The 144,179-nt window shown below is 39.3% G+C and overlaps 1 protein-coding gene across 4 annotated transcripts; it reads right to left on the bottom strand.

Moving 5' to 3' along the window:
- Positions 1-35,828: 35,828 nt before the first annotated feature.
- On the bottom strand, positions 35,829-120,660 carry B4GALT1 (beta-1,4-galactosyltransferase 1). 4 transcript variants are annotated; one of them, XM_072597039.1, is made up of 9 exons: positions 120,595-120,660; positions 120,190-120,324; positions 119,601-119,771; positions 117,324-119,156; positions 68,655-68,890; positions 47,816-48,003; positions 45,565-45,687; positions 44,617-44,721; positions 35,829-44,247 (listed from the first exon to the last, which is right to left on the bottom strand). In XM_072597039.1, exons 4-9 carry the CDS (start codon positions 118,111-118,113, stop codon positions 44,115-44,117), a joined length of 1,575 nt encoding a protein of 524 aa, XP_072453140.1. In that variant the 5' UTR covers positions 118,114-119,156; positions 119,601-119,771; positions 120,190-120,324; positions 120,595-120,660; the 3' UTR covers positions 35,829-44,114. The 4 variants fall into 4 exon arrangements, with proteins under 4 accessions (XP_072453140.1, XP_072453141.1, XP_072453139.1 ...); XM_072597040.1 differs by having other exon boundaries at positions 119,601-119,682; XM_072597038.1 differs by having other exon boundaries at positions 119,601-120,324.
- Positions 120,661-144,179: the final 23,519 nt, after the last annotated feature.

The following is a 144,179-nucleotide window of genomic DNA, read 5'->3' as shown; positions in this document are numbered from 1 at the left end:
TATGACTCGATCTCATCTGAGTTGAAATCCACCAACACTAATTGTAACCAGGGCAGCAGGCAAGCCACCCTGGCTGCCCCCGAGGGAGAGGCAAGAGGTGGTATGATTTAACTGGATCAAATTGCCACCATCACCTTGACCACAACCTTCCCTTTGAGGCTGGTGGAGAGAGCCTGGGATCCTGCCCTATCTAGCTGTGGGGTAAGTCACTGGGTCTCATTGTAAAATGATGAGGTTGGAGCAGATGGATCTCCAAGGTTTTGGATTCTATTATTTTGTCCTGGGCTTTTCCCATGTCCTGCCATCTGAGGCTGTGTAACTACGGGCAGTGTCTGGGTGCCCATGCAGGCTAGGGTTAGTAAGGTGTTAACTGGAACATGCCATCCCTAGTGCAGGGAAGGAGAGCCAGGCTGGATTGGATATGCAGCATGGGGAAATGGGGATCCAGGATCAGGAAACCATTGCCCCAGTCCTCCCCATTGTTTATAGTTTATTGATTAACTTTGAAAGAATCCTATTCCTTCTGTGACCTTAATTTTCCTCCTCTGTAAAATGGGATAGATAGAGAGACTCTCCCATTCTATGATTCTGTGTAACATCAATCAGGAGATGATAGGTCTCTGTAATACAAAGGACTCGATGACTTTGAAATGATACATGGCCCTGGAAATCTGGCCTGTTCCTAAAATGAAAGAGTTGGGCTCTAGGGCCCTTTCCATCTTGAGATTCTGTGGTTGCATTTTTCACAAAGGGATCTTATTGTTTGCAGATGGACTTGGAATGAACAGCTCTGTTAAATGCTTTCAGACTGAGAGGAAGCAAAGCGTCCAGTCACAGTGCGAACCCACCTCCGACAGCTGTTTTACAGAGCCTCAAGCTGCTCCTTGGGAAGACAGCTGGGCCAGGGTTGTTGCTGTGATGACTCAGGCCCACCTCTCCTGACAAGAAAGGACAAAGAACATTTGGAGAAAAGATCTACAGGACTCCAGCCTGCGCTTGATGTAAGGGAAAGAGCTTTGGATTAGGGGGTAGGAGGAGGGGTATGACCTGTCTGGGAACCTGGCTTTGAGACCTGGCTCTTCCTTTTAATAGTGATGTGACATCAGGAGTTAGCTATCCCTTCCACGCTGTGACTTTCCCAATTGGAGGGTTTTGATATATCACCACTTGGTATAAGAAATGAAATTGGAATTCGGGGGGAGCTTTGCATAAGTTGCAGACAACACACCAAGAACAGCAGACAACGCAGAAAAGTTTAGAAATGCATAAAATATATGTATAGTATTGTATAACATTAACATATTTATCTTTTAATACCACAATAATTCAGACTTCTTTCCTGGTACAAAGGGAGGGGTAAAACATTTTACTCAGATTTTCCAGATGTGAAGGAAGGGTAGCACACCCCTAACCCCTCTGATGTGGAAGGAATAATTGTATTTTCCTTTCCTGAGTGGTAGTTTCCTCATCTGTGAAGCAGAGATTTTCACCTCTGCACTCCCTACCTCACAGAGTTGTTGCAAAGGGGATAATTTATATGAATATTTCAAATACTCTGAAAACTGTATGATTTCACCACCTGTGAATGTTCCCTCCACCGATGCAGATCAAAACCTTTGCATGCCGTAGGAGACAGTCTTTTAAGTCATTGGAAGGTTGGTTCTAATGCCAGTGTCTTCTAGTTCGGATCCAATGTTAGCGTGAAATGAGGCACTCTCAAGTCCTAAACATGTAACATGAAGATGTTTACTTTGTCCTAACCCAGCATGGATGTGCAACATGGATAAGGTCTCCTTTTGTTAAATGGGTCTGGTTGGCAGAGCAGGGTAAGGCTCCTAGGGTGGGCCAGTCTGAGGAGCCTAAATTCTACATGGTCTTTAGATGGCCAGGAAGCTATGTCAGGGCAACCAGGGGCAGCTTTGTCCTAGGCCATCTCGTACTGGCTATAGCCAAAAATAAAGAATAAAAATCACCTGGTGGCCAGTCCTCTGTTGATGGTTGTTCAGTCCTATTGTTGTTGTCCTTCATGACTCCATTTGGGGTTTCCTTAGCAGAGAATCTGGAGTTTTGCCAGTTCCTACTCCAGCTCACTTTATAATGAAGAAACTGAGGCAAGCAGGGTTAAGTGACTTGCCCAGGATCACTCAGCTAATAAGTGACTGAGGCCACATTTGAACTCAGGAAAAGGAGTCTCCCTGACTCCAGGCCCATCACCTCTATGCACTACACATGCTAGCAGCCTCTGTTGATTGGCTTCTTTGAACTAAGCTAGACTGGTCTCTGGATAACTGGTAGGCAGTTTCTATTGCAAGGAACATAATTAAAGGCTTTCCAACTTGTCCCACCCAACCTTGCACTCTAAGGGCATGCAGAGTTTTTGTGGTCACTTCCACACCAGAAAAAGAGACTTCTCAGGAGATGAAATGGTAAAACACTTAGAAACAGGAAGGATTATTATGTAAATGGTTACAGCATTGGGAGCAGCATTCATTTTTCCAACCAAGCACTTATTTTTTAAAATATAATATTTATATTTTTAAATATAATTTTTTAAAAGATTATTTTATTTGTTTTCAGTTTTCTACAATCACTTCCATATAGCTTAGATTTTCCCTCTCCCTCCCCATTCCCTCCCCAAGACAGCATGCAGTCTTATATAGGTTCTACACACACATTCTTATTAAATACATTTTCACCTTAGTCTCATTGCATAGAAGAATTAAAATGAATGGGAGAAACCACAAAACAAAACAAAATACAACACAAGAGAAAATGGTCTGCTTCATTCTGTGATACAATTCCCTAGTTCTTTCTATGGATGTGGAAGGCGTTTTGCCTCAAGAGTCCACTGGGAATTTTTTAGGTCCTTACATTGCTGTGAAGGGTTAAGTCTACCAGAAAAATTCCTTGCACACTGTCAACTGAGCACTTATTAAGCACACACTGTATGCAAAGCATGAAATGGAAGATAATAAGCAGGAAAAAGGACACTGGCTAAGCCTCCAAGGAGCTTCTAATCTAATGATACACACACAGATAAGGATGATACAAGATGATAGGAACACCAAACATTTATATGATTTTGTTGCCCCTGAGTCTTTTTTTAGTCTTATCTTACCCTTTCTGTATCCAGTGAGGTAGGTTTGCCATTTTCTTCTCCAGGGTTCCCATTTTACAGTTGAGGAAACTGAGGCAGAGACTTTTTTTTTTAAGTAACTTGCCCAGGGTCACACAACTTAGTAAGTGTCTGAGGCTGGATTTGAACTCAGGTCCTCTTGACTCCAAGCCCAGCACCCTATCCACTGCTCCACCTAGCTGCCTTTATATTTCTATAGCTCTTATATAACAAGTCTGAGAGGTAGATACCATGGTTATTCTTAACCCCACTTGAGGCTCACAGAAGTTGGAGCAGCTCTGATTATAAAGGTAAAGAGTATTAGATACAGGATTCCAAATCAAGGCTTCCAGACTCACAGTCCTGCATCGTCTCCACTATGCCACAAAGGTAGATTACAATAATCTCAGCATGTCACTATTGGGCTCTTGCAATACCCTGCTGGTTGGTCTCCCTGCCTCCCCTTATTCCAGGGGTGAGGAACAAACTTTGGATTCAGTCGAAGGGCTGCACTTGAGGACCTCGAGGGCCACATGCAGCCTCTAGGCTGCAGGTTCCCCACCCCTGACTTATACCTTACTCCCCTCCACAGACTCTGCAATCCCATGTCATTGACTACCTTACCGTTCCTCCCACAAGGTACTCCATCTTATGACTGTCATGGTCATAGAGGTGACTAAGAGCCACTGGAGTCTACTGAATAGGAAGGAGTGTGATAGGGTTAGACCTGGGAGGACTTTGTTGTCATTTAGTGGTTTTTCATTCATGTCTAACTCTTCATGACCCCATATGTGGTTTTCTTGGCTAAGACAATGGAATGGTTTGCCATTTCCTTCTCTGGCTCATTTTATAGATGAGGAAATGGAGGCAAACAGACTTCCCCAGGATCACACTGCTAGTAAGTGTCTGGTCTTCCTGGCTCCAAGCACAGTGCTCTACCCACTGAACCACCTAGTTGTTGGGAGGACTTTAGGTAGATCAATTTGACAGCTTAGAAGAGAATGGATGGGAATGAGGAGAGACTAACAGGTAGACTGACCATTAGGCTGGTGCAATGGTCCAGGTGTGAGCTGATGAGGGTTTGTACCAGAGGGGTTGCAGCATCTGTGAGGAGAAAGGTTGTATATTGTTATGAAGGTAAACAGGGCTTGAGCACTTATTGGATGTGGGGGTAGTGGTGAGAGAGAGTGCTGATGTCACCAAGTTTCAAACCTGAGTGATTGGAAACATGGTGGTACCCTTAACAATAATAGGGAAGTTAAGAAGAGGGAAAGGTTTGAGGGAGGAAGAAAATGAGTTTAGTTTTGGACATGTTGTAGTTAAGACGTCTATGGGACATCCGGTTTGAGATGTCTAATAGGTAGTTGGAGATGTGAGACTAGCGGTTAAGAAAGAAGGTAGGGCTGTGCAAAGAGTTTTGAGAATCGTCAGCATAAAGATGATTTCTGAAACCACGGGAACTGATGAGATCACCAAGTGAAACAGTATAGAGGGAGAAGATTAGAGGGCTCAGGACAGGTACTGGGAGAACTCTCAGCTGGAAGAAAATGCAGCATCAACACTTAAGGCTAAATTAGCAGCAGAAAGACCCAGAAACAGCAAAGACAAAATTTCCCAGCTCTCCTTTAAGGGAGGCTTTTTCTCTACAGTTCATGCCTACCTCATGGGATTCTTTAAGTGGTCTAGATGATTGTTTAGCTCTGCATTCTTCTTTAAAATTTATTTATTTATTTTTAGTTTTCAACATTTACTTCTATAAGATTTTGAGTTTTAAATTTTCTCTCTCTCTCTTCATTCCCCCTTTCTTAAGGTGACATGCAATCTGATATAGGCTATATATATATATATATATATATATATATATATATATATACACATATATATGTTTAATATGATATATATCATATTATACATATATACATATATATCATATATATACAATCATATTAAACATATTTCCACATTATTCATGTTGTAAAGAAGAATTAGAACCAAAAGGAAAAACCACGAAAAACAAGAAACAAAAAAAAAAGAAAGAAAAGAGAAAAGTCCTGCATTCAGACTCCATAGCTATTTCTCTGCATGGCATTTTCCATCATGAGTCTTTTGGAGTTGTCTTAGATCCTTGCATTGCTGAGAAGAGCTAAGTCTATCACAATTATTCATTGCACAACGTTGCTGTTACTGTGTACAATGTTCTCCTGGTTCTGCTCACTTCACTCAGCATCAGTTCATGCAAATCTTTCTAGGTTTTTCTGAAGTTCATCATTTCTTATGGAACAGTAGCATTCCATTATGTTCATACACCACAGTTTGCTCAGCCATTCCCCAATTGATGAACAACCCCTCAATTTCCAATTCTCGGCCACCACAAAAACAGCTTTAGCCATGCTTTTTTTGTTTGTTTTTTGTTTTGTTTTGTTTTGTTTTTACACAACTTAGAAGTTTTTTTAAAATTTATTTATTTAACTTTTCAACATTCATTTCCACAAAATTTTGGGTTCCAAATTTTCTCCCCATTTCTCCCCTCCCCCCACCCCAAAATGCTGAGCATTCTAATTGCCCCTATCACCAATCTGCCCTCTCTTCTAACATTCCTCCCTTCCCTTATCCCCATCTTCTCTTTTGTCCTGTAGGGCAAGATAACTTTCTATACCCCGTTACCTATATTTCTATGTGCTAGTTGCAAGAACAATACTCAACAGTTGTTCCTAAAACTTTGAGTTCCAACTTCTTCCCATCCCTCCCCTCCCCACCCATTCCCTTTGGGAAGGCAGGCAATTCAATATAGGCCATATCTGTGTAGTTTTGCAAATGACTTTCATAATAGTCGTGTTGTGTAAGACTAACTATAATTCCCTCCATCCTATCCTGCCCCCCATTGCTTCTATTCTCTCTTTTGATCCAGTCCCTCCCCAAGAGTGTTGACTTCAAATTGCTCCCTCCTCCCACTGTCCTCCCTTCCATCATCCCACCGACCCTGCTTATCTCCTTCTCCTCCACTTTCCTGTATTGTAAGATAGGTTTTCATACCAAAATGAGTGTGCATTTTATTCCTCTCTTTAGTCGAATGTGATGAGAGTAAGCTTCATGTTTTTTCTCTCACCTCCCCTCTTTTTCCCTCCACTGAAAAGTCTTTTACTTGCCTCTTTTATGAGAGATAGTTTGCCCCATTCCATTTCTCCCTTTCTCCTCCCAATATATTTCTCTCTCACTGCTTAATTTCATTTTTTAAAGATATGATCCCATCCTATTCAATTCACCCTGTGCTCTATCTCTGTCTCTGTCTCTGTCTCTCTCTCTCTGTGCATGTGTGTGTGTGTGCATAATCCCACCAACTACCCAGATACTGAAAAAAGTTTCAAGAGTTACAAATTCTGTCTTTCCATGTAGGAATGTAAATAGTTCAACTTTAGTAAGTCCCTTATGATTTCTCTTTGCTGTTTACCTTTTCATGCTTCTCTTCATTCTTGTGTTTGAAGGTCAAATTTTCTTTTCAACTCTGATCTTTTCATAAAGAATGCTTGAAAGTCCTCAATTTCGTTGAATGACTCTTTTTCCCCCTGAAGTGTTATACTCAGTTTTTCTGGGTAGGTGATTCTTGGTTTTAGTCCTAGTTCCTTTGACTTCTGGAATATCATATTCCACACCCTTTGATCCCTTAATGTAGAAGCTGCTAGATCTTGTGTTATCCTGATTGTATTTCCACAATACTTGAATACTTTCTAGCTGCTTGCAATATTTTCTTCTTGACCTGGGAACTCTGGAATTTGGCCACAATGTTCCTAGGAGTTTCTCTTTTTGGATCTCTTTCAGGAGGTGATCAGTGGATTCTTTCAATATTTATTTTGCCCCCTGGTTCTAGAATAGCAGGGCAGTTTTCCTTGATAATTTCATGAAAGATGATGTCTAGGCTCTTTTTCTGATTATGGTTTTTAGGTAGTCTCATAATTTTTAAATTGTCTCTCCTGGATCTATTTTCCAGGTCATTTGTTTTTCCAATGAGATATTTCACATTATCTTCCATTTTTTCATTCTTTTGGTTTTGTTTTGTGATTTCTTGGTTTCTCATAAAGTCATTAGCCTCCATCTGTTTCATTCTAATTTTGAAAGAACTATTTTCTTCAGTGAGCTTTTGAATCTCCTTTTCCATTTGGCTAATTCTGCTTTTTAAAGCATTCTTCTCCTCATTGACTTTTTGAACCTCTTTTGCCAATTGAGTTAGACTATTTTTCAAGGTATTATTTTCTTCAGCATTTTTTTGGGTCTCCTTTAGCAAGGTGTTGACCTGTTTTTCATGTTTTTCTTGCATCTCTCTCATTTCTCTTCCTAGTTTTTCCTCTACCTCTCTTACTTGATTTTCAAAATCTTTTTTGAGCTCTTCCATGGCTTGAGTCCATTGAATATTTATTTATTTTGGATGTTTGGGATTCAGAAGCCTTGACTTCTATGTCTTTCCCTGATGGTAAGCATTGTTCTTCCTCACCTGAAAGGATGGGAAGAGATATCTGTTCACCAAGAAAGTAACCTTCTATGGTCTTATGTTTTTCCCCTTTTTTGGGCATTTTCTCAACCAGTTACTTGACTTTTGGGTCCTTTGTCAAGAGTAGGGTATACTCTGGGGACCTGTAAGATATCAGTTCCTCCAAGGTGGCACAATCAAGTGTGTACTGGTCTGGGTGCAGGGAAGGATTTTTGTGCCCAGAATCTTGGCAGAATTTCCCCTCCACAGGCACCTGACCTCCAGTTTCGCCCAGCTAGCACTAAGGGAGCAGGATTCAGTCAAGCTGTGGGGACAGGGCCACCATTCAGTGAGAGACAAAGACCAGCTCCCTCAGTGCTCCCAGAGCTTTTTACAATCCAGCAATGGTCTTGGGCTGCTGTGAGAACTCCTGCTGCTTGTCTGATGTGTCCTCTGTGAGCTGCTGCCTGAGGCCAGAGCTATGGGAAGGCCCTTCTCCCTTCCAGGCCAGTGGAAAAAACCCCATCACTGACCTTTGGCACCTGTGGGTTGAGGGATCTGAGGACCTGCTGCTGCTGCTGCTGCTGCTGCTGCTGCGACTGGGGATTCTGAGACTGGAGATTCTGCCCTGAGGGCTGTTCATGAGCCGTGTACCGTGTGGCCAAGGCTGGGCCGGGCTCCACTCTGTGTTGGTGCAACAGATGTTTCCTGTGGGCCTTTCAGGTCACCCTGGGCTGGAAATCTCCTCCACTCTGTTGTCTGTACTTCTGCTGCTCCAAAATTTGTTGAGAGTCCCTCTCTACAGGTATTTTATGGGCTGTGTGGGGAGAGCCTGCATTTTTTTGTCTTTCTACCCTGCCATCTTGGCTCCTCCCCCCTAGCTATGCTTTCTATGGGGAATCTTATGGAGACCTTGTGAGGATCAAAAGCCTAGGGAGTTCATGGGGAAAAGGGAGAATGTCTCCCATCTATTTAAATGGGCAAGTCTTGCCTCAAACCACTCAGTAACCACACAAATCTTGATTTCACAGCCTCCATCTTTTCCTTTCTAAAAATATCATGCAGTTGGAACAGAATGTAACCAGGAGAGTTATCATTAACCATATTAAGGGCATTCACCAGTTGTTTTTGGTTGGCAGCATGGCAATGGAAAATAGGCTTCTCTCCCATAACTCTTCCTCCTTGGACTGGGCAAGAGATTTCTCAACAGTTTAATGGGGATAAAAGTTTTCAGAATCAATGCTTCCATCTACCATCTTCCATCTTCCCAGAACTCTCATCTCCCCCAGAATTCCCATCAATAGTTCTCAGCCGAGAAGGGGAGCTATTGCATCCTCAGCTTCCAATTTCCATATACCACGGCAACATCCTGACAGAGGCTTAGGGCATAAGAGTCACAGGGTGGAGGGTAAAGTTGTCCCATACTAGGGCATCCCCCTCCTATGCCCCTGACCTAACCCTCCACTTCCAACATGTTTTGCAAGAATTCCCCATGTCTCTCCCTCTCCTAATATCCTTTTCTAATGCCATGTTCAAACATTACGGACCATGTGAATTCTGGGTAAAAAAATGTCAATTCAATTGCCTTAAGGACTTGCACTATCTTTAGTCCTGGGGCTAACTATTTGGATGACCTGAAGGCAACGTATTACACCTATTTTGGCTGGAAAGTAGAGTTCAATTAAGTTCAATCCAATTTAATAAACATTTATGCAACCCTTGCTATGGCCCAGGCACTGTTCTAGGTTCTGGGTATACAAAAATAAAAGGAAAGAATCTCTACACTTAGAGTTTACAGTCTGTTGGGAGGAAACACAAGGACCATAATGTCTGAACTTGGCATTGGAAAAGGATATTGGGAAAGAGATGAATAATAAGTAAATACAAAATATATACAAAGTGATTTCTGGGATGAAGGCACAAAGATAGATGGGTAACAACAGAAAAGAGATTCCACAAGACACAGTGAAAGGGAAAAGGAAGAGTGGGATGGGGATACCATAGAGATAAAATTTCCATGGAAGCGTCAGGCACTTAAGGTCAGGGAAAGGAGTTTCAATTTAGGCAGGCCAAAATATAGAATTCTTTTTTTTCTTCAAATGTTTATATTTTTTCCCAATTGCATGTAATAACAAATTTTAACATTCATTTTTTAAAAGTTTGAGTTCCAAATTCTCTCCCTCCCTCCTTTCCTAACTTGTTTCTGAGAAGGCAAATAATTCAATATAGACAAGAATACATGTGCAGTCACGTAAAACATATTTCCATATTAGCCCCGTTATAAAAAAAAAAACAGACCAAAAACCACCCCAAATCCAAGAAAAATAAAGACAGTCTAAAACGTATGCTTCACTCTGCATTCAAATTCTCGGTTCTTTCTCTGGAGGTGGATAACACTTTTCATCATAAAGCCCTCAGAACTGATTTGGATCATTGTATTGCTAAGAATAACTAAGTCATTCATAGCTGATCATCCTACAATATGTTTGTTACTGTGTGCACAGGGTTCTCCTGGTTCTGCTCACTTCAGTTTGCATCAGTTCATATAAATCTTTCCAAGAAAAGAATTCTGAGATACAACACTAGAAATCGTCATGTTCTTCTCAGTTGTAAAGACAATGATAAATGGAATTAGATGGAGGAATAGGCGGGAGCCAGATCATGGGGAAGCAACACCTTCCCCTATGTTCTATAACTCCAAATACATCTTTTTTTCCCCAAAATAAATCTAAATTTAAGCACAGGCCAAGATTATTGTTTGGAATTTGGATGAAGTTTATATTAAGAGAAATCAGAAATGTCTTATTAGCCTCCAGGAATGCTGCTTAGGGCTTGGATTACCTCCACCTGAGCAGGGAGGACAAATGCCGACTGAGACATTCCAGGTGTTGGGTTGCACAATGTTCAGAGAAAATCTAGCAGATCCTCCTTAAGAACAATTGATTCAGTGTATACTGGACCCACTTATTTACCTTGACGCAAAATCAGTGATGCAATAGGAGGGGAATGGGGAGGAGTTCTCAGAACAGGAAAGGCCCTCTAGATTCTATCAGAGCAGAAGAGAATGAGGCTCATTTTCTAACAAGGGTATGGCCAGGTTCCCACTAGTTCTCAGCACCCCACTTGACAAAAACTTAATTCATTGGAGAACCGGCAAAGTTTTAGCAAACTTCAGTCAGCCAGCAAATTAGAGTAGTGCTTCCAATAACCTGTGAACACCTTCAATATCTTCCCTGTCTCCATCTGCAACAGAGATGGAAACATGTGCTGAAGATCCATGATGGCATCTCTCCACCTGGGAGAGACAGGGATATCTGCTTCAGGTCAAGTTATAAGGAGTTGTAATAGAAATACCTTGCTAAAACTTAAGCATGCATAGACATTCTGTAACTGGTTCCAGGATGTGGCTGATCTTCAGGAATTCTATAACAAGATGATCTTCTAACTTCATTGAGGAAAAAGCTTCTTCATACCCCATAAAGAGGTAACAGAATATGGACCCTACTTTGTTGAACCTATCAACACCTTGTTGGCTATGTCACATGTCCTTTCTGTGATTTTATCAACCAAGCTAGGGTACATCTTAGGGGTGATCTGACCAAGCCTCATCCTCTACATTAGTCATAAGCATCATAAATTTTGAACTGAAAAGGACCTTAAGAAGTCATATATTTCGGGCCTCTCAAGAAAATTTAAGCCCAGGGAGGTTTAGTAATTTGCCCAAGGTCACATAGGTAGTAAGAGGCAGAGTTGGGTTTGAACCAGGAACTTTGGCTTCAAATCCAGAACTATTTTTCCCAGACTTGCTATTCCCAAGTCCAAGTCCCTATCACCCCCCACACAAATTACATAGCCTTTTAGTTAGTCTGACATATTGTTACCAGATTAATCTTTCTGTTACAGAGATCTCATGGTGTCACTTCTCCACTCCAGAAATAATCATGGTTCCCTATAACCATTTTTGCCCCACCTCTCCCAATAACCTTTTTTTTTTAGTTAAGTGACCTGCCCAGAGTCACACAGCTAATAAGTATATGAGGCGGGATTTGAACCTAGATCCTCCTGACCCACTGTGCCAAGTAGGTCTCTCTTCTCTCTCTCCCCCCGCCCCACCTCCCCATATCCCAGTAACCTTTTGGAGCAAGTCCAAAATTTTCTGCCTGACTTTCAAGGTCCTGCTCTTATACTAGTTATCCTGTCTTATAATAATTATAGTCCTTCAAAATTAGAACAGGCCATCTTATGGGCATCCTGATCCTGAAAGTGTTAAAGCCAAGACTGGAGTGTGGTATAGATGGGAGATCAGATTGCATAAAACTCTTTTCAACTCTAAGATTCAGTAATTCTATTCTGAATCAGGTACAGTTAGACACTTATTTGTAAACGATTACTGGCATTCATCCCTTTTCCAAATTGTTAAATTTAATTATTTACTCACTTCTGTTAGTATTAAGACTGTTGGAGAATTCCTCAACAATCTCAATCCTCTAGGAGATCATCTGGGAGAAGAATTCATCTCTTCAGTGCATTTGTGGTCATTATGACAGGAAGGCAATAAACAAAGAGGCAAAGTTGGAAGATAAGAAGTTTAATTAACATCAGCTAAAGGGCAGGTAGGTGTTGGGTGGACAGCAAAGGCCACATACACATATAGGGATGGTGACATTATAGTTGCAGCAAAAGAAGTGTATCACACTGAACAGAGAGACCTGGAAAGACTTACATGAACTGATGCTGAGTGAAAGGAGCGAACCAGGAGAACTTTGTACACAGCAACAACCACAGTGTGTGAGGAATGTTTCTGGTAGACTTAGTACTTCATTGCAATCAAGGACTTAAATAATTTCCCGATGGTCTCTTGAGGCAAAATGCCTTCCACATCCAGAGAAAGTACTATGGAATTTGATCACAGAATGAAGCAGATCATTTTCTTTTGTGTTATGTTTTGGTTTGTTTTACGATTTTTCCCATTCATTTTAATTCTTCTATGCAACATGACTAAGATGAAAATGTATTTAATAGGAATATATGGTAGAACCTATATAAAACTGTATGCCATCTCAGAGAGGGAGGGGAAAAATCTAAGATATACAGAAGTGATTGTAGAACACTGAAAAAAAAAAAGAAGCCTATCACATGAGGCTAATTAACCACTTTCCTAATCTGGGAGGTTGAATTATAGGGACAGGAGTCAGATGATTTGGGGCAGAAAGTGTTAACCTTGGGCCTTAGAAGTTGACAAAGATCAGGTCCAGAGGGATAATGCATTTCTTTGAAGTTAGTCTTATCAGAATATCCTGGTGGGTAAGGAAATCTCTGAGATAGTGGAGGTCTTCTCCCGGAAAGAATGTTAAGTTTATCTCATTGCCATCGTGAAGGGGGAACAGAATGAAGCCTGAGTGTCTGCCTCTATTGACATAACCCTATAGTTCTATTTTCTTGATCTCAGAGAATACTCTTCTGAGGAATAGAAGTTTCTCTCCAAACTCACAGTAAATAGTTTATTTGCTTTTTCTACAAAGACAGAAGAAAAATGTTCCCTTATTTCATTAGTCACATTGATTTCCCTTACCCAGTAGGCATGGTGTAGTAGATAGAACGCTGGATTTGGAGTCAGGGAGACCCAGTTCAAATCCTGCCTTTGATACGTATTACCTTTCAAACTCTGGAGAAGTAACTTAACTCCTCTGAGCCTCAGTTTCCTTATATGTAAAATTAGGATGTTGAATTAGAAGGTTTCTAAGGTACCTCCCTGCTCTAAATCTATGATGCTTTATCTTAAAAGCAAAGTGATCACTCATTTTCCCGTTATGATGCTGTTAAAAGAGAACTTCATGAATAATTACTAAGTCACCCTGACACCAGACTTCTCAGATTCTACATATAAAGAGCTGGGAAGAAAGAAGGAGAGAAAGAACAGAAACAAAGACAGGGAGGGGAGAGGGAGAAAGTCTGCAGTATTAGCAATTGCAAGAAGACAAGCAAGTTTCCCTGATTTCCTAAAATTCTATCTACTGCAAGAATCCTTTGGTGAACCCTTCTTCCCCACTCCAATGCCTATGCCTTCACTACGTGGATTATCTCCAATTTATTTTGCATTTAACTTATTTGTATAATGTTGTTTCTGTGTTGTCTCTTCCATTAGACTTTAAGTTCCTCAAGGATGAGGACTGTCTTTTGCCTTTCTTTGTATCTCCAGCACTTAGTACAGGGCCTGGCACTTAGGCATTTAATAAATGGCTGTTGACTTGAAAGTCATAGAATCTTAGAGTTGGAAATTTCCTTGTAGGTCATCATATTCTACCCTCACTCAATGCAAAAATCTCCTCTAATGTTAGCCTTATTGACATTTATACAGTACTGTAAGGGACTTCCCTTATAACAACCTTGGATCTCACCATTACATATAAATAGAGAACTTCCATAATTAAGAAACAAACAACCAACTCCCTCTTCCCCCAAAAAATCCCTCTGAAATTCCTCCCTCCTACTATTCCATCATGGACTAAGCCTTGATCCTGCTAAATGTCTTCATCTTAATCAAATCATGATCGCCAATGATTCCACCTCTCAGTACTTTCTCAGATTAAACCCCCTGCCCTTATTTCATTTGTGTACTTTCCCACACTCAAACCTGGAGTAAACCTCTTGAACTCCACTCTGTCCTCTGCTTTGGAAACTCGTGCCCCCTTTTCTTCTTCTCCCTTGCCAAAGGTCAGCTCTGGATGCTTCAATCATCCACCTTCTCCACTCCCATTCATGTACTGCTGAACGGAGGACCCAGAGTAAGTAACACATCTTAGCTAAATGAGTCCACTACCAACTTATGGTCCTTTCACTCCTCCCTAATTGATTCTTCTGGTCCTCTCCTCATAGAGGTTGTCCCACATTTCTCTTCCCCTTTCTTCTGAAAAGATGGGCATTCATTGTGGTTTGCACTAATTGAATATCCACATAGCTGAGATTATAGAGCAAATGAAATATTGATATATTGAAGAAGTATGACTTTACACTTGTACTTATTCAATATCACCTTAGATTAAATCAATCACTCAATAGTCCTTCCTCCCCACCCCCTATGTTCCAGGTACCATGCTAGGTACAGAACTATCAATCCATCCACCTACCTATCACCTAGGATTCCATCCAAACCTGCAGGATTTTGCATGAATCTCCCTGAATTGGTAGAAAAAATGACTCAAAATTGCCTGCCTTTGTGAGGGGTGAAGTTGGTATGACAGCTTGGGAAAGGAGACAGTCTTCATTTTTTCAAGAGAGAAAACATATGTGGTTCCAGATTCTCTTTAGGACCAACTTCAGGGAGAAGGTTAAAGAAAAAGACTTTGGAAGCAGCAAACACATAGGAGAAGATGGTACCTCAGCATGTCCCTGATTTACAGTTTACCTCCCCAGAGACTTGGAGACTGAGGCCTCTCTTGATTGAATGAGATATCATTTTGTTCCCATCTGTAGAGCTCATTCATTCTTCTATATTTTCTACTATTTTTTAATATGAAGGACTTCTCCAGTTTCTATGGGCTATTCACTTGGATGAATGTGTTTTACTCGCTGTTCACTATTTGTGATGGTTTCCTGTGTAACTAGTATTTGTGAGAAGGGATCAAGTTGGTGGGTATAAGCTTGGGGTACCCTCCCCCTTTAAGAGATAGTGGCCTACAAAGCAACTTAAATCTAAAAATTGTGCCCCTAGACTAGTGTGTGTGTGTGTGTGTGTGTGTGTGTGTGTGTGTGTGTGTGTGTGTGTGGTGAAGGACACAGATTAGATTTAATTTTAGTCTAGTACCCTTCTCTCTCATTAGGGAACAAAACAGCCAACCCCATGGCTCTTTATCTTCAAGGCAGAAATTACAGTCTCCCTCAGGGAAAAGTGAACAAGATACCAAAGATATATTTATCTACTCAGGCCCCCCCTCACATTACCTCTCTATACATTTAGACATTCCATGTAGATATACATATAACCTAAAAAGGCAGCATACCTTACATATATAACCCCTGAAATAATCCTTGCTGTCACCATCATCTTCATTTCTATAGTGCTTTAAGTTTATGAAGTGTTTTACAAATATCTCCTTTTATTCTCACAGCAATCCTGAAAGGTGGGGGCTATTATGATCTCCAAATTACAGATGAGGAAACTGAGGCAGACAGAGATAATGTGACTTGCTCAGGGTTTGTTGTTGTTCAGTCATTTTTCAGTCATGTCTGACTTTTCATGATCCTGTTGGGATTTTTTTTGGCAAAGACACTGGAGTGGTTTGCCATTTCCTTCTCCAGCTCATTTTGCAGATGAAGAAACTGAGGTAGACAGGGTTAAGTGAGTTGCCTGAGGTCACACAGTTCTCTATCCACTGTCCCATCTAGTTGCATCCTAGTAAGAGACTGAGCATCTTATCTAAAATGGACAAAGAAGAGTTACATTACACACACACACACACACACACACACACACACACACACACACACACATTTTGGTGTAGAAATGCATTAGATAAAACAAAAAATAAGTGGGGATGGGGTGGGATGAACGACTCAACTCCAAAACTGAAAACCACTGGCTGCCTAACAGACAATCTAGGACATTCTGTACTCATGGCACAGTGTACTGGTCCATTTTAGTCATTTTTCTCAAAGATTAGTTCTTTATACACACCATATCTTTCCATTTTTTATAAACGCCACCACTATGAGTGATGCATATTGGCTGCTGTGATTGGATTCTATGATGATGCCATTATTCAACATTTCTTTGAGATGGTTTCTGAGATCTTCCCTCCTAGACAAAGGAAAACTCCCAGATCTTACTCTGAATCATCAGCTGTAATGCTCACTTGACTGTCTTGGGTTATGTTCATGTTATAGCAATGTCTGTGCCTTTTTTGTGTACATGCTCCTGTTTATATTTAAGTTATGTAACTTACATCTTATTGAAAGTGTTACTATTGCAATTAGTTACCTTTGCTTCCTTAGTCATTCCTTTGATTGCATGTACTATGGATATATGTGTACCTTTGAAATGAGCACGTGTTATATCTTGTATATAGTTAGACATATTGCTACTGTAATGTCTTCCCAAGTGATACACTGTACAGTGTCATGTACTACTGCTTCTTCTTGTTAAGATGTATTTGATTTACTTAAGTTTCAGTGGTACCAAAGACTGGTTACCTGGCATGCCAGGAAAAGCCCCCTTGTTTTAAAGTGCTGTTTGGGTTTATATTGCATAGTTACAGGCTTTAAACTTTCCTCAGCTGATCTTTTCAAGGGACTGCAAAGAATTTCAGCATAGGGGAGGCATGCAACATGAGCTCCAAAGCTCGTTGGTGGAGATCAATGTTCCATGCCTATGTGAGGGAGAGAGCAAAGTAGGAGAGAAGAGAGATGCTTTCAGTTTCTTTTGGGGTCTCTGGTTTCTTCAGAGTTCTTCTGGTTTTGACAAAAAAGGTAGATGATGTCAATCCCACTTGAGGGGGGGATGGAAAGAGAGAGAAGGAGAGGGAGAAAGAAAGAGAAAGAAAGAAAAGGAAGGAAGGAGGAGAGAAGAAAGGAAGGAAAGGAGGGAAAGAGGGAAGGATGGAAAGGAAAGAAAAAGAGAGAAATCATTTAACAAATTAACAGAGTTCAAAGCAAATCCACATAGTAGCCATGTCCAAAACCAAATGTCTTTGCAACTTGAGCTCATCATTTCTCTATCATGAGGTAGATAGCATGTTTCATCACAGGTCCTCTAGAATCATGGCTGGTCACTGCATTGATCAGAATTCTTAAGTCTTTTCAAGTTTCATTCTTTATAGTTCTATTATCTGTATGAATTGTTCTCTTGGCTCTGATCACTCTGCATCTGCTGATACCGTGCAGGACTCTCTTCTGGCATGATGTTAGTCCATTGCATTCATGAAGTTTGTTCAACCATTTCCCAGCTGTCTAAGAGGGAATCTAAAACACCTGTTTAGATTCTCGTTACTTTCTTTTCTCTCCTCGCCCCCTTCCCTTTTTAGTCTTCCCTCTTCAGAATCATGAAGGCTGTGATGTTATCCTCCCTCAACCAAAACTCTAACCCATTTGTTTCCTTCTTGTTGCATCTGATATACTTCAACACCAAAATGTGTGTGTGTGTGTGTGTGTGTGTGTGTGTGTGTGTGTAATGTACCTCTCCTTTCTCCATCTCAGATAAGAGGGAGGTTCGCCTGATGCCCAGTCTCTTATTGGGAGAGGATTTTAGATGCAATTTTGCTAAATCATATGATTTGTAATCCACGGTGGGTTGAAAAGAACCTATTTCTCTAAGCTCAACAGTTTTAATTTTTTACCTAATCTGAGGGCAAATAGGAAGTATCTGTTCTCCCATAAATAAGGAACTGGCCTCAAGCAGAATTAGAAACCTGATAGGCCATTGTGTTCCAAGAATTCATTTGAAGTTGGTTGTTTGGACCACAGAACACATTTGTCCATAGAAACAACCTGTCAGTCCACAAAAGCACTGGACTAGTAACCAGAATTTCATTCTCATGTTCTCTAGGAGATTATTTATAAAAACATGAAATAAGTCTTGGCCTAGCTAGGATTACTGCTTACGTTTCTTTATTCAGAGAAGCACTCACTTAGCCTTACCTTTTATTTCTTAGGCATTTTTTTTAAATCAAAGATTGTTCTTACCAGTTTAAATAACCAGAGATAATTCTACTATTTCACACAATTTCATTACTTAATTCAGTTTTATTGATTCCATTTGTTTTCAAAAAAGGAAAGAAAATGGATCCTTCAACTATAAGCTAGTGACCTTCGTTTAATTCTGGCAAAACTGACTTAAATTCTAGTAGAATTTTACAACACATCATTAGAGGGATTTTCCCAGAATGATTAGAAAGGAAAGTCATCACTAAGAGCCAAAATGCCTCCATAAGGATTTACAGGCTTGGCCCTGGAGATGAGTTGAGAAAATGCACCTCTCTCCTCTTCAGAGGTGGAGAACTAAATATGTAGGACACTATCTATACTCTCAGCTGATGTGTTGGTTAATTTTGCTGACTTTCTTTTTCCCCTTTTTTGTTTTATTTTATTTTTGCAAGAGATGGCATTTTGAGAAGGAGGAGATATATTTATAAATTAAGGTGATATTAAAAAAAAGATCTCAGTAAGAAAGACCAAATCATGCCAAATTTATCTGACTTCCTTTTTTTGATAAGGTTATTAGACTGGAAGATCAGGAGAATGTGATAGATAGATAGATAGGTAGATAGATAGATAGATAGATAGAGTGAGCATTTATTAAGCACTTTCTATGGGCTAACACTGGGGCTAGAAACATAAACCAGAAAGATAGTCTCTGTCCTTAAGGAACTTACATTCTAATGGGGAAAGACTTGAAATAAAGGGGACCAGGAAGAGGAGGCATGGTGTAGAAATATCTGGGAAGTGATATAGAGGTCTGGTTCTGGGCAAGATGAATGAAAAACTCACCTGTAAAAGTCAGGTGATCCAAGGGCAGAGTTCAAGGTTGAGATAAGAGGAGAAACTGGGGCAGCTAGGTGATGCAATGGATAGAGTGCCCGATCTGGAGTCAGGCAGACTCACCTTCCTGAGTTCAAATCTGGTCTCAGACATTTAATAGCTAGGTGAACATGGGCAAGTCACTTTACCCTGTTTACTTCAGTTTCTCTCTAAAATGAGCTGGAGAAGGAAATAACAAACCATTCCAGTACGTTTGCCAAGAAAACCCCAAATGGAGTAACAAGAAGTCAGACATGACTCAACTACAAAAAGGGGGAGATGAAGGTTACAGACATAAACTTGGAAGCTGGTTTCTAATAGAGCTCTACAGCATCCTCTTGCCTGTTCAAAATGTTTATCATTACTTTAATGAAGGTATAAATGGCAGATTTATCAAATTTGTGGGGAATCTGAAGCTGGGTGAGGTAGCTAACATACTATCAAAAGAAAATCAAGACCCTTTAATTTTTAGCAAAATCCTAAAACATTTTGAAAGGGATTTTTTCAAAATGCCTAGGAAAAAAGGTCTCAACAGGCTAAATTTAGTAAGATAAAATACAATAAGGAGAAATGAAAGTCCTATGTTTGGAGTCTGGAAGAGCTGAATTTGAATCCTGCTTCTAACATATACTAGCAGTGTGACCTTAGGCAAGTAACTTAACCTCTCAATGCCCCACATGACCCTCTTAAGCCTTTTTTGTAGAAGAAGTTTCTTATTCTTCAGGGCTCAGACTGACTCAGGCCAATCTCCTCATAGTTAAGGTCCAATATTAAAACAAAATGAAATACCTATAAGTTATTCAAGAGTTAACAAAAGAAATTTACTTAGCCACAGCAGGAAAAGGATATTCAACAAGGATGGGCATTGAGCATACTTGGAGTTGATTTAGCTAAGAGAAGGTCCCTTGCCTGAACTAGCCACCTTGATCTAGCAACCAAACATTAGACTGAAGGCCTTTTGTATTGCTTTGTACTCAGGTGATGAGGAAGTAATGCCAGCAGTCTGAACCTTTATCCCTTAAGTCCATTAAGTCTTGAGGAAGGTCTCCATATCTTTTAAGAAAAAACTAGGGTAACTTGCATGGGAGGGAGAGATCAGGATATTACTCCTTTCACACTTATGAAATCACAGGCATGAATCAAAAAAAAAGCCATTCATATAAAACCCTTTATTCAGTCATTTTCTCCCCTTTCCCCCCAAATCAATGGATACCCACTTTATTTCTAGTTTTGTGCTAATACAAAAGCACTTCTATAAGTGTTGCTATATGAGACTTTTATTTTTCACTTCTTCCCATGTAATTCAAAACTTTTTCAAAATGATTGGACCAACTTACAGTTCAACCAAATATGGTTGCCTTCCTACATTCCCTTCAACTTTGATTACTTATACCTCGTTATCTTTGCCAATTAGCTGGGTGTGAGGTAAAACTTCAGAGTTGTTCTTAGTTGAAAAATTGAAGTAATCTTCTATATGGTTGTTAGTAGTTTGTAATTCTTTCAATAATGAATTGTCCTTTTATCACTTATTAAGGAGATGTGTGTGTATGTGTATACACATATGAATATATAAGGTCTTATATATTTGTGTTATATATTTGTGTATCTTGGATATCAAAGCTATTTGATGAAAAGATTTTTTTTTAGCCAAGTGAAATCTTCCTTTCTGATCCCAACTAAATTGATCTTGTTTGTGCAAAAGATTTTCAACTTCATGTAACTGAAATGATCCATTTTTTCTTTTATGATAAGTTCAATTTTCTCTTTTTTTAATTTTGGCTGAGAATTCTCCTCTTAGCCATAGTTGTGAAAGGTATCTACTTTCATTTTCTTGTGACTTTTAAAGTATGTAGCTGTTCATACTTAGGTTGAATATCTTTTCACAATTTATTGCAGCATATAGTGTAAGTTGTTGATCTAAAACTGTTTTTCCCAGTAGTTCTTGCTAAATGAGAGTCCTTGCCCAAGTAGCTTATATTCTTAAATACGTTTGATGTTTTAGAAGTGCTTTCCACCTGTTCCTTCCCTCCATTCTACTTTTTTCCCATTATTTTCCTTAAGAAACTAGATTCTTTTGTTTTTTCACTTGAATTTTGTTATTAATTTGTCTATTTATATAAAAGTAACCTCCTGGTAGTTTGATTGATAGAGCACTGAATCTATAAATTATCAACTGATCATTTTTCAATTTCTACTATCCACTTTCCCCTTCTAATGGCTTAATTTAATTTTTTTTATTATATAGGGCTTTTGTTTTAATAACACAACTGTTTTTGATCCACAGTACATTTTTCTGGGATTTCTAGTAGAGATTCAGGATTCCAATAGTTTTACTCTAGAAGCCTGTAACTGGAAAGTTCACTAGAGGTGGTTTATCTTTCTGTTTTGAGCTGATGCAACTGGGATTAAGTGACTTCCCCTGGGTCACACAAGTATTTAGTGTCTAAGGTTGGATTTGAATTCAGGTCCTCCTCACTCCAGGCCCAGTGTTGTATTCACTGTGTCACCTAACAGCCCCAATCCATGGCTTAACAATCTCCATTATAAGTTCCCTATCTATTGCCATCCAATGTAATCCCGAATGAACAAATGCCTATGGTCAAAATGCCCTTTTCTTCAATCAACTAAGTAATTTATTTTGATTTTACTTCTCCTGCCAGAAATTGCAACTTAAGTTTGCCCTATTACACAATGGTTTGCCTCTAACAGTTCCTACTCACTACCTAGAAGACTATTGTGTATTTTTTCCTTATGTTTTCTCAGACTTTTTGTTCTAGGAAGTACTCAACTGTATTATCCACAAATTTTAATTACACCTGATGCCTGAATGAGGAATTTCTTTAACTGGTGTATGCACAACTGAAGTCTTCCTTTCTTATACTTACACTTTTAGTTCCCTCAACATTATTTTCTATTTCTTTCTCAATCACATTATCTTGATCCTTAGCTCTCTATGGAATTTCTATGACCACAAATATCATCACTTTAATGGAGTGATACAAATAACAAATGTCATTTTACAAAATTCTAACGTGTCTTGTTTGCAAAAAGTCCTTCCCCTACACAAAAACAATAAAGAAAAGAAGAAAAAGAAGCCAAGTCTATCTTCTCAGAGGGAAAGTGTGATCCCCCACAGAATGCCCTGAGCTTATGGGGTTCTTCCCACAGGGATTTAGGGACCTGGTGGTCACCCTTTCGTCTTTCAGGTGTCACCCTTTCATCTTTCAGGGGAAAAACCAAATCAGTTTGGTGTGTTACTTTGGTAGCAACACTGGTCCTTTCCCCAGTGGAGAAGAACTCATTGTGGTATGTGGTGTGGGAGAGGGGTAAACAGTAACAGAATTGGTAATGAGGGGCTAGGTAGTCAGTGTTCCATTGTAACTGACTATGAACTGTCATAGTCAACTTTCTAAAATTCTATTCAAGTTCTTGACATTTTTCTTATCTTTCATTAGATTTGTCTGGATCCTAAAGGGACACATGCAGATACCCAACTCTTATAATTTCGCTATTTCTCCCTGTAATTCAATTAACTTTCTGTTTAAGTGTTTAGATGCTATGCTATTTAGTGCATATACATTATTTCATTATATCTGGTCCCTTCAAGTATAATATAGTTTTATTACTCATCTATTTTAACTATATCCACTTTTACTATTGTGTTATCTGAGATTATGGTTGCTATCCTTGATATCTGAAATCAGACTGAAGCATCATAAATTCTACTCTAAATCTTCAATTTTAATTCTGTACCAGTCCTTACGATTCAAGTACGTGGCATATAAATAACATTACTGGATTCTGCGTGCTAATCCATTCTGCTCTCCTCTATTTTCTGAGTGAGATCCTTTCCCTCATGTTCATGGTATGAATGATAATTGGGTTATTTCCCTCAATCATGTCCTCTTCTCCTTTTTATTCTCTCTTTTTCCTCTTTTCCTCCTTGTAAAGAATATGGAATTCCTTCTGGATATTCTCTAGCTTATTGTTTTTCCAATAACATAGCAGTGGAACAAAACACAGCACTGCAGATGTGGTCTAACCAGGGCAGTGTAAAATGGAACTATCCCCTCATTAGTCCTGGAAACTACACTTCTTATATTTCAGCCTAACCTTCTGTTTAAGAGGTGCCGGTCCACTAAAACCTTCAGATCTTTGTCAAGCAAACCACCAAAACATTAGGATATTTGCCTTTCTCCAGTCTTGAAATATTGTTGTTATTTTTTACCTTTTACATATATATGGTATTATATTTCTATATCATATAGAAATATTATTTATTATCATATGTATATGTGGAGAGGGAGGGAGCAAGGGAGGAGAGAAGGAGAGGGAGAGGGAAAGGGAGGGGGAAAAAGAGAGAGAGAGAGAGAGAGAGATTGTTCATCATTCCAGTTGTGTCCAACTATTCATGATCCCTTTTTAAGGTTTTCTTGGTAAAGATACTGGAGTGGTTTGTCATTTCCTTCTCCAGCTCATTTTACAGATGAGGAAACTGAGGCAAAAAGGGTAAATTGACTTGCCCAGGGACACACAGCTAGTGCATGTCTGAGGCTGGATTTGAACTCATGAAGATAAGTCTTTCTTATTCCAAGCTCAGTGCTCTATCCACTTTGCTACCTAGCTGTCCCCCAAATATGTATACATATACATATTTATATATCTATGTGTATATATGTATAATGTTTGTACACACATATATATGCATATATACACAGTTATTCTGAACTTGTCAAAATTGACAAACATGAGGGTTTCATATAGAAAGTACTAAAAAAAATTACAAATGCAGCCCTGCATCTCCACTATGTACAGTTTGCATTTCTTTTCAAAATTATATAAGCTCAACATGTTTCGTTACTGTTCCACCTCTTCTCAAAGATCATTTAAAAAAAAACAACCTTGTCAAGCAAAACATTCACACATTGGCTAAGTCTTAAATGTGTATCTTAATACACACTCCAAGCCCTCCAGTTCTTTGTCAGCTGGTCAACAGTATACTCTATTATTATTTCTCTGGAGTCATAGTTGGTCATTGCATTGGTCAGAGTTATTAAGTCTTTCCAGTTTGTTTTTCTTTACATAGTTTTACCAGCTCAGGGGGTGAGGGGACCATTAATGGCTTATCCAGTATTTCAAAGCTCACAAAGCTGTAATTTAGTTTGTTCTGTTTCTGATTCTCATTCACCTAAAATCAGGAAAGAAAGAAACACAAAAGCAACAGAAGACAGAAGTACCATTCATTCATAGACACATAGTGGCCAGATAGGGAGAAGGCACAAAACTCATCCCCAACCCAGAAACCCATAATTTCTTGCTTCACATTCAATCAGGGAAGAAAGAAATTTTATCTAAGTTTTTAGTATGCACTCGGTTTTGGTTTGGCAAACAGTTAAAAGGCCTTCTGTCACCACTCAATAAGCAGACAAGAATCATTTAGAGAACATCTATGACGACTCAGAAATAGGGAGGGCTAGGGCCTCTCCAGTATGAATTTATGGAAGCAGACTTAAACAAACCTCTATGTGGACATGTTTTAAAGACTGGATTCTTATTGGGAAGACCTTCCATCATATATACTTCTTTCAACTCTCTCATTTGGTAATTGCCAGAGATTTATACGTCTAACTTCTCTAACATTCTCTATAGGTCATAATTTTTTTTATTGTTTATCTTTTTGCTAAATTTGTGGAGGACTGAATGGGGTGCAATGAGATCCCTAATTATTATAATTTTGTGGCCTAATTCTCTTTGTAGAACTATTAACATTTCCTTTAAATTTGTAGGTGCTATGTCATTCAGTGAATATTTATTATGTACTGACATAATTTCATTATCTGTGATGCCTTAAGCATAATGTAGTTTCACCATTTATCTCTCAATGACGTCTGTTTTTATTCTTGCTTTATCTAAGGAAATGATTGCAACACCAGCTTTGCTGAATTCATCTGAGATTAAAAAAAGTTCTCCTTCAATCTCTTATTTTAAGTCTATATAAATCTTTAAGTTTCAAGTGTGCTACTTGTAAACAACATATTGTTGGGCTCTGCTTTCTAATCCATCCTGCTATGATACTACATTTTATGTATTTATCCCATTAAAATTCATGGCTATGATTGGTAATTATGTATCTACCTCCAAATTATTCTCTTGTATTTTGTTTTCTCTTTGTCTTTCACCACCCACTCTATAAAGAAGATGGTGATAGAATTGGAGTAACCTCCAATACTTCTATCAACTGCCCCTCTTCTTTCCCCTCCCCTAGATACCAATCACTGGTCCTTATCCTCTTTTTTCCTTTTAATCCCTACTCCATGATTCATACTTTGAAGTTATCCCCATTCTATCCCTTCCTCTTAAAATTTCTTCTTTTCTCTCTCATCTCATTTCCATGTTGAGTTTAATGTATTTCTATGCAAAACTCATAATCTGTGTAGGAATGTGGTAAGCCCTCCTTTGTCCAGTTCATATAAGAAGGAAGATGTTGTGGTGACCATTATCCTGACTTCTACCATGTTTGTATATTAATCTGGCTCAACTGATTATGAGAAATCTCCTTCTTCCTCCTTCATTCTGTAGTGTATTCTCTTTCCCCTCCCTTTTCTTACCACTCTGTCCAACATCAAAACAGAACAGATCCATCTCCTATGTTCTATTTGTCTTAATTCTTTCTTTGACCCTTGTAGACAGTAAGGTCTGGAATGGATACTTTAACTTTTCCCATTAGAATATAACTACTTCATTACTGCAGCTTAAATATATTTGTTTTTCTCAGTTTCTCTTTACATCTGTGATTATATTTCAATATTTCTATTTCAGTTCTGGTCTTTTCATTAGGAAAGCTGGACAGCACACTCAATTCTGTTAATGACCAATTTTCCCTTCTGTAGGATTAAAACATCCTTAGGGGGTAAATTATTCTTGGTTTCATATTCTTTTGCCTTTTGAAATGTCATATTGCAAGATCTTTTTGTTGAGTGGTAACTATCAAGTCTTGTGTGATCCTGACTGAAATCCCTTGATACTTATACTCTTTCTTTCTGGTTGCTTTTTGACTGGTTGTATTTGCATTTAACCAAAAAGCTCTGGATTTTCCCCACCATGATTTTCAGGTAGCCTGATGAGTCTTAAATTATATCTCTTTGACTTATTTTTCCAGGTCAATTGTTTTTGGTGGTAGATATCTTATACTTTCTTCTACTTTTTCAGTCTTTTGTTCAAATATTTCTTTCTGTCTCATGGAAAACCTGAGTTGTTTTGTCCCTTCTAATTTCAGGGTCAAGTTTGCCATAGTTGGTGTAAAATTATCCTCTTCTTCTGAGTTTGGCTCCTGGGCTTCTCTGGATCTATCTATCTATCTATAGATCTTAGTTAGTGCTGTCTTCTATTTACTTTGTTTTCATCCTTAGTTTCTGAATTGGAACTCTGTGCCAGCATATCTATTCTTCACTCTTGAGTGGTATGATTTTTGCTGGTTTTGTCTGGGTCTCAATTACTGTACTCCTGCTGCTGCTTCCTGTGATGCATCTGACCTTGGAGTCCCATTATATTTTATATATTATGAGCCCTTTGCCATCAGGATTCAGAGTACTGGATCTTCAGGGCTCTCTGTCTCAGCTCATGTCACTATCATAGACTTTAAGATCTTCCAGGGTCTGAGCATTGTTATCTCCTGGCGCATTGCCAATAACCACACCAACATAATTTACTTTACCACTGCCAGCTCCCAAGTCCATGTATAAGGCTGTGTACACCAACACACCATGACTCATAGTGCCTTCAGCTCCTGACCCCTGTCAAAAGTCACACTGCCTCAGCTCTCTAACCATAATAGACCTTCTTGTCTAAGCCCACTGGTTCCCCCACTCCTAGTCATACAGTGCCACAGATTTTAAGTGAGTCTGGAGGGCCCCTGGTCTTCAATAGCAGGTTTCTACCTTTTTTGTTTCCCTTCAAGATGACTTTTCTGACAGCACCCTTTCCAGCTTCTGGCTGACTTACTAAATAAGACTGCACTGGATGATGACACTTATTATAGTTTCCTCACTAGATTTATTCATTGCTATTCATTCTGGTGCCATTTTAAAGTTTTTCTTGGGTATATGAATGAGAGCTGAGTGACTTTTCAAGCAGTTCATTCCACCATTTTATCAAGAAGTCTCTATGTTTCCAAAACTATAGGCTCATAAAACTAGAATAAAAAGAATTCTTAGAGACCATTAGTTCAATGTCCTCATTTTCTAGATTAGGACACTGAAGTCCTGTGGGTCAAATGACTACTCTGAGGTCATATAGATGAGAAGGGCCAGAGGTAGGATTTGAACCTGGGTCCTCCAATTATAGTCAGTGCTATTTTCACAGGACCATAATGTAACAGCAAGGACCCTGGCATACACAGGAGGGCCTGCTGTACAGGTTCTTAGATCTGCTTTTCTAAAAGGAAAGCAACTTTGAGGGGTCAACAGTCACTTTAATCAAGCACATATATCATTCACTTAGTTCAGGGGGAAAAGTCAGCCCCCTGAACTTCAGAGAAAATGCAAACAGAAATTACAAGCAGAAATTACAAACAGAAAGAGCAACAGACAGGGCTTCCAACTGCCTGACCATAAGCAATACATGCATCACAGATCAATAGAGAGATCCAACTGTCTGACCATTAAATACATACATAGTTACAGGGGAGAGAGAAGCACCAACATCTAGGTTTTCAAAGCCAGGGGGCTCCTTAGCATCTACCCAGAGTCTCCTTTGGCCAAACAAACATTACTAATAAGTAAGCCCCAAAGTAAAACCTCACAGTATTCATACAGTTTTCAGAGTGACTCAATAGAAATTAACAAAAGGTATTGAGGGCTATTAATGGGTGGGGAAGGTCTTTAACTTCTTCCCACCCATCATTGACCTTACATTAACATTATACATAATGCCTCCTAATCATGCATAATGGCAAAAATAATTACTTCTGTCACTTCTTTCAGTACTCTATATTGTAATTCATCTGGGTTTAATGACAACTTCATCTAGGTAACAGGTGCTTTTTTACTATCTCCCTGGATCTGTCTTGAGTATCAACCTCATAGTAGCCACTTTCTCCTGCCCTTTCCAGTCCAAAGTTCATTCTCTTTCACAACATTAGAATTGAATAGCCATGACTTCTTTCTGTTGTAAGTTGCAATTGTCTCATTCACTCTAATTAGTGATTCTATCTTTAGATATTTCCATCAGTCTAAGCTCATTCTGGGTTTTAGTTCTTCTGGAATTATTTTTTGTTTTGCTTTAAGTAATTCATTATACAAACATTTATTTTCTCTCTCTCCAACTCCCCTCTCCCTTTTAAATAACAAAAAGCCCTAAAAAAAAAGCTCCATAGCAAATATATATAATCCAGCTAAAAAAACTTCCCAAATTGGCCATGTCCATGTCACTCTGCATTTTGGGTGGCATGTTACATCTTTGTCCTCTGGATTCATGATTTATCATTACATTGATAAGAGTTCTAAAGTCTTTCATATTTTTTTCTTCATAATTAAAGTGAAGTGGGCAAAAATTTATACAATGTATACTGAATCAAAATCAACTTCCACATTGGCTATATTAAAAAAAAAATTGTCTCATTTTGCACTTCGAGTACTTCACCTATCATGAAGTGGGTGGCATATACCACTTTTCTTCTGGAATCCTGACTAGTCATTATGCTGATGAGTTCCTAATTCTTTCAAAGTTTTTTACTTTACTGTAATGCTGTCAGACTATTATTCTTAATAGTTTCCCAACTGTCCTGGGTTCCTATCTCTTGTGGAATTTTTAGGCCAGGAGATCCCATCTTTTTTTGAGCCCTTTGAAATCTACTTTCCCTAAACCTAACATGAATACAAAAAACTCTTCCTCATGTTCCTCTCAATTATCACAAATTCTAAAAAGAAGTGGTTTTTTCTTCCCTAGGCTCCCATTGTTTACACCCCAGTAATGCTGCGAGTCACGTCCAGATGAGAATTTTCCCTTTGTTGGTTCCTTCGCTTTTTGAAGGATGAAATTATGATTAAGGCAAGTCAAGAAATGATTAGCTGGTCTGTTTTTGGCAGGAGGAGAGATCCAACAGATGTCTAAATAACCGAATGGCTGTGGATCTCACTGAGGAAATTCTGTATTATTTGGGGATTTAATGGAATAAACACAGTGTCATTAGCCAACAGAACCATCTGAAGGAACACATCTATGGGGAATTCCTTTTCCATTTGGACTTTGTGCATAATATCCTTCATGAGATTGATGAAAACCTTTGGCAAGCATAAGTTTCCACGTTTTATGCTTAGCTTGATATTACAAATTGGAGGATCACTGAATAAATTCTCTGTAGTTGCATCTATCAAGAAATTTTACATGGTCTGGACTTGTATATAAGAGGTACCTTGTTCAAGGAGACCTTTTAAGTCAGAGCTTCCCAAACTTCTTCTGTTGAAGCTCCCTTAGGCCAAGAGAAATAGTTAACAGTTCTATTTATTATGTTGCTAAGTAGAAAATTTTAAATATACTATGGCGGCATTGTGAGTTCACTGATACATAGCTTTGGGAATTGTGGCTTTCAGATGTTATATTTTGTTTTACTGAGTCAAATGACTTTTAAAATTAAAAAATAAGCAGAATCTTATATTCACTAGATCTTTCATTCACTGGTATAACTTTAAAGATATGGTTTGCAGTGGAAAGTCTTTTCTGTGAAAGTCTCTCAGTTCCTGTTTCATGTTTTCATAAAGACTTTATAGAGATTAAAATGTAGGCCTGTGATTCAGTAGTTATTGATTTCATCTCAATTCCCCTACCCTTTATCCCTGATCATGGCAGACCTTCTTTTCTAGCAGATGCCCCCACTATCATCCCCACTCGCTTTTTATCTTCAAACTCCCTCCATGCTATTTACAAACATAACTATATAGTTTCCTCCTACTTAAAAAATCCTCACTTGATCCAACCATCCCTGCAATAATTATTCTATAAATTCCCCTCCTTCCTCAGCTAATCTCTCTGAGAAAGCTGTCTACCTTAGTTACCTCCACTTTTCCTCTGCCTTTCTTCTAAACCCTCTGGTTTCCAACCTTATAATTGGAGGTTATGAGTTGGTGAAACTAACCCACTCCAAAGTTGACAGATGTCTCAATTACCAGCTCTAATGTTCTTCCCTTCATCTTCACCCTTCATCTCTGTATCATTTAACACTGTTGACTCCCTTTCCTTATTCCCTTCTCTCTAGGTTCTCATGTCACTGCTCTCTCCTAATTTTCCTGTATCTATCTGATGGTTCCTTAGTCTCTTTTGTTGGTTCTTCATCCATGTCATGTCCACTAGCTGTGCGTTTCTCCCAAGACTTTATTCTGGAACTTCTTTTCTTCTCTTTCTATACTACTTCACTTGTTGATCTCATTAGCTCCTATGGGTTCAGTTATCATTTCTGTGGAGATGATTCCTATATCTATATATCTGGTTCTTGTTGAGATCTCACTTGAGCTGATCATACGCCACCATCTGTCTTTCAGACATCTTGCACTGGACGTCCCATAAGCATCTCAAATTCAACATGTCCCAAACAGGATTCATCATCTTTTCCCCATAACCCTTCCCATTCTGAATTTCCCTATTACCATCAGCAGCACTATACTACCAGTCAGCCAGATTCCCCACTCTGGTGACATCTTCGACTCCTCATTTTCAACCCACAAATACAAACTGTTGCCAAATTTTGTCATTTCTGTTTTCATGTTTCTTGTTTATATCCCCTTCTCTCCACTCACATAGACATTCCTCTAGTATAGGCACCATTTCTACCTTCCTTTCCTTCATATGTCCCCTTCTTCCTACTCACACAGCTACAACCCTAGTAGAGGCCCTCATCTTTCAATAACCTGTTGTTTGGTCTGCCTGCCACAAATCTCTCCATACTCCAGTCTATCCTCCATTTAGTTGCCAAACTGATTTTTCCTAAAGCAGAGGTCTGGATGGAATACTATTGTGCTATAAAAAATGATAAAATAGTATACTTTCAGAAAAACTTGAAAGACTTATATGAACTGATGCAAGGTGAAATAAGCAAAACCAGGTACATAGTAACAGCAATACTGAACAATGACCAACTGTGAATGCTTTAGGCTATTTTCAACAATACAATGAACCAAGATAATTTTGAAGGACTTATGATGAAAAAAGCTATCCACCTCCTTCCACCTCCAGTGAAAGAACTGATGGAGTCCGAATACAGATCGAAACATTTTTTAAAACTTTATTATTCCTGATTTTTTGTCTTTTTTTCTTTCCTTTTTTAGATATTTATTTATTTTAATTTTTTCCCCTGATTACATGTTAAAACAATTTTTTAACATTTGGGTTTTTTTTTAAGTTAAGTTCCAAATTCTATCCCTCCTTCCCTTTCTCCCTCTCCAAGATGGTAAGAAATCTGATACAGGTTATACATGTGTAACTATGTAACATATTTCTGTATTAGTTACTTTGTACTTGAACAAAGAAACAAAGAACAAGGGAAGGAAAATAACATGCCTCAGTCTGCATTCAGACAATATCAGTTCTTTCTCTGCAGGTGGATAGCATGCTTTGTCTTGAGTCCTTGGTCTGTGTTCTCTTTTGCAACATGGTAACATGGAAATGTTTTATATGACTGTACATGTATAATCTGTTTAAAATTGTTTGGAATCTCCAGGAAGGGGGAGAAAAGAGAAGGAGGGAACTTGGAATCCAAAATTTAAAAAAAGAATATCAAAAGTTTTTGTTTCTGTGTAATTGAGAAAAAAAATAAAAATTAAAAAAAAATAAAGAACAGGATGGATCATGGCACCTTCCTTCTCAATAAACTCCAGTGCATCCTTATTACCTCCAGGAGAAAATATGGAATCCCATGTCATTTAAAGCTGGCCCCTTCCTACCTTTCTAGGCTTATACATGCTATAATAGAGTTATTCTCACCTGCTTGCTGTAGCTTGTACACAACACTCCACCTCTGAACTCAGTGCCTTTGCAATGATGACCCGGCATGCCTGGAATATTGTTCTACTCCTTGATTTCCCTGGTTGTCTTCAGGCTTAGCTCAAATCGCAACTTCTACAGGAGGCTTTTCCTAGATGCTAAAGCTACTGAAGCTTTCTCTCTGACACTTTCACCTATTCTTTTCGAATCTTTTTACACGTATCTAGTTATCTTCATAGGGTTAGAGTTAGCCTTAAGTGACTCACCCAGGATACCACACAGTAGTTGTCCAAGGTTGGATTTAAACTCAGGTCTTCACAACTCCAGGCATAGCAGTCTATTCACTATCACATAGCAGTGGAAAAAAGTATAGAAGAATTTTAGAAAGAGTTATCTTAGACTATCAAGAGATATGCCACCATTATTGTAAATATTTGGATGACAAATTCGTGTTGAAAATATAACCCTGAGTGATTTAAAGGGTATAGAATATAGGAAAAATAATTGTCAAAAAAAGACACTGCTTTGATAGGAGCTGTCATGAGGCCTCACAATTGTGGGTTGTCAATTATCCCCCACTGAGCCAGCAGAACACTGACCTGGAAGGTCACAGGCCAAACTGCTAAGTTTCTTTTCCATTTTAGCACTATGGTATGTTCTTTTTTCCCTCCATACTCTTCTGGCATAAGAATCTTCCCTCAAACTCTGATTATCTGGGTTGGCAGTGAAAGGGTCTTAGGGGAAGAGAATCTCTCTTGTCTCACTGGCTCTAACACAGGAAGAAAGGAGATGGGGGCCTCACACTCTTTCCCCTTCAGGCAACTGGTGCCTTCCTCTTACCTAACCTTACAGTGCTTAAAACTGGGACTCCTCAGAAGCCCAGGAGATAGCCTGAAGACTTGGGAGCTAACAAACTCTGAAAGGCATAAGTTCAAAACAGGATTCAAATATATAAAGGAAAATCTCAATAAAATTGGTATGTAAGATTAGGAAGGACCAATGAGAAAAATGTCAAGCTGTTTCAGGTAGTTAGCTCCATTCCTTTAAAAATGGTTTCTCCATAAAAGAACTACCTTGCTTATTAATGTTTTAAAGTGGAGGAAAAAGTGTGATAAACTTGATTCAGTCAATCCACAAGTTATTAAGTGCCTATCCTAATGCTAGACTCTGGAGTATTATAAAAACAAAGAACAATACAATCCCTGCTCACAAGCATATTTACATACATAGATATAAAACATAAATGCGAAATATAGAAACAAATATAAACCAAGTCATTAGATGCAGGGATGCAGGGTCGGGAGGGTACTATCAGTTGCAGGCAGAGTGCAGCATCAAGAAAGGCTTCTAAGAAGGTGCTAAAACTGTCTTAAAGGGAGACTTATTTGCCCCTAATGTATCCTCTCCATTCCCCTTCAGGCATGGGATACTTCAAGGAAAAAGACATGGAGTCTGAAGATGAGAGATGGCATGTTGTATGTAAGGAACATGTGGGCATCTAAGTGGTGCAGAAGATAGCTGGGCCTCTATATACTGGAGAGGAAGACTTCTTTTGCTGAGTTCAAATGTGGCCCCAGACACTTACTGTGTCACCCTGAGCAAGTCACTTAACCCTGTTTGCCTCAGTTTCCTCATCTATAATATGATCTGTAAAAGAAATGGCAAACCACTCCAGTATCTTTTCCAAGAAAACCCCAAATAGAGTCATGAAATGTCAGACATAACTGGAAAATGACAACATGTGAGCAACAGATCAGAGAGAAGGCCAGTTTGGTGGGATTGCATAGTATTGGAAGCAGAACTTTTTTTAGTGAAAGTTGGATAAAAGTGTGGGACAGGTTGACAGAACATTATTTCAGGTGATCAAAGCAATAGCTTAAGCCTTAATTAGGAGATTCTATGATCATGGCACCATATCTAAAAATATAGGCTGAGTTACTCTGAAAATGCATATTACTCATTTCTAAAAGGTTAACTCTGCAAGTTTTGTTGAAGATGACATGGCTCTGAGGTCTTATAAGTTTTCCCCCTCTTCTTTCCTAATTTGGAGCTGTAATTCTCTTTTATTGTATTTTTACAGGTTGAGTCTCCCTATCTTGTTCAGGCTGGAAGTACAGCAACCACTGATAGCTCAGCACGGAAGCTTTGACTCACTACATTTCTAACCTGGGTTGTTTTACCACTTCTTAGAGCAGCCCTAGGGCTCCCATTCCTGGTTTTGGAGTGGTGCTGTTGAATCATGTCAGTCCTGCGCAAATCTCTGTGATCACATCTGGGGCTTTCTTGGCAAAGATATTGGAGTGGTTTGCCATTTCCTTCTCCAACTTATTTTTCTGATAAGAAATCTAAGGTAAATAGTGCTAAATGACTTGCCTAGGCTCAGACAGCTAGTATCTGAGGTTGGATTTAAACCCAGGTACATTGTGACTCAAGGGCCAGTGCTACTCTATTTACTATATCACAGAGCGGCAGGATGAAGTATCAACGTAGTGGTGCTGGACTTAGTACAAAAACTCAGCTTGAGCTCTACTACAGCTCAGAACTTCCAAGCTCAATCAATTCCCCCCAACCTCCCTAGCAGGAGATAAATCTCTTTACCTCTGCATTATATCCAGGCTTTCATTTGCCTCCCTCCCCATCCTCACCAAAATCAGCAACTTATCTCCTTCACTCCACCCACCAGCCTCGTCCCCTTTTACTCATCTAATTCTGATCCCCACCTATCTTCTGGGACTAGGGGCCATTCACTAACAATGAATGTGTCACTGTGTAGGAAAATATTGGCATAATTGGACTGACTCATTTTTTTTTTTTAATTTTGGTGAGAGTGCCTATGTTTATCAGTCATTTCCAGTAGGACTCTGGTCAGCCACCCACAGCAGATGGGCAAACTGGAAGGTTGGATGGAATTGTGAAAGATGGGAATTTTCCAAAAGCAGTTCACTGATATTTCTGCACCACCCACATGAGAGTTGGGCGATAATGGTCAACTAGTAGCACTGTGGATAAAGCACTTGGACCTAGAGTCAAGAAGACCAAGTTTCAGATAGGTCCACAAACACATATCAGCCTGTGATCCCGGGAAAATCACTTACCCTGCTACCTCAGTTTCCTCATCTGTAAAATGGGGATAAAACAGCACCTACTTCCCAGGGTTACCATGAGGATCAAATGAGATACTTGTAGAACACTCTGTAAACCTACACAAAGGTTAGCTGCTACTGTTTTCACATCTTGCTGTCTACCTAGGTCATTACTTGGCTTTACAAATATGGCACAGACTAGTTATGCTTCCTATTCATTATGCACATCACGCTTTGGGCCCTGATTAGTTCTGGTTGCAAGTCTAGGATGATTTGAATACAACTAATTATTCCCTTAAGCAGCTAGGTGGTGACGTGGATAGAGGGCCAGGTCTGAAATCATGAAGACCTGAGTTCAAACCCAGCCTCAGACATTTACTAGCTGCGTGACCCTGGGCAAGTCACTTAACCTCAGTTTTCTTATTTGCAAATGGGAATAATAGCACCTACTTTCTAGGGTTGATATGAGGATAAAATGAAATGATAACTATAAACTGCCTGATACATTACAGTCAATATAGAAATGTTTACTGCTATTATTATTTATTATTCTTATAGCACTTAACACAGTGCCTAGCACATAGTAAATGCTATAAAAATGTTAGCTATTATTAAAGCTGGTACCAGAACGGTATCGAAATCACATATCAGGCAAATAACAATAAATTAAGATCACACAGAAAAATTTATAAAGATAAGCTCATTTATTCAAGTCATTAATGAATTTAAAGGCAAAAAAATACAGTTCTCATCTGTTATGAATATCAAGGCTGGAATACCCATTCTCCCAGCTCTTATAATTGTATATATACACACATATACACGTGCACACACACAAAAGTTAACAAAAAAAGTGCAAAGCAGAATTAGGATTTGAAGACAAACCAAATGACCCCGTAACAAGCTACTGTAATGTTTACAGTTCAAAGTAATAGCATAACATACCTAACTCTGAGTACAAGTTCAAGAAAAATCAGGCACTCGTACTTTCTTTTATGCTGAAATTATATTGTGTGTACTTTTCATTAGTTTCCTAGAGACCAGAAATGGAACAGGTAAAATAATGGAAACATAAATGATAATTTCACAGTCACAATTCACTCTTGGATAAAAAAATGCTCATAGAAAACTAGACCCTGAAAGATCCCAGAGAGAGAGAGACAACAATGACTGCATTTCATGGACTGGTGGAGTCCAATGGGAATTTCACAGTCTGACAGATGCGTCCCATGAACACTCAGCAATAGCTAACTCTCCTAAAGAATCCCTAGAAGGCCAGGAAATGGGTAAGGACTGGAAAGATGTTTGTATTCCCTTGTGTAGAGAATGATCCACATACTCAAATGTTTGAAAGTGAAATGAACGAATATGAAATAGTCTGTGAATGAGGTTTCAGGATTTGGTTTTTAAATTAAAATAGGCACCAGAGAAGTTGCTATTCTGGGTTTTTACTCCCCCCCCCTTTTTTTTAAAGGCACTTTGTAAAATAACCCTGGTTATGATGTGACCTGGGAAAGAGAGACCATGAATTCTTAAGATTTGCATCACCCTCTCTCCCAAAGCTATGTTCCTAAGGAAAGCATTTTTGGCTCTGAGAACACAGCCATTCGGATTAAAAACTTCACAGAACAATTTCTTTGCATTGCATAGCAGTTGCGATAGTAGAAGAAAAACAGGTGAAAAAAACAAAACAAAACATTTCCTGGGGGGAAAAGTTTAAAAAATTATTGAGAATTTGGAAAGTGAAAATCACAGCCATGATTTTAAAAAGGGTATCCACTGGTATTTGGGGACCATACAGTTGCTACAGTTATAAAGGAGGGAAAACAATCTTCAGTTTTTCAGGCACATCAAAATTTCCAGTGGCCATCCTCTATTCAGCCACCACAGCAGATGGGCAAGTTGGAAGGCTGGAACGTGGGAGATGGGAGGGACATCAAGACCATATCCCTCATTTTACATAGGAACAAATTCTGGTCCATTTAAGGCTAGTGTTCTAAAGTCACACGGTGAATTAATAACAGAGCTGGTCTAGAACTTGGGTCTCTTGACACGTGGGCCCCAGCTCTAGAGTTAGGCTTTGGGTAATTGTTATACTTTTGAACCTAGTCAGTTTAACCAGTCTTAACTCAGGCTGAATATTCAGGGATTTCTGGGTGGAAATTTTCTCATTTCACCTCCTGTTCTGATGTGCTAAGATCCCAAGGAACAGGTTTAAGTAACAGCATAGTGCTAATAAGGCTTACAAAGTGATTAACATACAATTATCTCACATAACCCTCACAACAACCCTGTGAGGTAGGTAAGGTAGGTATCATTTATCTCTATTTTACAAAGAGAAAAGTAAGGCTTAAATATGATTTACCTTATAGGTCACATAGCTTGGAGAGCCAGCATTGTTGGAATTCCAAACCCAGCGTTCTCTCCCCTGCACCAGGCAACTACAATTGTGGGTTACTGGATCTTACAGATTATTTACACCATTATCAAAGCCACTGTAGAAAAACTTGAGGCATGGAGAAAGTTTGAGGCACCTGAGTTAAGCTTGGTTAAGAGTTTATAAGGAGAAGGGAGCTGCTGCATGGCCAAAAAAATGCCATCAGCAATCTTAGGAAACAGGTAAGTGATGGGAAAGAAAAATTGAATGCAGGGAGAGGGGGGAACTGTGATGGGAAGGAAAATGACAAGGGAAGAGAGAAGTAGGAGGGAGAAGAGTTTGAGAAACAAGAAAAAAATGGATTGGTCTGGTAGGGGCTGACACAGACATTGCCTCAGTTGATACTTGGGGATTCCAGTGCCATAAGATTATTCCTAGACAAAACAGAACCTAAGAGTCCTTAGGGGCTATAAAAAGTCTAGGAATACATACTGAAAACAGCATTACCATTCTGTCTATAATGGAAGAGGGCACTCCACTCAGCTTGTCTTCCATACTACCTCAGGACAGTCTGCCCAGGTAAGCTTTCACCTCATAATTAAAAAGTGATTTCCCAAAGGGGGAAAAAATGCTGTCTCTTTAACCTTTCTATGTCCTACTCTCAAAAGGGAAGCTTTGTCTCAGAGGCTTAGCAGGTAGACCCTTTGTTACTAGTGACCAACCATACCTGATGGAAGGCAGACAACGCTCCAATGTCTGGCAAACCAAACATGTGAGAATAACCATGAGACATTCCACAGCCTCATCTGAAAGGTTTTTAAATGATCTTTTCTCCCAGTAAAATGAAAAGGCATTAATACTGAATACAGCATACACATATTTTTGCCCAAACAACTCTTAATTTCAATGACATTTAAAACATTACAATTAAAGTGTATATAGGAAATTCAAGTTTATGTCACACTACCAGAAGAGTGAATCTTCTTCATGACCTAAAGACTACTAAACATCTGTATAAAACCTGAATCAAAACAGATCCCTTTATCCCACAATTACAACCCGATTTGTTCATTTTAAACAATACAAACTGTGATTAAAACATATTTATCAGTCCTTAAAGAAATAAGGTAATTTAGAGACTGAGCACTGAACGATCTAGCAACCAACATTTGCTCTGAGGGCTAAAATCCCTCAGAATTAAAATTTGGGGGAGACAAAAAATATTTAATACTACAGAAATTGCTGTAGCTGAGTTAAACTTTAGAACAAATATTACTTGAAAAGCAAACTGGAGAGGGTATTTAAATTGCACTCATTCTCCATACAATTTTGGTATTTGTATGTGAAACAAAATATATCACCTACAATGCAGTCAAAGAAAAAGACTCATAGCATCACCTGGGGGGAAAGTTCTGATACAGATATGTCTAACTAGAGGTGAGCAGATGGGAAATTCATAGGCTTTTCTGGTATAATCAGAAGGTGGCAGAGGCCTCTTCTATAAAGGCACAGAATAAGCTCATTGCCCTTAGCAAAACTGGGAGAAGAATCAGAGGGACAGAGGAAGTACAAAGGTCAAGTACAGGGGATCCAACAAGAGTTGTTGAGGGAGCAGGAAAGTAACTGAATGAAACCAATAGGGCAGAGGAGAATGGGTTCTATTCACAAGCAGGGAAGAGGCAATGTAGACAAAAGGAATATTGGCTAAAACAAGACCAGAAGGGAGTACGATAGAGAACAGGAGTAAGGAATAGGCCAGAGGTCAGAGCTAAGGAAAGGAGAAGGACTAAAAATGGCCAAGACAGCTGGTTAGAGGCAAACTGCGGCCATACAAGAATCAGCAGAGTTGAGCACCTTTTAATGAGTCTGGCAGATTTTATTTCTTTGGTTCTTAAAGGATCTCGGGCCCTTCTTATCATTGGCCCCCTAACAGCTGAGCTTGGCAGGGGAGCCCTGTCAAGACTGTCTTTGCCTTCAGTGGTCAAGAGTACCCCAACATGCAGTCAGTTCCCAGTTCTTTCTACCCAGAATGTAGTATTAGCTGCCATATTGGTTATGAGTCAAGGATGGTCTATATCACAAACTTTGCTTGCCCCTAAGATCCACAGCAGTGGGGGTGTAGATGAGATAGTAATGGTAGAAGAGAAAGCCCAGCTGTTTCATGATCCAGACTATGAAGAATGGTTCAGTGTTTTGAGGAACGACACACTGAATACAGGTTGTGGGTACTGAGTTATGCTTGGTTCTCCACTTGCAAGGTCTCTCCATAATTTATATGCTATTTATAATCTACCTTTGTCTACTAAAAGGGGGCCTGAGAGTTAGTCTGAATAGTACCTAGTCCCACCAAGTAATCATAGACTGTGGGGAAAGGGCAAAGAGAATTGTAGAAGAGACGTTAAAGTCATACTTGGCGTGGAATGAGGTGTTTTAAGAGAGGATATCAACAGTGATTATGTAGTTAAAAAAAAAAGTCAATCCTGGGAAGATATACCTACTATTTGTCCTGGTGACAGGAGGTATAATTGTCCAAGTACTATTATAATGTCCAAACGGCATAATCTATTCATCAGTTCTTGATTACAGTGAGCAAAGGAAAAGTATATTTTTTTGCCTCCAAGGCTACGGACAGGGTATTGAAAGAAGAGATAAATTAAAGGCTGCAGTCAGATGAGATGTGTAGGGAGACCACTTAACCAAAAGATATCGCTAAGGAAAATTCAAGCTATAGGGAAAGAGGGAAAGACTGGAGCAGGTAAGAAATCAGGGTATTTTGAAAGGGTGGCCAACACTACAGTGATGGCACCATAGCCCTAAAGACCAAAAGAAGAGTCATCATAAGACCTAGGGATGTTATGATCCGTGGACTGGAGGAAAAGGAAAGGAGGCTTGATAGAGATATAGGACCCTGTTGAGTTTCCTAGTTCAGTCTTTGGTAAATTGAGTAAGATAAAATTCAATAGAGATAAATGTGAAGTTCTGTACTTGAATTAAAAAAAAAATAACAATTTCAAAAGTACAAGGTGGGAAAGGCACGGATATAGACAGCAGCTGTTCTGAATTCCAAGCTTAATGAGTCAGGAAAGTGATAACAGCATTCAAAAAAAGCTAATGCACTCATGGGCAGCATTAACAGGAGCATAACTTCCAGGAACAGGAAGGTGAATAGTTCCTTCCTGCCCTCTGGATACTTTGCCTTCACTGGATCTCATCTGGAGTTCTGTGATTGAGTTCAAGAACAATAATAAATAAAGAGAGAGCGTCCAGAGGAAGGCAATCAGGATAGTGAAGGATCTTGAGGGCATGTCATATGGAGAGCAGTTGAAAGAATTGGGCACGTTTAACCTGGAGAAGACTTAAAGGTGACACAATATTTTACTTCAAGTATATGAAGGACTATCTGGTGGAAAGGGGATTAGATTATGTTGCTTGGCCCCAGAAGACTGAGCTAGCAGCAAGAGGTAGAAGCTGCCTAGGCAAATTTAGGCTTGATATCAGGAAAAACTTCCTAACAATGAAAATAGTCTAAAAGTGGAACAGGTAGGATGCCTTGAGAGGTGGTAGGCTCCCCCTCCTTGGAGGACTTCAAGGTGAATGAGGCTGGATGACCACTTGTTCAGTATAGTGAGGATTCCTTTCATGAATGGTTGGGGTTAAGTGACTTGCCCAGGGTCCCACAGCTAGTAGGTACCTGGGGCCACATTTGAACTTGGGTCCTCCTGACTCCAGGACCAATGCTCTCATATATGAATTTAGTTATGTATAAGGTCCCTTCCAACTCTTACATTCTAGGATTCTGTGTGGATGTTGCGGCAGGCTTATGGTCACTGGAAGTCCTGCTTGACCATGTGGATAGTTTTGAAGGAGTCAACATGACCTTCAGCCAAGATTCTGTGGCAAAAATCCTTCCTTATCATAGCCACATTTTTGAAATTTTAAAAAACTCACATTCTGCCAAAAACAAGACAAGAAGGTCCAGATGAAATAGTGTGCTTAATGGACTGGATTCTGGAAATGTTATCCACCTAAAATAATGCTCTCTGTAAGTCTTAACAACATATGGGAAAATAAAGTAAATCAAGTGGCTGGAAGATGCTAGAGACCCTGCAGAGGTCACATGCGGTTTGACCACACATTTTATATATTTATCGAATTCATCTGTAAGGTAGTTTTCAACACCTTTTCCTCTCTTAGAGACAATTGGTTTGGAGGTCTTCCACAGTCTTTCACAGATGTGTCTGGTCTAGAAAAGCAAGTATGGAACTAGAGGAGAGGGTATTTATCTCATACCATGATGGCATTTACAGGCTTGGTTAGGAAGGACTATGACATTGTTTCCCTCATGAACACAACCATACAGTCCAGCAAGTGTCCTAGACAGATGAATTCTGAGCACAGCATGCCTCAAGGTGACATCAACTATTTGAATCCCTCAGTAAGGCCTAAGATGAAGTTGAAGAGTCTTGTGTTTCCTGAGAAAATGTCATAGATATTAAAGGCCACATGTGAATGGCCTCTCTTATCAAGGAGATGGATTTGGGGCAAATTGAGAAGCTACTTTTTGTCAGGTAGCTGAATATAAAGGGGGTACTCGGGAAAAAGATGGGACCTGAGCCTCTTCTCAACAATGTGTTACTTCCTTTGAGGTTTCCTCTTGAATCTGGAGAGGGCTGTTCATAGCACAGTGGACACTGCCTCACCAAAGAAGCAAGAGATCTTCCTTTAACCTCTAGGTCTATTCTCTAGGAATGGATGCTACCCAATGTAGACTTTCTATAGTAAGGAAGGAGACAGCAAAGTAGAAAAGAACAGGAAGCTCTGATATGAACAGCAGGTTGAAGAAAATCTAGGCAAGAGCTGAATTATCTCTCTTGTTAGAAACACTGATCAATGAGGTATGATGGATATGGGCCAACTCTACCTGAGCGTGCTGAGTGGGGTGAACCAGGTTTTTTGGTCACTGACCAGCTACAGCTGTTTAATTTCAACTTAGATGTTAGTTTAATAACCAAAGGGCTGGCTGGCATAACTTCTATAATGAACCTTGCTCTTTCTGTAGCTGCTGGACTGATGGATTGGCAGTCACCTCCCTCTGTGGATAAGTCTCTAGGTTGGTTCAGCTATAGACCACCATCATTGATAAAGAAATTAAGTGGATTCAGAGACTGCCAGGAAGATTACAGTATGACTGCAGGCAGAAAACAACCATCCAGTGATGGTAGATAAATGAGGCAGCTGGAGAAGAATCCCATTTAGAGACAGTCTATGGAAAAAGTTCATAAGGGGTGCATGAATAGATACAGTAAAATTTTAAAAAAATTGAAAAGTTCCTCAGTCTTCCTGTTCAGCCTTTCGGGAAGAATATTGATACAGGAGGCTAGTGGGCTGGGAGGGGAGATGCAGACTGGGTAGACATCTGAACCTGGAATTGGGGAACTTTAAGACTCTTTGGCAAAGATCACAACTTAGACTGAAGGGCAAATTTATCCTCAAATCAGACCCCTAACAGCTAGAATTCTATCATTTTCAGACCTACAATTCAGGAAGGGAAGTTGTAGGAGCCTCCATAGCACTTAGCAACGACCAGTCTACATCTACAATAAACCATGGTGGAGCTCTGGGACAGAGGTTTCTCAGGTGCCAGTAGAGGGCAACAGAAGAACCAGTTGAGTCAACAGAAGAACTGCTAAGTCAACTTAGGCTTGTTTGTGGCACAAGGAAGAAAAAGAAATGTTCAAGTCAAGTACTAGTGAATCCATCTATAGTGGGAGAAGGTACAAGAGACCAATCTGAAAAGACCAGCCAAGCAGATTGAGTCAAGGCACAATTTGTAAGTCAGAGACCTAAGATCACAGCAGCAGAGGAAGGAAAAGAAAGGAATGAGCATGAGGAAGAGTCAGTGATGAGGAAGGTAGAGGTTAGAGCCAGGTCAGGCTGTTGAATGACATAGGAGAATTACAGATGATGCCAATTAAAGAATAAGGTAGGAACTGCAAAAGGGGAGAGCTTTTCAGCCACCCCCTGGGACTTTTTCTTATATCTCCTTTGGTTCTTAAAGGGCCATACCCCTTACTAGCTGGTTGGAACCTGGCAACTGATTTCCCAAAGTGTAAACTTGTAAACCAATTTTAGCAGCATTTTCCAGTCCTTCATAAATTTAAATATTACAACAAATTACAACAAAATTCTTATATATTACATGAAAATTTGGCAGATTGATCCTTGGGAATTAACCATCAATCACTGAAGCTAGAACGCAGTGATTTTTAGCTGTTCACAATTGTCAACTTATTGTAGGTTAAGCTGTTAGGAACCATAATCAGATAGTCTCCAACGAGGGTATAAATAACCAACAATGCTTATATACAGTCTCTAAAACTTACAGCTAGAAAAGTCGTGTGCTGAGTCAAGTTGGGGGCAAGAAGTCCCACTCGTCCTAGTGATTTGGAAAGTTTTTGAATAATTACATGAGGCATTCCTGTTCATTCTGATTGTAGTAAAACAAAAGGCAAAAATGGAAAAACTCCAGCAAGTTTACAAAGAGAGTCAACATAGGTCCTTGACTGTTGCTTTTTTATTGAGTTCACTGAGATGCTAACTTGGTGACCCGATATCCACTGTGATTTTGGTAAACAGAGGGTACTTCTGAATTTTCAAAAGTTGGTACTTAAGTGAGTTCAAACCGTCAGAGTTCATGGTCTGTCTAGTGTGTGCAATTCTGTCAAATCTGTAAACAGAAAAACAAATAATGGTGTCAAAATCCAACTCTAAATAAGAGCCATCAAAACTCTTCCTTCTCCTTTCCCTTCCCATATTTCCTTGTACCTAGAATGACCTCCAGTAGCTGGTGTTTGAATTAATCTAGCTAGGACCAGATGAAAGGTATTCTCAATTTCCAGGACAGACCAAAACAAAAATATCCAGAGAGAGAGTACCCTCATGTCATGAACATGACAAACTGTCAAGGTGTCTGCAAGTTTGAACTTAGGCTGTTATTCTAGTACTCCCACTCTCTTCCCAAATAATCAGTTATTGAATGCTGAAAAGTCATCACTTTGCATCCTCTAGAGAAAGGAAATGAAAACTAAGAACACACCTTTGTGGATTGGGTTCATTTTTTTGGTCTCTTGAATGGCGAATCATCCGACACTTTCCAATAACAGCATTTGGACGTGATATAGACATGCCTTTATAAACTAATCTGTGTTAAAAAAAAAAAAAAGGGCAGTCATTCTCATGAGGAAGTAGTAAACAACTGAAATAAGTGCAATTTGCAATATTGTCTTAAATACTGGTTAGCATGGTGCAATCAATGATTTGCTCAGTACTCCTATACTAGACAGTATCAGGTAAGTGACCCAACAACTACTTAACTCCATACTGCAGTTAATATTTTGTAGTAACATTAATTTATCAAATGAGAAGATGATTGAACTTAGTGTGACCCTTGCCAAGAGGTACTTCATGCCTTGAACTGAAATCCTACTGTTTTTATTTTAAAAATAAAAGTTGTCATACACCAACTCTTTTTCATTAATTCTTCCTATTTCTAATGTAACTCTCCCTACAAAGCTACATCACTCATGGTTTCTTGGAATTCAAGATTCACGGAAGCTATATTTGTTTGACATCTATTATGTGCATGGAGCACTGTACTGCATGCTGCAGGAGATACAGAAATAAGTAAGGTACTACCCTGTCCTCAAGGGGTTTACAGCCTAGGAAGAGAAATAAGAAAGGTAAATAAAAACCTATATTGCAAAACAAATGTTCTATGTACCTAAAATGCTATGAGAATTCACAAGTTATGGAATTTAGGTAAGATTTTGCCCCTTGTTTTGTATGCTTATTTGATTGTTTCTGTTTTAAGTTTATAATAATTAATAGTATAATAATAATTTTTAAAAATTTAATATCTTTTAGGGTGACCCAGCACAGGAGACCCAAATTTGGAAATGACCACATGAAGGAAGAAATGCACTTTCTAAGAGTGGTAGAAATTTTTTCATGGTTACATACACATAGAATTTGAACAAATATTTACCTGTTATAAATATCATCATCTTCACCTCCCCAACCCCAATAGTTATTAGGAAATCCATTTATTTTGTGGAATTGTTCTTTACTTAGAGCAGAGACACCTCCAAAATACTGGTTATAAGGTAAGCTAGAGGGGAGAAAGAAGCAAGTACAGCATTAGTACAACTGACTTTACATCTCTGGAAAAGACTGAGGTGACCAGTGATACATATGCCTTAATACTCATTTACTCACAGATTTTATAAACAATCTAATTCAACATAGATGTCTTAGGTCACTAAAATCTTTAAAGGTATTATTATCTGAGATATCCGACCTCACAACCTGTAAGGAGGTCAAGTCAGAATACTCTTACTGTTAGAAAAGGTAACTTTTGAAGAAACTTAATGAAAGGTTTTGTCAAGAATTAGTGGTTGAGGTGGGACATAAACCCACTTTTCCCTCACGCCAAGGTTCAAGGATCGATCTCTCTTTCTTAATTTCTGTTTTCCTAGTGTATCTAGAAGTATGAAGTTATTGTTTATAAGGTCTAACACCCTTCCCCCAAAAGAAACTTCATAAAAAATGAAAATATACTTGGGGGTAAGGAGAGGAGATGCAATCAGTGATTTCATGGATGCAAGGAATTCTAGGGTGGGAACATCTTAACTTTCACTAATGTAACTTGAAAGTATTAGTGAAATGCCTGGAGGGTACTAACGGTTAAATAACTAACTGTAAGATCAAACAACTATCTGAAGTGGGATTGGAACCTTATCTTACTCAGAAGCAAGCCCTTTTACCCACTACACCAAGTGGCTTAGACACTTTGTATAATTTCTTAAATTTATATCTTTGTTGGATTGGTTAAGTCGTTTCTTGACTATAAAAATTAAGTGGCCAAAGGGGGTTGCATTAGCTTTTATCTTAGATCTTTTAGAAGACACCCATCTGACCGAGATGCACTTAGATCTTCTAGGAATTTATCCTCTTAAACCAAGGAATGGTGCTTTAAAAGACTTTTTCAGGACACCTTCAAGGTCTGTGACTACGTGATTCTATTGGACACAAAGCCCTGGCTGAGTAGAAAGAGTTTCACTGCAGAAAGGGAGAAAGGAGAGAGAGTGGGAGGCCAAGTGAGGGAGGAAGAGGGAGAGGGGGTGGAAGAAAAAAGTATAAAAACTAAAGAGAAAAAAAACCCACACACCTAAAATAGAATTTCACTAAATGAAATCTTTTTCTAAAAAGTACATTTAATACTTTCACACACCGGAAGTCATTTTAAAAGTGTTTCCAAGTACTTAAATGTTTCCTTCACGATCATGAGCTTTGCCTAGTATCATCACCACTTTACAGATAAAAGCAAACTGGAGCTCAGACGGTGCCACGCCTATGATTTAAATTTAAAGCAAATTTAAAGCTTTAGTATCTCTGGCCTCAATCTGTAAAATGTGGGAGTTAAACTGGACAGCCTTTTGGGTTCATTCCAACTCTAAAATGATCTTAAACATCAAAACTGGGCCTTCAAGTTCAATGGTCTTTCTACCAAACCACTTTATATTTCAAAAAAACATCATCTAATAAGGCTATTTTACTTCTAGCTATGAAATCAACTGGCTTTTAAAAAAGTCTTGAGGTATATTATTGACAGTCATAGTTACTTAAAAAAAAAAACAACCAATGAACAAGACAAGCATGGGGAAATTCTTTGCAGAAAACCATAAAAATGGATTCTCATTAAATTGCTGTATGCTCATAATGGAGGAGGAAAGGAACAACAACATTAGTAAACCTGGAACCCATTTAAAATGACGAAATAAAATAATTCCTACAAACACCACGAAGTATTTCAACAACAAAAAGTCTTTTCATGTGCATATGGATGGAGTATCTGGACTTCATTGTCCTTTCTTAACAATTGATTGGAAGGAAACTTACCAGTATGCTGCATTTCAGATAGGATTTTATTTTCTTTCTCATTTGATTTACCTAAGGTGGTTAACTGATACATTTAAGGAAGTGTTTTTTAAAAATAGTTTTTAAATGCCCTGCTTTTACAGATACACATTTTAGTAGATAAATAATATTAATCTCTACTTCAGGAAATTGTCCGATCAATGATAATACTGTATCTGATAGAAGAGGTAATATTCCACCCCCCCCATCTCCATCCTTGGTCATTATAACAAGCACAATGATATTCTTAAATATGCTATAAGATGGGAAGACAAATGAATGAATACAGTTCAGCCTTTTTTACCTGAAAGATATCTTACCTGAATCCAAATTTATCCATTGATACGGAGAGGTGCCGGGGCTGCTCAAAACACCTGTAGGTGTTCCTGTCATCCATAGGTATCAGATCTACATCACTAAATACAAAGCAGTCATAGTCATATTCTTTCAAGGCTTCTTGAAAGCCTATATTCAGAAGCTTAGCACGATTGAATGTTCCTTCACCATCCTAAGTTTAAAAATAAACAAGCAATCATTAAAACTACAAAAACTCCATGGGAAAATCATCAGCACGGACCTATCTTACTGGTTCTCTAACCCATTCACTCCGGCCAATAAGTATACTTACCTGAGTATCTTGACTACAGAATGGCATGACAACTTATAGGAAAGGCTAATGATGCACACCCACTGTTCAATCCTCCAATGCTGATAGTTTTGCACATTGCCAACAGTTTCAGCAAAATGTTACAAAATAATCTTTATTCTATCTGTCTAAGGACTGTGATTCTGACCTGCTAACAATCACAACTCAGGACTAATGAGGACCATTCCAAGCACTCACTCTACAATGGCACTGGGTGGAACTCTTAAAAACTAAATCTGAGGTATAAAAAAACCACAGCGAGGATATAATGTTCCTTTCTACCTATCTACCTTCGGTAAATGCTACCAAACTCCAGAAAACCACTAAGAGCAAAGCACATTAGTCTCAAAGTGAGAAAAATCTAGTTTTAAAAAAGGGAGATGAAGGGGAAGTCCTTGAATATCTGCTGAAATAAAGGATGCTACTAGGTTCTCAAATGGAACTAATACTGGAATAGATCAGTTACACTCCAATTATACACAGTCACCACTTTATTTGTTAATCTACTTTTCTCCTAAAGTTTTTATTTGATCAGTTATTTGATATGACTCACCCTTGATATAACTGAACAAATATGTAAAACTCATGCTACGTCATATTATCTAACCTCTTTATCTTTAAAACATTAGGACAAACCTCAGCAGCCACTCTGCCTGTCTCAAAGTGGTAGTGTATAGAGATGACATTTAAAAGGTTGTCTTAGGACTCTAAAGAAGGACCTATTATGGATGGATTTTCACTCTCAAGCAGCACAAAGTCATTGGGTTTTTCCAGGAAACTCTCTCTCTAGACTTGAATGAGATACTTAACACTAAACTCAGTGAAGTAGTAGACTGTCCTCCTTCCTGAAACCTCCGGGTATTAGTTGATATTGTAAAAATGTCAGATAAACTTATGGAAACTTCCTTAAGTGTAAACGTTAATATAACTTCTTTCTTTATAATGTTAGAAAAAAAAATAAAACTGCTTGCAATTTAAGCAATTTCTTTCTTTGCTTTGTGGGATTCAGCTGTTCCCTTCCTTGGTGGGGCAGAGTTCTGGACTTTGATTTGGGAAGATCCAAGTCTGAATTCTGACTCAGATACTTATTTGCCATATTGACCATAAATGAGTCACTTAATTCACTGAACTCTCCTTTTTTTCAACCTGTAAAATTGGGAGAGTATATAACATTCACCTTAATGAACATCAAATAAAATAACCCAGGTTTGTAAATTTATAAATGTGAGATATTATTGGTTTCCTAAATTTAAACAATATAAGTCACAGGTGGTCAAATGATATGAACAATTCTCAAAACAAGAATTGCAAACTATCAACATTTCAAAGAATGCTCCAAGTATTAATTATTAATTAGAGCAATGTGAATCACAACTCTGAAGTTACACCACACACTCAGAAAACTGGCAAAGATGACAACAAAATGGGACTAGTCAATGCTGGAGACACACTAACTCATTACAGGTGGAGCTGTTAGCTGGTGCAACCATTCTGGAAAACAATTTGGAATTATACAGACAACAAAATATCAATAGCCTTTGAAGGGGAGATTTCACTGGCTAGGAATATACCCAAAGGAGGTCACTGACAGAAAGGCTCTGTATGTCCCAAAATATTTACAGCAACACTTTTTGTGACAGCAAAGAATGAGAAACAAAGTATCTACTGGGGAAAGGCTAAACAAAGTATGGTATATGACTTATCATAGGATATTACTATTCCATAAGGAAAAATTAACATGATGAAAATAAAGAAACATGGAAAGACTTACACGAACTGATACAAAGTGGAGTAATCAGAGTCAGGAAAACATCTAAAACAATTAAATACAAAGAACAAGCGCTACCACACAACTAAAAATGAATGCTGTGATATTAATTACAAAGAACAAACTTGACTTCAAAGACAAGAAGATACCTCCCTCAACTCCTTTGCAGAAAGGGACGTGGGAGTTGTCCACATGTTTGGAATACTGCACATAGTGTCAGACTTTTTCATGATATTGATCTCTTTTGCTAATTATTTTCTTTTTTAAAAAATATTTTTATTGGAGGGATGGGGAAATACAGGTGATATAAAAAACAAGAGACTTCAATAATAATCTATTTTTTAAAAAGTCACTTAGTTTCCCTGGGACTTATTTTCATTCTCAGTAGAATGTAGGGGTTGATATCTAAGGTCCCTCCCAGGTCTAAATCCAATGATGCAAGGCAACCCCATTACAGAATAAGTTTACATGTGTTTTACAAGCTATAAAGTCTTACACAAATATAAGATATCATTCCAAATTAAATAAGTTGATAAACATCAACTTTCCAATGCCAGATGTACAAGTAAAAGCATTTCTCTAAAAATCACTTTTTCTAAAAGTCAACAGTTAAGCCCTGAATGGATTCCTTTGATTAGTATTAGAAAGTATTTAGAATTCAGTTCCCAGCATGAGCACTTATGTGAAATCAACCCATATAAAATGAACAAATACACATATTTTTTGTTTTCAAAGCAGTGATTTTTTCATAACTCATATTTACATACAGTATTTTAAGACATTACCATCTACAGTTTCTGTATTTGAGTTGGTTTTGCTGAACTGAATTTCTCCCCCCCCTCTTTTAAAAATTCTTTAATGCAAAGAACGATTTATTAGATATGGAAAGCAAAAGAAACACTCAGAAATGACAATGATGAAAAGGCAAGAGAAACCAATAAAAAACTAAGTTTCAAAAAGAAACGTCCTAATTTATAGTTTTGTCTGATACTACATTATAGTACAAGTTCAGTTTTATCTAATCAGACTACTATGATTGCCAGGGCTTGTAAAATACCTAGCAGATACCTTTGTTCATACATACCCAGCAGAAGAGAATGAATGAGGGCAGAAAGCAGATAGCTGGTCACACCATTAACATTCATGCCCTCCTCCCCTTTTTTTCCTGGATCAGTCTTATGATGAAGTGATTTTATAAGTAGTCTGTGTTGAGCACTAAAGGAAACTCTGGGAGAAGATCCCCTCAGACAGCATGGCAAACTGCTTATTGGTTTTATCGCCCCCTTGAACAAGGATTTCAAGCTGTTGCTTGGAAAGCACATGATACAGTAACTGTGTGTCCTAGAAACATGGTTCTCACGTGTTCCTCTCCTAGATCAAAGATTGCCCAGCAAAAATCTTTGCTTCTACCACAGAGGTCTCAGTACTGACGGACTCACTTTGTGGGAATTGTCTTAAAGGACCTGAAGAGCTTTCAGTGAAAAAGGAATTAGAACTTGTGGCTCTGTTTGGTCCTGCAGGACTAAATAAGGAATTATGGTCAGAAGTTTCAGAAAAACAGAGTTGAGTTCCATGTAAGGAAAAACTTCTCAGGGGAAAGGGAATAAGCATTTATATAGCATCTACTATGTTCCAGGTACTGTGCTAAGTACCTTTAAAAAAAAAAAAAAACAACTTATGACATTTGTTCAATTAAGAGTTGTCTATCCAAAAGTGGAATAAGATGCAGTAGGAGGTCTTGGTGGTGATGGTGGGAGCAGCAGTTATACAGTACTTTATGTTTTGTGAAACACTTTAAACTCAATTTTCCTCACTGGAGCTTTGAGCTTTACCGCAACTCTGGAAGGCAAGGCTGGCATGAGAAAGTTGAGGAGGCTCAGTGGGTGACCTGCCTATGGGCACAGCTACTAAGTATGAGAGGTGGCACTCAGAACCCAGGTCTTCCTGATTCTAAGTCTATACTCTTCCCACTATACCAAGGGTTCTTAATCTTTTTTCTTTTGGTCACAGACCTCCTTTTGTCAGTCTGGTGAATTCTATGGACCCTTACTCAAAACAGTTTTTAAATGATTATCACTAAGGAAACAAATTACATGGAATTAGTATATTAAAAACAAAAATTTAACTCCCCCCAAATATTAAAAAAGAAAGTTCAGGAATCTTAGTGTCTCTTAAATCAAGCTGCTAACTCTAAATAAAGGGGCATTACATTTAACATGAAGGGATTGGCATAGAGGGAATCTCTGATCTAAGATGACTTCATGATTGATTGTAGCTCTCAAGGTTAAGAAATAATAAAGAAATTCAAAGAGAAAGTACAGCAAGCAGTTTCATGCCAGCCTAGGATTGCACAAAAAGACAACCAGAAGCCTGCAGACAATGGGAAAGGGGTTCGACAGAAAAGCTAGCAAGAGGGCAAGCAAGCCAGAAGTCTGCCAACGTAAAGCCGAAGTGCTAAGAGGATGCTCTGGGGGTGTAAGAAGCAGCAGCAGCAGCAGCACTCTGACCACATTGAACCTAGGGGCCAGAGACCCTCAAACCAGAGAGAATGAAAGTTCTCAGCACCCTGAAAAGGGAAGGGAAAAGAACAGGTATTTATTAAGTGCCTACTATGTCCAAGCACTGTGCTAAATGCTTTACAAATATCACCCAACAACCCCGTGAGAAAGATGCTGTCAATGATTCCCATTCTGCAGTTGAGGAAAATGAGACAGACAGATGTAAAGTGACTTTCCTGGGGTACACAGGTAGCAAGTATCAAAGGCCAAATTTGAACTCAGATCTTTTGGATGCTAGACCTAGTGCTCTATCCACTAGGTCACTCACTGGCTGACTCCTTGAGAGGAGCTGGGTAGGCTATGAAATGCAAACACAGTAGACAAGAGAAAATGAGAAAGGTAAAATAGAATTTTCATAATGCGAAGGGGCCAAATGATGATGAAATACTTACAGATGGAACAAGAAGACCTTCAGAATTTCACCACAGTAAGACAAGCACAGGTTGTGAGAGGCGGCAGCAGGGGAGACTGGTTTGTTTTGATAGTCAAAACACAGGAAAGAAAAGGGAGGGGGCCAAGGAAGACACTATGTTATAAAGGAGGAAGAAAAAAATGGAACTTCCTAGTTCTTAAGATCAGATATACAAATATGGAGGGGGAGAAGAGACAGTACATGTATCTCACTTTTATCTGAATTATAAAAGGAAGGTGTCTGTCTGTCTCTCAGAGGATGGATGGTGAAAGGAGGTAGATTGATTTTTTTAAAAGGTAAAGAAAGAGTAAGGACCAGTGATCAGGGTCTACGCAAGAGGAAAACAAGAGAAGAAGCAGAACAGAGGCAAATCATTTCAATTACAAATCATTACTGTTAATCATATGAATCTTTTACCACATTCTTCGAAGGGAGGAGGGTGACTGGACAAAGGCAAGAAAAAGTAGACTTAGCAACCATAAGCATGAACATGAATGGGATGAACTCACCCATAAAAGAGAGAAAGAGAGCAAACAGAATAGAAAGCAGAACCAAATAACATTTTATTTACAAGATTTACACTTGAAATGTAAAGATTCACATAGTTGAGATGATGGGCTAGAGTAGAATTTATCTCGCCTAAGGTAAATTGAAAAAAGCAGAGAGCAATTGTGATCTCAGAAACAGCAACAATAAAAATATATAGTTAAAAGAAGTTAGTAGGGAAACTATATTATTCTTAGAGGCATCATAGACAATAAAATAACATCAGTATACACACCATATGGAATAGCATCTAAATATTTAAAAGTAAAAGCAAACTAAGTACAAGGAGAAAAAAGTAAATGTTTGGGGAAACCCTTTCAGACTAGACAAATTTAATAAGGTTAAACAAGAAAGAAGTTCGGGTGTTTAATTGAATTTTAGCAAAATTAGATATGATAGATGGATTTCCTACAATTACTGAATGGGAAGAGAAAAAAAATACATATACTCAGTGATGCAGGGTAATTTGATAAAAACTGACTGAGTCAGGACTTAAAACACACGAAACAAATGAAGAAAAGATGAATTATTAAACCAGTAGTGTCAAATTCTAATTGAAACAGATCCTTGAAGGCTGCAGACTGTCTTAGAAAACTACAAATACAAATTTTCTATGTTTTACAGTATTTTTTATTTATTTTGTTAAACATTTCCCAATCACACTTTAATCTAGTCCTACAGTACTTGTTTTGCTAACCTTGAATTTCATATCTCTGTATTAAATACATTCTTTAATGACCATAATGCAATAAAAATCGTAACCAATGAAGAAATTTTTTAAAAAAGGATTCAAATTTAAATAAAGACCAAACAATTTAATCCTAAAGAAGTATTTGGTGGATCAAAGAACAAATCAGATAATTTTAACAAAGAAAATGTTACCAATGAGACAGTATACCAAACTATTAGGATGCAGCCAAAGGAGTTTTTAGGAAAATTAGAAAAAGCAGTGCTGAACTAGAGGACAAATGTCCTGATTTTCAAAAAAAGGTAAGATAATAAAATAGAAACTGTGAAATACAATACAATGAGCTTAATCTGAAGTCCTGATAAAATTACAGGAATTATTCAAAGCCAGCTGTCTAGAAAAGGAAGTAGAGATTACAAAGTATCAGCATGACTTCATCCAGAAAAACTCACGTCAGACTTATTTCCTCTTTCTGACAGTCTGGTAAATCAGCAAAATGCTATAGATACAGTCAGACTGTAAAAGACAGCTCAAACCACCAGAAGCTGCCGATTATCAAATTTTCAGCGTGAGCATTCACACAACTGGAAACATTACAATGGATTCATTGTTTTATTTAACAGAGCCCCAGGTTCCTGCCACATAGGCTAGTTTTCCCCTCAAAAGGCAATGACACTGTCCTAGAGACTTAACTGGTCCCAGAAACTAGGGCTTCATAAAATGTTTGTGATTATAATAGGCTTATAAAAAAACCCAAGTAGTCAGCGATCCTTAGGTCTGACAAACTGTCGTGAGTTAATACATCTTTCTGGTCACATGTGCCACATGTAGCAAATATGTAAGTGAAGAGAACTGTGCCCAACTGTATCAAAACAATCTTTACTATGTATACTTTCTATACTATGGTTCAGTAAATTTCCTTTTGTTTTATGATACGTGGTCTTATTGAGTGTTGCATTTTGTTTCAAAGCTAAAACAGAACTAGATTTTGTCAAAAACAATTGGAGAGTTGGCAAGATTGTTTCAGAATGGTCTTGTAAATGACGTGGTTCAAGTAAGGAAAAGGCAATGAGGAAAGAGATTTGGGTAGTTGCTTCTGGCCACAAAGATAAACCTTCTCATTGGGATAGAGAGGGGACTCTACTTTCACAGTGGCATTAACTTGTTGGCTATTTAAGGAGCTTGACAGGCTACACACAGCCAGGGCTAGCATCCTGTTGTGGATGGTCCCAGCAAAGCTGGACCATCAGCATGAACACTGGGAATACTCTTTACCTGCCTCTCCTGCCCTATCCTCTCAGACTTCTTCCAAAATGGGACTAGAGGTAGATGGATTTTCACCTCAAAGGAATTAGGGAAGTCATAGGATAGTCATGATGGGCATGGTGTGAAATTCCTAGGAGAACTGTGCTTAGTAGTCTGGGTTTTAAGTTACAAACCATCACAGCTCCCCTACTGCCAATGATCAGCATGGTGGCAATTAGGTCCTAGCTTCCTGGCAGAACCTCACCCAAGTAGTGCCAAGCTTTAGTATGAGCCTCTCCATCACACCTCCCAATGGGCTTATGCAAACCAAGTGATGAAATTAAAATGAGAGACCATGACAGACATGGCAGCTATGTGGAAATATAGGGCCTTATAAGTAAATGGCAGGATGAGGTGTAGACAACTAGGCGTGAGGTTTGTATGCAGCTCTTGAAATGTGGAATTGACGAGAGTGGCAAGGTATCCAAATGGGGTAGCTAGGTGGATAGAGGCATCTTCCTGTGTTCAAATCTGGCCTCAGGCATTTTCTAAGCTGTGTGACTCTGGGCAAGTTACTTAAATGTGTTTGCCTCAGTTTCCTCTCCTGTAAAATGAGCTAAAGAAGGAAATGGCAAGCCATTCCAATATCTTTGCAAGAAAACCCCAAAAGGGGTCAAGAAGACTCAGACGAAACTGAAAATGATTAAACAACAAAACATTATCCATGCCTAGGGAGGTCACAGTCTTGGTTTACACTTCAGGTGTCATAACAGACCACACCATACCACAAATGTAGTACTATATTCTGTTTTATTCTGTTTAAGGATTACATTAAGCAAGAAGATTAGCTGTGCAGAGGAAGGCCACAATGATGGTGAAAGGCCTTGAAATCATACGACATGAGGCTGATTAAAAGGAAGTAGGCTTGTTTAGCCTGGATAAGAGAAGATTGAAGAACTTGAATTGTGTTGTTGGGGTTTTTTTAAGCATCTGAAGACCTGTCACATCGAAATTTTAGATATTAGAAAATTAATTTAGAAATTTAGATTTTCTTCTGTTTGGCTCTCCCTGAGGGAATATGAAAATAAACTTCCTAACAAATGAAGCTCTAACAATAAATAAACAATAATAAACAATAAGCCTAACAAATTAGCTAACTCCGGGAGCATCAGGTTTCCCCGTCACTGGAGGTTTTATAAGCAAAAGCTGGATTTGTCATCCAAGTGTGCCACAGAGGGGTTTCTTTTCTAGATAAGGTTTGGACTAATTAACCTCTGAGCTTTCTTCCAACTCTGCAATCACTGGATGCTGCTGATATCACAGGAATTCATATAGCCATTACATGGCTGGGTGTGGGAAGCATGGCAGCACTTGACTAGAATAAGGGTGATTTCCAGTAGAAGGTGGTAGTCCTATAAGTGGTGCAAAATCCAAGGACCCATTGAAAGCTGGATGGAAGCCAAGGGTGGTAAGCAGAGTTCTGGGGAAGAACAATGCTATTTCAGGCTATACATGACAGAAGACTGCACACGTTTTTCAGGGGCTCCAGTCATTGATTAATTGGTCACCACAGCCAAAGTATGGCTAGACCCAATTCCTATTTGGAAAGTGTAGCTTATAATTAGCAAAATTAAAGCTGTCAAATTAGACATTACATAGATAACTCATAGAAGTATTGTGAGTTTGTCTGTACTATATATACATACACGTGTGTGTACATACACATGCTGTAATTTGATTCCTCTTTTATACATAAACCCTTCTAAAATTCATTCTGGTCATCGTCATAGTCAAATGGCTGGAGTGCTAGATCTGAATACTATATCTAGGGTGAGGGAAGAATGACAGGATCGAGCTGCTATCAGGTTGGCATCCTATGTATGTGTGAAGAGTCTAAGGGTAAGGACAAAGGGCTAAGGAGGAAGAGAGGCCAGAGCTCGACAGCAGTACGCCCTGGTCCAGGCTCTCATCATATCACACCTGATCTACCGTGATAGTCATTCTGATGGTCTCCCTGCCTCAAGTCAATCCCCACTCCAGTCAATTCACTACAACACTTAGCACAGTCCCTAGCACATAGGAGATGCTTAATAAATCTTTACTGACTCATCTATCAGAATGATTTTTATAAAGCACAAGTCTGACCATGTCATCCCCTGTTCAATAAACTCTAGTGGTTCCCTATTACCTCCAGATTCAGATTTAAAAAAAATAATCTCATTTGGCTTTTAAAACCCTTTATAACCTAGTTCCTCCCTACCTTTCCAAGTGTTCATATACCTCTCTTTTCCACTCCCACAAGGGCAGCTAGGTGGCTCAGTGGATAGACTGCTAGGTTCAGAGTCAGGAAGAAACATCTTCCTGAGTTCAAATCTGACCTCAGATACTTACTAGCAAGCAGTGTGACCCTGGGCAAGTTACTTCATCCTGTTTGCCTCAGTTTCCTCATCTGCAAAATGAGCTGGAAAAGGAAATGGCAAAGCACTCCAGTGTCTTTGCCAAGAAATCCCAGTGGGATCAGGAAGAGTCAGACATGATTCAATGACAACAATAATAAATAGTTAAAGAATTCATTGATAATCCCATCTGTACTTATTGATACTGGAGCAATAGATACAGGTTTGCCACTGAGATAGTAAGAGAATGAACCTTTTCCAAAAATCTGAATGGTAAGAAAGAGACAATCGCTTCTATATACTCTAAGGAAGAGAAGTGAAAACCCCAGATTATTCAGCTACAACAAGATCTAAATTCTGAATTGGGGAAAAATATGAGAAATCTCTGAAAATATGAAGTATAATATGGGTCCCCAATCATGTCACCTCTCTTAAGCCAACATCAAAGATGATATGAAAAATCTGATAGTCTTACATATATGGAAATATACAAAGGAAACTGACCTTTGCTGTCAATGAGCCCTGAAAAATTAAGGGGAAGATAAAAAAAAAATCCTGGTAAAATGTTATGGTTTTTGTTTTCTTTTAAAAACAAGAGACAACCAACCAAAACCTTTAAAAAAAACTTTCAAAGATTTTACCATCCATACAAGTAGGTGTACTTATATGGAGAAATGCTAGCGATTAAAAAAAAAAAACAAAATTATGGAAATCCCCAGCAAATCTGAATTTTTTAACAGGGTTGGCTGTCCACTAACAAATATGGACCATTGTCCACTGTGAGATTGGAAAGAAATTGTCGAATTACCAGTACCAGATACAGATGAAAATGTTCTTAAAGTCCATTAATTTCTGTTGAGGTAGGGCAAGAAGGCTAGAAAGCATTACATGACTCCAAAGGAAAAATTTTTAAGGAGTCCTCAGGCACAAACGTTTAAAAAAAGATATCTAGAAATATTTAAGTGTATCAGTCAGTATCCCTAAAAAAGGAGGAAATAAGTGCTTGAAAAATCTTGAAGGAATAGTGGAGGGGAAAGAAAACTGTTACATATGTGCCAGTCCTCATTTAAAAAAAAAAACTGTCCATTTATGTGTTCGATACATGTGTAATCTTTTCAAATAAGAAAGGTAAATCAAAATTAACTAGATTAGATTCTTCCAAAGATCCCAGAAAATATTAGTATGAGATGCACAAATTAAAAATATAAATTTAAAAGGCTGAGTGAAAAGTTCAGTAAGAAGACAGGTGACACAGTGAATAGAGCTTGACTTATAGCCAAGGACTTATAGCCAGTGAATAGAGCTTGACTTATAGCTCACATCCTACCTCAGAAACTTAGTAATCATGTGACTCCTAGGCAAGTCACTTAACCACTATTTGCCTCAGTTCCCTCAACTGTAAAATGAGGATAATATTAGCATCTACCTCCCAGGGTTGTTATGAATATCAAATAAGATATGAAAAGCACTCTGCAAATCATAAAGAGCTATATAAATAAGATTGTTACTTTACTATTATATTTGATCATATTTAAATTATTTTAGTATTCAGTTGAAAATAGATATTTTTAGCATAGCTTTTCATTTGCAGTAATAGTACCTCTAATCTTATCTATGAAATCTTAAACATTTTAAGTCCCTGCACATTTATACGTAATTACAACAAAGGAGTCTCCAAACATACAGAGGTAAAAACTGGGCCCAATTAGCTATTTGAATTCTTACCCCACAACCACACTCCAAACTTCCCACAAATGTTTTCTGGGTTTTTTGCCTTTTTCCCTACACTACGGTGGAACAAGGACAAGGCTACCCAGGGTAGCACTGCTGAGTACTGTATTAAAGGTGTCGCACAGTAAAGAGAGATCTGGTCTTTCTAGCAAACCAGACTGGAATTAGTTCAGGGGAGCTGAACTAGTATCACCTTATGTACACCTTGGCAGCTGTCTTACTAACTTGCTAAAAAGTGATTTGGGCTCCCAGTCAATCAATTCAGAAAGCATTTATTAAGCACTCATAACGTACCAGGTAATGTACTGAGGATGTAAAGACATAAATGAAATAGTCTCCATGCTCTGGGAATTAACTTCTAAGCTTCTTCTTGCCACCAAAGTACATATAGTTATTCTTACACCAATATTTTCTAGGTGGCAAAGTTGAAGAAAGCTGGTTTTAGAGGCACAGTTCTTGAGTTCAAATCTCAGCTTTGATTCTTGGTGACCAAATGTCTTGGAGATAGTAATGTGACCTGTATGAACCCTGGTTCCCTCTGTAAAATGAGGGAATAGAATTTATTGAATTGTGTGGATAACTGGCTACTTTTAACCCAAGAGGGAAGGAATATACACAAATGTCTCTCCTAGATCCCCTATTTAGCAGTAGCAGTTTCAACTTTGTAGAAAACTAAACTCTAGGACCTTAATCTTTTATGCCAATGGGCAAGAAATTGAAATTAGAATAAATCGCTAAGTTCTCCAGGGGCAGTCACTTAACATTTTTTTATAGCAATCCCTCACCAGAGTAAAAATCGGTATTCTTCACATATAACTCAAATTTGTCTGTAGCTTATATCATACATTTGTAGCAATAAATATAAATTTTTAGCTTTTTCTCATGGAGGGAGGAAGAGAAGGAGAGAAGAGGATAAAACAATCCATAATCATTATTAAGTGCCTACTATGTTCCAGGAACAAACACAATTAAGCAAATAAATGGTTGTACAAGAAAACAGGTGATAAGAGAGATGAGGTAGGGTTGGGGTACTGCTGAGAGAATAATGAATGAGGAGAAAAAAGAGACCATAAAGACAGTTTTATTTTTAAAATGTTAAGGTCAATATTGGTTTATTAAGAATGCTTTTGTTTATTAACATCAAGGGTCACTAAGCCAGGTTCTTAAGATTACACATTTAGAGCTAGAAAGGACTTCGTAAGCCTTCTAAGCCCAAACCTCATATTTTACAAGGGAAGAAACTAAGGCCCAGGGAAGCCAAGTGACTTGATGTTAGCATGCCAACATAATATGAATTAATTTTTTGGCAAAGTATAAGCAGCCAACTTTATAAAGATTCAAGAGAGGAAAAAAAATTGTTGTAAATAAAGATTTCCACTCAGTATCAAGAATCTGCGTATGTATTCTAATTCTATCACATTCCTCTTGTAATCAGCCATTATATCTAAGTTACTTTTATAAATGCTTTCCTGCATATAGCTCAGTATATGCTAAATTTAATCCGTGTTTTCTAAATCTCAGTAACAGATGAGGATGATTTATGGCATGACTTAAATTAATGTTCTTTGCTCTTTAAAGGTAAATGCTTGTGACCATTACCAAGGCAGCAGCAGCAGCAGCAGCAGCAGCAGCAGCAGCAGCAGCAGCAGCAGCAGGGACCAGGCACACCTTCTTTCTAGGAGATGGAGAGGACAGGAGAGAGCGTAGGCGGAGAGTTCACACACAGTAACTCTTCCTTCAGGTTTGCTTTGCTACAGACAGGATTAACAAGTAAAAGCAACATTCCCCTGCTAAAAGGCGAGGGAAAAACACAAAGAGGAAGGGCAGATGCAAGGAGAGAGAGACAAGAAAAAATTGTCAAGACGGCAAAGAAATAAGGTGCTTTCCTATTGAACCTCTGTCAAAATAGAAAACACATATCAAATAATGCTTACTAGGTTGAGGATAAGAGGGGGAGAAAAAAAAATGATTAGAATAGACAGCAAACTAAGACCATAGCTTTTCTTAAATGAAGCAGATCTCTAGGGAAGAGTTTCTTTGAGTCTCTAAGTAAAGGGATATATTTCCACTAAGAGATCAGAGCAAATATTAAGATTGCTTAGGATATATGAACATGGTGGCTAAGATATGAAAGTATATTTATGTCACATTCATTTGCTCTTTGATCTGTATGTAGGTCAACTGCCTGCTACCTCTAGGGCACTAAAGAAGAAATGATTCTTTTCTTTCTTACTATGCACCCTTCTCTCACAATGGTGTCTGTGTTAGGGGATAGGAGGGAGTGGAAGAAGGTCAGGGAGACAATTGGGAAATAGTTGGTCGGCTTGCTCTGCTTAAGAAATGGAAAACCTGTAGGCTCCTTAGAAACAATAACAAATGATACTGGAAGCAACGTTAGGCAATCTGCAGTAAGATCTGCCCTGGGCATAGGTGGAAGGGAATATCTAACCTATGCGGAAATCAGAATTTACTTTGAATCACTAAGTTAGTAAATAAGCACAGCTCACAACCTGCTTAATTCAGCATATGTTCTGAACATATATCATCAAATGTGGTATCTGAGAAAGGTCACTGTTAAGAGTGGAAACACCTTCCCAAAGGAAATATCAAGCAGCACGGAAGACAGCCGGGGGTAGTGGGTAGAGAAGGGGGAGATGCCACCCATAGGCTCAAAGGTTTATCCAAAATTTATCAGGTGACTTTATCTTGGCTTCATGAAGGCTGCCCCTTATTTTTGAAGGAAAAAAATTACTTTCCCCTTCTAGACAACCCCTGGTGAAAAAGACGAGATAAAAAAATTGAAAACTAGAAAAAACTTCTCAGAAAAGTCCAAGGAGGGATGGAAATTCCTAAAGCTTTTAATGAATGAACAGTTCCATATTCAAACCTAGATTTGTGATATGAAATTTCCTTATAATTTTACTTATGGCAATGTGATATCATGACCTCTCAGAATGAGAAAGAGTTCAAATCTAGCCTCTGACACAAAAGGCCAATGTTCCAAGGGAAAATTCACTTAACTTTTCAATGCCCCAGGCACCTACATTCTAAGAGGCAGAAGGGTTTCCAGTTTGCATTGATAGAAAGAGATTCCTCAAATTTCTTTCACCAATGAAATCATAGGGTTGATTTAAAAAAAAACCAAACAAACCATAAAATTTCTAATCCTGGGGTTGGAAAGGAATCAGCCCAGAACCTTGGTGTAAACCTGTTTCTCCTCCCACCCCTTTCCCAGTGTACTTCCAAACACAATAATCCATACTTTACCTTTTTGATGTTTAAATCCAAAACTTTTAACCATATTTAGTGATATTAACTTATTTAAACAAAGTTTCAAAATGTTACTAAAATTGTATTTTACTTCCTTATATCCTAGGACAGGCTTCTAATTTCTTTTTAAATAGTAACCTCAAACAGAGCAATTGCTTGAAATGAGGATTAAAAATTTAATTAAGATTAAGAAAACTGTAAAACTTTAAGGTAGCAGTAATAAAAAATGAATGTGCAAAGTTACAAAAACCAAACAAATAAAGAAGAGATATGAAAAGGAAGCCTCACCCCATTCGTGTGTGTGTGTGTGTGTGTGTGGAGGGGGGGGGGAGAAGAGTATGAAACGCTGCTTATATTTTCAGATTTTTTTTCAATGTATTCATTAGCTTTGCTGTTTTCCTCTTCCTCTTTTTCCTTTAAAAATAGTATTTATTATATAGGATGGCTCTGGACTGACGGGGGAAAAAGGGAAGGATGCTGGGAGAAAATCTGGTGATATAAAAACAAAAGATTCCAGTAACATATTAAAAAAAAAAATTCAAACATTTTAGAGAATTATCAAGGTTCTGTGTTTCTTTAGAAGGGAAAATTCAATTCTGGTTTTCTACCACATTTTCACTGAGCTCCTACCAGGTGCTCCCAGCAGGCTTAAGTTTGGTGGGAATAACCCATGGCAAGGGAGTTACAGACATGGCTCCTTATGATCTGGAAAAATTTTTGGCTCTCCCTTCATACCAGAAGAAAAAGTGAATTTTTTCTTTTTCCTTTATGGGGTGTTTACAGTACCTTATTATAAAAAACTGAGTCAATATCATACAATACAATACATATATTTTATGCCTAAGTTTCTAAACGTTTTCTCCGTCATCTGCTGGTCTTTGTGCGTCATCTGTGACTTCTGCAAAACTCCACAAAAGTTCCCATCTAATTTCTTAAACCAACCAGTGATATACCGAAACCTTGAAGGGAAAAGGTGTGATATGGAAGGGCTAAATGTATAAAGCATGGTCCCTGGTATCCTGGATCTTATACCCTCAAGTCAAGGAGTTGAGACAAACCAAAACACAAAGAACAATTAAACCCCTAAACTATACATTGTACCACTGACTAAAAGGACAGATATAAACTGAGAGCAGAATGATCCAACAGGAAATGGTATTCTTAGTCAAATATGGACTAGATTATATGACTTTTTAGCTTCCTTTGAATGGGGCAAGCTAAGAGCATTATTTGTCAAGATAACTTCCATCCAAGAAACAAAACTCAGTAAACACTCATTGAGTACACCTATTACGTACAAGGTACTATGCTAGACACAGGGGTCGGGGAGGGGGAATGAAAAGACAACAAGACTTGGCCTTAAACTTCCATGAGCTTCTGCTCTAATTCATCCAACACAGAACTGTCTCTTTCAAAACCCACCCCCCCTTTCTCCTGATTTCCCTATGTCTCTTCATGGCCCACACTTAGTGTGTCAACTCCAAGTCACCTTTTGACTTCTTCTCTCTGGTTCCCCACTATCCTGTACAATGAACCAAACTGGGTGACTCCCTCACTCCCTCCTTACCATCTGTGTCAATGAAAGGTAGTGTTGCATAGTAGAAAAAGCTCTGGTCTGGGAGCCAGGAGAGAACCGAGTTCAAATCCTATCTCTGACTCTTAGTAGCTAGCTGCACAATGATGGACAAGTTATTTAATTTCTATCAGTATCAGTTTCCTTAGCTGTAAAATTTGGGGATTGGGGGAGAGAACAATATCTAATTGTTTAAAGCCCAAATGAGAAAGTATTTTTAAAGTGCTTTAAAAACCTTAAGGTATTAGTGTATAAAATAGCAGCTGCCACTATTTCCACTTCCACTATTAAGAGTTGATGTATTCATTACCTCTTATCCAGGGGGACTGCTGCCTTACCAGTCTCCTCAGCTACAAGTTTCTCCCTACTCTCATGTACCCTACATAACTGCCAGATTAACCACATTGCACCATTCATGGGCTCAAGACTTGACTTTCCATTGCTTACCAAATAGTAGTCCAACCTCTGGCATTCAGTACCCTCCACAGTTGGACTACAATATATTTTCAGTCCTGTGTCCTCCATCATGTGTTCCCCCTAATCCCTTGCCCCCAGCTAATCTACATTCCTACCAAATTGGAGCGCAGACCAACAACTCATCATCCTATGATGCATTCCTACCTCTATACCACTGTTAAATGCTGACCCTATGCCCATATCTCTGACTTGTTAAAATTCTACTCATTCTTCCAGGCACAAGTTAATTACTACCTTCTGTACAAAACAATCTGCCTCCTAGGGAAGCTCCTCTCAGATGTCTTATCTATGCCTTACATTCTTTTTTTGAACTTATTTCCACTACTAGATCACATTAAAAGTGGGGACCATATATTCTTCATCCTAACACAGTACTATGGATATTACAGTAGGTACCAGATGTCGAATAAATGACATACACATCAGTAACTATTGGTTAATGCTATAAGATGTCTAAACTAGTCTAGACGGTGCCTTAAATGGCTAGGTTTAGTAGAGGAGGGAGAAATCACATCAGCACTAAGGGCAGGATGGAAGATAAAAGCCAGTAAAGACTTCATGGAAGAGGTAGCATTTTGACTGAATAGAGAGGAGGTAGGTATTCTTCATAGGCAGGGGTACAGAACAAGGACAAAAGAGGAATGAATTTGTAAATAAGCTCTAGTGAGGGTAATAAAGTAGAAAACAAAAAAGCTAGGGAATAGTGAGATAAAGCTGGATATGTACAATGAGTTCATTTTAAAGAAAAACTTTGAATGTCTGGCTGAACAACTTAATCTTTATCCTGTAGGTCACTGGTCCTCAAACTTACTGGTCTCAGGACCTCCTCTCTCCTTATTACACTCTTAAAATTTTGTTGTTAAGTCATTTCAGTCAAGTCCCACTCTTTGTAATCTCATTTTGGGTTTTCTTGGCAAAAAAACTGGAGTGCTTTGTCATTTCTTTCTCCAGCTCTTTTTATAGCTGAGGAAACTGAGGCAAATAGGGTTAAGTGACTTGCCCAGACTTACACAGCTAAGACGTATCTGAGGTAAGACTGAATTCAGGTCTTCCTGATTCCAGAGTAGGCACTCTATTAGCTGTTCAAAATTACTGAGAACCAAAATGTAACTAGAAAATATTTAACAACAAAAAAAGAAAATATTTAACAAAGTAAATAATTTTTAAAACATTACTCAGTATCCCCCTTCCCAAAAAGTTTTTGTTTATGTGGTTTATATCTTTCAATATTTAGTGTATTAGAAATTTGAATATTTTAGTATTATTATAAAAACAATTTTGACTTTACAGATCCCCTGAAAGGGTCTTGGGCCCCCAGAGCACACTTTTCAGAACAATATGTTAGGGAGCCAGAGCAGGTGTTTGGGCTAAGCAGTAACACGATACAGATGGTGTTTAGGAAGATTAATTTGATAGCAGTATTCTGGATACTTTTAGAGGAGTGAGAGGCTGGAAGCAGGAAACTTTAGGTGGGGAAGGCTTTTGCAGTTATCACGCTCAAGGTAACAAAGCACTAAAGGAAGCTGGTGGCAATAAGAAATGGAGAGGAAGGATTAAAATCTGAGAGAAACATTTTGATGGAACAATTGGAATACATGTAATGAGGGAGAAAAGCCAAAGAGAGTTCCATGGTTTCTAACCTCAGATACTGGGAAACTGGAGGCCCCACAGACAGGATTCGGATGGTTGAGAAGGGATATCCTAATAAGAGACAACAGCCCATGATATTTAATTTAAAATAGTATGCAGAAGCTCAAAGATGTTACAGCTGATAAAATTCTACCATTTTAGGGCAGAAAGGACCCTTAAAGGACATCCACAATTTACAAATGAGACACAGTTAATGGATTTTGGTGTGTGCTGGGCATTTTGATACTGAATATTTATAACCAGGATGCTTGTATATCTCTCCACAGGTGTCTATAGCAAAAGTGGATGTTTCACCATCTACTCAAACTGAAACTATCCAAAATTAAAATCATATTCTCTTCAAAGATAGTTCTACCTCGAGGCTCATTTGGTTTTGTCAATGAAATCACTGTGCTTATCACTGTTGACATTTTAATAATACTTTTTAAAGGTAGCCAAGTACTTTACATATGGTTTCTCATTTGAGTGACACAGCAAAAACTCTAAGGTCAAGTACTATCTACTGTTGTCCTCTTTTTAGATATGAGGAAACTGAGGCTCAAAGATTTTTAAGAGCTTTCAAACTCTCACACAGCTTCTAAGCATTAGAAGCAGGATTTGAACCTGAGACCTTCCTAACTCCATCTCCAGCACTCTATCCATCATGCCAAGCGACCTCTCCCAATTTATTCGATTCATTATCTCTCCTACTAATTTGGACTTGGGCCTAAAAACCTTTGTCCTCTATTATGCATTCATTAAGTTTTTGATTCTTTTACTTTATTTTGACTCTTCTAATTACACAATTACTTTATATCAGGGGCTTAATACCTCTTACGCAAACTGTATTATAACCTCTTCTCCTGCCTCCAATCTATTTCCTCCCACCTATCCCTCTTAACATGCTACCACCAAAGTGATTGCCCTAAATTTGCTTCATGTCACTTAGTAAGTATTAAAAAACATACATGGCTCCCTACTACCTGACGCACAAAGGCCAACTCATCTGCCTGGAACTAGTGATTCTCTACCTCCTTTCCCATCCCCCTCAATTCCCTTGACCCCCACATCTACCCCTCTCATTTCATTCTTTCATTACTCAACAATGTTAGGTTGGGGTCTTTCTTAACCATCCAAAGCTACACTGACCTCTCCATCTCTGAATTTACCCAATCCATTACTCAATTCAATCATATGCTAAAATGGAGTGTGATTTTGAAAAAATTATAAAACTTCAGTTAGAGAGACCTTATATGGCCTATATGTAGTTCAATACTTTTACTTTGCAGACAAAGAAACTTAAGCAATACCTTAACCAAGTGACCCAGTGAGTTTTGGGGTGTTTTCTTTTTGGTATGAATGTCTTATCTTGGTGACTGAATTGTCACCAATTGTCACCATTGTGACTTGAAAATAGCCCACACAGAAGAACTTAGTACAATGCATGTACATATTAGAAGCTCAATTAATATGGGCTGTCTTTGTTTATTCCTTGATATCTTTGGTGATATTCACTAGTTTTGTTTAAGGTTTTTACAAAATTATTTACTCTATTAAGTGGCACTAAGCTGCTGTAAGTTCAAAACAATATGGTGGCCAATTCATCTTAAAATGAACACCTGTCATTTCTAAGAAATTCCAATAAAAATGGTATACAGCAGAGATCAGATATATGACTGTGCTAGATTGCAATTTACTGGTAACTTATATATAGTAAAAACCAAGCATAAATAAACTCCAAAACAAAAAAAACCTATATTCTTTCACCAAGAGACAAGAAAGAAGTAACTGGTTTATAATAAGGTAACTATGGCACTAAAGCCTGGGATCAGAAGACCAGGGTAGAGCTCTGTGTGCAGCTGAGCAACTATCTTTGCCCCTTTCTCTCACCTCCCTCCTCTACAAAGTTCAATCTCTAATTAAACAATCTCTAAGGTCCTGATTACCTCCAAGTCCCATGATCCTAGGCAATAAAATGAATGAGTTAGGTAGGCTAAAATGTTTAAGTGGTTTAAAGCCACCTCTGAATAGAAGAACAGTTCAGTGAAGTGTGGGTTTGCACTTCTGCTTCCAATTTATGAATTTCCTTCTCTTCATTCACTCTTTTTTCTGTAACACTATTAGTATCAAAGCTTACAGCCAAATTAATTCTGTATAGACATCAAGGCACAATATCCTGTTGAAAAGGAAGTCTATGTCACAATATCTTTTATCTCTTACCTGATTTATCACATATATCCCATAATCCAGCTGCTGACGCTGTAGAAAAGGGTGGAGATAATAAAGCCAGTAACGGAGATGTTCATCCCGGTTTCTGAAAGGGATAATAATGGCTACTTTTTGAAGTGCTGTGCAGTCCTCTGGGGTAAATCGACCTCCTGTCTTCAATTTAGGATTTTCTTTTTCTATGGTTTCCAGATTCACAGGGTGCAGAAATTCCACCTTTAATGGGCCAACTGAAAAAGTATAACCAAGACAGGACATGTTAGCAGGTTGAAGAATGGCATGGACTCATTTGTAAAATATTCACTAGCACCACTCAACTAAAAATGTGTTCTTCTTTCCTCCAGGTTATAGGAAATATACTCTAAATTATCAAAGTCAAAGAGATTAAAAGTCCCTCCTTCATGTTTGTTCAAGTTAACAAAGATACACCACGCAACTTATCATAACACCAGAAAATACATTATTAGATACCTGGATCCAGAGGTTGGAGACAAAGAGCTTTGGAATAGTCCTTACTCTTTTAAGTGTACCTGGGAACCAAGGCTTATTTTTCATGAACCATGAGGCATATGAAACTTGAAGTGAGTAAGATGTTTGGCAAGTGTTCAATTATTATAATCAGGTGTCAAGATATCAGGCAATAAATGCCATGGGCAGTCTGGAATATGGGAAATTGTTATCATCTGGAGTATAACAGAAAAGGTTTCCTGGACAAGGTGGGGTTTGACACATCAGAAAGAGGGACAGAGAAGATGTGGACATTATGAAAGAAAAAATGAAGAGTACGGCGAATGTGGAGGATAGAAAAAGCGAGCAGTTTAGTTCAACTTAAGCTAAGTTCAACAAATATTTATTACTTCCTAGCACTTAGCACAGTGCCAAGAAAACAGGAAGTGCTTAAAATGTTTGTTTTCTTCCCTTCACCCTTGTTCTCTCCTTCCCTCCCTTCTTAAGTGCCCACTATGTAGAAAATACCATGTCAGGTGTTGATGACACAAAAATAAAAACAAAAACAATCTCTGTCCTTGCGGACCTTACATTCTACTGGTTTCATCAAATGGTTATTAAGGAATTAATATTAATTAAGGAATTAAGGAATAACAGACAAATTGACTGATAGATTGACAGATATGTTTATAAACACATAAACCAGGATGTACAGGGCCTTAAATGCCAAGATAAAACTCAGTCAAATGTATAAGAATACAAGTCATTCCCTAATTGATAAACAGTCAAAGGATATGAAGAGGTAATTTTCAGATGAAGAAATCAAAGTTATATATCTGTAACTATATGAAAAAATGCTCTGTATCACTAATGATTAGAGAAATGTAAATTAAAACAAGTCTGAGGTACCACCTCACAACTATCAGATTGGCTAATATGATAGAAAAGGAAAATGACATGTTGGAGGGGATGTGGGAAAACTGAGACACTAATGCACTGTTGGTAGAGTTGTGAACTGAGCCAACCATTGTGGAGAGCAATCTGGAATAACGGTCAAAGGGTAATACAATTGTGCATACTCTTTGACCCAGCAATACTACTACTGGGTCTGTATCGCAAAGTGATTTTTAAAAAAAGGCAAAAGACCTATATGTACAAAAATGTTTCTAGCAGTTCTTTTTGTGGTGGCCAAGAAATGGAAGTTGAAGGGATGTCCATCAGTTCGGGAATGGCTGAAGAAACTGTGGCCTGTGACTGTTATGGAATGACTACCATGCTTTAAGAAGAGGATGCTTTTAGAAAAACCTGGAAAGGCTTCCATGAACTGATACAAAGTAAAACAAGCAGAAACAGAACACTGTGTACAGTAACAGCTATACTGTGCAATGATAAATTGTGAAGGACTTAGCTATTCTCACCAATACAGACATACAAGACAATTCTGAAGCAATACTATCCACCTTCAGAGAAAGAGCTGATGGAGTCTGAATGCAAATCAAAGCACATTTTTTAAAACTTTATTTTCCTTGAGATTGTTTGGATATATATTTTTTCATGACATGAGTAATATGAAAATATGCTTTGCATGACTGCACACGTATAAGCTATGTAAAATTGCTTACCTTCTAAATGAAGATCGAAGGGAAGCAGGGGAGAATTTTGGAACTCAAAATTTAAAAAAACTAATGTTAAAAATTGTTTTTACATGTAATTGGAAAAAATAAAATACATTTAAAAAAATTAAATGTCAAGGAAGAGATGGAATTTGGAACTCAAAACTTTTTTTGAATGTTAAAAATGGTTTTAACGTAATTGGGGAAAAAAATAAAATATTTTTAAAAACTGAAATGCCAAAATAAGGAATCTGAACATAACTGTAAGAGAAAATAAAAGTAGACTTTGAGGAAGTTTTTTCTGGTAGAGAAATGTACAATAGATCCCTGAAAATAAAAACTGAAATCAGGTAGAACTATGATATATCTGGACTAATGAAATAATTTCACAGGCAGGTCTTCTCACCTTCACTCTACTTACTCCAATATAATAGACTTAAGATTAACTTCCACAATAATAATTTTCTCTCCTTGAATCTTCATGGTATTTTATTGTGTAATTCTCCAAAGTACTTATATAATATTGCATATGACAGTGTTTGTGTTTATGAATGGATAAAAAGGAACTAAATACTAAGATGGAAATGCAAGACAGTTCCCCATCTCAAGGAACTTCCTATGTCTAGGAAAACAGTAAGAGATTTCAGCCATAGGTCAGATGGAAAAGTCTTATTCTCTTTAGTAGGCAGTGGCAAAGCAGATGTTAACTTATTTCCTTTAATGTCACTCCCATTGATAAAACTGTATTTGTTTGGTATTAAACCATGAAGCCATCTGACAGGGCCAATGATTTTGGTGATAAAAATTTTCTTTTCTGGGTCTTTAATAGCAGTGGCTGCTGAAAAAGAAGGGGTTCCATCCAGCACCTGCAGAGGGAATTGCCACGTCATATCTCCACAAGGGTTGTTTATCTGTTCCCTCATAATCCCCAGGGACAACTTTACTCAACGTCTCTCTACTTCCTCATCCTGCCAAGCAACTGGCCCAGTGCTCTGCAATGGCAGAAACTTTAAAAATATTTGTTTCACTGAATAAGGCCTCCAATGATAACAGCCTAGCCAAAGATTATGGGAGTGTGAAGAAGGAAGAAAGAGGCCAAAAAATATTTCAAAGGAAGAACTGACAGCATGTAGTGATAGATAAGGGATAGAGGGAGAGGTAAGATTCCAAATGTGAAGTTTCCCAACCTGGGACACTTGGATCCAAGTCCCAGCCCCACCTTTTACTAGCTCTATAACTGTGGGAAAAACCAGTTAATCTCTTGAGTCTCAGTATCCTCGGCTATAAAATAGTAATGAGACTAATTCACACCACTTACCCCCATGGTATTGTTGCAAGGAAAGTGCTTTGTAAACCATAAAACACCATCAATGGAAAGAAATGAGGAAATTTGAGAACAGGGGTTGGCATAAGAGGGAAAATGGCTTTATTTTTCAGATATGCTGAGCCTGAGATCTTAACAAGACAATTAGGTTGATAAGTATTGAGACAGAGATTCCAGGATCACAAAGGATGAAAAATGGAAGCTCAGAGTTACTATATCTAACCCTCTCTTTTTACAGCTGAAGAAACTAAGGTTCAGAGACATTAAATGATTCTTCTAAAAACCAGCAGCAAGTCAGTGACAGTGCCATGGCTAACACTCAAGTATCCTGAATCCTTCAAGACACAAGGGAGAGATTCTCTGACATTCTTTGTATCTTGTGTACCTTGGGCTGTTTTTTTTTGTGTGAGCTGTTTTCATTCTGAATTTAAACACCAAATAAAATGAGCATTTTCATATGCCTAATAGAATAAAGGGCTGTACATGAAACTTGGAGCAAGTTTATCACTACCGTGCTACAATGAGCAGGATGCTCTCAGAAAAAAATGGAAAGACTTAACATGAACTGATGCAAAGTGAAATGAGCAGAACTAGGAAACATTGTACACAGTAACAATACTGTGTGATGATAAAAAAAATATTGTATAATGATGAATAACATGCTATTCTCAGTCACATAATGATCTAAGACAATTCTGAAGGATTTATGATGAAAAATGCTGTCACCTCTAGAGAAAGAACTAGTGGAGCCTGAACACAGATCAAAGATACCTTTTCTTTACTTTATTTTCCTTGGTGTTTTCTTTTTTGTCTGTTTTCTTTCACAGCATAACTTACATGAAAATGTGTTTTGTATGACTACACATGTATAATCTATGTCAAATTGCTTGCCTTCTTAACGGGGGGGGAGGGAAAGGAGAGAGAGCACTCAAAATTTGAAAAAAAGAATGTTAAAATTAAACGACAAAATTACATGTAATTGGGGAAAAATAAAATATTAAAAAGGAAAAGAAAAAAGATTATTCCCTCAGTCTTTGTATTCTTGCCATCAAATGTTTGGTCCCAAACATTCAGAATCATTTCGGATGTTCAAATATAGTAACTGGAAACTGGCAGATGGTATGAAATGAGGATGTGGCCCTTGATAACAAATGCCCTCTCTTTTATACTAATGTCTACCACAACGTCAAATGGTATACGTGTTGAGGGGAATGGATGAAAATCAAAGGGAGGGGAGGCCAGAAAGCAAAGTCACATTTCTAAATTCTAACTTAAAAATCTGAAAACATGCAGACTTATGGTTTACCCACCCTCTATTCCACCAGTCAAAATATATAATATTGAGTATTATAATACATAATACAAAAATTAAACTGCCATTACTTAGGAAAACAAGAGGGTATGCTGTCCTAATGTCCTTGTAACAGGCAGTTTTTCTATAGCATTTACAAGTAAAAGTTACAAACTAACCCGGGCCTTAGATAAAAACTGAAGTTATCTTTCGATATCGCCTATTTTTCTTTTCTATGTCCCAGTCTGCCCACTCACTTCCCTCGTTATCCCCCTCCCCCTCCCCTCTTCACCACCAATCTTGATTTCTTGCTACCTCTTCTTTCACCTTCTACTTTCTATTCATCTCCAAGGTCTCAAGATCCATTGATCCTCATTTGTCTCAACCAATCACCAATGAAGTAAGGAAATCAGGAATGTGATTTAAAAACTCACACTCAAGACAAGAGGTTATTAAGGGACTATTGAGTCAACCCTTGAGTATGGCTTTAATAGCTAATACTTAATTCTGGGAAATATGTTCAGGAGAGTCAGTCAAACTCCTAAAACTGACCCAATTCAGTTGTTATGCTTGGCTCAGGCAATGGTAGTGTTTCTAGTTTGGGTCACAGAATCCTAATGTTTGGCACATTATTCTGGCTCAGTTGTTTCAGTCATGTCCAACTCTTCATGACCCCATTTGAGGTTTTCTTGGTAAAGACACTGGAGTAGTTTGTCATTTTCTTCTCCAGTGGATCCATTTTGTCAGGTAATCTGGGATTAAAGTGACCTGCCTGGGGTCACACAGCTAGAAGTGTCTGAGGTTGGATTTGAACTTAGGTCTTCCTGACTCCAGGCCCAGTACTGTTTCCATTGAGCCATGAACTACCTTTAGTGGCACACAGTAGACACTTAATCTCATCACTGGAAGAGAATACAAGAGGTCATCCGGTCCAACTTACAGCTGAGTAGAAACCCCTCTACATGGAAGGTTTTAGAAATCCAAAAAGAATCTAAAAAGGACCCCTCAAAGAGCAACGATAAAGAAATCAAAAATGGGCTCTTCCAAAGTACTGGATTGTTTTGTGGGCGGTTTTTTTTTTAGTGGCCAAAATGGCAAAATACGGAGTCTAGACACAATGAGAGATAAAAATGAAATCAGAGATGTTTGCAAAGACCTTTATCCATCTTAAGGTTTATGTTTGCAAAGAACTTCATTTGCTTCACAACAATGCTGTGGGGTGGGTGATTTTATAATCCCCATCTTACAGATAAGGAAGCCACAAATGACTTGTGAAGGCTAACAGATGACACAGAAAAAGTTTATGCACAGAAATGCATAAAATATGTATAGTATAATATCAACATATTTTATCTTTTAATGCTATAAATATATACAATTTCTTTCTTTAAGTTAAAATATGACCAAATACGTAACCCAAATTTTACAATAAAGTGTTGTAAATACCCCATAAAAGAAAAAATTCAGACCTTCTCTGGTATGACGGGAGGGCCAAAAATTTTTATGAGGATTTTCCAAATTGCAGGGACACTGTGCCCTACCCTCTGTGATATGGAAGGAATAACTGTAGTTAACAGTAGAAAACAAGAAAAGTAACAAAAAGGAAATTATGAGCTGAAAAGCCCATTCTCAAAAGTCATCAACAATCTTTAATTACCAGATCTATTGGTCTCTTCTATTCTCATCTCCCTTGACCTCTCTCTCTCTGTGGCACTGCTGACTGTACTCTCCTCTCTGGGTTTTCAGCTCTGTCTTCATATCTGACAAATCCTTTTCAGGCTTCTTTGTAGGGGTAGCCCCAGGATCTATTTGGGGTCCTGTTCCCTTTTTTCTCTGGTGATCTCATCAATGGCACATGATTTAATCACTATCTCTATGCAGATGACTCAGATCTCTATATCCTGCCTGAGTCTTCTTTCCTGGGGGTCCAGTTATGTATAACTAACTCCTTAATTAGACATTTTGAATTGTATGTCCTAGAGGCATCTTGAACTCAGTCTGTTCAAAACAGAACTCATTATCTTTCACCCCAAACCCATCCATCTTCTCTACTTCCCCATTACTACAGAAAGGGGGAACCACAATTCTAGAAATAACCCACATTTGAAAATTTGGTATGAATCCCTAACTCTGCACTTACCTCACCATATATCCAATCAATTAGTGTCCAAATCTTACCACTTTCTTCTCCATGAAATCTTTGCTTATGTATCATTTCCTCTCCATTCACATATCTGCCCCCCCTTATTGCCCCTTGCCAGGGCTCCTGTAATAGCTTCCGATTAAGTCTCCCTATCTCAAGCCTCTCCCCACTTCAATCTTTCAATGATCCACATAAATAATTCTCCTAAAATCTACGCATGATCACGATTTTTGATGTTGTTTAGTTGTTTTCAATCATGTCTGCCTCTTCATGATGTTGCCTCCACCCCCTCTTTGGGGTTTGATTGACAGAGATACTGCAATGGTTTGCCATTTCTTTCTTCAGCTCATTTTACAGGTGAGGAAACCGAGGCAAACAAGGTGAGGTGACTTGCCCAAGATCACACAGTTAGGAAGTATGTAAGACTGGATTTGAACTCATGAAAATGAGTCTGTCTGACTCTAGGTCCTGCACTCTATCCACTATACCACTTTTTCCCCTTCCCCTCCCCCTCCAAAATCCAGTGGCTCCCTATTGTCTTGAGGTTCAAATATAAACTGCTCTGTGAGAAAGTTCTTTATAACACAGCTCCACTCCAAAGGACTCATGACAGAAAATGCTGTCCATAGGCAGAAAGAGAACTATGGAGTCTGAATGCAGATTAAAGCATATTATTTGTTCTCTTTTATTTTTGCTTGTTTCTTTTTTCTCATGGTTCCTCCCATTGGTTCTAACTCTTCTTTACATGACAATGTGAAAATAAGTTCAATATGAATGTATATGCAGAGCCTATATCAAAGTACATGCCGTCTTGGGGGGGAGGGGGAGGAGAAAAATGGGGAGAAAATTTGGAACTGAATGTTGGAAAACGAAAAATAAATAAATAAATGGCATAGCTCCTTCCTGCTGCCCAGCGTTCTTATGTTATTCCCACTCTTATACTTTGTATGCCAGTCACATCAGCCTAACAAGAGAGGCTCCACGTACTCCTCTCCAAATGGCGGCACTGGCTACTCCCCCTTCAGGGAATGCTTTCCTTCCTCACTTAAGTTCCTAGCGGGCAGACCCTATTTCATTTTTGTCTATGTCTTAGCACTTAGCAAAGCAAAGTGCCCAGGATCCAGTAAGTGCTAATGCTGACTGGAAATAGGTTGTGCATGACTTCGCGTGTATAATGGGTATCTCATTTCTCGGCTTCTCAATGGGTGGGGAAGGGGTTGGAGGAAGAATCTGGAAACCGAAAATAAAAATGAAATTAAGATTTTAAAAAATACAAAATGTGCAAAAAAGGGGGAAAGAATAAATAAATGAATAAGTGGTGATATTCTCTCTAGGTGGGAAGTCTGAGAACAAGAATACTAGAAACTTCAGCCCCTCGAGGGTGACATGTCCTAGTATCCTTCTGAAGATATAATCACTGCCCTCTGGGAACATGACCTGCGTTGTGAGACTGGTCTCAGAAAGGTGCTACATTTTTAAAAAATGCAAGGCAACTAATGGTAGAGTGGATAGAGAACCAGCCCTGGAATAAGGGAGAGACCTGAGTTCTAACCCAGTCTCAGATATTTATTAGCCTTTGACCCTGGGCAAGTCACTGCATGTCTGCCTCAGTTTCCTCCTCTGTAAAATGAGGACAATAGCAGTACCTACCTCCTCACAGGGTTGTTGTGAATATCACTTAGCACAGTGCCAGGCATACAGTAAGCACTATATAAATGCTTGTTATTGTAGAGATTCATGGTCTCATGTGCAGTTCTCTTTTCCCTATTTTTTGGGTGTATGTGTAAACAGTCATGTTGGATAATGTTTTTCAAGTTCATAATAATAATAATAACAACAAAGTGGGGGTCTGCTAGGCTTCAAGGTCCTTTGTCCATAGCAGGACTCCAATAGGCGGAACCAGGGCCTGATATTAAAAGATAAAAGTCTAGAGCTCTCTGGAATCTGAATAGTCTCCATCAAGAAGGATCCACAGGAGCCTCCCCAACCAGCCCTTCAAGAATTAAAGTGCCTTTCCGGACAGCTCATCTGAACTCTGTCACCACCCTGGAGAAGGAATGCTTTCTCTGAAGAGACAAACTCCCCAACAGAACTTAGGACCCAGGCTCATGGAGTCTCCTCCTCCTTGTTGTCTAAGGATTAAACTATAGGGCCCTAGCCACATACTTCCTGATAGTGGCCTAAGCATAATAAAATGTCAATTCCAAAAGTATTTACCTTTCCCTATGGAAAAGTTTAAAGAGGATCTCTAGACTAAGTCCTCTTTAAATCTGAAAGCTTTTCCCAGATGGATAAATATATACATTGGGATCTGACTAGAAAAATAAAAAACCACTACCTGTCTACCTTACTAACTGTATGCTCCCTGGAAGATCAGGTGATAAAGAGTTTTTAGTAGGATAGCAAATTTTAATACTTTTATCAGCTTCCCTTAATCTCATTTTTTTCTGGTATCCAAGTCCAGAGTCTTAGTGCTCTCCTCTATAAAAATAAGGGGGTTACTCAAGTGGAGAGATTCTTAATCTGGGGTACATGACCTTGGGTTTTCTTTCTATGTATATATTAATAATTATATTTCCTTGTAACTGGTTTCTTTTACAATGCTGTGAATTTTATTTTATGAATTTAAAAACACCCTGGGAAGGGGTCAATAGGCTTCCCCAGACCAATAAAGAGGTCCATGACACGGACTTCCCATAACCTAAGATGTCTTTCAGGTCTTAATTCTAGTATTCTAAAGCGTTACAAGGTTTGTTAGGACTTAGAGCAACCCATCATTGTGGCGCTCTTACATTTACAAATTTGCTTATCTTTCCAACTAACAACAAAGAGAAAACATTTTTGTAAAGTTTTCCAAAGCGCATTACATATTTCTATTTGATCCCCTCTAACAACCCACAAGTATTATTGTTCCCACTTTCAGATAAAGAAACCGGGACCCAGTTTCCAGTTCTCAGATTCTTCTAGTTTCTGACGCAGAGTAAACACCTGTACCCAAAATCAAGATCTAAGAGATGACCATTCCTACACAAAAGCGGAAGAACAAGTCACTTCATCTCTGCCTTCGTTTTCTCCTCTATAAAATGGAGATAATAACAGTTTTTATCTCCTCACAGGGTTGTCGTGAAGATCACTTAGCACAGTGATGGGCACACAGTACTATACAAATGTTTGCTATTGTAGAGCTTCATGGTCTCATGTGCAATTCTCTTTTTCCTATTTTTTTCATGTCTGTTGATGGTCATGTTGGTTGATGTTTTTCAAGTTCATAATAATAATACTAAAGTGGGGTAGGGGGGAAAGGAGAGAATCTCTTCTACAAGGTAGTCTGCTCTAACCCTCATGCCCAAGGCAGGGCCCCCAAAGTGCTTTGGGAGACGTTGGAGAGGACCTCCATATGTATATTGAAGTCTCCTAGTACAAGTGTGGTAGAGGAGAAAAGTGTAAGCCAGAAACTGAAGGGGTGAACATCCTAAAGGCTGCTAGACAACTGCCACAGGGATCAGGATAGGGCAGGAACACAGTAAATCTCAAAATCAGAGCCTGTCAAGTGATTGCTGCAAAGGGAGTCTTGGAAAGTAACCAGGAGAGCAAAGAATATCCCATCTCCTGGGAGGGAGGAGAACGTGCTGAAGAAGACCATCTAGCGAATGTGAGGTCTTTGTGACTGCCAAAAGATGGAAAAGACTCCAAGAGGAAAAAGTCTAAAATGTCTAGACTAAAAAGTCTAAAACAAAAGAAAGTTTTTTTTAAAAAAATAAGTAATTCCAAAGAACAAAATAGAAAAGAGTTACTCAGAGTAAATATTTCAAATCTGTCACTCAAAGGAAAGGAGAGTGGGGGATGTACTTCAGAGGTTTTACTCTGGGGGAAAAAAAACAGGAAGAGAAAAACTCCTGGGGATTTTTCACTTTGAAACATACACAGCAATACCTGAAACTATTAGTCTTTTACATCTTTAGTTCTAAAGAGAAGGCTAAACATAGCCCCATTTTCAGGAATCCAACTGGCATATGGACCAGCCATTTCCTATCCATTAAAAATTTTTTTTTTCTAACCAACTAAAAGCATTGCCCATCAGACCCAGCCATGGAGTCAGCTTAACTTTTTTCTTTGTTACAAGGTAGGGCAAATCTGGAAATGAGTGCTATAAAAACAAAGACAAAAGATTAAAAAACAATTCTACTAAATTTTGGTGCCAACCTCCTTTCTCAGCTTTGTTAAAACCTCTATCTGAAAGGACTGCCAACTCCACCAAATCATAACTATGGAGTACATGGAAAAAATGTGAGAAAATGTCTAATGGGAAAACTTCCTTCCTAAAAATGGCAAGCTTTGTACCCATTCATGGACCTTTCTCCATGTTAATGATTAAGACTTCTTTTCACCTTTTCTTTCTGACAACAATAAAGTGAAGTCACAGCTTCAATAAAGTCCCAGTGGAAAAAAGGAGGGTTCACTGAAGCATGTTTTTAGAATGGATAGAAGAGGTGGAAAAAGGCCAGAAAGAATCAGAGATATGCAGAAGAACTTTGAGAGTTACCTGCTGAGTTTATTGTGTATTTAAAAAGAAAAGCAAGCTGTACATAATAAAAACCATCTACAATCCTCCTTTTCTGTCCTACAACACATATGTAAATGCTTGTGTTATGTGGCGTTTAAGCTCAAAATTTAAAAAAAAATTTAAATAAAATCCCAATAAAATTCTCATTCTTAGCTCCAAAGAACTAAAATGGAAAGCTAAATTAAAATAAATGGAAACAAGTTAGAATCACTGAGTTATGCTGGAAACATGTTTGATACTAATAGGTATCAAGAAAAATTTATTACAGCAGAGTTAAGAGAAATTGAATGCTTTTGGCCAAAAGCTGGCTCAATATCCCATCCCTCTTAGGAAGAAAGAGTACTGAATACAGAAGCGAGATGAGCTACATACCAGTAGTTCAAGACAGATCTTCCCACCAGGAGACAGATTGGTCTGTTCTCCATTAGGTCACCATCTTCTCTACATGTCCATCAAGTAACCACCCTCCCAAACATGCTTTAACATAGGTCCCACGATCAGAAAATGGAGAGATAATTTTATGCGGCATGTGTCTGCATGAGGTTCATTAAGCAAGCTCAGCTAAGAAAAGCTTTCTCCAGGCTATTCCCGGTCAAATTCCCCAACTGATTCAAGTCAGTTTCAGACTTGGACCTTCTTATCAAAAATTTTGTGACTTTCTGAAGGCCACTGTCTGTCTCCTGATTGGTTGAGTCCACCTGGAGTCAGCTTTCTTACTATCTGACATTCTCAGTGACTTCATCAGCTAACAACCTCTGGAAACTTAACTTTTTGCTGTCTCTCACAGTTCCCACCCCCACATTCAGCAAAGATAAAGTGGCCACTATGAGTGGATGCTGTTGACATTCACCCTTTTATGCCACCTACCTCAATAATCCACACCCAGAACTCTTACCATACCCACGACCCTTCTACTCTTTTAAGTCCCCTACCCCAAGACCCTTTTTCTTGCCCTCCTTAGTGTTCTCCCGTACCCCCAAAGAACTTACCCTTTCTTGAACATACTGACCTTTAGGCTACCGCTAACACTCTCCTCACAGGTTTCACAGAGAACAAGGAACGCTGAGCCCTGAGCCCAAATCCAGCCTCAGACAGCTACGTGACATGGGGCAAGTCACTTAACCTCTGCCTGCCTCAGTTTTCTCAACTGTAAAATGGGTATTATAATAATAGCAACTACCACCTACCCGGTTGTTGTGAGGATCAAATGAGAAGTGCTTGGCTTAATACCTGGCACTTAACTGCTCATTCCTTTGCCCTCACCCCTTCCCATCCACTGAGCTCAAACTTAGCTTATTTTAGATGATTTTTATCCTGGACAAGATTTATTATCTTTAACTCTTTCCTCATCTAGGACTAGAAAAAAAAATCAAAGTAGGTCTGTTATTTTTCAAAGTGAATCATTTGAAATTACAACTGATAAATCAAATTTGTCAATTACACAATTAATGGTATATACTCTTTCTAGGCTTTAGTTTCTTCAACCACAAAAATAAGAGAATATAAAAATGGAGAGCATAAGGGGGTAAACATGACCCTTCTGTCTCATTCTTTTTGTAAATTTTTGTTCATCTTAAATTTAAATACAAAGCGAGAAAATAAAATAGAAAAGAACATTTCCATGTACACAGCAGAACATGAGAAGATTGAATATAAAAAAGAAAACCTATCTAATACTATGGATTCTTTCCAAGCTACTCAGCTTATTTTCTCCTCTTTGTAGGTTCTTTGATCTCTGCTGTGTACTCCTTACTTCCAATTCTAAAGCTGTAATTCTATGAATCAGAAACTGAGAAGAACCGAAACACTGTGCCCACAAATCTGTTATTTGAATGACTTCACCAGCCTTTTTATCTGCTCTTATTTATTTTTATTTTACTTGCTTAGGTTTATTTACCATCCTTCTCTCAAATTCATCTGATTCTTCCTCCTTTGATGAGAACCTTCCCTTGTCTAGACTACTATGTTCTTCATCTGCCCCTTAATCCTACCGTTTCAATATTCTTTATGGAAAGGGTGATTGCCATCCTTTTAATCGTACAGGTTCCCAACCTAAGAGTCATCCTTAATTCTTCATTCTCCCTCATCTTTCATATTCAGTCACCTGCAGAACCCTGTTAATTCCTTCTCCACAAGAGATCCAGCCCCTATTCCTTCTATCCTTCCTCTCTGTACTCCTTAGGCCACCACCCTACTTCAATTCTTTTACCCCTTCTCATCAGAATGACTGCAGTGGGTTCCCCAGTTTGATCCCTCTCTGATCTATTCTCTACAAGGGCTGCCAAAATATCTTAGAGCAAAAGCCTGAACCTGTCACTCCACTGCACAAAAGACTTCACTGGCTTTGAGGACAAAATAGAAATTCCGCAGACTGATCTTTCAAAGCTTTTCCTTATGTCTCCAGACCATCTTTCCAGACTTATTGTCACAATTCTGCCCTCTTTCAGGGACTCTATATTCTAGTTAAACCATCTTATTTGCTTTTCCTCACATGCAGGAGTATGGACCCTCCTCAATTCCACCAACCCAAATTATCAATTTTCTTCAAATCTCAGCTTAGGGGTTTTCTGTGGAGATACTTTCCTGATTCCTTAGGAACCTTGAGGAAAGAGAATTGAGTTTTTGTATTTGAATTCCCAGCCCTCAAAACAGTCCCCTGCACTCAAATAGGTGTTTAATAAATGCTTAAATGGAACTGCCCTGAAAATCCCTTTCTATAAAGTCTCAATAACTACATGTCTGCAAAGACAAAAAAATTCCTAGAACTGCATCCATTTTGAGATTCCAAATTATTTTCATATGGATGTCACTTGAATGGACTGCACTATTTTTGTCCTGACTGAATCTTTAGGTGACAGGATGTGATATTCTCCTGTCAGCTTTGTAATTTAAGGGTAGTCTTATGTTCTTCACACTCTGCCAAGCATGACCTGACTTCATTTGGTGGGCTGGTTTACTCCTAAACGTGCTTTAAATGAGTCCTCATGCCTGATTACAATTAAGTGAGATTTTAGAATCACAGATCTAGAACCAGAAGGAAAATTAGAGACCACTGAGTTTGACTTTCCCTGAGAAAGGCACAGAGATTTAGTTCAGTGATTTGTCTAGGGTCACAGAATTGGTAAATATTGGAGGTAAATATAAAATAAACATTTTAACCCAAGTCTTCCTGACTCCAAGAATTCTCACTGTTCAGGCATGTCTGACTCTTCATGACCCCATCTGGGATTTTCTTGGCAAAAATACTGGAATGGTTTGCCCTTTCCTTTTCCAGCTCTTTTTACAGATGAGTAAATTGAGGCAAACAGGGTTAAGGGCCTTGCCCAGGCTCAGTCAGCTAGAAAGTGTCTAAGGCCAAATCTGAATTCATGTTCTACTAACTCTAGGGTAAGAGCTCTATCCACTGCATCACCTAGTTACCCCTCAATTAAATTCCAAGTCTAGTCCCCTATTTATACCACCTTGCCTCTCCTTTCTGGAATCCTAAGTTTTGTAAATAGAGGACAGATCACTAGACTGCCAAGAGAATGAGGTTAAATGTCAATTTAATTGAAAATGGATCAAGAACACTTTTGCTGACCTTCCAAAACCTTTTGTGGGGCAACTAGGTATGCTGTGGATAGAGCACTGGCCCTGGAGTCAGGAGGATCTGAGTTCAAACCTGGTCTCAGACATTTACTAATTGTGTGACCCTGGGCAAGTCACTTAACCCCATTGCTTCCAAAACAAACCAACAACCCTCAGGGAGGTGTTGAGTGGTCAGACATTGAGCAGGATGATTCATACAGATCTTATGACTTTGTTGAGTATCTAAAATTATAATTACTTGAGCATAGTAGGCCATGACTTGAAGCTATACATATATACATACATACATACACACACACACACATATTAACAGCATGGGTATAATACTGATATTAATCAGATGGGCCTGTACATCAGGAAGATGCCTGCAGTCTTTGAACACTGCAATTTTATTTCCCAAAGACAACCCAGCCTGCTCTTTTCCTTCTGTTCACACTTCTAAAGAGGAGACAAAATGCTGAGTGCCAAATGAGCTTCACAGACTGTGGTTGTTCAGTCTTTTCAGTTGTGTCCAACCCTTCATGTCCCCATTTGGGGTTTTCTTGGCAAAGAAACTGGAGTGATTTGCCTTTTCCTTTTCAGCTCATTTTACAAATGAGGAAATTGAGGCAAACAGTGTTACATGAGTTGCCTGGGGTCCCCCAGCTAGTAGATGTCTGAGATTGGATTTGGAATCAGGTCTTTCTGACTCCAGGTCTGGTGGTCTATCCAGTGGGCCACCTAGCTGCCCCAGCTTTACAGATGAGGAGAGGAGGGAAGGGGAGAGAGAAAGGGAAGGGATGAAAGGGTTGGGTAGGGGACTGATGTTTTTTTCCTACAAAACAGGAGTTCTGAAAAGGGAGAGCTCACTGAGACCTGGGCAAAGCTCAGGTACTTTTTGAATACAGCCTTGAAAGAAGCACAGGAAAAGTTACAAAAAGGAGATAACATTCCGGATAGAACAGCAGACATAAAGGCAGAGTTGGGAATGTGAATGGCATGTTTAAATAGCAATGAACAGACCTGCAGTTTGGGAGAAGATTCTTGGGATTGGGAGGTTCTTGGAGTAGTGAGAGAGAAAACGGGAGGAGTAAACAAGAACCAGTCTGCAGACAATCTTAATTCCAGATTAAGATGCTAAGACTTGGTTCTTAGAGGTAATGAGGAGCTACTAAAGCCTGGGGTACAGGCTTGTGCACCAAACCTCATTCTTTGGAAGATAAATCTGGAAACTGTGTGGATTTGAGAGGAGAGGACCAGTCATGGGGTTTTTATAGTCCTTGCTAAAATGAGGAGAATCTGCACTATAAAGTAGAAGGGGATAAACCTAAGACAATATGGGAGGGAGAAAAAAATAGTATTCAAAATCTTGTAAAAATGAATGCTAAGAGTTGTCCTGACATATAATTGGGGAAAAATATTATAAGGTATAATATTTTATTATAAAAAAAAGACTCAATAAATAATATTTGAATGAATTTTTAAAAAAACCTGACTATATAAAAGAAGAATCAATCAAACTTGACAAGTGACTGGATGTGGGAAAAGGAGTCAGGAATGACTCATGTTTTTAGCCTGGGTGACAGATGGAATGAAGCTGGAAGACAGACAATTAATAATAATGGATTTCAGTCTAGATCCAAAAAAATCCTGACAGGTTAAAAATTGGACACAATCTAAAATCGTAAAAGTTGACATATAAATAAAGCTTTATGCTTGAGGGTTTTTTTTTCTAAATCAACTTCAGAAACTTAAGAGATGATGGGCACATGTGGGGAGGGGAATGCTATACCAGTTCATCTGAAAAAGATCTGAGGGGAAGAGTGGACAACAAGCTCGATATGAATTAGTGTGAGAAATAATTCATTTGGACCCTACTCTATTCCAATCAGTTTGATATATTACATAAATCACATAGGGATAGATAGGTTTCTACAGTGGGCCTCAAACTTTAATGTAATATTTATTATTTGTTTACCAAATTACAAGACTCACTTGCACAACCGCAAGAATGTTGACAAAGATATCTTCAGCCTGTTTTGCTCAAATTCCATGTCTAAACCCAGAATGTGTGGGATGCCTTGATTCTTTGGAAAGTTCTCCAATTTATTTTTGTACCTCTGACCTCTCTCTTTTCTCCAACATGAGTAAGTGACCATTTCATGACCATTTAGTTAGTGAAGATGCCCCATGCTTCACTCAACCTGTGACCCACTCTTGCCAAAGTGCCATTTTTGGCCCTCAAGAGCCAGATCTATCAACTAATGAGATTCTATATTGCACCATGCCTCTTTTGAATATTTGGAAACCCTATAAAAACAAGGTCCTAGAAGAAGGGGCATCTGAGATCATGAGGAAGATGTGAGGTCCATTTCATGAGAGAAGACCATGAACCCTTTAATAAAGTAACATTGGCTGTATACTAAAGAGATCAGACAAATGGGAAAAGGACCCACATGTACAAAAATGTTTATAGCAGCTCTTTTTGTAGTGGCCAAGGATTGGAAATTGAGGGGATACCCATCAATAATATTGAACAAGCTGTGGTATATGAATGTAATGGAGTACTACTGTCCTGTAAGAAATGATGAGCAGGTAGACTTCAGAAGAACCTGGACTTATATGATCAGATACTGAATGAGGGGAACACTGTACACAGTAACAGCCACATTGTATCATCAGCAACTATGATGGACCTAGTTCTTCTCAGGAAGGCAAGGTTCTAAGACAACTCCAAAAGGCTCATGGTGGAAAATGCCATCCCCATCCAGAGAAAGTCTTATGGAGTCTGAGTGCAGATTGAAGCATGCTATCTGCTCTCTCTCTTTTTTGTTTTGCTTTGTTCCTTCTTTCTCGTGGCTCATTTCATTGGTTATAATTCTTCTTTACAACATGACTAATGTGAAAATATGTTTAATATGGATGTATATGTAGAGCCTATATCAGATTGCACAATGTCTTGAGGGGGAGGGGAGAAAATTTTAACATTCAAAAGCTTGTGAAACTGAAGGATGTAAACTAAAACTAAAAATAAATAAATGAACATAAAAATTAAAAAATAAAGTATCATTGACTCAGAGCTCTGCCTTGGTCCATTTATTGCAGGTTGGACAATTTTAATACCCACCTCACTCTGTATAGTGATACAATAGCCAGGAAAACAAATTCAAGTTTAGGTTGCATTAAAAGAAGCAGAGTGTGCAAGGGAGGAGAGGCAATGATCCCCTCGTACTCCTGCCTCAGTCAGACTCCATAATGAACATTGTATTCAGTTTTGGCCATTGCATTTTAGAAAGGACAAGGAGAATTTGGAGAGCATCAATAAGAGGGAAATTGGGAGAGTAAAAGGACTTAATCTTATACTGCAAAGAGAGTTCTCCTGGAGAAGAGAAGATAGTAGAGGAATGAGAGTTGTCACCTAGGTCCCTCCTATGGAATACAGTTTAAACTATTTCTTAGTCCTAAAGGGCAGGACTAAGAACAAAATGAGCAGATTGTGTAGAAAAGTGGATCCAAGATCAAACTGGGAAAAAATTTCCAAACAATTACAGAGTTTCCCCCAAGGAATGGGGTGTATCAATGGACAGCTGGCTCCCCCACCCTGGAGAGAGAGAGAATCTACATTGGAGGGTCTCTTGTAAGGCAAGGGGACCTTTGCTCAGGGCTGGGTTTTACAAGATGGTTTCAAGGACTCTTCCAACTCTTAAGATTTTTATAACAGATAACTAGGTGGCACTATTGGGCTTGGGAATTAGAAAGCCCTGAGTTCAAATCCAGCCTCAGCTGCTTGGATGTGGGGACTACATACTAGCTGTGAGGCAAGTCATTTAACCTCTTCTTTCACCCTCACAGAGTCAAGTTGACAAGCATTTGTTAAGGTCTTCTGTGCCAGATACTATCTAAATTCTGGGGATACAAATACAAGTTTTTTTAAAAAAAGTGAGAAGCAGGGGAGAGAGAGTCCTTGTCCTCAAAGACTCCATGTTCTAATGGAGAAAGACAACACATAAAGAAGGGCTGGGGGAGGCGGGGGGAGCTGGAGGATTGGTGCCCTCCACTGGGGCTTAGCAGCAATGTCCACGGGGTAAAGCTCAATTGTTTTGGGCTCTTCTTCAAACTGAAGGTTCCAGGCAGGAATTCCACAATGGAACAATGGAGCCAGTGGAGGCAGAGGCAAAGTCTGTAGAGTCTCTATTTTCTCATCTTTAAAATGGGATCAATAATAGAAACATGCTAGCCCATCCCAGGTCATTGTAAGAATCCAATGAGACAACCTACAGAGAGGGCTTAGCAAGCTTTAAAATGCTACATAAATGCCAACTATTATTAAGCAGTAGTTGGTCAGTTTGGTGGATTCAGATTGTGGCTATGGGGGTTGTTCTGTTAGCGCTATCAAACATTTCATAGAAAGACTTGAGTCCGTGACTTGGCTCCATTAGCTTATCCCATTACCGGCTGGGCTAAGTTTGCTTGGCTAGAGGGCACATTTCATCCAAGGCATTAAGAGATTACTGAATCCAATGCACTTATTTTAAAGATTAGGAAACAAGAGTACCAGGATGTAGAAGTTACTGGCCCTAAATGAGAGCCAAGATTCCCCAGGTCAAGTCTTCTAAATCTTGGTCCCATGTTATAAAATTGTGTGTGTGTGTCTCCCACTACAACAAAGCCTTCAATCCCACCCACCCCTGGTGCCCTCATTTTCAGACAAGAACTGGTTCAGACTTAATTATCTAATCTGTTTTCACATGTGACTGGTTTCTCCTGCTTATTGCTAGTGTTACAATGACAAGCAGAAGGCTGCGTTCTTTGCTGATGCTTTTTCAAAGTCCAGAGTTCAAGGGAGCAAAGATTTCTTTGGCAGAATTCCACATGCAGGCTGTCCACACTGAGGGCTATACTGTCTGTCCTGCCTACTGTAGAGGGTTAAAGGCTACAACTGCCCTGAAATTCTTGAAGCAAAGCCATGCTTGGGGCCTGATAATGTCTGGGTTTTGAGGGAAGGGGTGGTGAATAAAGACAAAAGGAATTATGCGTTACAGAAGATTTGCCAAGGTATAAATCACATGAGGGGTGGAGGGGTGGGGGAAAGAGAAGGGGCAACAGAATTCCAGGCAGGAAAATCACCATATCCCCGTCATCAGACCTTCTAAGTAGCAGCAGCAACTTCAGCTTATACTTAATAAGACACTCACCCCTTCAAAGTCTCCTCTTTATCTTAACCTACTTTCTCTATTTGGAATGGAATTCCTATTCTGTAATAAGAGCCCATGGTGAGACTAGGTGGAAGGAGCTTAATATGTGGAATTTATTTTATAACCATGAAGGAGAGGAAGAGAGTGTACTAATTGCACTTAAATACGGCACTGCACTTGGAATATGGAAGACTTGAGTTCAAATCTCACTTCAGATACATAATAGTTTAACCACACTGGCCCTCAGTTCCCTTATCTGTAAAATAAGGGAATTACACCAGATGACTTCTCAAAGTATGTTTGGTCTAGGGACCCCTGAAGCTTCCAAGGCCCTTTGGGAGGGGTGGGGGTCCCCATAAAATCAAAGCGATTTTCATAATAACACTAAGATGTTTTAGTTTCTAATGTGGTAAATATCCATGGACATAACACAAATTGGTGATTCTCAATAATTTTAAAGACTGTAAAGGGGTTCTGAGACCAAAAAGTTTGAGAAGCACACATCTAGAAATACAGGTGTACCTCATTTTATTGTGCTTTGCAGATGATGAAGGTTTGTGGCAACTCTGTGTCAGACGAGTCCATTGGTGCCATTTTTTAAACAGCATGTGCTCACAACCTCTGTGTCACATTTTGCTAATGCTCACAACAATTCAAAGTTTTCCATGATCATTACATCTTTTATGGTGGTCAGTGATCTTTGATGTTACTGTTGTAACTGTTCTGGAGAGCCACAAACCACACATATAAGACACTGAACTTAATAAATGCTGTGTACCTTCTGACTGCTCCCACGACTGGCCATTCCCATCTCTCCTCAGGTTTCTCTCTCCCCCAAGACACACAACAATATTTAACAAGTCAATTAGTAATCCCACAATGGACTCTTAAATGTTCAAAGGAAAGGGAGAATCAACCAATGGGGCAAACTTCATTGTTGTCTTATTTTATGAAATTGCCACAGCCATCCCAACCCTTAGTAACCACCACCCTGATCAGTCAGAGGCCTTCAACATGAAGGCAAGACCCTCCATCAACAAAAAGATTTATGACTCACTGAAGGCTTAAGTGACAGCATTTTTTCAGTAATAAAGTATTTTTTAATTAAGGTATTATATACTATATACATTATTTTTTTAGACATAATTCTATTGCACATGTAATAGGCAGCTGTATAATGTAAATATAACTTTTATAGGTACTGGGAAATCAGAAAATTCACGTGACTCGATTTATTGCTATATTGGCTTTATTGCTGTGGTCTGGAACAAAACCTGCAATATCTCCAAGGTATGCCTATAGTCAGAATATCTACAAAGAATGAAAGAATCTGGCTAGTATGAAGGACCCACCCCATGTTAGCATATACTTCTTAGAAATGAATATTTCCCCATAGCCTTACATAACTCATTTTGCCTCATTTTCACTCCCACTTTTTTTGCTTTTATTTCCCAGTCTTCAAACTTATTTTTGGTTTTCTGTTTAAAGTCATACACATCCAAGGAGAACAGTTAGATATTAGGTATAAGCTATATAACATATAGTTCTTAACACACTCCTAGAACTCTATAAATGTCAACTATAGGTAAACAGAAGAATTCTGGCCTTGAAGTCAAAGAGACCTGGTTTTAAGCCTGCCTCACTGCATGACCATGGACAGGTCACAGTATCCTTTCGCCATGCCTGGCCCCAGTCTCTCTCCTGAGCTCCAGTTAACACATCTCCAATGACTGATTGGACAATTCCAAAGCCATCTTGGAGGCCCCTAACACTCTGCTCTATTTCTGTCCAGGGTATCACCATTCTTCCAGTGACATAGGTTTGCAGTATCAGTGTTCTTCCTCAACTCTTCAGGCTCCCTCAGCCCACGTATCCGATAATCAATTGCTACATCTTGCCTTCTCAGTCCCTACAACTCTCCCAAACATCCTCTTCTATCTACTCACACAACTATCGCTCTGGTTGAGGTCCTCATTATCTCTTACCAAGACTATGACAAAAACCCCCATCCTTCAGATATCGACCAAAGTGATTTTCCCAAAGTGATTTTCCTAAAGCACGAGTCTGATCACGTCATCTGCTTAAACTCCAGTGTCAACTATAAATATTGAATGCGTTTCACAACCTGACCCATTCCACTTTTCCAGGCTTATGGCAACAGTCCTCCCCTATATACATCATAACTGTCTTCTTGTTCCTCACACACAAACCTCCAACCCTCCACCATCTCCCTTTTCTCTTTGTCCCTCATGCCTAGAATGGGAAAACATGCTCTCTCTGTCTCCCCCACCTACACTACACCCATCTGCAGCCCCTAAAAGCACATCTGTTCAGGAATGAACCCAGTAGAAAATAATAGCTAGCATTTATAGAGTTAACTATTAGGTTTGCAAAATGATTATACATGTTAACTGATTTAAACCTCACAACAATCTCATAGGGTAGGAAGCCATCATTGTCCCCATTTTACAGATAAGGAAACTGAAGCAGTGCAGTGACTGCCCAGAGTCTCGGAGCAGAAGAAAAGGATTATTTTGGTTGATGAGGTCTATTAAAAAGCTAGTCTTTCTGAATGAAAAAGAAGTGACAAGAAATAAGAAAATAAAAAAAGAGTAGCTGGTTGTTTGTTGTTGTTTTTAGTAACTTTTTCACTCTCCAAATCAGGGAGAGCTAGGTGACACAGTGGACAGAACACTGGGTCTGGAGTCAGGAAAATCAGGGTTCAAACAATTAGTAGCTACGTGACCCTAGGCAAGTCACTCTACCTCTGCCTCAGTTTCTATAAATTGGAGATAATAACAGTACCTACTTCCCAGGGCTGTTGTGAGGACCAAATAAGGTCATATTTCTAAAGCACTTAAAACCATGCCTAGCACAAGCATTATATAAATGTTAGCTGTGGTTGGCTCTTGTAAGTCAGACTTCCAGAAATCATGCCCAGAAGAAGCTAAGCCACTCCTCCCTCCCTCCCAACTAATTCATCCTAGTCATCCCAGATATTTCTTGCCATTGCTCTGCCCCTAATTTTCCACTTTTACATCCTGAAGCAGGAATCAAATTAACACTTGATTGTCTTATAGTTTATTGCCTTATATTTCCACACACCACTCCAGAGACTCCTTAGAATAAAAGACCCTTACCTGGCCATCATAGTGCTTTTAGGCAGAGACCATTTACTTTTTTTGTAGGTTTATATTCCCTGAACTTAATACAGTGCCACCAGTTCTCATGAATAAATAGCACTTATAGAGAGAGCTATTAGGTTTGCAAAACACTTTTATATGTTATCTCACTTAATCCTCACAACAACCCTTGAAGGCAGGTGCTATTATCCCCATTCTGCAGATGAGGGAACTGAGGTACACACAGGGAATTAAGTGACTTGCCCAAGATCATACAAGTTAGTGAATGTCTGAGACAGGCTTTGAACTCAGGTCAAGTCAGACCAGAACTCTATCCACAGTATCACCCAACTGTCCATTATAAATTATGAGCTCCATTCCAAAGGAAGGCACAGACATGGTGATATGAAAAGGTGGGGGAGTGCCTTGTTGTGTACATACTGTAGTGACTGCTATCACAGAGAAAATCTGATGATGGACAACTGGACCCAAAAACAGCTTAATAAATGTTATGGGTGTTTTTTCCATTCATTCTAAACTTGATGTCTCTGGCAATAAGAGCATCATGTTAATGAAGCCCATCTGGGAAAGGGAAAAGGACCTACATGTGCAAAAATATTTTTGTGGTGGCAAAATATCAAAAAACTGAGGGGATGCCAATCAGTGGGGGGATGGCTGAACAAACTGTGGCATATGAATGTAATGGAATACTATTGTGCAATAACAAATGATGAGCAAATAGATTTCAGAAAATCCTGGAAAGACTTGTACTAATTGATGCAAAGTGAAATGAGTTGAATCAAGAAGACACTGTATACAGTATCAGCAACATTGTGTAATGATCAACAATGAGCGACTCAGTTCTTCTCAGCAACACAATGATCCAACAGGCCTCATGAAAGAAAATGCTGTCCATAGCCAGATAAAGAACTGATGGCCTCTGAATGCAAATTGAAGCATTTTATTCACTTCCTTCTCGTTTTCTTATCCGGTTCATCTTTCACTACTGTGACTAATATGGAAATATTTTTACATGATAGTACATATATAAACTATATCAAGCAGCCTACCATTTTCAGAAGGGGGAGGGGAGGAGAAAAATTTGGAATTCAAAAACCTTTTTTTTAACTCAAAATAGTGTAAAAATGAATGCTAAAATTTTTCTTGACATGTAACTGGGGAAAAAATAAAATACTATTAAAAAAACCATCTGGGCTGCTTGACTGCTCATGTGACTTGGAGATAAGAGCTACCAATTATATTTCTTCCTGTGAAGTACCACTTATCCCCACCTCAGCCCCCTCAAGTCCTTTAGGCCTTACATTATTGTGGCCTCAACTGACTGACTGCACACCCCAGGTTTTATCATCTGACTTTACTTTCCTAACTAACCTAACTTAGCCTAGTCATCTGCCAGATCATTGAACCCCTCAGGGCCTCCAGACCTTTCTCATCCTTGAAGATGTCTCTTCCAATTTAGCATGAACTCCTTGAGAGCAGGGACTGACTAGTACTTTTCATCCTTGATGGTAGACAAAATGCCTAGCACCTACTAAGTGTCTAAAAGTGCTTTTTGTCATCCACCCAATCAGTTTCTACAGGTAATGCAGATGAAGCATAAACACTGCAAATTCCCCTCCTAGATGGATGTCTTCCACATGTATTCTGGGTCAGACCTGTCCCTAATACCCCTCAGGCCAATCCTGTAACACAGGCTCAAGAGTTAGAATAAATAAGATGGACAATAAAAATAACTCTATTGAGCTAAGAAAAAAAATTCTTTAGATAAGTTTGCTATTTTTAAATACAACCTGCTACACAAGGTCAGGAAGACTTTCCCCACAGGGCAAGAGTCATGGGCTGGGCCTTTCATGCCTCAAGTGATAAGAAACAACTATCCCAAGAAACACTTCTCCAAACTCCCTTAAAGGAAAACCTGCCACACAAAAATAGCACAGTTGGCACTATGACGCCTTCAAGAACATCAGTGCTGGGGAATATTACAGGTGCTGTTTATAAAGCTACACTAACTTGCAACACTGTTCTTGACCTTTATCATCTCCTCCCCGTACACTCTTGGTTCCTCATTATTTCATACATGGTTGTTCAGTTGTGTCCAACTCTTTGTGACCCCATGAACCAACTGTCCATAGGATTTTCTTGGCAAAGATGATGGAGTAGTTTGCCATTTCTTTCTCCAGCTCATTTTAGAGATGAGGAAACTGAGGCAAATAGGGTTAAGTGACTTGCCCAAGGTCACACAGCTAGTAAGTGTCTGAAGCCACATTTGAACTTTGATGTTTCTAACTCCAGGCCCAGGACTCCATACATTGCCCCACTTAGCTGACCTCACTATTCCATTACTTTGTATACTCTGACCCACTTTTCTCTTAATCTCTTGTTAAGTCTCTTTTCTAGAACTCATTAGCCAGAGTAATCTTTTTCTTTTACTCTCAAATGATTAGTTGCAACATAGTAGATCTTCAACTCCTCTCTCCTGGTTTCAATTGTTACCAGGTATGATTAAGGCTGCACAAGGTTAAGGCTCCCTCCTCCGACTCTCTCCTTCTAACTTCTACTAGATCAGGGCCTCTCCAGAATTTTAGTCTCCAGATAGCCAAAGGTTTACTATAATAATTTCTAACCTCTCAATAGTCTTCTCTTATATATCCACTTATTTACTTCATCAATTTTCAGTATTTATTTTTTTAACTGAGTGCCAAATTTTCTCCCTTACCCACCCACCCATTGAGATGGCAAGCAATAGGCTATCAATCATATATGTGAAGTTATACAAAAAGTTAGCCATGTTGCTTGCCCTCCAAAAAGGGCAAGAATAGTAAAGATTTTTTAAAAATGCTTCAATCTACCATTCGGAGTTTACTTATGAGTTCTCCCTGTCTGTCTCTCTGTCTCTGCCCCTCTCTCTCTCAATGGAGAGCTTATTTCTTCATGAGTTCTTTGGAATTCTCAGTAGTCTTCAAAAGCCTCAAGTGAAACCAAACTCCTTAGAGTCTACATTATGCAAAGACATAAGGTAAACTGTGTACATTCCTATATGGGAAGATGATACTTGTAACTCATAAGAACTTTCTTATTATTAGGGCAGTTAGAAGAAGTATATATAGACAAATGATACAGGTATGAGTTGAATATGAAGGGATGAAGGAAAGGGAGAGGCAGAATGGAGTAAATTATCTCACATAAAAGAAAACCTTTTACAGTGGAGAGAAGGGTGAGGAGAGGCGGAATGAGGGGGAATGATTTTTTAGGGGGGATTGTTGTTTTCTTTCACAACATAACTATTAGGGAAATGTTTTGCATGACCACACATGAACTGCTTGCCTTCTCAGTGGGAGGGGGGGGAATAAGGAGGAAGGGAGAGAATTTGGAATTCAAAGTTTTAAAAACAAATGTTAAAATACTAATTTTTAAAAAAGCTGTTCAGCCAACCACCTGTAATAAAGGCTAGATGCAGTGGATGGGGAAGGGGGAACATACTGTACATCTATGTTAATTTTTACTATACAGTACTGTGCATACTTTACCATTAGCTTTAACTTTTATTTCATAATTCTATTTATCATTATTATATGGTATTTAATAGGACTGCATTGTATGATTTGGATAAAGGTATTATTTGTGTATGCCTTTGTTATACATGCTAAGTATATAGACAGGGGCAAATTCATATTACCAAAAAAAAAATTGTTTCACATGTCATGTCCACTTACATAAAGTAAGAGAAGTCTGTAACAGGTCTATCCATTTCATAATCCCATGCCACTACCCCCCAAAAATGTACTGAGAGAGGTAAATAAGTCTTTCCTTTAAACACACACACAAACACAATTAATGTAAGATGTTAAAAGTTAAATGGGCTAATTTTGTTGGAAGTGGTTTCATAAGAGGGAATATATTTAATCCAAAGTGCACATTTTCAAAAAAGTTCAGTTGATAAGGTAGACTCTTCCTCCAGGAAAAAAAGGAAAGCCAGTGGTATTTTTTAAAAAGCACCCAAAAGAAGAAACAGAATCACAGACAAAATAAAGCAGTTCTAAAAATTACATGCTGAGCTGATGATTTTTAAAGTTAAGCAAGCAGCATATAAACAGATTCTACAATCCTCTTTTTGTGTGTGTGTTCTATGTGGTTAAAAATGATCATTTTATTTTATTAAGACCAGAATTTTAAAAATAAAATGGTTCAATTATGATTGAATTAATAACGGTTCAATGAAAAGGTATGAGATGCTTTATATACCTCTTTCAGCTCAACCAAACACAACACATGAATACTGAAACAAAAATGTCTTATAATTATAATGCCCAAGCTTCATCCCAAGGAAGAGGTGAGAACGTGTACCTCCCTACTCCCCAAACTAGTTTTACAGAGATACTAAGGACTGAGTAAGGCATAGTACACACTGATGTTAGCTGATTTTTTTTCCTTTTCCTCCTTTTAAAGTCTTTACAAGATGGTTCACTGGATAGAGGATGAAGAAGAATATATTTAGAAATGAAGGTAATGTATAAAAACTAAAGATAATCACACAGAGATTTTAAAATGTGAGATGGGGACTGACATTAACTCAATATTAACCCAATGTATTTTCTCTATTCCCCTTTCCTCTAACCCAAGTGAACATCTCGATTTAATTTTCACTTTGGCTTCTTGGTCTTCATAACCCTTTAAAACTTGAATATTTTTGTATTTCTCCCTTCACTCAGTTATATAGCAAGCTGCTCCTCTTATCCAACTTAGAAAACATTATTACTTTGCTAGACTGACCACAATCTTCTTTAAGCCAAAATGAGGCACATGGAGAAGTGCTTGTAAAAGCTGGGAGGAAGAGAGGGGAACCATGATAGCATCACATTTTCGGAAAAAATTCGTTTTGGCAAAACTATTTATTAGTTGGCTTATTTTGTATGCTTGGAGACAGTTACTGAGTATCTCCAAGGGCACATGAAATAATAATGTTCCTACAGTCTGAAACATTTTTTTTCCCCTGGATTGAAGTATGTAGATGTTCAATCATCCTTCAAAGAACTATATAAGCTTTATCCTTCTGAACTCCCTGAGGCTGTGAAAAACATTAGAATCCAAAGATGTTTTTTTTTAAATCCCAATTACGGCCCAAACAAATGGCTATTTGCTATAGTTTGTCATTTTCAAAAAAAAATGTTCTTACCTGATATGTTCTTACCTTCAATCAAAAAAGTCCTATTAGTTTGTCTCAGTAGTGACCTTTTGTTCTCAAAGCTTACGGCAGTGAATACAAGTTATAGGTCCCACCAGGCTGGAAAGGCTTTAAATAAATACCTACTGATGGTCTATGTCTATTATGGAAGGATAGCTAAATCTGAAAAGCTCCCCACCTGAAAGTTGTTCCTCAGGATAAACAATGAAAACCATCTACTATGGTAGAAATGTCATGGACCTCCCGGACCTCCCCCCAAGTCTATGGAACTCTTCTCAAAGATCTTATTAAAGGGAATGCTAAATTTAGGTTAGAAGTTGGGGGAAAATAAAGATGCAATTTACTTCTCATCCAAATTCAGAGTCTCCCTTGGAAAAGTGGGAGGTGGGGGATGTCAGCATGTATCTGTGGACCCCAAGTTAAGAACTCCTGTTAAAAGGCAAAGGAGTGATTACAATCTGTATCAATGGAGAGTACTCTACTAATGAAACTACAGACCTCTAATTCATATTACCTATAATAGACCAGCAAAGATCTGGACTTTATGGGAGGGTAGGGAAGGGGAGTGATTCAGAACAATTAAATATAGGTCACAGATAATGGGAATACTATACAAATTGGCAATAATCAGTTTCATACATGCCTCAAATTTTCTGTTTCATGAATCTCCATTTCTGTGAGGGAACCAATACCTTCCATCACCCACAGGTTTGCAGCTTGGGGGTTTATCTCTTTATGTAACTACATGAAAATCCTCCCAAACACACTAGATGCTTTTAAGGAAATAAATCACTATTTTTCAGTTTACTGGTGTCAAAAACACTTGGTAAAGAGGAGAAAAATAAGTGAGACTGATAAAATCACTTCTATAGCTTTAAAGCAGAGGCTCTTCACCATAATGTTTTTTTAAAAAATATATTCTAATATTCCCATGGCAGCATAATTGTTTCCCTTTCTAATCCTATGCATTTTATTCTATGCACTTAAAAATGTTATTCTGAGAAGGGGTCCACAGACTTTACCAGAGTGACAAATAGGTCTAAGACACAAAGACGCCTCTAAGTCAACTTTTAAAGTCTCTTATTTATATATTTTGGTTTTTTTCATCTTTTAGATTCTTCCAGTGTCCCCTCCCTCCTCCCAAAAAGCTATCCCTTATAACAAAGAATTTTTAAAAAGAAAAAAAATTACTAAAATGAATCAACCCGGCTCAGATTTCAATCTAGCTCAGACTCTGTCTAGCTGAGATTGTATCTGGTTAGGCTCCTTAAGAGTCAATGCAATATGGGGAATCTTTAATAAACTTTGTTCTTCTTTGGCTTTAAGAAGATGTGTCAAATTCATTCGAGCAGGACTCAGCTTGTCGATACTTTGGGGCCCCCCCAGCACCCCTCAGACCTCAATATATGGTTTCCTGTCTGGGAAAAACTACTAATCTCAAGTTCTTCTGCCAAGACTGGAAGATTGCAAGCCATCAATATCCAGATGACAACTCAGGCTATGTACCCCTTGAACAGGACCCATCGAAGCAGGGACAGCTAGATCTTCACCCTTTACCCCAAAAGAATTTGGGTCCAATTTGTTTGAGAGGGTAAAGATGGGGTTCAGACTCTGGGAACCTCCCTGAACTCCCCTTGAATCTCCCCACTTAACCTGGCCTTTGATACGCAAATTTATAGCCAGGTCCTCCTGAATATCTCCACTTAATTTGGTCATTCATATTAAAATCTATTGCCCTTGGCCTAGCTTGACTTTCCATAGTTAGTAACCTCTGGATTGCCCCACCCAAACCTTCCATTGTCTGATATCTCCTGATTGCCTCCAGCTGTTTTCAACTCTTGACCAGTCACCCCAGTCCCCCTGAGGTCCTCCATGGACTTCTTCTCAAGACCTTCCCTAAACCCCTCCTCCCATCACCCTAGACTACCAGACCACCCCCAGATCCCTCCTATAGTCTTTTCTGTATTTAAGTTCCATCTTGCCTCCATGAAAGTGCTCAGATTCAATCCAGCTCAGGCTCTGTCTAGCTAAGATTGTATCTGGTTAGGCTCCTTAAGAGTCAACCTAATGTGACGAATCTTTAATAAACTTTGTTTTCCTTTGGCCCTAAAAATAAATAAATAAATTAAATGAATCAACCTATTTTTGAAATTTGACATTATTTCCAATATCACATAAGCACAGACACAATTCCTATCCATTCTAATCTTTGCAAAAGAGTGGGGGTAGCGGTCTTCCTTCTCTGGAGTTCAGCTGGTTCTCTGTAATTTTACAACATTCATTTTTAATTGTGGCGGCTGTTCATTCCATTTATGCCATAGTAGTCATATGTATATAAGTTTTCTGGATCTTCCTATTTCATAAACTAAACACATAAAACTGATACCTGCAAACTTTCAGAAGTTATGGGGAAGTGAATACATGTGCCTCACTGAAACTTGTACCTTCAAATTAATGTTTTACTATCAAATTATTACTGACTTAAAATACTAGGCAGTATAGTAACCTGACATCTGGAACCTTTTTGACTCCTGGTGTAATAATATTTGTGCCATAAATTCATTCAACATTCCATAATATATGCAAAGCACTGTGCTGGGAACCATAAGAGACTGAGAGATTGAAATAGTCTTCACCCTCAAGAAGCCTACAATCTGTGCTAGCAGGAGAGGAAGGAGAGAGGGAGAAAAAAATCACAATGATGTGTTGGTAGGAACTGAAATTTCTGTAGGTGGGGAGAAATTTTTGTAAGCTCAGATATTTTCCTCCAAGTCTAAGCTTGCAAATAGTATAATTTCACTGACTTATGAAAAAGGCATCTGGTGATCATATCTATGAGGTTTTCTTTAGAAGTCTAATTTTTTTCTCCTGCCTTAAGTAAATAGTCCTAGCTTCATGAGATTTAGGAACAGGAAACATTGGACCCTACTTTACTGTTCTGACCTCTTCCTTTAAAGAACTGGGAGTAGAGAAAATGAGGCCCAGTGAATTTAAATGACTTGGCTAAGGCTATAAGAGTAAGTGATTAGCTGCTAGGAACTGATATTTCTCCAAAACCTTTCCACCTCCATGCTTTATAGTGTTGCTGTTCTGTCATTTCAGTCTTATCAGACTCTTCATGACTCCATTTGGGATTTCCAAGGCAAAAATAACAAAGTGGTTTGCCATTTCCTCATCCAGTTCATTTTAGAGATGATGAAACAGAGTGCCCAGGGTCACACAGATAGTATGAGAGAATCTAGGTCAGTTTCACATTTCTGTCAAGTGAGGAAGTATTCTATACCCTGCCTTTACATATTTCCTTGGCAGAGGTATATCAGATGCCGTAAGAGCCACCCTGGTCCCAGGAATCAGTGATTAGTCCATTCATTCAGGACAATAAATGATTTACTAGATTTTATAGCAGAGCTAAATTATGAGATCCTTAACCTTTGGCATTTCTTAAGTTCACCAGACAAGAAAAACTCACTTTGAAGTCAATTTCTTCACAATTCTAAAGAAATATTTCTCAAACTACATTCATCTGTCCAGGAGATATTGCAACCTTCAATATAACAGGAAGGACTGACAGACCCTAACACTGGCAGTACTTGAGGACAACCCCTATAGCACAAAATGCTAATCAACGTGGAAATTTGTTTGGCTTGACTAGCCATATTTGTTGGGAGAATGTTTTTCTTTTTTCCAATGGGGGTAAGAATGGGAAGGAAGAGAGGGGAGAGGACAAGAATAATGGAGCACTAGCATCCCTACCACTACCAACAAAAGAGAAAAAGACAAGAGGGACAACCAAAGCAGCTAGCTGACATGATGGATACAGCATTGGACCTGAAGTCAGGAAGACTCATCCTCCTGAGTTCAGATCTGGCCTCACACTAACTGTGTGACAGGTCACTTAAACCCATTTGCCTCAGTTTCCTCAACTCTAAAATGAGCTGGAGAAAGAAATGGCAAACCACTCCAGTATCTTTGCCAAAAAAACCCCTCAAATCAGGTCACAAAAAGTCAGACATGACAGAACAACAAAAACGATCACAGTCAAAGGCACTAGTATATTAAGGGGGACTGAAAAAGAATTCTTGGAGAAGGGTGAGATTTAATTGGGACCTGAAGGAAGCCAAAGACAAAGAGCTGGAGGTGAGGACAAAGAGCATTCTAGACACATTCATCCTGAATAAGCTTGACAGCACCTACCTAAGACTAGGTGGTGCAGTGGATAGAGCACTGGCCTGAGTTCAAATTCAGTCTCAGACATTTGTTAGCATGAGCCCAGCTGGGGGCAAGTCATTTAACTTTGGATGCCTCAGTTTCCCTACCAGAAAAGGGGGAAATAATAATAATACTAGCATCTACCTCACAGGCTTGTTTTAAGAATTAAATGAGAAAATATTTGTAAAGTGCTTAACAAAGTGAACTGACACATAGTAGGTGTGACATAAATGTTTTTTCCATTTCCTTCCCCCTCTTTTCCCCTATAGGTTTTCTTCAGGCTTATGAAATTCAGAGAATCAAAGATCTAAAGCAAGAAGAGACATAAAAGGCCACGTAGGCCAACTTTCTCACTTCACAGAAAAGTAAAGGGACTTCCCCAAGGTCACAGGGCTAGTAAGTGGCAGAGCTGGAATTCAAACCCAAGTCCTCTGACTCCAAATGCAGAGCAACAATTGTCTTCAAAAGCTTTATAGTTTAATGGGGCAAATATTTGTACCTCTAATAAACAGAACATTATACACATTACAACAGAGAAAAGGCTTTAACCTGTGTGGTCAATATGGCTGTCATTTATGTTTACAAAGTACTTTAGCATTTACAAAGCACTAATTTTTATGACTACTATAAGACTCTCTGAGGTGATGGCAGGGCAGATATTATCAAACTCATTTTACAGAAGAGGACACTATTGATCATGAGGATTAGATGCCTAGCATAACATCCTATACCTAGCATGAGATTCAACCATGATTCTCACATTCAAGACTACTAACTATCCCCACTGCTTGTTCCACTTGCCTTTTAATTCCCCAAATGAGGCAACATCCCAGCTAAGTTGCTAAGCAGTTTCCACAAGTGGCAGAGACCAGGAATCTTCTTGCCCCCCAAAAAATCTGCCGGGGGAAAATTTCAAACTGCCTTATGACAAATAGGCCCAGATAATTTTAGGTCCAGGAGAGAGTATACATTTGAGAGTAGTGATAATTAGCCTAATTTAACCCTACATAGACATTTTATCATGATAAATCCAGATGTCTGGAAGGGCTTTACACTTGAGGAAATACAAGCTTCTGGTTTCCTCAACCAAGAAAAGTTTCAGATGTGATCCCAGCAATGGAATGAAATTTCAGTTCAAGAATAAACTGAAGAGGGAATGGGGGGAGAAGCACTGCCTAGATGGCAGAATAAAGGCAAGGACTTGCTGAGTTCTCCCCCAAACCCCTCCAAATACCTTTTAAAAAATGACTGTCTTGTGTCCTTGGGTCTGCTAGTGCAGCCTTGATGCTAGTAGGGAGATGGGGGAGGGTTGACCTTCTGGAAGGTCAACAGGAAAGGTCTGTTTCACCAGGGTGAGAGAAGACCGAAGTCCAGCATAGGCCACGCCAGCAGAGCCCCAGCCCCAGCAAGCCCAGAGCAGGCCTCAAAGGACTATATCAGTCGGTTTCTTGACTTCTCAGTTCATAGATGCCAAAGACAACTCAGAAGATCAGCAGGAAAGGTCTCTTAGACCTGGGTGAGAGGGGCACAGTCTAGCACAGGCTGCAACAGCATAGCCCCAACCCCAGCAAATCAGGAGCAGGCCTTGGAAGCCACTGAATCAGCAGCAGCAGTGGTGGTGGTGGCAGCAGCAGCAGAGATACTTCCGGAGCTCTCAGCCCACAGAGAGTAAGAAGATCAAACAACTGGCCAGAAGGAGATTACAGGCATCTCTTTGCTAGCACTGAGGCAGGACTGTTGCTTTGCCGATACTTGAATCTAGGTCACAGTCCTGGGGCAAGGAAGAACACTAGCATAGTAGAGCTTGTGGCCAGTAGTGGAGAGGGGACCCTCCTTACTGTTCCAAGGCAAAAAAGAGGGCTTGTGTCACTCACAGATCAGAGCAGAGGCCAAGAGATTAGTAAACCGCTCTCCTTAGATCATACCACCTTGGAAGAACTGAAAACTTACAAATCCCTAGAACTATCTCTGAAAACAGTTGTATAAAACCCCTGAAGTTTGGGACAGTTCAGCCTCCACCCTGGAAACAGAGTTCTACCTTAACAAAGATTTAAAAAGTCAAGTAATAAGCTGGGGAAATGAGCAAACAATGGGAAAAATCTGACTACAGAAACTTACTTTAGTGACAAGGAAGATGAAAACATACAACCAGAAGAAGATAACAAAGCCAAAGCTCCTGCATCCAAAGCCTCCAAGAAAACTATGCAATGGGCTAAGGCCATGGAAGAGCTCAAAAAGGATTTTGAAAATCAAGTAAGAGAAGTAGAGGAAAAATTGGGAAGAGAAATGAGAGTGATGCAAGAAAATCATGAAAAACAAGTCAACAGCTTTGTAAAGGAGACACATAAAATACTGAAGAAAATTAACACCTTAAAAAACAATCTAGGCCAAATGGTTAAAGAGGTCCAAAAAGTCAATGAGGAGAAGAATGTCTTAAAAAGCAGAACTGGCCAAAAAGAAAAGGAGGTCCAAAAAGCTCACTGAGGAAAATAATTCCTTAAAAATTAGAATGGAGCAAATGGAAGTTAATGACTTTATGAGAGATCAAGAAATCATAAAACAAACAATAACAAAAACAGAATAAGTTCAAGTATAGAGAGGATTATCTTGGTAGGGCAAGTGGACCACAGTGGTCTGGGAAATAGTTGAAAACAAAACAGAAAAAGACCCTCCATGAATGTGGAAAAATAGGGACACCCATACACTATTGGAGTTGAGAACTTGTCCAGCCCTTCTGGAGAACAATTTGGAATTATGCTCTAAGGGTCATGAAATTGCACATACCTTTTGACTCAGGATCACCACTATTAGTCTGTATCCCAAAGACCTCATAAAAAATGGAAAAAGACCTACATGAACAAAAATATTCATAGTGGTTTTTTTGTGGTAGCAAAGAATTGGAAATCAAGGGGATGCCTCATCAACTGGGGAATGGTTGAACAAGTTGTGATATATGATCGTGGTGGAATACTATTCTGCTGTAAGAAATAATGAGCAGAAAAACCTGGAAAGACTTTTATGAACTGATGCAAAGTGAAGTGAGTAAAACCAGAATACTGCACACAGAAAGAGAAACAATGTATTTATGGTCAATTGTTAAAGACTTAGCCACTCTAATCAATACAATGATCCAAGACAATTCCAAAGGACCCATGATAAAAAATGGTATCCATCTCCAGGGAGAGAACTAATGAACTATGAGTACAGACTGAAGCATACTTTTCTTGTCTTTTTTTGGCAGCATGGCTAATATGGAAATGTTCTGTATCAGATTGCTTGCTGTCTCAATGGATGGGAGGAGGGGATAGCAGGAGCAGGAGAATTTGGAATTCAATTTTTTTTAAAGTTAAAAATTAAAGTTAAAAAAAAAAGACCCTCAATCTAGTACAGCCCTTTCTTCCACAGAGAAGGTGGTGGAGTGAGACAGTGGATGTTCATTTCTCTTTAGACTAATTTCACTGTTGCCACTTTAAATGTGAGCCCTTTTCCCAACCAAGAGTCAATATGCTACTTATAGGAACTGAGCCACAGCTACACTGACATCCCTGCTATAAATAAAATCATTAGACAAAAAGAAGTTGTGGTTAAACAGGAGGATAGCTCACAGATTATCTCCAGAGAGGTAAATAATGAGATGGTTTCATCATGTACTCAAAGGCAATGGGAAACAGCGTATCATGGGTTACCTTGCCTAGCAGTGCTTCTAATTAACAGAAGCAGAAAGACCACTAGAAATACAATTGCACCTTATGTGCCAATATGTATTTCCAAGGATAGAGAAGAGCAATTAATAGTCATTTCTTATAAAATCCTAGAAACAGAGTCTTCATATGCACTTTGATGTTCAATGATCAATGAAGACAGATACTGTCATTATCACTGGCAGAAAGTTGGAAAATATAGGTCAGGTTTAAGAAATAAGAATAAGAGAGAGAGAGAGAGAGAGAAGAGAAGAGAAAGAGAGCCCCATTTCACTCTTCATGACCCTTTCTTAGCAAAAATACAAGTGGTTTGCCATTTCCTTCTCCAGTTCACTTTACAGATGGGGGAACTGAGAGAAACAGGGTAAAATAACTTGCCCAGGGCCATAGAGCTACTAAGTGTCTGGAATTAGAAATCAAGAAATTAGAGGCCAACAACCTATAGACTACCACAAGACTTGTGGCAAGCATCAAATGACATCACAAAATTAACATCTATGTCAACAGACAGGAAATAACATGTCAAGATAGTATGAGTAATAAGATTAAGGACTCCCTAATTTCTCTGAATCTCATGACCTTTCAGGCCTCTCCTAAACAGAAATTATGCAGCTAAAGATAAAGCAACTTCAGCAGTTTCCATGGTCCAGGACACCCAGAATCCAAAAGGTTTAAAACCAAAACAAAAACCCATGAACTGACTGATTCTGAGCTCATTCAGCATCCCTCCCCCATCTCCCTACTAGCATCAAGGCTGTACTAGCAAACCCAAGGACACAACATAGGCTTACACAGTCTTACAACAAAAACAAACCCCAAACTCCAGTTTCCATTCCCTCTTTCCAGTGCTGTGGAAACCCTAGTCCTTCAGGAGCAAGAGCCTACAGAGAGCCACAACCCCACATCAATACTGCAAAGCTCTGAACTGCTAGAGTTGGACCAAAGAAGTAAGTAGCAGGAGAAGGTCAGGGCACCCAGACAGGTAACTGTGTATGTGCAGCTGTGGGACACCCCACCTATGACTGAGGGAGAGAGCACAGCTTCTAGTTGGTACCAGTTCTAACCTCCTCAAAGTCAAATGGGGCAAAGCCCAAAGAGGGTGAACCAATGAGAGGAGGCTGAGATTCAACCCTGAATGAAACCACCCCAGAGAGGTGGGAATCAGAAAGTGAGCAAAAGGGAAAAATAAGGGGAAGAAAGATGAAAATTACAGAAGATTTCAGTAAGACAAAAACTCAAAGACCTTGCACATAAACAGATAAATCAACAGGAAAAAGAGTAAAAATGGAAGGAAATGTGATCTCCAGATCTACTAAATGTGTCTGGGCTTCTAGAAATAAATGTTGCAAGACAAAAAAAGGAAAAAAAAATGATCTAGCACTTGATGAGACAGGGCTGCTCATATACCTTTGGTGTCCACCTGTTCCCCGACTCTCATCTGTGGTTCCAAGAAGTTGTAGGAGGAGCAGAAGCCATACCATCACAGTAAAACTGTCTTCAGTAGATGGGTTAAACTGGGTTGAGGGTAACCAACAGGCCTCAAACCCATCGGTGAATTAGGGGGGTGTCTATCCCAAGATGTGAAGACTTTCCCTGGCAGAATGGGTGGCTGAGAATAAACTCAAGCAGAACTTAGAGCTTGGTAAGACATCCAAGACGCCAAAGTCATCATCCACTGCCTCCTAGAAATCTTGACTTCTGTTCTGTCACTGGCCTTAAAGGATTCAGGAAGAGACAGTGAGGCTGTCAACTTTGTACAACTCTGCCTTATTTAAATCCAATTCACACATAAGTCAAGATATCACTTTGTAATTTCATTGGTTGTCTTTGAAAAGGGAACAACTGTTCTTTTGGCAACTTTAATAGACTGCCTTGATTATACTAATTTCATATATAATTGATCACTTATAGTCTGCTGTTCATCCTTCATTTTAAAAGACCAATGACATTACATTGGAATTGGTACAAATAGGTGTGTTGGCTGTGACTGATCTAATACAAGTTTGGAAGTCACTACCACAGATCAGGCACAAAAGGTCCATTAGAACATCTAGAGTGAAAATAGCTTCGGATTTGGATAGCTCACTTTTCTTTTGTATTTCTACAATTCTGTTTTGTTCATGGAATATAGTGCCTTCTTTGATGTGGGTACACCATGTTAGATAGTCCTATCTCAGCATTTCTCATGTCTCAGTCGGTATTCAAGTTGTTCAGAGACACCCACCTCAAGAGTGTTCTTATATTGCTTCTCTGGACCTCCATGTGAGTGCTTACCATGTGTGAGTTCTCTGTAAACTAATCTTTTGGGTATGCAGCATTTGAATATGTGGCCAGCCCAATGGAGTTGTGTTCTCTGCAACAGCTTAAATGTCTCAGGCAGTTCAGCTCTAGAGATGACCCCAGTGCCCAGTACCTTATCATGCTCTTTGGGATTTTCCTGAGACAATTCAAAGTGAAAATGATTCAATTTTTCCAGGTTTCATAGACATGAGACAATGAAGTAAGCATGAAGGCTCTGTAGACCTTCAGTCTGGTATGTAGACTGGTGGATACAAGGCCACATCTTGGAGCCAAACAGATCGGCTTTCAAATTTTGATTCTAACATCTATTAGCTATGTGGGGTAAGAGCAGCAACCTTGGGAAAATCACAACCTCTGAAAATGAGTTTCTTCAATCTATGAAATGAGGTAAAAAGAGTAGCAATTATCTTATCACTTAAAGATCGTGGGAACACCTCATTTATAAAGCAAGGTGAAAGGATTATAAATACAGCATGTGGCACAGCCTGTTCTATCTGACACCATTTGCTGTCTTTCCTCCAATGCTGGGAGACTCATAGGATTATATACTTAGAGTCAGAGAAAGAGCTTAAAGATGATCTAGTCCAACCTTCTAACTTAGCAGAAATAATAATTTGTTACAAGAGAAGGAGGTAGAAGGGGGTGAGGAGTGGGGCATGTCCAAAATTACTTTTGTATTTAAACAAATAGTATGAATGGAACTTACTTTTTAAAAATTAAGTGCTCTGCAAACTTGTAAAGTCCTTTGGGCTTCAGGGATTATATCTCCTACATCTTTCCATCAACCACACAGCTCTAACAGAGGAGGCATTCAGATCCACAAACCTTCAGGACTGAAACCATCTGCCTATAGAGCTTGTTGGCTGCCATGAATCTGTATCATATGGCTGACTTTGTGCCCATCATTAGTAAGGACAAAAAAGTCCTGAAAGAAGATCTGTGTCTACTCATTGTTCAGGTTATAAACTGGTGATAGAATGATAAAGAAGGGGAAGATAAAGACTGAAAGAAGATTCCTGCAACTTGCGCTCCATCTGCCACCAGTGAGTACAAGACTCCACAAAGAAATGAATGCCTTTCCATCATCTGAAACCAGGTCTAGCACAGGGGACCTTTGAAAGAAGGTTTTGTCCCACAGATCTGCCAGATCTCATGCATCTATGGCTTCTCTAGGACCAAATCCTTAAAAATAAAGAAAGTCTATGGCCTGGCTATTTATTCCACCTTGTATCACAGCAGATACAAAATGTAAAGTTAATTCTTCCGCAGAATTATAATTATGTCACTAGTACCCCAAGGAAAAGTACAGCCAGCACATTTTTACTCAGCAGCTAAGAACAGGGATAACTTTAAAAATGTAAAAACCATTCTTATCTAGCTGGCATACTAAAAACAGGCTGAAGGATTTAGTTTACTGACTCCTGGCCTAAGAGTACTCTTTTACCCAAAATAAAATACTTTCAAGAATGCCTAGTTCCCCAGCTATATACACCAGGTTTTCTTTAAAAAGAAGATATATATATATATACACACACAAAACTAAACCTATCACAGGAGAACAGTACCACTTACAAGTAAATAGTGTTACATTAAGATGGATGATTTTTACTTAGATGGCATTAAATATCTAGTCTGCAATTTCTCACATTATACTTGTTTTGTCTAACATGCTTTGAGAAACTCACTTAATCCTACTGAGCAACTTTGACTTTTCTATGTACGTACAAATCAAAAGACAAAACAGTCTTCGTGGATTCAGCAGTAACCTTGGAATCAGGAAGACCTGGAGGACACATTCTACTATCAGTGACACCTAAGTGAGTCTCAATGCCTCTACTAAATATTCGAAGACTGAATCACTGAACGCACTGACCTATGTTGGTGACTACAGGTTCAGACTAAAAAATTAAAGTAAATAAATGCATCCACAGATAACATTAGTAAATATTTCATCATAGAAAGTGGCTTGAGGTCCTTCATAGAGGTTAAGTGACTGCTCCAGGGTAATACAACTAGCCAAGTATGACACAATGAATAAGAGTACCTAAAGCCTTCCACATTTATTAGATATGTATGCCCACCCAAGTCCCTTCAATTCTCTAAACCTCAGATTACTTATCTCTGAAAAGGGATGTCAGTACCAAAGAATTAGAGTGAGGAACAAATGAGATTATGTTTAGAAAGAGTTTTGAAATCTTTAAAGTAAAAACAGAAACCATTCCACATAAGTTCCTTTACTTTCCTTCATCTCAAAACCACCAGACAACAGTCCCCCTACTCTCGTCCTTTTTTTCCAGTCTAAAAATGAGAAAACACTTTCAGGCAAAAATGAGAAGGCTACAAAGCCAACAGAACTGATGAATGTTGAACAATCAGGTTGGAGCAGAGAGAAGTGGGATATGGATAGGCACACTTTTAAGTTTAATCCACATCAGTAATATTTTTTTCCATTACTTTAAGTCTAGACAATACAAAAAAAAAAAAACCCAATAAATCAAGCCCTGGTATAATGACATGTAAATGCTCAAAGGACAACTGGTTCTCCCAAGAACAACCTGGAGGCCATTCCTTCTACTTATCCCCTTAATATCACTCCCTCCCATACTCTCCCAAAATAGACTGTCCCTTAGAATCCCTCCCTCTCCCACCCCCGTTATGATGCCCTTCTCGATGCCTGCAAGTTGACCCAAGTCTCCCCCATCCTTTAAACAAACCTTCACAAAACTATTGTCCCCTCGAGCTAGCTATTATCCTAGTGTGGAGTACATATCAACTGGAACAAAATAAAATAGTTGAATTTATTGATACATAATGTATAACATGCAATATCTTTTTGCTACAATCACTACTTTTATACAATTTTACACTTGAGCTCACAAGATTCTGACACATCTTAATTCTTCGTCATGAAATAACATCTATTAGGCATATCTGGCCATTTCTCAAATCCTAACCTTAATTACAGCTTCCTCTCAGTTCAATGAGGCAGATTTATCTCCATTACTAGGGTAAATATCTTAATCTTTTGTGACAGTTTATGATGCCAGAGTACTGCAGCTCCACTTGGGATTTCTGTAACTCCAGAATATATTTATCAAAACGCAGCTAGCTGATGGCTCAGTGGATAGAGCACTGGGCTTGGTGTTAGAAAGACCTGAAATCAAATCCAGCCTCAGACATTTCCTAGGTGTGTGACCCAGGCAAGTCATTGAATCTCTGATTGCCTGACAAAATGGACCCCCTGGGATTCACTGGAGAAGGAAATGGCAAACCACTCCAGTATCTTTGCCAAGAAAACCTCAAATAAGATCAGGAAGGTTGGATATTACTGAAACAACTACACAATAAAATTGGGGTAGCTAGGTGGTACAGTGGATAGAGCACCAATGCAGAAGTCAGGAGGACCTGAGTTCAAATCTCACCTCAGACACTTGACACTCACTAGCTGTGTGACCTTGGGCAAGTCACTTAACCCCAATTGCCTCATCCTGGGTCATCTCTAGTCATCCTGATGAATATCTGGTCACTGGATTCAGATGGCTCTGGAGGAGAAGTGAGGCTGGTGACCTGCACAGCCCTCCCTCACTCAAAACAAAGTCAAGTGCAAGTCATGTCATCATTTCTCTGATGTCATGGTCTTCTTCGGCAACGAAGGACAAACAAAAACACACACACACACTAAAATTTATCAGAGGTCATTGTTCCCAAAAACATATATGAGGCGAATAGTTTTTTTTTTAGTCCGATGATGACGCCTAAGTCTTAAAGGTTCAAATGAACTTCTCATAATGCTTTCAGTACAGCCTTGAATGAAAAAGTGAGTTTCTTCTGTAAAAACTGCCTTTTCATCCCCAGACTTCAGTACTTCAATTTTAACATTAACTTGCCTACAATCAAGTTGTTTTTTTCTTTAAAGCAATGATCCAGAGCTGTTTTCTAAACAGATTCTCCAACTTGAAGAAACTGCCAATCCACTAGAGGAACCAACAATAATCCTTCTGCTGCCAAGCCCCTCTGAAGGTTTCTGCTTGTTTTCAGAAGATTAATTAAGCTGTTTCGCAGAAATAGTTCATCAGAATTGTTCTCAGAATTGCTTTTCCTTTTTGATAGCACTTTCCTCTGAGCTTCAGAGAAATTATTTTGTTTCATTGTGGGCTTGAATTATCTTTTCAATCTTCCTCAAGCCAGCATTTGTAGTAATATCTCTAACAGCCACTGAAGTGTACTTTTTAAGACCTACAGATTTTTGCCTGTTTCATTGGAGAAGCTGCAGCAATTCTTAAAAACCAGAGTTAAAAACAAACTAAAGACGGCAAACACATTTACAATAAATATTATGGTAGAAAATCAAACACTCACTGACAGAATCAAAGGTGAGAAAACCAGTTTAATCCTTCACATCTGGTCAAGGTCAGATATATCAGCCTGGTCTAAGTAGGAGCACACAGGTCTGAATGTTGCTACAACAAAATGAAACCATATCAGGTATGTCCCAGGTAATTTGCTCTTTTCATCAAAACTCAGAGCTCTTCATTTCCTTTCTTCTCATTAACATCTCAACGCTCTACAATCTGCTCTCTGAACTTACCGTTCAAATGAGGCTACTCTCTCCAAATCTACCGATGATCTCTAAATTGCCAAATCCAATGGTCTTTTCTCAATCTACATCTTCAATATCTCTACAGCATAGGAAGACTACTGACCATTCTTTTCTCCTAGATATTCTCTTCCTTTCAGATTAACAGTATTGCTTGCTCATTCTCTCTCTCTTTCTCCCTCTCCCACCAGGCACCTGTTTGATTGATCCTGCCACTCAGTTTCTTTTACTGATTCACTGTTCTTATTATGTTAACTAAATGGGAATAAACCCTCCCCCCCCCCCCCCCCACACACACACCCATCCAATCACACCTAAGGCTCTATTCTGGTTTTCTTTTCTCTATATCATCTTTCATTTGGACAACCTCCATGGCTATGACTCTCAGATACATAAATCCAGTCCCAGACTCTCTCCCAAACTCTAGCCATATACATCATTAAACATTTTAAACTGGATGACCTATAAACAATTCAAACTCAACAATGTCAAAAATGTAACTTTTCTTCACAACCTTCTAATTTAGTTGGTGGTCAATAACCATTATTAAATGCCTGCTATGTGCCAGGGAAGCCAAGTGTTGAAGCAGATAGAGTACCAGGCCTGGAATAAGGAAGACTCATCTTCATGAGATCCAACCCAGCCTCAGATACCAGCTGTGTGACCCTGAGCAAGTCACTTCACCCTGTTCGCCTCAGTTGCCTCATCTGCAAAATGAGCTGGAGAAGGAAATGGCAAACCACTCCTGTGTCTCTGCCAAGAAAATCCCAAATGGGTCAGGAAGAGTTGGACATGATTGGACAACAACAATAAAGTGTCAGACATTGTGCCAAGCACTAATGATACAAAGAGAGGCAAAAGGCAGTCCTTGCCCTAGAGGAAATCACAATCTAAGTGGGGAGACAACATACAAATAAATATGCACAAATAAACTATATACAAGATAAAGGGGAAATAATCAGCAGAGGAAAGGCACTAGAATTAGAGGGATTGGGAAAGGCTTCCTTTAGAAGGTGGCTTTTACTGGAATTTCAAGAAAGTCACAGAAGTGGGGATGATGATGAGGGAATGCATTCCAGGAATGGGGATCAGTCAGAGAAAATGCCTGGAGCATGGAGATGGAATGTCTTGTTAAAGGAACAGCAAGCAGCCCGGTGTCACTGGATCAATGAGTAGCGTAAGCTGAGAAAAAAATAAGAGGTGGCTAGGTTATGAACGGTTTTGAAATGCCAATCATACTCAAATCTTCCTTTTCCTTCACTGACAAAGCAAAGCATAGCACCTGATCAAACAGCAGGTGCTTAATAAATGTTTGTTGATTGAAATCTTATTTCTACCTATACAAAAACTCTTGTATCTGACTGGATTCTCCCTACTCACATCCTGCCACTACTTTAATAGTCTCCTAATTCATCTCTCTACCCACAGCAGTTAAAATGATTTTCCTAAATCACAGATGTTACTGTGACATTCCCCTACTCAAAAAACTCCAGTCCTGGCCTATTGCCCCTAGGAAAAAATATCATCTGGACTTTGGGGCCCTTCATAAGCTGCTACTTTTCTAGCTTTACTATTGTTGTTTTCTAGGCAAATTGGCCTTCTTCCTGTTCCTTACACAGACACCCTGTCTCTACTCCATGTCTTTGTACACTTGGTTCCCCATAACTAGAATACACTACCTCTTCCCCTCTACCTCTCCTAAAAAAGACTCAGCTCTTATCCAGGAAGTTTTTCCTGATTCCTGATTCCCTCTCCCTTCAAGCTGTTAGTGTTAGCTCCCTAAACTACCTAATTTTTACCTTCTATTCCTATATAATATTGTCTTCCCCAACAGAATGCGTTCCAAATTTCTATGTATCCTGAGGGCCTTGCCCAATGCTCAGCACCATGGAAGGGGCTAGACTGTTGAATAACATGGAATTTGGTATATTCAGTAAGACTAATTTACTGGGTCAGTTGTCATTGCTTAGATACTTTGTTTCAAGGAAGTGTTTAATTGGGGAGGGGAAATGAGGAAATAACAATCTAAAAATAAAATGTCAGCAGCATTTTTTTAAAAGATTCTGTAAAATAAACAAAGGAAAATATAAGAAATGGGCAAGTTACTCCTCTTCCTAGAGTTTAACAACTCATGGGGTGACAATGTGACATTAACCAGTCCACTGAAGCTTCGGGCAGACAGGACATGATAGAAAGGCTATACTGGCCATCTCACTAGGGAAAGGAATTGTAAGAAGTGAAAAAAGCCACAATAAACCCCAGCTACGGTTTCTCCCACCAACCTCAAAACCAGCCCACAAGGTATCAACTAACACCTGTCTTATTTCACAAAAATACGAAGTCATTATTGTCTTTTAAGTACAAAAACAAGACGAATTTTTATTAGCCTGCAGCACATAGGCAAATATCTAAAACCACATGAAACCTGACTAAATCCTTCAAATGGAAAAAAATTTAGAAACAGAAGTTCCTCAACAGATACTTGATAATACTTTCATCCCTTTATCCAAGAATGCTCAGTGACCTCCACATTGTGAGGCTGAATGAAACAATTTAATCACATAAATTTTGAATGAGTTAATGTTTGTCACACAAAGGCAACTTAATGGAGTTCATGTAATCTTTCCAGAGAGAAATGCACTAAGCTGGAAAATAAGTAAAAATTGATCACAAGAAATGCAGTAATAAAAAAAAATTCTTAGAAAAAATTTTTTTAACTATACCATTTATCCCAACTAGCATTTTAACAGAAGCCTTCTGATTTCAATCAAAATTATGACACTAATCTGTTCCCTTGTTCCCAAATGCTTATTTTAGCAATATTTCCAATATAATTCTAGAGAAACCTCAACTGAAATTTTTAAAAGTTTTATACCATTCACTCAAAGATCCTGGCTTCTTTCTCTCTTTCTCCTCCCACCCATTTCCCCTTTAAAAGCTGCTTATTTTTCAAGATTCTTTTCCTGTTCAAAACTCTTCCTACCTGGAATTCATTGCCTCAAGAGAAGCCCTTAACTGTGTGGGTTTGTTTGTTTGAAGCTTTTAGCAGATCAATGCAGCAATTAAGTTCTAAAGTTGTCAGTAGTCTCAAGATGAACTCTCACTACCACAGCTGACTTTTCCATAGTCAGCCCTAACATTCTCATGTGATCCAGTCAGTACCCCTGTGCAGGTATTTTTATTCTTAAATATAAGGATAGGGAAACTGAGGTGACTTGGCCAAACTCATAAGCAAGAAAAGTATCCAAACCGGTAGGGGACACTTTGTGTACTACACTTGCCTGCCTGTCTGCTATGTAAAATAATCAGGACAGGACCCTCCCTAGACATACAAAAAAGTATCACAGTCATTACAGAAAAAAAGTTGAGCAACAGTTTTCTGGCAGCCTATTACGAAGTAACAAGTTTCCGGAAAAGTCTTTTGGAATGTGGTTCATAAGATGTCTCAGAAACTCTTTAAAAAATTTTTTTTTAAAATCTGAATGAAGAAAATCAAAGCTGTAAGAAAACACACTCAAGCTAAGCACCCTTACTCGGCAGTCTTTTTTTTTCTGGGGGGGCAATGAATGAAAAATCTGGGTAAATCAAAAAATTTTAATTCATTTTTTTACTTAATTCCTTTATCAGTGATTTCTGCACAAAAATTAATGCCCAGGTGATTCAGACTTCAACCTTAGTTGGAATTGGAGCTTGGACTGCTAGATATTCCATTTAAAAGAAAGAAAAATCAGTTTAAGATCTCTGAAATGATTTTTCTCCCCTCCTTAAAAGTTCTAGGGAGGGAGGAGGGAAGGAAAGAGGAGGAAAGGAAGAAAAGGAAAGAAAGAGAGGCAGAGAGAAAGACAGAGAGATTGTGTCCCTCCCACACTGGTCTGAGCCGGTGGCTTACTAGCACATCAAGTTGCTGATTTACTATCGCTGGGGAAGAGCAATGGAATTTTTGGGGGTAGGCAAAAAAAAAAAAATCAAAAAAACAATTTTAAAAACCTAAGCCAGTAGCCTTGAAGTATCACACTTAGCAGAAGGAACTCAAAAAATCGACCGACAGAAAAAGATGGGAGGAAAACAAGGCTATATTGGGGAATCTTGCAGCCAGGACTGAAGGAATGTCTGTCTGCACACTGCTGTTTCCCACTACACACACTTATTCACACGTATGTATTCGAATCTTGCAAACAGAGAGAGAAAAACTAAGTTACGTGTGCACATCGCCCCCACTACACATACACACACACCTGAGAAACTCAAACACCAACGGAGAAGAAATGGGATGGGGAGACAACGGGAGTTTTGCAATCAGGATTAAAGTGATATCTGCACCGCCTCAAACGCTTTCTCTAACCACCCCCCCCCCCCCACACCCCGCCACAAGCACCCCAACAGGGGGGAACGAACTGGCAGGTAACAAGATTATAGAAGGAAGTTTTGCTGCCAGGATTTCAGTTATCTAGAGATTGCCCCCACGACACTCACTTTGTTTGCCTGTGTGAGACACACACACTCACAGGGAGAAAAGGGTGGGCAGATAACAGGGCTGTAGAGGGAAGTCTTGCGGCCAGCATTTAAGTTGTGTATGTTGCCCTCACTACACTCACTTTGTCTCCTAACACACACACACACACACACGGAGAAAAGGGTGGGCAGACAACAGGGCTGTAGAGGGAAGTCTTGCGGCCAGCATTTAAGTTGTGTATGTTGCCCCCACTACACTCATTTTATCTAACACACACACACACACAAGCGCGCGCGCGAAGCTCAACTTATAAAATGGAGTTTTGCAGCCAGGATTAAAGTTATGTCGGCAAAATTCTTCTCTGTCACACACACATACACACACAGAGAAACTCGGGAACCAAAAGAAAAGAAAAGGAATGGGCAGAAAAGAAGGTGAGAGGGGAGCCTCGCAGCGGGAGTACTGAGGTCTGCCCACTGCTCCTATCCACGCGCACACATACACACGCACAGACACATATACATACACATACCCGCACGCATACGCGCGCACACACACATACACATATACATACACATACCCACACGCGCACGCACACGCACACACACATACACAAACGCCCCACCCGCCCCCAGACAACGGGGCAGAGCCTCCTTCCCTTCTCTTAGCAGCCCCGGCCCAGCCAGCTCGCCGGCTCCAGTCCAGCGGAGCCCGGAGCCCGGAGCCCGGGGCCCGGGGCTCCGGACCCGCAGCCTCTCTCCTCGCTCCCCACCGCGCAGGTCTCCACGCCCCCTGCCGGCACTTCCCCCCGACGGCCCTTCCCGCCCGGGCTCCCGCTCCCGGGGCCCCACGCTCGGCTCGCCGAGTCCGGGAAGGGGCCGGGAGCGGAGGACGGAGGGCGGAGGGCGGAGGGCGGCGGGGTCCGCGTCTTACCCAGCAGCGGCGAGGGGTCCGGGCAGCGGGGCAGCGCCCGGCCTCCGGCGGGCGGCCCGGTCTCCGCGCTCTGCGTGGCCTCCGCGGGCCGCGGCGCCTGGTCCCCCGCCGGCTGGTCCACGCCGGCCGCCGCCGACGCCCCCGGGGGCTCCCCGGCCGCCGCGGTCACGGTCACGGCGCCGCGCCCCTCCTGGCTCTGCTGGTGCTTGGAGAAGAGCTGCAGGACGTAGAAATCCCGGCCCGACAAGTAGTAGAGGAGCGTGACGACGAGGTGCAGGGCGCAGAAGAGCACGAGCAGCCGGCAAGCCTTCTGCAGGGACTTGCCCGGCAGGGCCATGCTGCCCAGCAGCGGCTCCTTCATGCTGGCCGACCCCCTCCCCTCCCCCCTCCTTAAAAGCGGCGGGGCAGCGCGGAGCCGCCGGGGCTGGCCGGGAGGGGCGGGAGCGCCGGGCCGCCGGGCTCGCTCGGAAGGAGGTTCCCGCTCTCTGCCGCCCGGGCCCCGCGAGCACCCGAGGGGAGGGAGGAGGGGAGGGAGGAGGAGGAGCCGCGGGGAGCGAGGGAGGGGAGAGACTGCCCCCGAGCCAGCCGCTTCCTCCAGGGGAGGGGGAGGGGGGCGGGGCCCGGCTGGAGGGGCGGAGCAGGGGAGGGCCTCCCCCCGCCGTCCCATCCCTCCTCCCCCTAGTAAAACCTTCCAGCTCTCGGGCTGCTCGGCTCTCGCGGCTCCCGGGGCTCTGGCCTGCGGGGGTGGGTGCGCGGCCCGCGTGTGCTCAGCCGGAGAGTCAATAAACATTTATTAAGCGCCCGAGATGAGCGGTGTGGGGACGCCACCGCTCAGGCCGGTTGGTTATTTATTTTACCTTGTCTGCACCCAGTTGTTTGCTCGGTGTCTCGCTCCCGCCTTAGATAGGGAGCTCCTGGAGAGCAGGGACCGACCTTTTGTATCCCCAGCCCTCAGTAGTGCGCCTGGCATACGAAGGACGGTCCCCGAACTCGAGAAGCTCACAGCCTAACGGAGTTACACATGCACACGAAACATGGACCAACCAGATAGGATACAGGAGGCATTAAGGGGGATCTGTAGAAGATGGGGTTTTAGCTGGGACGCGAAGGAAGCCAGGAGAGGAGAAGAGGAGGGCCGAGTATTCTAGACATGGGGCAAAGCGGGTGGAAATGCACGGAGGTGGAGTGAGGGTAACCAGGTAGCCAGTGTCACTGGGGGAGCGGCCTGAAAGACTGGAAACCTGGGTGGGGGCCAGGTTGGGAAGGACTTTGCACGCCAGTCCTAGAGGATCCTCGAGGGAGGCACTGGAGGGTTCTGAATTCGGTGCTGGGGTGGTGGTGACCTGGTCGGACATGGTCCTGCGCTTTAGGAAAATCCCTTTGGTGCGTTGGAGTGGGGAGAAACTTGACCCAGACAAACCAACAAAAAGGCTGTGTGCGAGGTGTGAGACGCGGAGGACCTGCAAAGAGAAGGGCGGACGAGCCAGGCGAGAGAAAGGGCGTTTGGCGGGACCCTGGGTGTACCCCGCGGGCCACCTCTCCAAAGCCGGGCGCGGGGTGCGTGTGCATGCGTTCCCCGAGGGCCACTCCTCTCCCCGCTCCTGCTCGGCTTTGCTTTCCTTCTCTCAGCCTCCGTGATCTCCCTCGCTTGAGGGTGCTCGGCGAGCCCAGGTGCCACTTCAGTCGCCCGGCGCTCAGGCTGGGCTGGGGCTTGAGCCTTGGCAGCTGCTGTTTGGGACTCCTTCCCTCGCTTCCCCGCCCCTCTCTCTCTTTACTGGCCTCTGTCCATCCTCCCTCCTGCCCGCCTGTCTCTCCGGAGGGAGCGTGCCTTCCCTGAAGTGAAAAAAAAAAAACACAAACAGCTTGAGCTCGATTAGTTTCCTTCCTCTCTAGCCTGGGCGGAGAGAGGAAGGAGGTAGCGAGCCAGAGGGGAGAGAGACTTTGAGCCGAGCTGCACTGGGGGAAAGCAGAAGGAGGGGCCCCTTGCTAGGCAGCCAGGAAGCCTGCAAAGCAGCAGCGAGGCCACTCAAGCAGGCCGCCCCCAGTTCCTCCCTAGTACTTTACCACGTTTGGGTCCTAAGGAGAAAAATCAAGCTAAGCTTGGATCGGGCCCAGGGAATCTCTTGGAAACTACGATCTGCAGGAAGACAGCCCCTACCTCCTCGCCTGTAAATCCCGTGGATCAATAACCCTGGGAAACCCTCTCAAAAGTGAGAGTGAGAAAGTGGAATGTCGCTGTCGTTACTGCCATCATACAGCGCTTTGAGGTTTACAAACCTGTTTGATCACATTCTCTTGACGTGGCAAAACTGGACCTGAATCTGTCTTCAGTACCCTTCAGATGTCCAATGCTCCAAGCCTTAGCGAAGAATTGGGAAAATGCCCCCACCTCCTTAGGTCGCTTTTCCTCTCTGACTCTTTCCAGTGAATTATTGGTTGATCCTAGGGCTAGATGACCCCAGGGTATGTTCCCTATAAAACTTTTCAGATAAATCTCTAGCTTTTAAAAGTAGAGGGTAGGGCTGGGGAGAGAAAACTGAATAAATCCTCTAAATTCCTTTTGTTTAAGCTCCCTGGAGGCAAACACCAGTGGTTTCCCCTACCCCACCCTACTCCCGCAGGTGGAGAACCGCTGGGACCCAGATGAATAACAAATTTCTTCAGTGTTTGGGGTTTAACTGTTCTCAGTCAGTGTCCGATCCACTATGCCAAAAACTCCCCATTCTGGGCTGGAGAAGAAAGGTTGCCTTAGAAACCAACAAGACCCACCCTAGGTTGTTTTCCCTATAGGGGAAGGGAGAGAAGCCTGGTCTGGGTGTGATAAGGTATCCAGACCCTAAAAGGCAGTCAAGACGTCTTTCCTTACCACATTTAACTACTGGAGAGAATTCCTCCCAGCACAGGTGTTATTGCGATTCAAAAAGATTTTAGGTAACTTCACCGAGGACAGAGAGAGTTCCTGGTATGACTTTTTTTTTTTTTAGTGAGTTTGCCAGCACAACTGTGGAAAAGAAAAAGAGAAGGGAAATAATTTTCATGTTCCTAAACTATCCAATCCCAACCATTTCCATATATAGCATGTCCCAAAGTCTTGGTGCAGCTAAAGCCTAAAGCTGGACACCTTGTGTATGTATGTATATATGTATGTGTATGTAAACATATCTAAAGACGTGTTTATACTCATGTATGTATGCATAGAGACCATCCAAAGACAAAATTCTTAATTTCGTTGAGCCACCTAACTGAAAATCCTTAAAAAGGTGTACTTTACCTTGGAAGTTTTAATGTTGATGACTGTGGCATAAAAAAAGTTAATCCTTCACTCTTCTAGGATTGTAAATAGCTCAAACCCTGGTTTAATTATACCTCAGGGGCCTCCCCACTACCAGGAAACTGAAGAAGTACTCTGTGAACTGAATTTGTTGAACCATTGGTTCTTGTTATAGATGACTAAGTGTTTTATTAAATTTATCTTTCTATGAACAGTTGACAATGAAAAGGCCTGTGCTACTGAGCCACTTTCCCCCCCCTAATTCTCTTACCTATTCTTCCAAGTAATTTTCTTCTTTTCACACATGTCCAGTTCTTTACAACTGTTAACCGCTAGGGGTTGTAATTGTTCGTAAGTGCCAGGCAGCTAGGTATAGAAGTGGATTGAGTACTGGTCCAGTCATGAAGACTCATCTTCCTGAGTTCAAATCCAGCACCAGACATTTACTAGTTGTATGACTCTAGGCAAGTAATTCAATTGTTTGCCTCAGTTTCCTCATTTCTAAAAATGAGCTGGAGAAGGAAATGACAAGCCACTTCAGTATCTTTGCCAAGAAAACTCCAAATATGGTCTCAAAGAATAGGACATAACTGAACAACAATAATAAATGCGCCTGAGTGCTCAGGACACAAAGAAATCCTGGAAAGAGGAAAGGAGCTAAAATTGCCAGTTGGTATAAATTTAGGTTATAGTATTGTTGATTTCTTAGCTGTGCAACTTACTCTTTGTCTCAATTAATGGTTATCTATTCCATAATTATTTCTCTAAACCATAGGAATTAGTGATTCAAAACCTTTCACTAAAACCCCCAGTTTCTGCCCAATTTTCTGTTGCTTCCTTGCTCTGTAAGCCTTGTGTGTGAACTTTTTTCTCTCTCTTTTTTGGTAGTCTTTAGGTTTTGGAAAAGGCTGAGGAAGCCAAAAGAGCTCTGGAAACAGCCTTTATTGCTTCATGACATTAGGTTCATTTCTTTCCTTATTTCCACTGTAGCAAGAAGAGCTTTGGGCCCAGGCCCCAAAGTACTTCTGAGTAAGCTCATGGAAGGCCACACACACAAGCAGCGACAGCATTGATAAAGAGCCCTCATTCTGCTGCTGAGTAGACACAAAGCCAAATAAGCCTAAGAACTGCTTCTCTTCTATGATAATTAGCACCACCTGGTGGGTATTTGGTTATTGCATCTATTTTTTTAGTGGGTTAAGTTTTGGGTTTTTTGGGAGGCAATGGGGATTAAGTGACTTGCCCTGGGTCACACAGCTAGTAACTGTCTAAGACTGAATTTGAACTCAGGTCCTCCTGACTCCTGGGTGGATGCTCTATCCACTGTACTACTTAGCTCCCCCTTTGTTTTGGGGCGGGTTTTTTAGCCGTATTTTCAATTCAGCTCAGATGTTGATTAAATTCCTACAGTATACAAAGAACCATGCTAGGCACCGAATAAGATGCAAACTTTGGATGAAAAAAAGATTCCCTGCCCTTTTGGAGCATATATAGTAGAGAGAGACAACAGATATATTCTGCCCTAGAGTACATAACACAAGTATATTATACCAAGGGTACAAATAAAGTGCTACCAGAAATCTGAAGAAAGGAAAGGCCATGGAGGAGGGAGGGAAAGAAGAAAAAAACAGGGAAAGCTTCCTGGAGGAAGTTCCTAATTCGTCATCTTACTTACTCTACTTACTTGGCTTCCATTTCCCGTATCAGCCACCCACAAACATGTGATCCTAGATCTTGTCATCATCCACAAATGACCACCTTCACATTGATGAACTCAGAAATTCCCTTTGATCACAATCTGTTAGCATTTTTTTCTGCCTTACTATACCAAAAACCCTGTTCTTCCACTTACTATGACCTCCAATCCCTTGACCCCTCAATTCTCTCCTGGGCTATTACTCTTAAATGAGCTATATTTTTTTTCATTTCCCTGTCTTCACCCCTTGGTAAACCAGGACCATACATATTCCTCTCTACCGTATTCTTTTCTCTTGAGTCTTTTGCCCCTCTTACAATATCATTGATTATGCCCTACCAAATCTCAGTTGGAGTACACCACCATCTACTGCCTTAGTTCCTACACACATGCTGCTAAATAATGTTGGAGAAAATCATGACTGACTGAGCCTACACAAATTTATGTTGTATAGTATCATTGTGCTAAGCAATTCTTTTACATCTCCCAAATTAACTCACAATCCCTCTCCCCAGAGCAGCTCTCCCAAAACTTTTCATCTCTCCTCAAAGACCCCATTGCTCACCCTACCCCCACCCTCTCAGCTAGAAGCCTTGCCTCAGTTTTTAACGGAAAAACTGTCATCCCTACTCCGATACTTCTCTTCAATCTCTCCCTGTCTACTATTTGCTTCTCCATTGCCCATGTATCCCTCATCCTTAAAAAAATCTTCACTTGACCCATCCAGCCCTGCTTACATCTGCTCCTATCTTTCATGCCTTTTATGGCTAAACTTTTTGAGAATGCCATCTACAGTAGGTACCACCACTTCCTCTCCTCTCCCACTATATAGTCAGGCTTCCACCCTCAACAAGCAAAGCTACTCACTCCAAAGTTAACGAAGATCTCTTAATCACCAAAGCCAATAATCTCTTCTCAATTCTCATTCCTCTTCACCTTTCTCTAGCCTGTTATCAGTCTCTTCTTGTATAATCTCCTCTCTGGATTTTCAGGAAACATTCTTTTCTGGTTTTCCTCAGGCTCCTTTGCTGGATCTAAGTCATTAGCTTACTAACCGTTGGTATCCCACAAGACTGTCCTGGCCTTCTTCTCTTCTCCCTCTATATTAATTCATATGGTGATCCCATCTGTTCCTATGGATTCCATTATCATCTCTATGCTTATTCTCAAATCTATTTATCCAAACCCTTCCCTCTCTGCTGATCTCCATTCTCCCATCTCCAGCTGCCTGTTAGGCATCTAGAACTAGGTGTCCAGCAGAGGTCTTAAACTCAACATGTCCAAAACTGAAGTCATAATCTTTCCTCCAAAATTCTCCTCTCTTCCTAACTTCCCTATTACTGTTCAGGGCAGTATCTTCCCAATGCCCCAGGCTTCTAAACTAAGGGTCATTCTTGACTCCTCACTCTCCTCCCATATCCAATGTGTTTCCTGTTGATTCTACCTTTGTAACCTCTATTGAATATGCCCCCTTCTCTAACATTGCTACCACCCTGATGCAGGTCTTCACGTCCTCACTCCTGGACTCCTGTAACAGCCTGCTGGTTGGTTTCCCCAACACAACTGTCTCTTCCCTACAGTTCATTCTCTGCTCAGTCAACAAAATGAAAAACCCAAGTGACTCCCTATTACCTCCATGATCAAATATAAAATTTTCTGTTTGGCATTCAAAGCCCTTAATAACCTAGCCCTACCCTATCTTTCCAGTCTTCCTGTACTTTCCATCCTCCCATGTACTCTTTGATCCAGTGACTTTGACATCACTATTCCTAAAGCATAGTATTCCATCTCCCAACTCCTGGTATTTTCACTGACTATCCCCCTTTGCCTGACATGTTCTCTTTCCTCATCTTTGTTTCCTGTCTTTCCTGGCTACCTTTAATTCCCAACTAAAATCCCGCCTTCTACAGGAAACCTTTCCCACTCTCTCTCAATTCTAATGCTTGTCTTCTGTTGATTTCCAATTTATTTCTGCTGATTTCCAATTTTCCCTGTGTTATTTCCAATTTATCTTGTATTTTGGACAACAATAGATCCTGCTCAAGCTCCACTTAAGGGCTGTTTTCTGGACCCTCCTGGCTTAAAAGTGATTATCAATAGTAACCGTTGCTCTTTCTCTCCCAGCTTGATTTAGTTATTTTTTTTCTTTTGCTCATTAAAGGGGCCATCCCCCTGACTACTTCTTAAACAGGCCTATTCACTGAATGGGTGCTACCTCACCCTAAGTGAGTACCTGAATAGGCCTTAGCCTAAAGGGGCCAAACTCTCCCATTGCATCCTGGGCCATCTCCAGTCATCTGGATGAATATCTGGTCACTGGATTCAGATGACTCAGGAGGAGAAAGTGAGGCTGGTAACCTTGCACACCCTTCCCGCACTCAAAACAAAATCAAGTGCAAGTCATGTCATCATTTCTTTGATGTCATGGTCTTCTTCAAAAATGAAGGATGAACACAATGACAACTTATTGAATTAAGAGGGATTGGGAAAGGCTTTCTGTAAAAGACAGGATTTTAGTTGAAACTTAAAGGAAGCCAGGGAAATCAACAGATAGAATTAATAAGAAGGAACATTCCAGGCATGTGGGACAGAGAAAATGCCAGCAAGCTTTTCCAGAGTCATATACTCACTTTATTTCAGAGGTTAGATTTGAACTCAGGTCTTCCTAGATTTGAGGATGACTCTATATTCTTTTACTATAACCTGCTACCTATAGGAATGGGAAGATGACACAGCCCCTGCCTTCATGGAATATAAAATCTAATGGAGACCAGAAAACATACATACATGCACATGTATGTATGTATACCTATATACACACATATACATATGCATACATATATACACATACATATATTTTATATATAAAATATATGTATGTGTGTGTGTGTGTGTATATATATATATATATATATATATATATATATACACACACATACATACATCAATAACAAAAAGAGTTGTAAAAAAATTGGTTGTCATCCTTCATTCTTGAAGAGGACCAAAATAACATCACCATGATAAAGTGAAATTTCAGTGTGTCCGACTGTGGCTGATCAGACCAATACAAACTCAGAATGCTCTGCCACAGGTTGGGCACAGATAGTCCATGTGAATATTTGGGATGGATACTCCAAATTTGTGTATCCTATGTTTACTTTGTGCTGTCTCAATTCTGCTTTGCTCACAGAGCACAGCACCCTTCCTGATGTGGGCACGCCATGCTGAGCAGTCCTGTGCCGATGTCTCCTGTGTTGTACAGTTAAATCCAAAGTTCTTGAGAGAGACCTTCAGAGTGTTGTCTTTCAGGTCTATTGGTTTTTGTTAGTGTGCACATGTTCCATGTGCTGATGGTAGTGGAATCATCTTTGCAGATGTTTTTGTACATTATTTTGTGTTTTGACCACATAGTGGGATTCCTCACCTGCCACAGTAATCAGGCCAGAGTTGGGTAAGCAGACAATGTTAGGGTACCTTTTCTAGCCCCCTTCCTCACACCAGTAGGTGAGCAGTGCAATCCTTAAAAAGCTGCTCAGACACCCAGGGGGCTGCCACGTGCCACTGTTGCTTCAAGTGAGAAACAACCCTATGGCCTGGGCTGCCTATGTGCAGGGTTGTGACTATAGCTCTCTGCTACTTTATCACTTGTCTGTCACCACAGACTTTGAGGCATGGTAGTAAAATGGTATGGGTGATGTCTTTTGATTCATGCGTTAATATGGATTTAAGTGAGGCAGAGTTGCATGAAGTCATCAGCCTCACTCTCTCCTCCAGAGTCATCACAGTTCAATAGCAGGACAGAGTCAAAATGGCTGGCGATAGCTCAGGATGCAGTGGATGACCTTGGCATCTCCAGTGTCTAACCAAGCTCTAAGCACTCCACATTGCCTGCTTCATCTGCCTTTATGGCCGTTGGAACAAATTGTTCTCATCCGCCCATTCCACCAGGGGAAGTCTTCACATGCTTGGAATAGACACTCCCCCTAACTCACCAATGAGTTTGAGACCCCTTGGTTACCCTCAACCTGGTTTGGCCCATCTGCCAAAACCGCCTACCGGGGTGTGGCCATTGCACATGCTACAGGTTCTTGGAGCCACAGGCAACAGTTGGGTAGAACAGGTGCACACTAAAGGTGGAAAGAGCCCCAAAAAGGGCTCAGCAGTCATCACACCAAAGGTACTGGTCCTCCCTTAACACACCCTACACCCTTATATAAAAAAAATAAGTGAAAAGGAAGAAGCAATAGAACAGAAGGAAAAGAACTCTGGCTCTGGAGTCCAAGGACCTATTAAATGAACTATGTCAGGCAGGTTACTTAGGCACTTTTTTTCTTTCTATTTTTATTTCCACCACTTAAAAACTGAATAAGTGGCACGGCATGTAAAATGTCATCTTACACAAAGTCCCATCTGTAAAATGAAAGGATTGGACTAGATGAATGCTGAGATCTCTTCACGCTCTAAATCTGAAATCCTATGTGATAGAAGACATCTATAATCCTAAATGCTAGGAGAAATCTGAGCATGGAAAGAGGACTCATCTCTTAGGCCTCCTGGAGGTATTGGTGGTGAAGTTGGGCCTTGAAAATCTATTACCGTGAGATAACTTGTATATATAGCTAGCCGCCTAAAGTTTACTTAGCAACATTCTTTACAACAACCCAGTGGAGGGAAGATCTTTATTTTGCTTTGGATTCAGATGTTTGTTCATTTGGGGAGAAAGGGGATAGGATGAAGTGATTTTGCTGGAATCTGGGATCTCTTACCATTATTAAACTCTCTCCTAAAGCAACTCAGTGAATGGTAATTTATAGTCCTAGAAAGTTGCCTAGGCCACTGAGTTTAAATAACTTTCCCACAACCACAAAACCTGTCAAAGACTGGGCTTGATCCCAGGTCCTCCTGACCTCTAGGCCATTTCTATCCACTACTACACTGCCTGAAGTAAACTACGCATTGGCTTATTATCCCATTTTTACAAATCAGGAAACTGAGGCTCTGTTCAAGGGCCGTTTGCTATAGAACACCTATCTTGATCCCTCCAACTTCTAGTACCCTCCTTGAAAGTAGGGAACTATTTTGGTTTTGCCTGTAAATCAATCAATCAACAAGCATTTATTAAGGAACTACTATGTGCCAGGCACTCTGTTGAGCCTAGTCTCAGTGGAGGGCACATAATAGTCACAAAATGAATGTTTCTTGAATGCATTCAATATTTGGGGTGGCACAAAACCAATCCCAGGGAATAGTCCTGGTGCTTCAGTCAATCTCAGTTTTATGTAGATGCTACAAGTATAACTGCTTCTTGCTACTCATTCTGGTGAGTTGACTCATTTGTGTCTCTGAATCAGCCCACTGGTTTCCTCTGGTTTCTACCGATAGATTCGATTTGCCAACGGTTCTGATGTAGTTACCCTTCCAGAATGCGCTCTTAAGACCCATCATTGTGGTTTTAGAAACCATTTGGCAAGGTCAAATGAGCCAAATTTTTATGGTGTGCTCTCAGGTGACTATTCTCTGTCCTCTGGAATGAAGACCTACTACGTGCAAGACAAGAGGGCTAGAGGTGGCACAGTGGATAAAGCACCAGGTCAGGAGTCAGAAAAACTCATCTGGCTTTCAACTCTAGCCTCAGACATTTTGCTAGCTGTGTGACCCTGGGAAAGTCACTTAATTCTGTTTGCCTCGGTTTCCCTATGTGTAAAATGAGCTAGAGAACCGAATGGCAAGCCACTCCAGTATCTTTTGCGGAGAGTACCCCATATGGGGTCACAAAGAACTGGACAAAAAAACAACAAAATGTGCAAGGCACTTCCCTTAGTGCTAGAGAGACAAAAGACTAAAACCTAGGTCTCCTTCCAAGCCAGAATCAGATATAAGCTCCCCGTCTCTCCCTCCACCATACTAGCCCCAACGGATGCCACTCTTAGACCCACTTCTCTTCCTGTTTGAAACTGCAGGGTTTGTCTCTTGAGGTTTCCTGTTCCTAGGCATCCTTCACCTAGCTCATTGGTAGAATTTCAAAAGCAGACCAGCTGTGGGACCAATTAACATTGGTTATGCTTCCCTGGCACTCACTCAATCACCACTCCTTCCCCCAGCCTCTGGTCTTGCTCTCTCTCCTGGCAAATGGCTTTCTGAATTTAGGTTTCATAATAATTAAAGATACACTGTATATGACACAATATATTCTTCCTCAGAGGAACCAAAGTGTCCTGAAAAATGTTTTAGAAAACAATTCTATAATGTAATGTTTATGCCATTAAGTAGACCATAACTATCCCTCTTCTTGAAGTCAATAAAGGATGCATTAATGTAATTCAATTTTACAAAGATATATTAGATATCTACTATGTAGTTTAAAAAAACTGTCCTAGGTGCTGGAGATAGAAAAACAAAAGTAAAATCATCCCTGCCTTGGGGGAACTTATTTTCCTGGAGGGAGATAAAGTATGAATAAAGATAAGTAAATTCAAAGTTGTGTAGTTCCAACAACTAAGGAAGGCAAATGGTCAGATGAAGGCTTCTCAAAAACAGTGGTACCTATGGAAATATGTTTTGCCTGATGGCACATGTATATCCTAGAACAAATTGCCTCTCAGGGAAGGGGTAAGGGAAAGAGGGAGAGAGAGAAGTTGGAATTCAAAAAAATCTTTTTAATAAATGTGAAAAGTTATCTTTACATGTAATTGGAAAAAAAGAAAATATTATAAAACAAAAACAAAAAATAGTGGTACCTGAGCTGATCCTTGAGGTTGAAGGAAGATATTGATTTTAAGAGATACAAATAAGGAAAAAAATAAGTGTATTTTAGACATAGGCAGCTAGATGGTTCAGTGGATAGAGCCTTGAACCTGCCTGAGTTCAAATCCAGCCTCAGACACTTACCAGCTGTGTGACCCTGGGCAAGTGACTTTACCTGTTTGCCTTAATCCACTGGAGAAGAAAATGACAAACCACTCCAGCATCGCTAAGAAAATCCCATGGACAGCACTGGAGTGCTATGGTCTACAGGGTCACATTGAGTCTGACACGACTGTGCAATAACATTGCAGGAATAGATTATGGCCTGAGCAAATGCACGAAGGCAAGAAATGAAATCTTGAGTTGATGGGACATCCAGTGGTCCACTTAGGCTGCAACACACCATGCATGAGTGAGGGGAAGAAGTATGAAATAAAGCTGGAAAAGTAAATTGCTGCCAGATTTGGATAACTTAAATGAGAGGATGAAGAGCGTATTTTATCCTAGAGGCAACAGAGAGAGCTACTAAAGGTTTTTGTGCTGGACAATGATATGGGAGAGGGGGGCTAAGAGAAGAAATTCATTAGGAAACCTTTAGGGCTGGCACCCTGTTGATTCAGGTTTGATACAGGGACAAACTGAGGCACCAATAGACCATCCAGCAGTTAACAAAAGGTTTACCTAGTCGTAACATAGAAAGGATATTCTGTGAGAAGACTCTAGCATTTAGTTTGTGTAGACACCACTCTCTTTGTCTCAATAAGGAAGAATGTCTGGTCAGCAGGACAGAGTGTGGTGATATGCACCATCTCAAGTCTCAAGGGCCTTCACCCTATTTCAGTGGGTCTTTTTTAGGTTCTTCAATGACCAGGCCTTGCCCCCTGGGCCAATCAAGTCTAAGGACACTTTTGTTGTGTTTTGAGGGGAAACTAGCCTAACCTATGTTTCAGAGTGGGGAGAGAGAAACCCTGATAGATAGTGTTCCTATCACTATCCCATGGTGGCAAGATCTTAAGGACATTCTAGAGCAGTGATATCAAACTCAAATAGAAATTGGTCCATGCTGGGTTGTCTACTGACTTAGAAAACCACAAATTCGTATTCTCTATGTACCACTGTGTTTTTATTTATTTTGTTAAACATCTCCCAATTTCATTAGACCCACAGGAATTTTGCTGAAGGTTTACAGCAACAAGTTTGTAACCCTCCTGATGGCAGACAGCCAGAGCAGCACCTGGAGTTTCAGTGGCACAGTAAAGATGATAAAAATCTCTGACCCAGACAATAATTCTTCATTACACATCAGGGTCATCTGTAAAGTAATTAATAGGTCATAAACCTTTTGAATGCAGCCTGCCCAGGATCTAAGCTGATACCAAGGCTATTCCTATACTACCACCCATTCTGTATTTGAAGGCCCCCCTAAAAAAACCCTTCCCTTTCTTCAGAGTCCCATCAGGAGGATGATTCTAAATCTTTACCCCTTTTAGAGGCCTTAGTGGAGGGAGGATTGCCAAGTAAAGACTGTCCCTTATCTTCATCCAGAAAACTGAGGATTGCCACCAAGTTGACAAAGGGATTTCCCCTCTTCCACATACATTCATAATCATTATAGCTTCTCTTCCATAACATTAGAAAGCAAGGCACCTGAGAAAATGCCACTCCATGATCCCCCAAGCTGTCTATTGGGTATGAGTTGTCCAGTCCATCCTGAGGAAAAGGAGATTTGCCAGTTGAGGGGAACTTGAGGTACCTTTCCTCAAAGAGCAAGGACCTTGAGGTCCAGGTCACTCCATGCAGGGAGCTAGATTGGCACAGTGAATAGAGGAATGGACTTGAATCAGTAAGACTGAGTTCAAATCCTACCTCTGACACTATTTGGGTGACTCTAGAATGGTTTCCTCATCTCTATGCCTCAGTTTCCTCATCTGTAAAAATTAGAATCATTAATAGCACCTACCTCTCAGGGGTATTATGAACCTCAAATGAGATAATATTTTTAAAGCACTTTGCAAACCTTAAAGGATTATATAAAGATAGCTATTGTTATTATTAATATAATCATCAAGTAGATCAAGGAAAGCTCTGAGAAGGTCAACTGAACTGTGTCTAAAAGCAGTCCATCCAAAAAATTGGAAGTTGAGGGGATGCCCATCAACTGGGGAATGACTGGACACATTGTGGTATATGACTGTGATGGAATACTATTGGAATGGTATAAGATGGAATGCTATATGAAATGATGAGCAGGCGAGCAGGCTGATATCTGAAAAACCTGGAAAGATTGACACAAACTGATGCAGAGAAAAGTAAGCAGAACCATGAGATCATTGTTCACCATTGATGACCAACTGCGAAAGACTTGATCAATACAATGATCCAAGACAATTCCAAAGGACTCATATTGAACAATTCTATCCACCTCCAGAGAGAAAATTAATGAACTCCGAGTGCAAATTGAAGTATAATTTTTTCACATCTTTATTTTTCTTGCTTTTTTTGTGCAACATGGCTAATATGGATATATATTTAGCATGCATAATTGATATCATAGTGCTTACCTTCTCAATAGGTGGAGAAGGGTGTGGAGGAAAGAAGAGAATTTGGAACTCAAAAATTTTTTTAAAGAATGCTAAAAATAAATACATTTTTAAAAATAAATAAAAGCAGTCCAGTCTTATCAGGTAAGTTCTCTTGGAGCCTGTATTCCAAGCCCAGAACTCTCTATTCACTAGCTGCCCTTACATAAATACTCTCTGTTTATTAAGAGTCTGACTTTCCTTTGAATAGTTTCTTTCATGTATAATGGCTTTGGGAAAATATCTGCTTGACAGTTTTGCCAATAAATGCAAAACAAAAGGCTATATAGATTTGAAAATCTATTCAAAGGGATAACTTCTCTGTCCTACCAAGGATGGTTTCCTAAGGTCATTTTTTCCCCCTTTATTAGAAATTTATTTATCTGTTTATATATTTTTTGTTTTCAGTGTTCTACAATCACTTTCATATATCTTAGATTTTTTCCCCCTTCCTCCCCTCCTCCCCCTCCCCCCCCACGCAGACTGGGCATGCCATCTTATATAGGTTCATAAGACCATTTTCTAAATAAACAAATATTTATTAAGTATCTATTATGTGCCAGAAGTATGTACTCAACGAGCTTTCATTAGGGGTGTGGAGTGAGGTGGAAAAACAACATGTTCACAGATGATAAGCAAATACAGGATATGTACAAAATTAAAAAAAAATGGTTAGAGAACGTGGACAAATCAGAAAAAGAGGTAGCAGTTGAACTGAGTTTTGAAGAAAGTCAGGGGTTCAAAGAGATAAAGGTGAAGAAGGACAGCATTCCTTCCAGGCATGGAGGAACTGTCCAGACAAAAACATGGAAGCTGGAATGTCCTATTCAGAGCATAGCAACTGGACGGGCTTGGCTAGAATATGGAATGCTTGAGAGGGAGTGACAGACAATTACCCTGAAAAGACTGGCCAGAGTCAGATTGCTGAAGGGCTTTAAATATCAAACAGAGAAATTTGCATTTTATCCAAAAGGCAGTAGGGACTCACTAAAATTTCTTGTGCAAGGAAATGAAGTTTCAAGCATGTGCTTTAGAAATAGCAATTTGGCAATTGTGTGAAGGATGAATTGGATGCAAAGAGACTAGGATTGTTTTCATAACATAACTCTGTGCTGCATGTGTATCTTATGCTTGTTAATAATTTTCTTTTAGATTTTTTAAAAAATCCAATGATTTCCAAGTCATTTAGGAAAAAGAATTTGGAGTAGTTGGAGTAACTTCATACATCTCACAGGAGGAGAATGCAGGCTTGCTATGAATAAACTTTTGTGAAAGTTCTTTTTTCATGTCTTTCTCCAGCTTGATAAATACTCTCCTGTTAGATCGCCTAGGTTTATCAGATAAGCAATTTGTGTCTGTCTGAAAAAAATCACATTTAAATAATATTTGGCACGAGCTGGTGAAATAAGATCTGATTGTGTTGTCCTGTCTGGATTTTTTTCTGGTGCCTGCTTTCTATGTGAGTCTGTCACTGAGTCTGAGGTATTTGCTCCAAAGTAGAAGTGATTTGAGATGAGAAAAGCTAGATAAAGATCAAGGACACTGAAATTGCCCTGCATACCTAAAATGTCTGTTTCAGGAATATGTCAGCCTTTACTGAAAACCTGAGTGCTGGCAATCATTGTTATTTGGCATCCTATATTCCAGAATGGAAACCTTGAGGAATGAGGGAACTAAGGATGGGAGAGAGATAGGAAATTGCCTGAGACATTCCAATGCTATTATGATATCATTAAATAAATAACTGTTCCCTAATTTTCCTCCTTACTACTCTGTCCTCCACCCAAATTGAAGTCCGTTAAAGTTCCAAGTTTTTTCATCTCCAAGTCTTTTTACTAATGAGTTTTCTGGAATCTGTCCTCTTCCTCACTTTCACTTGCTGAAACCATGGCCATTCTTGGCAGCTTAACTGCCAAGTATTCTTTGTTTGGTTGGGTTTTTTTTTTTTTTTTTGTCATTTATTCATTCATTAATTAGTTTGTTTGTTTATGTCAAGTGTTTTTTTATCCACTCTCATCCACCCTCCTCCAAAATAAATCACAGCATTTTATTTGCACTTCTAACCCCATGTTTGATGACTTTACTGGGTATAATTAGAGTTCTTTTGGGCAAATGGTTTAGATTAGAAGACCTTTGAGAGCCCTTGGAACTCTAAAATTGTATGGGAAAAATCAAGATGCCAACAATAGTGTCCAAGAAACTTTGGTGCTATTATTAGTTTCTAATAACCAACATTTATATAGAACTTTGAGGTCTATAAAATGCTTCCACAGAGTCACCAGTGTCCTCACAATTGCCAGATTCAAAGATCTCATTCTTCTTGATCTCTATGCTCAGGATACAATGGTGGGTTTGGAATCAGGAAGATTCGATCAAATCTAATCTCAGATATTTACTAACTTTGTAATCCTGGGCAAGACATTTAACCTCTTGTTGTCTCAGATTCCTCAGCTGTAAAGTGGGGATTATAATAACACCTGACTCACAGGTTTGTTGTGAGGAACAAATGAGAGAATATTATAAAGTGCTTAGTACGGTGCCTGATACTTAGCAGGTACAATGTAAATGCTTATTCTTTTCCCCTCCTCTTGCCTTCCTCACTCCTGAAGGTTTCTTGAAAAATCTCCACTATGCCCAAAGGGCAATCAAATTGTGCACACCCTTTGATCCAACAATATCACTACTAGGTTTGTATCCTAAAGAAATAATTAAAAAGGGGAACAGGTCAACATGTACAAAAATACTTGTTAGCAGCTCTTTTTGTGGTGACAAAGAATTGGAAATTGAGGAGATGCCCATCAATTGGGAAATGATTAAACAAGTTGTGATATATGAATGTAATGGAATACCATTGTCCTATAAGAAATGATGAGCAGGCAGATTTCAGGAAATCCTAGAAAGACTTAAATGAACTGATGCAAGGTGATATAACCAGGAAAACATTGCACACAGCAATAGCAACATTGTTCGATGATCGGCCATGATTGACTTAGCTCTTCTTAGCAATACAATGATCCAAACAATTCTAAAAGACTCATGATGGAAGATGCTATCCACATCCAGAGAAAGAACTGATGGAGTCTGAATGCAAATTGAGACATACTATTTTCACTTTATTATTTTTGTGTGTGTGTTTTTTTCATTTGCAAATTGTAATTGTTTTACAAACTGTTTCTTATTTTACAACATGACTAATATGGAAACAGATTTTACATGATTGCTCATATTTAACCTATGTCAAATTGCTTACCATATTGGAGGGGGGGAGGAAGGGAGGAAGGAAAAAAATTTGGGACTCAAACTTTAATAAAAAATTAATGTTAAAAATTGTCTTTACACGTAATTGGGAAAGAAGATGAAATACTATTAAAAAAGAAAAATCTCTCCTCTTTTGACTGCTGTGATGAAATTTGATCCTACCTCTTTGAGCTCTCTTCTAACACCTTTGTTCACTTCTTATGCCTTCTAATTTTCCCCCTCATTGATCACGTTTGATTGCTCTTTTAAAAATTAATTTATTTTAAACTTAAATATACAATAAGAAAAGAAAAATAAATATTATAAACTTAAATATTAAAACATAAATACAAAATAAGAAAGAAAAAAAAGCATTGCCATGTGCAGAACCTGTTGTAAGAAGGGATTCAAAATATGCCATGATAAATTGCCATTTCAAGAAGCCTATATAATAAATACTACCAATGCATTCAGAGCTGTCCTTTTTTTTTGCTTCTTTTTAAGTTCTTTTTCTTTGCTGTGTACTTTCTACTCTGTTCTTTTTTCTCCTTTCCTGTCCCCTATTCCACAAGAAGGCTACAATTAAGTGGATATATTTGTGTGTGTATGTGTATGTATGTATAAATACATACATATGTATATATATGTGTGTGTACACACATATATATACATATACACACAAAGGTATATACATATATATTACATACACATACATATACTTAGATATCTATAATCATACTCATAAATAGACACATACATTCATATGCATCAACGTAAAACCATACTCTATGTATTTGTCCTCTATTTCTTTAAGAGTGGATAATGTCTTCCTTTATAAGTCCTAATCTTTTCACATTTTTCTAAGTCCACCAACTCATCATTTCCTATACCATAGCAATATTCCAACCTTATATTGTCTAGTTATTTTAAATATTCTAAAACAATATTCATTAATATGGCTGACATACAGTGTAGTTCCCCTATTTTTCCCTTTTCATTATATCTATTTTAGCTTTAACTTTGAGATCATTATTTTTTCCTAATAAATTCTACTCCTGATCTTTATTTTATGTTTATGTGTATCTCTTATTTCCTATCCCTCCTGACTCCTCTACTTTACTTCTACCTGCTACCTTGTCTTTCTTTTACTTAACCTACCCCCCTTCCAAAGATCCCTCCCTTATCCTTCCATTCTCGTTAATCTAAACACCCTTTATACCCCCTAATCCTCTTCCCTCACCCTCTTATCCATATGACCAGGTAAAGTAAAAACTGTTGCATGAGTTTCTTGACTTTTCCAATGTAGTACTCTTCAAGGTTTTCATTCACCACATTCCCTAGATTCTGACTTGCTTAGCCTAGTCCACCCTAGAGTAGCTCTTCCTCTTTTTTCTGTCATCAAATATGACTTGACCTATGTCACACTGTCTCAGACCTTGTTCTGGCCTTAGGTAATATGATCTACAAAAACCTGCTGATGGGTCACTGGATGGTAAAAGTTTACTCTCTCAAATAACCTATTTGCATTTACAAGAGATCAGAATGGCATAGTAGAAAGTCACTGAGTGAACTTGGAGTCAAGGTACAGAAACACAGAATGTTAGTGTTGGGAGGGACTTGGGCCCCACAGACCACAAACCACACCATCTATGATATCCCCAATAAAAAGTCCCTTGACTTTCTTTAAAACATGTAGTGATACAACGTGTTCTATGGCAGTTCTTTCTGCTTTGCAAAATCTAATTGTTAATAAAGATTTCCCACTCCCCAGATTTTAGATCAAGCCTAAATTGAACTTGAAATTTCTACTGTTTGCTTCTGTTTCTGCCCTCTGGGGCAAGGCTGAAATGGTATTAATTATTTTCCTTTTTCACATAATAGCCCTTTAAAAGCTTATTGATAGTTGTCATGCCCCACCCCCAACTCTTTCCCTTTTCTCAATAAAATATCCATAGAGTCTTCAGCCAATACTCATATGGCATAAACTGAAGACTTCTTACTGTTCTGGTCACTCGTCAGCTTATCTAGAACTTCTCTAAAAGTTTTTCAAGTATGTTCTGAACAAAAGGATTAAATGGTTCTGCCAGACCCATTATCTTGAATACTCAGATTTTTAATGAAACCAAAGACTTTCTTAGGTTTTTCAGCTGTTGTACCCCACAATTGACTTATCTTGAGTTTATAGTATTATGAAAAGGTTGATATGTTTTTAAACCAGTTGCATTAATGTCTTTTGTTTTTATTTTCTACTTATTTCTCTTTTTTTTTGTGGTTCTGCTTTCTTCACTCTCCAACAATTCATTATTATTTTCTCTTTCTTCTCATTCCTTTTATTTGCCATTTTCATTAACTAATAAATGTATATTTCAGTTTATTTAATCCACCTCCCAAAATGAGTGTTGGTTTTATTGCTAGGTCTTTCCTATCTAACAATAAACTATTGCTAGAAAAAAAAAACAAAAAAATAAAACTATGCTAGTATATATAACTTTACTCTAGAAATCACTCTAGCATGCTACAGTGGGATTAAAACTAGACAGGAAATGGTAAAGAATAAATTTCTAGTTAATATGGCAGCATGGAAATTCAGAGAAGCATGTTACTCCTTCATAAACTAAGGAAGGGTACCAAGGGTTATAAGGTTTTTAACAGGATTCTCAAGTCAGAGCCTAACCCTATCAGAATAGAAGCAGAGGCAGACACCATGAATTACTATACAAGGAACTGGGGGATGGTTGTGAGCTCTTAAGAGCAGTAAGAACAACAGGAAATAGCGTCAGCTCAGTATTTGGGCACCAGAGTCCAGGGTCATCACTAGAGACCTGTGGCCAATGTTATTTTCAGCAAACTACTGGGGCCTGTCAGTATCAAAGGGATAGATCATTCAAGAAGATAATGACAGATTCTAGCCAAGGCCAAAACCCACATTGGACCACTAGGAGACTGGGACAGAAGCCAGTGAGTGGAATAGGTTTAGTGAAGACTTCTCAGATTGTAATTCTTCTCCAACGGGTGAGGTAAGACTGAGAGGCTCAAGGTTACAATATTTTTAGAGTGGAATAATTCCATATAAGGATATAAAACTGTGTAGTACATTAGGGTCTCAATGATTGGATAAAACTTACATAATTCTTCAATGTCTTCATTTCAACAGGGATTGGTTAGATTTCACGTCTAGAATGTAAGATCATATTCTCAGCTAATGAGAATAATGGTCGGGGGTGGGGAGGGACTTGCGTTAGGGTCTATATAAATCATTGACTTTTGTTTGTCTTCAGCTTTTTCCTGCTCCAGGTGAACTGGTACAGGAATTGCCCAATTCTCAAGAATCTAGTAAATAAATCTTTCTGTCATCACTTTGAGAGGCCTTTGAGTAATTAATTTTAAGTAGGGATCTGAGCCATCCCACACACCAGGGTTAAGGCAAAACGTAGGATCTAATACCTATCACCCTATCTGTATCAGCTAGAGCAATTAAATAAGTCCCATTCAACCCATCCAAGAGGACCAGAATGGACTGGCCTGAGCATGAAATCTCAAACCAAGAACTGAGGCTGAATATATAAGGAAACAGAAAAAATTGCCAAATGCAATGAAGAAATACTATGGGTTGAGAGAAGCCTAACTGGTCAACCCAGAAGAGAGTAAACTTACAACCACTAAGAGCAGAGTCTTATTTTTTTAAAGTGAAAAAAATAAAAACCACTTGACTATAAACACTGCAAGCTTAGCTGGAGAAATTTTAAAAAATGAAATTAAAAATCAAAGGGGGGGGGGAAATCAAAAGGGAAATAGTTTAGTATAAAAAGGAGAAAATCTAACCTAACAGACTCCTAAAATAGAATGGCTCAAACAGATCTCAATGATTTCCTGAGACAACAAGATATATTAGAACAAAACCGGAGACTGAAAAAATAGAAGAAAATATGAAGTATCTAATATAAAAAAATCCTTGATATTGAAAAAAATCTCAAAGAGAGATAACTTAGAATTCCTGAAAACCATAATCAGATTGAAAAATAACCACCATTTTTTTTATTGTTTGGCATTTTCTTATATTTACTCATAATTTTGGCTTGAGTTTCTGGATTGGGACTTTGTGCTTGGGTCAGACTCTTCTTCCTCCTGTTTTCTTGGATGGGGTAGGCATGTCTAGCTTGCTCCCGGAAGTGGTGGATAAGACTAGACCCCACTCACTTCAGGAATTCCTCCGTTTAAACTTAGTCTCCTAGTCGATCAACCTGGGTTTGCCTCAGCCCCTTCTCAGTCTCTTTCTCCTTGCTTCGTCTTGAGCTCAGAAAAGGCTGTATCTCTTGCTGTGACCCTGACAAGTATCAACTAGTTGTTGTCAGTTGTGCTAGAAGCAAGTTCCTACAAGACCTCAGATAGTTTTGCTTTCCGGGTGCTGGTCTATCAGTGTCTCCTGCTGATCATACTGCTGCCCCTGTGCTTCCAAGGCACTGGTACATCCCTGCTTCCTGTTGTGGTCTGAGCAGGGATAAATGGGCCCTGAGCTGGGTTCTGCTCTAGCTCTGTCTCTTGTTGTAGATTCAAGCTGCTTACATATTATGCCTTCTACCCACTCTGGTTCATCTCTGCTCAGAACTGCCATAGATTTTCTAGCAATTTTCTTGTGGAGTCCTGAGCTGTATGGAGGAGCTTTTTCTTTATTTTTCTTATGAATGTTCCTTCTGGTATAATTTTAGAGCTTTCTGAGATATTTGTAGAGGATCTGTGTTTCTCAAGGTCCTAACATGTCACCATCTCAGGTCAGACAGGACATAACATTTCTAGAATAAGATAACTGATCCATATCTATTGGAACCAATGGGCAAAGTAAAAACAGAAAAAATCTACCCATCACCTCCTGAAAGAAATCTCAAACTGAAAACACCAAAGAGTACCATAACCAGATCCAGAGCTTTTAAATCAAAGAATAAAAAACTGCAAATAGCCAAAAAGAGTTCAGATAGGTAACAAAGAACTATACTCGGGAACACAGAAGTCTTGGGAGCAACCATTACAGAGAATAAAAAAATCTTAGAACACAGTATTTCAAAATTCAAAAGACAAAGACCTAACCAAGAACAACTTCTTGCAAGACTGAATAATCACTGGGGGCCAGGAAGCAGGGTAAATTTTTAACAGAACAGAGAATGTAAAAGCATTTTTGATGAAAAGATCAGAGCTGAAGAGGAACTTGGAAATGCAAACACAAGAGTCAAGAGAAATTAAAAGGAACTAAACAATACAGAAATGCTTATATTTTAAAAGCAGAGGATATCCATAAGATATATTTTTATATTTAAATAGTTATATGTTATATTCTCAGTTAGAATAATATTTTATTTTATAAATAAAAACAAACTCAACATCAAAAAAAGATTGTGCTATCCTCCAGTGGACAATGATGCACTTAAATTTTTTTGTCTTGTGAGATTCCAAAAAGATGTTCATATTAACTGGGGATCATAATTACTTGCTATTTCTGAAAATGCCTTTCTCTACTGAAAATATTATCATTTGGGCAGAGTAAAACAGGACAAATTAATTTTGCAAATGTATAAGAACTATATTGTATTGAAATGTGCAAGTATGTCATATGCATTCTGTTATGTAAATTATTAAATTGATAAATAAACATAATTTGAGGGTAAGACTATTGAAGGTAATGCATCTGCTTTGTTGGTTAATAAATGTATTAAAACAAAACAAAATAAAAAGAAGTGCTTATATTTTAATGGAGGGAAAAAAGAGAAGTGTCCCTTCCAGTATTCTAACATCAAGGGTAAGAGAGGGAGTTAAATAATACAGGGCCTGGATGAAGTTTTGCTCTGTGTTGTTGGTTTTAAAAGAGTAAAGAAAAGGAAAGGAAAAAGGAATACACAAAAGAAAAGGGGAAAGGAAAAAGGGAGAGGGGAATAGAGAAAAAGGAGTGGAGAGAGCTGGTATCTTACAATTTCGTTCATCTGAATCAGAAAAAGGATGGTTGAACATATAGACACAGAGCTTGGAAGAGGAAGACATTCAATTCAACAACGAAACAGGCATGGACAGGAAAAGGAGAGGTAAGGAGGTCCCAAGCACACAACAAGGTTTTATCATAAGGTTTTATCATAAGGATGAAATGACAAAGGAAATACCAGAACAAGAGATCAGGCTCTGGGCTTGGTGAAGAGAAAGGAGCAGAGGAGAAGGCCCAAATCGTTTCAATTACAGGTCATTAGGGAGCTACACTAGTCTTAAGTGGAGAGTTAATGGGGCACTGGAGAGTTGTTGGCAAGGAAGAAAGATTATCTCTACAACCTCGCTTCCCTTCTCTTTTCTCTTTGGTAACCCCAACTTGCACTTCATTCACAATGAAGTTTCTCTAGTAGCAAGTATATGAGGCAACCCCTTAAAGAAGGTGGAGATCTTTTGTTCCTTGAAATTTAAGCAGGATTTAGAAAGTCTTGCCTTAGCTACTGATGTTCTTTGAGGCAATACTTTTCAGTTGCAACTGATTGCTTGCTGTTGAGAATGTAAATAACATTTTATATCCTTTTAAATCCAGTATTATTAAAGGTGGTTTTAATTGTGTTTATGTTCCTTTAATCTTTATTTCATTAATTTAATTTAATTTATTTAATCTTCAATCTGGAACCTGCTTCCAGGCTACCTAAATATATTGATGACTTATGGTGATAAGATTCACTTTCCTTCTCTGTCTCTTTCTTCATAAAAAGGGAGATAGGAGAAAAAGAGAAAAAGTAAAGCAAATTTAATAGGATGAATATTTATCAGGGTTTGTCCTTTCTTCAACCCCAACAAGGATTAGTTTTCCCTAAAGGATCACAAAATTGCCCTAGAATCTGATTGGTCCCTCCCTCCCGTGACACAGATTCCTGGTCACATAACAGCATAGTCCAGCACATATGAAGTCAGGTTCCCTCATACTTGTCTGAAATAAATAAATAGATGTCTGAAGACCTTATGAATCACCATATCCTACCCTACGAATCAGACATTTCCACATGGAGATGTGGGTAGCTGCATTTATAGTGAAACTAAAGCTTGGTGTCCCAGTTCTTATTACACATCCTTGCTATATTTAGATTTAAGTAAAACTCCTTTTGTTAACTGTTTGATGACTTATGAAGGCCTCATTTCATCCCAGAATCAAAACTGAACTAACAAGGTGTTAACTTTAAGCCCATTCTCTAAAATTTAGTAGAGTCAGTAAATAAGATGAGATGAAATGAGATGGCATCCTGGCTCATATGATGATTGAGCTGAAGAAAGGGCACTGCAGATACAGAAGGTGGGCAGTTGGACTAGGGGGGCATTGCATGACACCCAATCAAAGAGCCCTTGTGGTGATATATGGGGGAGTTCTTTCAATGGAACTTGTAGCAGGTCTCTGCTTATAGAGAATAAATAACTCAGTGAATGCTGAAGACAACTTCCCAGGAAGGTATGGAAAGCACCAAGTCCAGCACTCCCTGGTTGTTGGTGGCTGGTGAAAGTCGTATCATCAGTTTCATAAGACTAAAAGTGAACCAGCTCATCACATTCAGGCCAAGGAACAATTAATGGAGTTGGTGGCTATACAAGGGAAGGAATTTCTCCTGATGGAGGTAGGGACTGTCAGGCCACAGACTTGAACCTTCTGTATGATCTCTAACCCAGAATTTCCTTAGTTCTGCTGGAATCAGAGACATGAGACAGAAGAAAGAGAGTACAAATGAAGAACTCTTACTGGGAATACAGAATCCCAAGCATTATCCTATTATTGAACCCAGGAGGAAGGTGATTTCCTCCACTAAGGAAGCAGAGACCATGTGAGTGGGCCTTCACCACCAATAAAACAGGCAAGTTGTAGAAGATATGTACATAAGAGCAGTTTGGTCTCACGGAATCAATCAATGCAGGGACTCTCTCCATAGCTGAGTTTCATAGGCTTGGAGAGCTCTCTGTGGATTTATTGTTTCAGAGTCAGATAAATTCATGAGAGAATTGGGAAAGGTACCACCATTTGTCCCTTTTTAGGTGGCTGGGATTGGAACTTATCTGTATCTGGCTCCATAAAGATAATTACTGCAGCTGTTGATTCCCCAGTAGGGATCTGAAGGGGGTAATATTCCTCAAAGAAATGGGTTTGATAGAATGGATTTATGCAGCACCAACCATTGCCCATCTCACTCCCCCACCCCCATGGCCCACCACACCCTTTGAACAGCCTGCTTTGGAAGCTATTTAAATCTACCTCTTGGGTGAAGCCCACCGGAATTGCTTCAGACTATGTCATCCCAACAGTACAACTATACTGATGTAGGCCCATCAACTAGGGAGATTTGACTGGGAGGCTGGGATAGCTGTGACTTGGGCCTGGAGTCCTGCTAGGTGGGCAGAGGCCAATGACACCTCCTAAAGGGAGTTTTGGGTGAGCTCGCTGGAGCATGGGGTTGATAAGAAAGGAACTGACAACCAGTAGGGATGCTAGTAAAAGTGGACAAGGGAAATTCAGCATCAGGGAAACAGGAGCCCTAAGCCAGAGACATGTCCTAAAGGCCCTGTCCCATTTGGATCATCCAAAGGAAGGGTAATATGGACTTCAGGGAGTCATATGTAAAGACTTTCAGTAACCTCTAGGCCCATTGTTCAGTTGTGTCTGACTCTTTGTGACCCCATGGGTCCACAGGATTTTCCTGACAAAGATATTGGAGTGGTTTTCCAGTTCATTTTACAGATGAGGAAACTGAGGCAAGCAGAGATTAAGTGACTTGCCCAGGGTCACACAGAAAGTAAGTGTCTGAGGCCAGATTTGAACTCAGGTCTTCCTGACTCCAAGTCCAACACTCTATCCACTGAACTACCTAACTTCCTCTGCATGTTACTGTGAGAAGAAGTGCCAAATGTAAATCCTTGGGGTTTTCAGAACTATGTCATGTAGTTGACACCAAACAATATTGGGTGTGCATGCATCAAAGATATTTCTTCTCTAAATAGAAAGATGAAGGAAGCTGGAATTGTTACACCAGTTCCCTTTACAACCACGGTGTAAAATTTAAATAGAAATTAATCCCCACAGGTCAAACATTATTTAGCAAACTACAAATAAACGTTATCCATTGTGATAAGGGAACTTCAGGATCAACTTTATTATTACTTTTTATTTAAGATAAATAGGCTACTTAACTAGCTAATGTCTGAAAAATAAAGTTGAGCCATCAACTATAGATAGCCATGGTGTCAACTAGGCATTTTGTACTCTGCAAATTCCAACTAGAGATATCAACTTGTGCCCTGGTGTTTACCAGCTAGTTTTCTGTTTTATCAGATATAGATCT

This window comes from Notamacropus eugenii, chromosome 3 (assembly GCF_028372415.1).
Source record: "Notamacropus eugenii isolate mMacEug1 chromosome 3, mMacEug1.pri_v2, whole genome shotgun sequence".
Taxonomy (NCBI): Eukaryota; Metazoa; Chordata; class Mammalia; order Diprotodontia; family Macropodidae; genus Notamacropus; species Notamacropus eugenii.
Note: the sequence above shows the minus strand (reverse complement) of the source record. Positions and strands in the feature narration are given on the sequence as shown.

What these genes read in the sequence shown, in the direction of transcription:
- B4GALT1 (XM_072597038.1), bottom strand. Translation starts at nt 118,113, where the DNA reads ATGTTTATTGACTCTCCGGCTGAGCACACGCGGGCCGCGCACCCACCC. An exon ending in GGATATATGTGATAAATCAG is followed by an intron (nt 48,004 to 68,654) that starts GTAAGAGATAAA and finishes TTTTAAACTTAG; the next exon opens with GATGGTGAAGGAACATTCAA. An exon ending in ATGGATAAATTTGGATTCAG is followed by an intron (nt 45,688 to 47,815) that starts GTAAGATATCTT and finishes TCTCCCCTCTAG; the next exon opens with CTTACCTTATAACCAGTATT.